Source organism: Fringilla coelebs (genome assembly GCF_963513975.1).
Source record: "Fringilla coelebs genome assembly, chromosome: 24".
NCBI classification, from domain to species: domain Eukaryota; kingdom Metazoa; phylum Chordata; class Aves; order Passeriformes; family Fringillidae; genus Fringilla; species Fringilla coelebs.
Window position 1 is genome coordinate 6,485,069 of NC_140050.1, and position 129,354 is coordinate 6,614,422.

At 51.3% G+C, this 129,354-nt stretch overlaps 4 protein-coding genes across 9 annotated transcripts; 1 reads left to right on the forward strand and 3 right to left on the reverse strand.

Annotated features, from left to right (window-relative positions):
- The first annotated feature begins 15,533 nt into the window (after positions 1-15,533).
- Positions 15,534-35,525, forward strand: COMP (cartilage oligomeric matrix protein). 2 transcript variants are annotated; one of them, XM_084221231.1, is made up of 20 exons: positions 15,534-15,694; positions 18,638-18,757; positions 20,383-20,471; positions 21,075-21,126; positions 23,054-23,226; positions 25,373-25,510; positions 26,442-26,519; positions 26,910-27,077; positions 28,293-28,397; positions 28,519-28,626; positions 29,483-29,642; positions 30,655-30,773; positions 31,057-31,109; positions 32,493-32,686; positions 33,532-33,710; positions 33,869-33,917; positions 34,087-34,283; positions 34,390-34,562; positions 34,733-34,872; positions 35,008-35,525. In XM_084221231.1, the coding sequence occupies exons 1-20, from the start codon at positions 15,631-15,633 to the stop codon at positions 35,052-35,054; spliced, it is 2,406 nt and encodes an 801-aa protein (XP_084077357.1). In that variant the 5' UTR covers positions 15,534-15,630; the 3' UTR covers positions 35,055-35,525. The 2 variants fall into 2 exon arrangements, with proteins under 2 accessions (XP_084077357.1, XP_084077358.1); XM_084221232.1 differs by lacking the exon at positions 18,638-18,757 and having other exon boundaries at positions 15,535-15,694.
- An 820-nt stretch (positions 35,526-36,345) lies between these two features.
- On the reverse strand, positions 36,346-84,947 carry CRTC1 (CREB regulated transcription coactivator 1). 5 transcript variants are annotated; one of them, XR_014616730.1, is made up of 15 exons: positions 84,805-84,947; positions 66,824-66,940; positions 62,603-62,740; positions 61,144-61,205; positions 60,264-60,358; positions 58,608-58,693; positions 58,042-58,085; positions 56,161-56,381; positions 53,898-54,031; positions 52,906-53,157; positions 50,873-50,974; positions 45,266-45,352; positions 42,504-42,684; positions 38,689-41,204; positions 36,346-38,546 (listed from the first exon to the last, which is right to left on the reverse strand). XR_014616730.1 is itself a non-coding variant. In XM_084221235.1 (14 exons), exons 1-14 carry the CDS (start codon positions 84,928-84,930, stop codon positions 40,993-40,995), a joined length of 1,851 nt encoding a protein of 616 aa, XP_084077361.1. In that variant the 5' UTR covers positions 84,931-84,947; the 3' UTR covers positions 36,346-40,992. The 5 variants fall into 5 exon arrangements, 4 of the variants coding, with proteins under 4 accessions (XP_084077361.1, XP_084077360.1, XP_084077363.1 ...); XM_084221235.1 differs by having other exon boundaries at positions 36,346-41,204; positions 66,824-66,934; XM_084221234.1 differs by having other exon boundaries at positions 36,346-41,204.
- A 9,461-nt stretch (positions 84,948-94,408) lies between these two features.
- KLHL26 (kelch like family member 26) lies at positions 94,409-111,967 on the reverse strand. Its single transcript, XM_084221239.1, has 3 exons — positions 111,800-111,967; positions 99,733-99,915; positions 94,409-97,151 (listed from the first exon to the last, which is right to left on the reverse strand). Exons 1-3 carry the CDS (start codon positions 111,844-111,846, stop codon positions 95,570-95,572), a joined length of 1,812 nt encoding a protein of 603 aa, XP_084077365.1. The 5' UTR covers positions 111,847-111,967; the 3' UTR covers positions 94,409-95,569.
- Positions 111,968-120,551: 8,584 nt separating this feature from the next.
- Positions 120,552-126,480, reverse strand: TMEM59L (transmembrane protein 59 like; the record flags this gene model as incomplete). The annotated part of the gene is made up of 8 exons (XM_084221249.1): positions 120,552-122,008; positions 122,205-122,322; positions 122,443-122,554; positions 122,850-122,955; positions 123,046-123,192; positions 124,682-124,779; positions 125,005-125,110; positions 126,313-126,480. 8 exons carry the CDS (start codon positions 126,478-126,480, stop codon positions 121,847-121,849), a joined length of 1,017 nt encoding a protein of 338 aa, XP_084077375.1. The 3' UTR covers positions 120,552-121,846.
- Between the last annotated feature and the right edge of the window lie 2,874 nt (positions 126,481-129,354).

Sequence of the window (129,354 nt, forward strand, 5' to 3'; positions counted from 1 at the left end):
TTTTTTTTGGGTGTTTTGTGCAAGTTTTCTCCCTCAGACCCTGCAGAGCTCCCAGGATGTGTTTTTTGGGTGTTTTGTGCAATTTTTCTCCCTCAGACCCTGCAGAGCTCCCAGGATGGGTTTTTTGGGTGTTTGGTGTCTCCCTCAAACCCTGCAGAGCTCCCAGGATGTGTTTTTTGGGTGTTTTGTTCAAATCTTCTCCCTCAGACCCTGCAGAGCTCCCAGGATGGATTTTTTGGGTGTTTTGTGCACGTTTTCCCCCTCAAACCCTGCAGAGCTCCCAGGACAGATTTTTTTGGGGTGTTTTGTGCACGTTTTCCCCCTCAAACCCCGGCTGCTGCAGAGGAGAGGCTGTGACTCACTGGGTTTGACTGCTGTGCAGCCAGTGTGGGATGGAAACAGACAAAAACTGGCCCAATTCCCTGCAAACCGTGCTGAGCTTCCCATTTCCCTGCAGATCAGAAGCTGGAATTCACCAGAAGAGAAGAAACAGCAGCAAATTCATATTTTAAAAGATATTTCCTGCCTGCAGGAGGTGAGAACGTGCAGGTGATTATCCCCAGGTGCTGATGAGGAGTGACAAACTTGGAGGTGCTGGGGGAGAAATGCCAGCCCTGGGAAGAAGGAGAGGCTTTTCCTCGAAGCTGATTTGAATTCCAAAGCAGCCCAGCAGCTCTGGGATTTGCTGGCATCCTCCTCCAGGGGTGGGATTGGGCTCCAGGAATTCCCAGCCATGGAGATAAGGCCGGTGACGTGAGGGAGGTGCAGCCAATGGAGCCCAGGCTGGCCAAAACGGGGGGAAAACGGGATATTTTTGTCCTGGGATGGATCAAAACGGGGGGAAAATGGGATATTTTTATCCTGGGATGGATCAAAACGGGGGGAAAATGGGATATTTTTATCCTAGGATGGATCAAAACGGGGGGAAAACGGGATATTTTTATCCTGGGATGGATCAAAACGGGATATTTTTATCCTGGGATGGATCAAAACGGGATATTTTTATCCTGGGATGGATCAAAACGGGGGGAAAATGGGATATTTTTATCCTGGGATGGATCAAAATGGGATATTTTTATCCTGGAATGGATCAAAATGGGGGGAAAATTGGATATTTTTATCCTGGGATGGATCAAAACGGGATATTTTTATCCTGGGATGGATCAAAACGGGGGGAAAACGGGATATTTTTATCCTGGGATGGACAAAAATGGGGGAAAATGGGATATTTTTATCCTGGGATGGATAAAAATGGGGGGAAAATGGGATATTTTTATCCTGGGATGGATCAAAACGGGGGGAAAATGGGATATTTTTATCCTGGCATGGATAAAAATGGGGGGGAAATGGGATATTTTTATCCTAGGATGGATCAAAACGGGGGGAAATGGGATATTTTTATTCTGGGATGGCTCAAAACGGGATATTTTTATCCTGGGATGGATCAAAACGGGGGGAAAATGGGATATTTTTATCCTGGGATGGATAAAAACGGGATATTTTTATCCTGGGATGGATCAAAACGGGATATTTTTGTCCTGGGATGGATCAAAACGGGATATTTTTGTCCTGGGATGGATCAAAACGGGATATTTTTCTCCTGGGATGGATCAAAACAGGCTTAGGGGGAGGTGAGGGTGCAGCAGGGATCAGGTGGGCAGGGAGGAGCTCCCACCCAGAGCAATAAACTCACCCAGGGAGTTCATTAAGGACAATAAATAATAAACAAAGCAAATTAATTGCTTTATTTCCCCCCTGCTCTGGTCACATCTGTTTATTTAGTGCTCAGGGGGTTTAAAAATCAGAATTCCAGGAGGCTTTGGGGTGGAAGGACCTTCAATCCCATCCATCCCACTATCCCAGGCTGTTCCCACCCCATCCAATCTCTTCCTTTCATAATAAAGAATTTCGTCCAAATTCTCCATTTTCTTCATTTTCTGTCTCTGTTTATTCCCTTTTTCTTTCCTTTTTCCTTTTGAATTATTCCTAAATGAAAATGCCTTAAAATTTTACTTATTTATGAATATCAATAAATGAAAGAACCAACCAATTGGTGAATACCAATAAATGAAACAACAACCAAAAAAATTTTTGTTTTTTTAAAAAATAAAAATATTCTCTATGCTGACAAAATTTCTTTTTTTTTTAAGGGTTAAATCCATAGGAAAAAAAAAAATTGGGAATGAGTTTTTCCAGTGCAGCTGGGCCATTTCTCCTGAGCCACCACGAGAGGGACACAGAAGGAAAGCAAAAAAAATCCAAGGAACAGCTCGAGGTGGGATCATAGCAACACATTTCCCTTTTGTTTGGGAATCACAGCATTCCTACAGCTCCCAGAAAATCCTAAAAAAAAATCCCTAAAATCCTAAATTCATCCCATCAAATCCTAAAAAATCTTCACAGATGATGGGCTAAATTGAATTTTTTTCCCAGATTTTTTTTATTTTCCCTCAGTTTTTTTTCCCTTTAGAATGTCAGGACAGGGAGAGCTCGGCCTGGCTGGGATTTTGTTCCATCCTGGAGCAGCAAATCCCCCGGGATTTTGTGGGTTTGGGGAGGGATTTTTGTTTATTCCCAGTGGATTTCTGTTTGGGGAGGTTTTTCTCTTTATTCCCAGGGAATTTTCACTAATTACCAGCTGATGATGCAAATGCCAGGAAATCCCAAATCCCATCAAATTCCTGCATGGAACAGAGGCCCCAGAAAAGTAAATATTGAATATTTTGTGGCATTCAAAATCTCAGTCCTGAAATGAATTCATGCAGAGTGGATTTTCAGGGATCTGCAGGCTGGGATTGGGATAAAAGCGCTGAGAAAAAGGGAAATTGGAGGAAAAAAATCCTGATTTTTAAAAAGTTCCAACTTTATGGACTTCAGTCTTCCATTTCTGTGACAACATTTTAATGTCACATTCAAAGGCCCATGGAGTGCTGGGACACTGAGTGCTCATTTGAATATATTTCCATATTTTTATAGTTTTATATTTATATAACCAGTTGTATTTTACACTTATATAATATTGTACTTCTATATTTTATAGTTTTATATTTTATATTGTTGTATATTCCTAATTTTATATTTATTTTTGTATTTTTACCAAGCCCTTTCATGCCCAGAATATTTTCACAAGCTAAGAACAATTCCAAAAAAATGTTATTAAATAAATGTAAGAATTTCTTTTCATTTGCCAGAAATTTCTTTATTTTTGCCAGAAATTTTAGCTGCAAATCCAGCTCTGATTTCAGTGGAGAAAATTCACAGAAAAGGGTTTTTCCTCAGTAAATTGTGATAAATCTGAATAATTCTGATTTATCTGCAGGTTTAATTTGGGGATAAATATTCCCAGAGCAAGTCATGGGGATGTAACTCCATGAAGGAAAAGGAGGAGAAGATTTTGGGGCAAAATCCAGAGATTTGGAATGAAGAAAATTCTCAGAAATTAATGGTGAGTGGCATTAAAAAATAGCAGATACTAAAAATAACAGATAATAAAAGGTAAATCATAAAAGGTAAATCATAAAAGGTAAATCATAAAAGATAAATCATAAAAGATAACAGCAGGAGATGAAAAGGAAATGAAACTTGGTGCTCTAAACCAGCTCCAAATGGATACTAAAAATAAATAAACTCCAAGAAATTGGGATTAAATATTAAAATAAGAATTAAAATACTGAGTTTCAGCAGGAAACTTGAAATTCTTCCCTCCAGAATTGTGTTAAAATTCCCTTTCCTTGAAAAGAGCTGAAACAACAGGACAGGACCTGGATTCAAGGAATTAATTCAGGGAAAAAAAAGCTTTTTATGGGCAGAACTTGGTTCAGAATCACCATGGGGAGTTAAAACTCGCTAAGAGTTCCTAAAATCCAAGGAAAAACTGCTGGAATTCCTGGATTTATCCAAGGAGAACTTTGGGAGGAATTGTTCCTTGTCTCTGAAAGGAGCAGACTTGTTAAAAACCCTCCATTTCCAAAGGGGCATCCACAGCTCTGGGAGAAAACAAAAATAATAAAATAAAATATTAAAAAAAAAAAAGGATTTCTCCAAAGCAGATGTTGTTGGAGCTGAGCTTAAAAACAAAATGTGGAGCTCTTGATGGGCTCCAAAGTGTCCCAGAAATGTCTGTTTGTTGGGATTGCTGGCAGCTTTCCTGGGCAGATGCAGGGGATGCTGGAGTAATGGAAAATGCAGACTTCCCACAGGGCTGGGATGTCTGTGGGGCTGCTGATCCTCCCCAAAACCAGAGCAAAATGGGGCATTTCCAGCTTGTCCCAGGGAATTTGGCAATGTGGGCAGGTTTTGGATTTTGGGGTAAGGCAGAAGGTTCAGGGTTAAATCTGAGGTTGGGTTTGTATTTTCAAAATTTACAAAAAAAAAAAAATCACTTCAAAATCAGGGATTTTGGAGTCCCAGCCCTGGTTTTTGGTGGAATGGAATAACATATTTACATTCTCTGCATAGAAAATAAATCCTCCTGAGGAAATCCTTCTTTCCTGCTGTGGAAAAATCTTCATTTGGGTCTCAATGACGAAATAATGCGAGGAATCAATATTTGGGGTTTGGCTGAGTGTCCCAAGGTGTCCAAGGTGTGTTTGGCCACACCAGCACTTCCAGGAGGGCTCCAGGACCAAACACCCTCACCCAAAAATGGCCTGAAACAGGAAAATTTCATTTTCTGGCCTCCATCCCTGAAGAATTTTCCTTTTCAGTCCCTTTTGATGTTAAATTTGCCAGGCTTGGCCTTATCTTTACCTTGCAAATACTCCAAGTTTGGAAAACAAGGAGTGTAAAGTCATTTATGCTTCCACAGCTATAGGAAAAAAAAAAAAGCTGGTGACATTTAATTTCTTTTTCATTTTTTGCTGGATAAAAAAATCAAGCAGAATGGAAGGAACCCAGAAGTGTTGGATGTTGCCATGGTGGAAGGCCTTGAAGGAGCTGTGTTTGTGTGTCTGGGGGATGGTTTTAGGAAGGGGAAGGAATGTTTTCCTTGCAGAATTCTGTGGATTTCAGGAGGAACCCAGCCAGGGCTGCCCTCAGGCCATGAATGGTCCCAGTGTAGTTTTGTGAGGCCTTCCCAGAAGTCAGGAGCTCCTTGGAAGTGACCCCAGGAATGCCATCAGCCAGCCTGGGAGCAGATCAAGGGGGCTGTGGGCTCCCAGCCCGTCCCACACCCCCAGAGGGAACATTCCCATCCCACCAGGGCCCCAACACCCCGAAACAGAGACACCCTTAAACTCTGCCTCTGCCCCTACGTGCTGGGAAGCTTCCCCTCAGCATCTCCCCAGTGTTCTGGGCCCTCTGCCAGGGATGATCCCTTCTCCCTTCTCCCTTTTCCATTTTCCCTTTCCCCTCAGCATCTCCCCAGTGTTCTGGGCCCTCTGCCAGGGATGATCCCTTTTCCCTTTTCCATTTTCCCTCATCTCCCCAGTGTTCTGCTCCTTCTGCCAGGGATGATCCCTTCTCCCTTTTCCCTTTCCCCTTTTCCCTTTTCCCTCATCTCCCCAGTGTTCTGGGCTCTCCCAGGCATGATCCCTTCTCCCTTTTCCCTTTTCCCCTCATCATCTCCCCAGTGTTCTGGGCCCTCTGCCAGGCATGATCCCTTTTCCCTTCTCCCTTTTCCCTTTTCCCTTTTCCCTTTTCTCTTTTCCCCTCATCTCCCCAGTGTTCTGCTCCCTCTGCCAGGGATGATCCCTTTTTCCCTTTTTCCCTTTTTCCCTTTTTCCCTTTTTCCCTTTTTCCCTTTTTCCCTTTTTCCCTTTTTCCCTTTCCCCTCATCTCCCCAGTGTTTAGGGCTCTCCCAGCTGCTCCCTCTGCCAGGGATGATCCCTTTTCCCTTTTCCCTTTTCCCTTTTCCCCTTTCCCCTTTCCCCTTTCCCCTTTCCCCTTTTCCCCTCATCTCCCCAGTGTTCTGCTCCCTCTGCCAGGGATGATCCCTTTTCCCCTTTTTCCCTTTTTCCCTTTCCCCTCATCTCCCCAGTGTTCTGGGCTCTTCCAGCTGCTCCCCTTGCCAGGGATGATCCCTTTTCCCCTTTCCCCTTTCCCCTTTCCCCTTTCCCCTTTCCCCTTTCCCCTTTCCCCTTTCCCCTTTCCCCTTTCCCCTTTCCCCTTTCCCCTTTCCCCTTTTCCCTTTTCCCTCATCTCCCAGTGTTCTGGGCTTTTCCAGCTGCTACCCTTGCCAGGGATGATCCCTTTTCCCTTTTCCCTTTTCCCTTTTCCCTTTTCCCTTTTCCCTTTTCCCTTTTCCCTTTTCCCTTTTCCCTTTTCCCTTTTCCCCTCATCTCCCCAGTGTTCTGCTCCCTCTGCCAGGGATGATCCCTTTTTCCCTTTTTCCCTTTTTCCCTTTTTCCCTTTTTCCCTTTCCCCTCATCTCCCCAGTGTTCTGGGCTCTTCCAGCTGCTCCCCTTGCCAGGGATGATCCCTTTTCCCTTTTCCCTTTTCCCTTTTCCCTTTTCCCTTTTCCCTTTTCCCTTTTCCCTTTTCCCTTTTCCCTTTTCCCTTTTCCCTTTTCCCTTTCCCCTTTCCCCTTTCCCCTTTTCCTCTCATCTCCCCAGTGTTCAGGGCTCTCCCAGCTGCTCCCCTTACCAGGGATGATCCCTTTTCCCTTTTTTTCTGTTTTTCCCCTCATCTCCCCAGTGTTCAGGGCCCTTCCAGCTGCTCCTTCTGCCAGGGATGATCCCTTTTCCCTTTTTCCCTTTTTCCATGTGGGCAGCAAGGCTGGTGAAGGACCCAAAGCTCCATCAGTGAGGGGAACAATCCCCACATCACATTCTGCTCTGGCACAAACACAGGCACAGAAAATGGTCAGAATTGTGTTTTCTCTCCCTGAGGTTTGGGGAATGTGAATCCCAGAAATATTCCTGGGCAGGATTGTGCCTTGCTGCTCCGTGTGAAGGGAAATGTGGCGACCCAGGGCGAGGATGGTGATGGAAACACCTCAGCCCCTCCCTGGCCCCAGCCCAGCTGCTCCTCCAGAGCCACCAGAGCCTCCTGCCTGCTCCAGGGGCTGTGGGACAGGGAATGGTCACTGGGAAGAACCTTGGAAATTCAGAGATAAGGATTCTGCCATGCTGGCCCCTCCAGAGCTGGGATTCACCTTCCAGAAGCTGCCACAGGTGCTCTGCTGGAAGTGGAGCCTGGTGGAATTCTGGATTCTGTGTGGCAGCACAGCAAACCCATGGAGGAGTCTGGAAACTCTGAACTGGGGCTGTTTTTGCTCAAAAGGGCCCTGATTTATGAGCAAACAGAAGTTTGCAAACGGCCTCGGGAGCCTGGCCCAGAAATCCATGAGCCTGATGTCATGTGGAGAGGGCCCAGAACACAGAATTATTTTTATGGAGTTGTTAGCAAGTGTTATTAAAAAATTGAAATGTTCAATTGGATTTTTTTTTTCTTGGCTATAGGATGAGGGCAGAGCAAAAGTCCTGGAATTGGATGTGGACAAGACATCCCAGTTTTAGGCCACCCTTCCTGGCTCCAGATGAGAGCATGGCTTTGCTGGAAGAGGGGATTGCAAAAGGGGATGTGAGGGAGGTCTGGAGAGCAGTCATTTCAAACCAGCCCTTCAGCCATGATGTCATTTCAGCTGAAAAATAATGTTCAAGTTTGGGCAAGCAGAGCCTGGGGCCTGCAGCCAGGGTGGGGAGGAACTGCAGCAAAATGGAAAGTCCAAAGCGTGGAAGGTCATGGTGGAAAAGCAAATCAGAACAACCCCAAAAAAAGGTGGATGAAAACTCAGGAATTTCCTGTGAGTGTGGGGATTCCAAGGAGATGGAGGGGAGGAAGATGTTCAAAGCCTGGACAGGGTTTTCATTCCTCTGTCTGGAAGTGAGAAGCCAAATCCTGGAGCACAGGAACAGCCTGAAGGATTGTTGTGACCCCAGACTGTGATCCCAGAGGGATCCCGAGCTCCTCTCCTGGGATTTAACCCAAATCCAGCCAAAAGCTGCATCCACCTCCTTGCCTGAGGAGGCCAAAAGGCTGAAACAACCCAGAGGATTGTTCCAGTGGATTTGGACATCCCAAATATCATCTAAAAACTCCTTTGTGGGGCTTCTCCCTCATGGGCTGAAATGGAGGCTCACCCTCAGGCCGAGCTGTAGGATCAGCCCTTTCCATGGGGTTTTCAGTGAATTCCCACTAATCCAGCCTTACAAAGCTGAGCCTTGGATACAGCCTCGCACATTTTGTCCTTTTTTCATTCCCTGTTCCACCACAAACCTCAGCTGGGGAAAAAAAAAACCAACAAAGCAAGCAAAGGAAGGGGCACCTGCAGCTGGCAATGACCAAAAGCTCCTGGTTTAGGAGGAGATTTAGGACTTGGAGCTCCCCAGGAACAGCTTCTCTTCCCTCTGTGCTGGGAGCCAGCAATGAGCTCAGGCTGGGAGATCAGATTTTGCTGAGTCTACAGGCTTAGCCTTGTTCTTTCCTCTTTTCCAGAAGTTCCCCTCTCCAAGCCATGCCTGGATTTTTGATTTCCTTGGGAAATCTCGGCCCTCTCAGCAGCTTTTGTGTCCGGGACACTCAGCTCTGCCAGCAGAAAATTTGCTTTTGTCGTTGCCATTTCTCCACCTGAGGCTTTGTGGGGTTCCTGGAACTGGGTGAGCTTTTCCTGGAAGAAGTGGTGCAGGGCAGAAAGCACTCCAAGAAAGCTGCAGACATGTCCAGGAGGCTGCTGGAATTTAGGGAGAGCTCCTGGAATTCTCTCTCCTGGCTGTTGATGAGCACCCAACGTGCTCTGGCTCTGGGGGATGTTCAGGGAAGAACCTGACCCTGTGCTGGCCAAAAGGAGTTGGAATTTCGTGGAGGGAACACTGCAAAAAATGCACAGGATGGATGTGGTTTCCATCTGGAATTCAAATTAAAGGAATTTGGGAGCATCACAATCGGGCCAAACCTGTGCCCTTGCAATTTTGGGGTGGGAAGAGCAGTTCAGGAGAAGCAAGGGCTGACTCTGGATCTCTCCACAGCCCATCATCCTGAAAATGATTCTGGAAAAACAGCAGCTTTGCCCTCGAGGCTGTTTTTCAGCTCTGGGTGGGGTCAGGAGAAGGCACTGCCAGCACTCTCCAGAGCCAGTTCATTCCTGGGAGATTTCTGGGGCTGAGATTTTCTGGAAAACTCCAGAGGTTTGGGTCAGTCTCCATCCTCCTTCTTTCTGGAGAGCTTCCCATCCCTTGTGAGCCTGCACACGCTGTTTTTCCATTTCTCTGGAAGTGACCAAAAACCCCAAAACAAGCCCAGAGCCTGGATGATGCTGAATTTTCCTCTGAGCTCATCGAGGATGTCCAAAGCAGCACCATTTGCAGATGGGGCCAAGAATCTGTAATGTCTCAAAGCTGAGCAAAATAAAACGTGTGTGAGAGAAGAGATGGGTGATAAGGGGAGCTGAGGGGGTGGCAGCCAGGAAAAAAGATGGATTTGGGAGCCAGAGGTTGTCCCAAAAGCCATGAGGGGGTGAAATGAGCATTCCCACGAGTGCAGCTGTTGGGTTGAACCTCTTGAATGAATTCTTTTGATTAAAATTTGTTAATTACCTTCAGGAAGGAGCTGAAGCTCCAGACTGAGAAGATTCTCCTGCATGGAAATGTTTCCCACTGTTCCCCATCTGCTGCAGGTTTTTATTGCTGGAATTTCCTCTCTTTCTTCTTTGGAAATTCATCTTTTTATTGGAGGGAATCTTTCTTTGGAGAGAGACAAAGGACTGGGTGTCCCTGTCCTTCCCCCCCCCAGAGCACCTCTGTGCATTCCTCCTGCTCCCAGCCAGGATTCTCCCTGCTGGAAAACCTCTGGAATGCCTCAGGAGATCCTGGGTGAGGATCCTGGGCTGTGCTGGGCTTGTCCCTCTCTGCTCAGCCCCCAGGAACTGGAATCCTTCTGTGCTCAGCGTTTTGGGAGCAGTTCCCAAAGGAACTAAAAGGAGATTTTGGGGTAGAAAACTTCCTCCAGGTGTGCTGGGGGTGAAATATCGGCTGAAAGGGGGACAGGCAAAAAGGATGGAGACAAAGCTCTGCTCCACCACCCCCAGAAGAGGAAGGATTTGATAATAAATCCATTTTCTTGCTCAAGATTCTCATTTTGCCTAAGGACAATGAGACCACTTCAAAGAGGTGCTTCCTCGACCCCTTTTTTCTTTGTGTTCTTCACAAATCTCCCCATTCCACAGCAAAAAAAAAAAAACCTCTCCTGGAGAGTTCTCATTGTCATTCAGAAAGGTTTTCTCCCCCATTTTCCTAGATAAGAAAAAGCCCTTTTTCCTCACACAAGTGTTAAATGACTCCTATTAAAACCGAATTTAAGTGAATTTAATCTCTTCCTGAGACCAGACAGAGAATATTACATTCAATAATCAATTTATTTCCCCCCTCCTCTCTGTCCCACTCAGTATTTCCAGTTGGGAGAAAGGGAATTAACACACAGTGATCGATCCTTTCTTCCTCTCCTTACAACTTAAATCTCATTTCCAGCAGGGAAAAGGTTTCTGTCTCCTGCCAAGAGCTGGCTGCAAAATCATTTGTACAGAGCACCTCTTTGATCACTGGTGTCCTGAAAAGACCTGATTGCTGGCTTTGCCTTTTTCCAGCTGTTCAATTATCCCAGATATCTTCCTGCTGGATTTGTTGAGGGGTTTTTGAATGGAAAAAAGGAAAATTGAGAGGGGAAACCCAGCCCCTGTTGCAGTCAGTGAGAGGAAGAGGCAAGAGAAGTGGCATTAATTTTGAATTAATGAATGAAAAATTGGTTTTTTTGCTGTGCATTCAGGAGGTTTGGGCAGGTTTCCTTAAGCAAAGCCCTGGCGTGGAAAATCTCTGGAGTTCCCTTGGGATGCCCATGGCAAGGGCAGCAATTCCTGGGAAATTCCCAATTCCCCACTTCCCATCCCTCTGGGGCAGCACAGGCTGAGAAATTCCCATTTTCCCCGGGGGATGTGCCCAGCTCCATCTCCAGGGGATCATCCATCCCTCAGCTCCCTGGGAAAAACAAGATTTTCTCTGCAGCTCCAGCCCAAATATTTCTCTTTCCCCCTGGATTTGGCCGTGCTCCCTGTCCCTGTTTTCAGGGTGAGCATTGTCAGGTTCCTTGGGATCCTCCCTGTGGGAAGGAGTGATGGAACCTGAGGCCACCAAATCCTCATTTGGAGCAACCCAGAAATGCCACTTTTCCTCCCCAAAATGTGAATTTTGTGCAGCCCCAGAGCCCAGCAGCGAGGAGATCCCCGAGCTGGGGGAGCCTGGACGTGCTGCCTGCCCACCTCCCCCAGCTCAGAGCACTTCCAGTCCTGCCCAAAATTCAGGAGCTCTGAGCACAGACAGCGGCAGGATGCGTCATTTAGGGGAAAAGGAAAAGCCAGGCTGCTCCAAACAGCTTTTTGCTTTTCAGCTCTGCCATCCCAGAGGGTTTTGGGAACACGGAGCAGTGAATGTGTGTTATTGTCATTATGGCTCTGGGAAGTGTTTTGCAGGAGAAAATCCCCAAAAAAAGAAAAAAAGAAAAGAGATCACAGCCAAAGGACTTTTAGTGGGAAAAGCTGAAGATTCAGAGCATGAAAGTCCCAACAATTCCCAGCAAGCGGTGATGGCTTCTCTCTCTCATCACTTCGCACCTCTCCCAGACAAAACATCCCCCGGCCTTCCCCGATTTCCCAGCGCAATTCCAGGGAATTATTCCCGGTTTCCCCGGCGTGTCTGGCTCCCGCCGGCTGCTGGAGGAAGAGCAGCTCATTGTTCCAAAGGATCCTAGCCCGGAGCTCCAAACCTTTTATTGTCCTCGCTAGAAAAGGCCGTGAATAGTGAAGGAAAAAATGCGAGCGGTTTCCTGCGGGGGTTCGGAGCCCTCCTGGGGCCGGGATTGCGCCATGGACGGGCTGGGAATCGGGAATCACTCCCGTGGATGGGCCGGGAATCATCCCATGGATGGGCTGGGGATCACCCCCATGGATGGGCCAGGAATTGGGAATCACTCCCATGGATGGGCCGGGAATGGATCCCATGGATGGGCCGGGAATTGGGAATCACTCCCGTGGATGGGCCGGGAATGGCTGCCATGAATGGGCTGGGAATTGATCCCATGGATGGGCTGGGAATGGATCCCATGGATGGGCCGGGAATGGATCCCATGGATGGGCCGGGAATGGATCCCATGGATGGGCTGGGAATGGATCCCATGGATGGGCCGGGAATGGATCCCATGGATGGGCTGGGAATCGCTTCCATGGATGGGCCGGGAATGGATCCCATTGATGGGCTGGGAATCGGGAATGGATCCCATGGATGGACTGGGAATTGATCCCATGGATGGGCTGGGAATCTCCCCCATGGATGGGCTGGGAATGGATCCCATGGATGGGCCGGGAATGGATCCCATGGATGGGCTGGGAATGGCTGCCATGGATGGGCTGGGAATTGATCCCATGGATGGGCCGGGAATCGGGAATGGATCCCATGGATGGGCTGGGAATGGATCCCATGGATGGGCTGGGAATTGGGAATGGATCCCATGGATGGGCTGGGAATGGCTGCCATGGATGGGCTGGGAATTGATCCCATGGATGGGCCGGGAATCGGGAATGGATCCCATGGATGGGCTGGGAATGGATCCCATGGATGGGCTGGGAATTGGGAATGGATCCCATGGATGGGCTGGGAATTGGGAATGGATCCCATGGATGGGCTGGGAATGGATCCCATGGATGGGCTGGGAATCGCTGCCATGGATGGGCCGGGAATCGCTGCCATGGATGGGCCTGAATCGCCCCCGGCCGTGGAGCATCCAAAGTGTGGAGTTCTGGTTTCTTCCCGGGGTTTGGGGTGGATCTGCTCCTGCTGAAGCGGCTCAGGCTGGTTCCCCTCCCACAGCTCAGAATTCCAGGCTGCTTTGGCTTGGAAGGACCTGGAATCTCCTGGAGAGCCCCCAGGTGGGCTGGGCTGTGGGGTCACCTGCAGCTCATCCCGGGAATCTGCTCAGGGGCAGGAGGTGGCACCAGGGACAAGCCCCAGCTCCAAGATCCAGATTTAAAGAAGATCAGGATCCAGATTTTAAAAAGGTCAAGATCCAGGTTTTAAAAAGATCAAGACCCAGATTTTAAAAAGATCAAGACCCAGATTTTAAAAAGATCAAACCCCACGTTTTTAAAAGATTCAAGATCCAGGTTTTAAAAAGATCAAGATACAGATTTTAAGATCAAGATCCAGATTTTCAAAAGATTCAAGACCCAGATTTTAAAAAGATCAATCCAGATTTTTAAAAAATTCAAGATCCAGATTTAAAAAGATCAAGATACAGATTTTAAGCAGATCAAGATCCAGGTTTTAAAAAGATCAAATCCAGATTTTAAAAAGATCAAGATTCAGGTTTTAAAAAGATCAAGATACAGATTTTAAAAAGATGATCAGGATCCAGATTTTAAAAAGATTCAAGACCCAGATTTTAAACAGATCAAGTCCAGATTTCCCACTTGGTGGTGTTCAAACCCCAACCTCACCAGCAGGGACTGGGGCCAGGATGCTTCTTTCAAGTAAGGTTGGGCTTCCAAGCATCATTTATTTGGGTTTTATTGGGATTTATTAGGATTTTATTAGGATTTATTAGGATTTTATTGAGATTTATCAGGATTTTATTGGGATTTATTGGGGTTTCTTAGGATTTTATTGGGATTTATTGGGGTTTATTAGGATTTATTGGGGTTTATTGGGATTTATTGGGGTTTATTGAGATTTATTGGGGTTTCTTAGGATTTTATTGGGATTTATTCCGATTTATTGGGGTATATTCGGATTTATTGGTGTTTATTGGAATTTATTGGGGTTTTTTTGTGTTTATTGGGATTTTTTGGGGGGTTTCAGGATCCTAGCAGAGCATGGAATTGCACTGCAGCTTTTCCAAACCACACTGAAAGGGACAAATTTCCTTCTGGGAGTCCCTGGGGAATGAAAAAAGGAGGAATAGACTTAAATTACATCCCTTAAAACTGGGAATTTACTGCCTGGAAGCATTAAAAACCAGGAAAAAGGAACCTTTGGGAGCCCAAATGGTAGGAAAATGAGAAGTTTTTGGAAAAGTTTTTTTGTTTTTTACACCAGAAATGCACCAGAGCCCCCCTGAACCCTCCTCAGCCCCGCTCCAGCCCAGAGATGTTTTCCACTTATTTTTAGAACCTGACCTTCCAAGGCTGAAAAATAACATTTTCCTCCTTCTGACTTTTGTCCTTCTCTTGGCAGGGGCCTGTTCAAAACAGAGAAATGGAAAATATTTCAACTTTCAGGCAGCAGCAGCTTCGCTTTTTGCTGTTTGTTTGTGAGCTCCTCTCATTTGTGATGTCAACTCCAGGCAGGAAAAAAAGGTGTAACGAACCTGGCAGACCCCAAAAAACCCCCCAAAACCCCCCCAAAAACCCCAAAACCATTTTCTGCTGCATATTTTAATTTTTTTTCAATCAGTAAAGCTTTAATCATAATCCTGCTCCAAGCTGGGAGATGTTTCCCCATCAGCTCCTCCTGAATTTGGGTTTTTTCAACAGGAAAAAGCAAAATTTTCTGCTCTGCTGGGTTGGAGCAGGGAATTCAGGCTCAGCCCAACTTTGCTGCTCTCAGTGGCCAGAGCTGATCCCAAAAATCTGCTGCAGCCTCGAGAGAAATCCCTTGGGGTTCCTAAAAGGATAAAAATGGGGAAAAAAAATATAAAAAGGGGAAAATTTGCCTTGATAGGCAGGAGCCTTAATTCCTTTTAATGTCAATTATTGGGGTTTCTTTCAGCCTGGAGCAAAAAAAATCCCAAAGGAAACGACCTGACTTGTCAATGATGGGGTTTTGGTGAGTTGATTTGGATGTTAAATAATAGAAATAATAAAAAATGGGATTATTTTGATAGATCACGTGACCACCATCACAGATAATAAGATGATTTTTTATTATTATTATTATTATTATTATTATTATTATTATTATTATTATTATTATTATTATTATTATTATTATTATTATTATTATTATTATTATTATTATTATATTTAAATATAATATAATTATAATATAATTTAAATATAAACCCACCAAAAAAAAAAAAAAAGGAATTTTCTTCCATTTTTTTCATTTTTTTCTTCCAGGTTTTTTTTTTTCCCCTGCCTATTTTACCACACACACACAAAAAAAAAAAAAAAAAAAAAAAAAAAAAAAAAAGGAAATATCTTCCAGGTTTTTTTTTTCCCTCCAGGCCTTTTTTCCCTGCCTATTTAAGAAAAAAAAATAAATAAATAAATCGGGAATTTTCTTCCATTTTTTTCTTCCAGTTCTTTTTTTTCCTGCCTATTTTACTACCAAAAAAAAAAAAATTAAAAAAAAAAAGAAAGAAAAGAAAAAAATTGGGAATTTTCTTCCAGTTTTTCCTTCCAGTTTTTTTTCCCTGCCTATTTTAACACCAAAATACCCCCAAGCAAAGGCCAAAAAATCCATTTATAATCCATTTATAATCCGTTTATTCCTGCGCCCAGCCCGTGGCCGTGCCTGCCCTGCCGCTGGCGCAGCCGCGGCGCTGACGCGGGGCCGGGGCAGGGCCGGCCGGCCGGCCGGACGGACAGACGGACGGACAGACGGATAAATAGCGGCCCCGCCGAGGCTGCGGCAGAGCCCCAGGACCGAGATGGCTCCGGCGCTGCTGCTGCTGCTGCTGCTGGCGGGGGCGCGGGGCCAGCAGAGGCGCCTCGGTGAGCGGGACCCATGGGCTGGGCTCGGCTTAACTCGGGTTTAACTCGGATTGAGCTCTCATTTAACTCGGGTTGGGCTCTGGTTTAACTCGGACTGAACTCTCATTTAACTCGGATTGAGCTCTCATTTAACTCTGCTCTAACTCGGACTGAACTCTGATTTAACTCTGCTTTAACTCGGATTGAACTCTCATTTAACTCTGATTTAACTCTGCTTTAACTCTGCTTTAACTCAGACTGAACTCCCATTTAACTCTGCTTTAACTCTGATTTAACTCTGCTTTAACTCAGACTGAACTCCCATTTAACTCTGATTTAACTCTGCTCTAACTCGGACTGAACTCTCATTTAACTCGAGCTGGGCTCGGGTTTAGCTCTGGTTTAACTCGGGTTTAGCTCTGCTCTAACTCGGATTGAGCTCTGCTTTAACTCGGATTGAGCTCTCATTTAACTCTGGTTTAACTCTGATTTAACTCAGACTGAACTCCCATTTAACTCTGCTTTAACTCGGACTGAACTCTCATTTAACTCGAGCTGGGCTCGGATTTAGCTCTGCTTTAACTCGGATTTAGCTCTGGTTTAACTCGGATTGTATTCTGATTTAACTCTGCTTTAACTCTGATTTAACTCTGCTTTCATTCTGATTTAACTCTGCTTTAACTCGGATTTCATTCTGATTTAGCTCTGATTTAGCTCTGATTTAACTCTGATTTAGCTTTAAGTTAACTCTGATTTAACTCTGATTTAACTCTGATTTAACTCTGATTTAGCTCTGATTTAACTCTGACTTAACTCTGCTTTCATTCAAGTCTGAGTTCATTCTGCTTTAACTCTTCTTTAACTCTTCTTTAACGCTGATTTAACTCTTATTTAACCCTGATTTAACCCTGATTTCACTCGGATTTCACCCTGATTTAACCCTGATTTCATTCAAGTCTGATTCAAGTCTGATTTAACTCTGATTTAATCCTGATTTCACTTTGATTTCACCCTTCTTTAACCCTGATTTAACCCTAATTTAACCCTGATTTAACCCTGATTTCATTCTGCTTTAACCCTGATTTCACTCTGATTTCATTCAAGTCTGATTTAACTCAGATTAAATCCTGATTTAACTCTTCTTTAACTCTGATTTCATTCTGATTTAATCCTGCTTTAACTCTGATTTAACTTGGATTTCATGTTGATTTCATTCTGCTTTAACTCTGATTTAATCCTGATTTAACTCTGATTTCATTCTGATTGAATCCTGATTTAATCCTGATTTAACTCCACTTTAATCCTGACTCAATTCTGATTTTTTGAGTGTTTTTTAGACTGAAAATGTTCTGAAAATGCTGAGGGGTGGAAGGAGCTAAAGAGGGAGGATTTTTCAGCTGGAGCCTGAAAATATTGAGGGGGATTTTGTAGGAAAACTCAAAATGCTCCAGGAAATTATGGGGGGGGAAATGGAGAAATTATGGGGGGGGGAAGGGAGAAATTATGGGGGGAAATGGAGAAATTATAGAAAAATTGAGAAATTATGGGGGAAAATAGAGAAATTATAGGAAAATAGAGAAATTATAGGAAAAATTTGAGAAATTGCAGGGGAAATGGAGAAATAGAGGGGAAATAGAGAAATTATTAAAAAATTTGAGACATTGTGGGGGGAAAATGGAGAAATTATGGGGAAAATGGAGAAATTATGGGAGGAAATGGAGAAATAGGGGGAAATAGAGGAATTATAAAAAATTTTGAGACATTATGGGGGGAAATGGAGAAATTATAGGAAAAAATTGAGAAATTAGAGAGAAAAATAGAGAAATTCTAGGAATAAGATGAGAAATTCTAGGAAAAATTGAGAAATTGTAGAAAAACCCCAGAGAAATGAGGTTGTGCATCCTCTTGGCCAAGGAGGAATTTGAGTTTGGGATTTTGGGAGAATCCCTGAGTTAAGCTGGGATGTCCAGTGACCTTTTCACTCCCAAATTATCCCTAAAAATCCCCAATCCCAGCAGCTCCATCCCTCCCTTGGGCACATCCTGGATTTTCCCCCATCCCAAAGGGAAACCCTGCAGCCCCAAATCCCAACAGAGGGAGCAGCACAGGAGGGAGCTGATCCTGACCCTGCAGAATTCCTGATTTCCCTGTGCAGTCCATCCTGACCCTGCAGAATTCCTGATTTTCCTGTGCAGTCCATCCTGACCTTCCAGAATTCCTGATTTTCCTCAGGAGCTCATCCTGACCCTGCAGAATTCCTGATTTCCCTCTGGAGCTCATCCTGACCCTCCAGAATTCCTGATTTTCCTCTGGAGCCCATCCTGGCCCTGCAGAATTCCTGATTTCCCTCTGGAGCCCATCCTGACCCTGCAGAATTCCTGATTTTCCTGTGCAGTCCATCCTGACCCTCCAGCATTCCTGATTTCCCCTAGAGAGGATCCCAACTCTCCAGCATTCCCAGTTTTCCCTGGAGCTCATCCTCACCCTCCAGAATTCCTGATTTTTCCCTGGAGCTGCTCCTGACCCTCCAGCATTCCCAGTTTTCCCTGGAGCTGCTCCTGACCCTCCAGCATTCCCAGTTTTCCCTGGAGCTGCTCCTGACCCTCCAGCATTCCAGGCTCTCCCTGGAGCTCATCCTGACCCTCCAGAATTCCGATTTTCTCTGGAGCAGCTCCTGACCCTCCAGCATTCCCAGTTTTCCCGTGAGCTCATCCTGACCCCCAGCATTCCCAGTTTTCCCTGGAGCTCCCCCCTGCAGCATTCCCGGTTTTCCCTGGAGCCCCCCTGCAGCATTCCCGGTTTTCCCGGCTGAGCCCCGCAGCATTCCCGGTTTTCCCCGGAGCTCCCCGCAGCATTCCCGGTTTTCCCGGCTGAGCCCCCCGCAGCATTCCCGGTTTTCCCGGCTGAGCCCCGCGGCATTCCCGGTTTTCCCGGCTGAGCCCCGCTGTCCTTTGTGTCCCCCAGATCCCGGCCGGCCCTTCCCGAGCGCCGCCGGCCGCAGGGAGCCCGCCTGGAGCCGCGGGGCCGGGAACGCGCTGGGGGCCGCGGAGAGGGACGGGAGCACCGGGAATGCCGCGGGAGCAGGTGAGAGGGAATGCCCTGGGAAAGGAGAGAGGGAATTCCATGGGAAAGGAGAGAGGGAATGCCGTGGGAAAGGAGAGAGGAATTCCATGGGAAAGGAGAGAGGGAATTCCATGGGAGCAGGTGAGAGGAATTCCATGGGAAAGGAGAGAGGGAATGCCATGGGAAAGGAGAGAGGGAATTCCATGGGAGTAGGTGAGAGGGAATTCCGTGGGAAAGGAGAGAGGAATTCCATGGGAAAGGAGAGAGGGAATTCCATGGGAGCAGGTGAGAGGGAATTCCATGGGAAAGGAGCTCTGGGAATTCCATGGGAGCAGGTGAGAGGGAATTCCATGGGAAAGGAGCCCCAGGAATTCCATGGGAAAGGAGAGAGGGAATTCCATGGGAGCAGGTGAGAGGGAATTCCGTGGGAAAGGAGAGAGGGAATTCTGTGGGAAAGGAGAGAGGGAATTCCATGGGAAAGGAGCTCTGAGAATTCCAAGGGAGCAGGTGAAAGGGAAAGGAGCTCCAGGAATTCCATGGAAAAGGAGCTCCAGGGATGCCTTGGGAGCAGCAGAGAGGGAAAGGAGCTTTGGGAATGCCCTGGAGCAGCAGAGAGGGAAAGGATTTTGGGGATGCCCTGGAGCAGCTGAGAGCAGCAGCATTCCCGATTTTCCACCCCCGGGAAAGCCTCGGGCTCCAGCTTTGCCCAGCCCCCAGCCCGGATTTGCTGCTTTTGGCACCAAATCCCTGCCCAGGTGTGAGATCGGGGCCAGGGGAGATCCCCCCGAATTCCAGCCAGGAACTGCTCGGGGTGCAGGCTGAATGTTGGATTATTCACAGAATAATGGATGAATATTATCCATACAGTCATTATATCCTATCATATAAATAGAATATAATATCATAAATAATGCTGGATTATAGAATATTATATATATAATATTCTATAATTATATTCTGCATTATATTATATTATATAATATATATTATATTATATTATATTATATCATTATTCTGTATTATATTTTATAATATATATAGAATATAATATAGTAATTATCTTCTGTATTATATAGAATATATAGAGAATATAATATCAAAATTCTATTCTGTATTACATAATATATTTTATATATAGAATATAGTATAGTAATTATCTTCTTCATTATATAATACATATATATAGAATATAATATAATAATTCTATTCTCTATTATATAATATATATAATATGTAATTATTATTCCAATAATAGAAATAGGAATAATAATTAAAATATTATTACTATAATTATTATTCACACGATTATAATTAATGCAATATAAAGTATTATATGAGTAATAAATATTATTCCTATTATTATTCATATAATAATGTATGAATATATAATGGGTTTTCATAGGAATAGATGAGTCTATAAATATACTCTCATATATTCATAATTTTATATATTAATATATTTAATATAGATATATTTAATAAATAAAATATATTTAATAAATAATATATTTCATATAAATATATTCTATAAATATCTATATATTCATATAATATATATGAATATAAACCTTCCCAGGTTTATAATCAGCTGGATTATAAACCTGGGATCTTCTGGGATTTTCCCAACAATTTTGGGGTTTTTTTAGGAGGAGGAGAAGTTGGGCCAGAAATGCTGCAAGAAATGAGGGAAACCAACCGGGTGCTGCTGGAGGTTCGGGATTTGTTGAAGCAGCAGGTGGGTGAGGAATCCCTGATTCCTGATTTCCTGAGCTCTGGAATTCTCTGCTTGCTCTGGAATTGGGGAGATCCTTCCTGGGCCTGATTCCTGATTTCCTGAGCTCTGGGAATTCTCTGCTTGCTCTGGAATTGGGGAGATCCTTCCTGGGCCTGATTCCTGATTTCCTGAGCTCTGGGAATTCTCTGCTTCCTGCACAGAGTGAGCAGATTGTTGCTGCAGAACAGAGCCCAGGGGTGGTTTGTAATTGGGAGATAAAGTTGGGGAAAACTTTCAAGCTGGGAGAAACTTCAAGGTGAGAAAAACCTTTAAATCGGGAAAGAATTGGAAAGAATTCCAGTCGAAAAAAACCTTTAATTAGGAAAGAATTCCAGTCGAAAAAACTTTAAATTGGGAAAGAATTCCAGTCGAAAAAACTTTAAATTGGGAAAGAATTCCAGTTGAAAAAACCTCTAAGTTGAGGAAGTCTTTAAGGTGAGACAAACCTTAAAGTTGGGGGAATCTTCAAGGTGAGAAAACCTCCAAAAAAGGTTTTATTTATTTATTCATTCATTTTTGTTGTTATTATTTATTGCTGATTGATTTCACGCTGTTCCCTTGCAGATCAAGGAGATCACCTTCCTGAAGAACACGGTCATGGAGTGCGACGCCTGCGGTGGGTGCCCAGTGTGCCCCCTGTGTGTCCTGTGTGCCCTGTGCCCTGTGCTGGGTGTGCCCTGTGCTGGCTGTTCCCTCTGTGCCCTCTGTGCCCTCTGTTCCCTGTGTGTTCTGTGTGCCCTGTGTGCCCTGTGCTGGGTGTGTGCCCTGTGCCAGGTGTGCCCTGTGCCGGGTGTGCCCTGTGTGCCCTGTGCTGGGTGTGCCCTGTGTGCCCTGTGCTGGCTGTGCCCTGTGTGCCCCCTGTGTGCCCCCTGTGTGCCCCCTGTGTGCCCCCTGTGTGCTCTGTGTGCCCTGTGCCCTGTGCTGGGTGTGCCCTGTGTGTCCTGTGTGTCCTGTGTGTCCTGTGTGCCCTGTGCTGGGTGTGTGCCCTGTGCCAGGTGTGCCCTGTGTGCCCTGTGTGCCTTGTGCTGGGTGTGTGCCCTGTGCCAGGTGTGTTCTGTGTGCCCTGTGTGCCCTGTGCTCTGTGCCAGGTGTGTCCTGTGTGCCCTGTGTGCCCTGTGCTGGGTGTGTGCCCTGTGCTGGGTGTGTGCCCTGTGCTGGCTGTGCCTTGTGCTGGCTGTGCCCGGTGTGCCCTGTGCTGGGTGTGCCCTGTGTGCTGGCTGTGCTGGCTGTGCTGGGTGTGCCCTCTGTGTGCCCTGTGTGTGCCCTGTGTGCCCTGTGCTGGCTGTGCCCTGTGCCAGGTGTTCCCAGTGCTGGATGTGCCCTGTGTGCCCTGTGCCAGGTGTGCTGGCTGTGCTGGGTGTGTGCCCTGTGTGCCCTGTGTGCCGGGTGTGCCCTGTGCTGCCTGTGCTGGGTGTGCTCTCTGTGCCCTTTGTGCCCTGTGCTGGCTGTGCCCTGTGTGTTCTATGTGCTCTGTGTGCCCGGTGTGCCCTGTGCCCAGTGTTCCCTTTGCTGGGTGTGCCCTCTGTGCTGGGTGTGCCCTCTGTGCTGGGTGTGCCCTGTGCTGGGTGTGCCCTGTGCTGGGTGTACCCTCTGCCGGGTGTGCCCTCTGTGCCCTGTGCCCCCTGTGTGCCCTGTGTGCCCCCTGTGTGCCCTGTGTGCCCTGTGCTGGCTGTGCCCTGTGTGCCCCCTGTGTGCCCTTTGTGCCCTGTGCTGGCTGTGCCCTGTGTGTTCTATGTGCTCTGTGTGCCCAGTGTGCCCTGTGCCCTGTGTGCCCTGTGCTGGGTGTGCCCTGTGCTGGGTGTACCCTCTGCCGGGTGTGCCCTCTGTGCCCTGTGCCCGCTGTGTGCCCCCTGTGTGCCCTGTGCTGCTCTGCCCCCTCTACTCCGTGTGCCCTCTGCCTGGAGCACAGTGCTGGATACCCCAGTCAGTGCTGGGAGCTGAGCTGGTGGCTCTGGGACACCCCACGGTGGCTCTGGGACACCCCATGGTCCCATGGTGGCTTTGGGACACCCCAGAGCTGAGCTGATGCCTTTGGGACACCCCAGGTTGTTCTGGTGGCTCTGGGACACCCCATGGTGGCTTTGGGACACCCCAGGTTGTTCTGGTGGCTTTGGGACACCCCATGGTGGCTTTGGGACACCCCAGGTTGTTCTGGTGGCTCTGGGACACCCCGTGGTGGCTCTGGGACACCCAAAGCTGAGCTGATGGCTTTGGGACACCCCAGGTTGTTCTGGTGGCTCTGGGACACCCCATGGTGGCTTTGGGACACCCCAAAGCTGAGCTGATGGCTTTGGGACACCCCAGGTTGTTCTGGTGGCTTTGGGACACCCCATGGTGGCTTTGGGACACCCCAAAGCTGAGCTGATGGCTCTGGGACACCCCATGGTCCCATGGTGGCTTTGGGACACCCCAGAGCTGAGCTGATGGCTTTGGGACACCCCAGGTTGTTCTGGTGGCTCTGGGACACCCCGTGGTGGCTCTGGGACACCCCGTGGTGGCTCTGCTGGCTCCGGGACGCTGTGCTCACCGCTGCTGTCCCGCAGGCATGCGGCCGGAGGTGACAGGTCCTGTGATCACCATGACGCAGTTCAGCCGCTGTGTCCCCAACCCCTGCTTCCCGGGCGTGCCCTGCACCGAGAGCGGCGGCGGCTTCCGCTGCGGGCCCTGCCCCGCCGGCTACACCGGGAACGGCACGCACTGCTCCGACATCAACGAGGTAACCCCGGCACGGGCAGCGAGACCTGCAGGAGCTGCAGGAGCTGCGGGAGCTGCGGGAGCTGCAGGAGCTGCAGGAGCTGCAGGAGCTGCAGGAGCTGCAGGAGCTGCGCTTCTGTGCCTGGCACACGCTGGGATCCCTGCAGGAGCTGCAGCTCTGTGCCTGGCACACACTGGGATTCCTGCAAACTCTGGAATTCTGTGCCTGGCACAGTAGGATCCCTGTAAGAGCTGCAGTCCTGCAGGAGCTGCAGTTCTGTGCTTGGCACACACTGGGATCCCTGCAGGAGCTGCAATTCCTGCAGGAGCTGCAGTTCTGTGCCTGGCACATGATGGGATCCCTGTAAGAGCTGCAATCCTGCAGGAGCTGCAGTTCTGTGCCTGGCACACGCTGGAATTCCTGCAGACTCTGGAATTCTGTGCCTGGCACACTGGGATCCCTGTAAGAGCTGCAATTCATGCAGGAGCTGCAGTTCTGTGCCTGGCACACTCTGGGATTCCTGTAGGAGCTGGGGTTCCTGCAGGAGCTGCAGTTCTGTGCCTGGCACACGTTGGGATTCCTGCAAACTCTGGAATTCTGTGCCTGGCACACTCTGGGATCCCTGCAGGAGCTGCAATTCCTGCAGGAGCTGCAGTTCTGTGCCTGGGACATGCTGGAATTCCTGCAGGAGCTGCAATTCCTGCAGGAGCTGCAGTTCTGTGCCTGGCACACTCTGGGATTCCTGCAGGAGCTGCAGTTCTGTGCCTGGCTCACGCTGGAATTCCTGCAGACTCTGGAATTCCGTGCCTGGCCCTCCCCAGGGAGGCTTTAGGGCCAGTCCAGTCAGGATTTCTCCCAACAAAATAAATCCTGAGGTTTGTGCCACACAGGGAGGGGAGTTTGGAAGGCCAGAGCTGCCTCCTGTGCTGAGGAGTTGTTGGAGATAAGATTTATTAGGTGTGGAATGGGATCAAACAGTTCCCAGATAATCCTTGAAACAGCAAATCTCAACCACAGGGCTTTGCTCCTGCCCTTAAATCAAACCTTGCTGGGCAGATACTGTGGATTATTTTTAGGAAATTTTCTCCTTTTTTTTAGGAAATGTGGCATTCCACCAATTTTTAGCTCTGTGTGTGTGCAAAGCTCTGCTCATCCATGGATTTTTTTTGTAGGGCTGCTGAGCTCTGTGCTTCCCAAACCATGAACTTGGTTATCCCACTCTTGCAGAGCCTCAATTTAAAAACCTGCTGAAGGCTCCATGGGAGATTTTGGGATTGTCAGTCCAAAATATGGGACCCACTGTATTTCTGTGATGCATCTGCCAGCACAGAGCATAAAATCCAGGGAAAATAATGAAGTGTTGGAGGAAGCAAAGCATTCAGAGCAATTTTGGAAAGAGTGGTGAACAAACAACTCGAGCTGTGTTTGAAAGTCAGGGTGGGGAATTGTCCAGTGCCCTGGACTCTGAGGATTCCAGGAAGGAAAAGGGGAAGCAGGAACAGCTCCAGGGAGGGAAAAGTGAAGGAGCAGCTCCAGGAAGGGAAAGGTGAAGCAGGAGCAGCTCCAGGAAGGGAAAGGTGAAGGAGCAGCTCCAGGAAGGGAAAGGAAGCAGGAGCAGCTCCAGGAAGGGAAAGGAAGCAGGAGCAGCTCCAGGGAGGGAAAGGTGAAGCAGGAGTAGCTCCAGGAAGGGAAAGGTGAAGCAGGAGCAGCTCCAGGAAGGGAAAGGTGAAGCAGGAGCAGCTCCAGGAAGGGAAAGGTGAAGCAGGAGCAGCTCCAGGAAGGGAAAAGTGAAGGAACAGCTCCAGGAAGGGAAAGGTGAAGCAGGAGCAGCTCCAGGAAGGGAAAGGGGAAGCAGGAGCAGCTCCAGGAAGGGAAAAGTGAAGCAGGAGCAGCTCCAGGAAGGGAAAGGTGAAACAGGAGCAGCTCCAGGGAGGGAAAGGTGAAGCAGGAGCAGCTCCCTGCCCAGGCTCTGCTGTCACCTGAGGAGTCACAGCTCAGAGTGGCTTTGTTCTCTCCCCACCCAGGGGGGACACCCAAGCTGGGGGAGCCCTCCGAGAACTTCTGTGCCCTTTTCTCCCCCTTCAGACTAAAACCCCAAGAGCTGGAGGTGCCCCCGGGCTGGAGCTGCCCCCTGGCACAGCCCTGGGCACCGTGTGTCTCGTTGCAGTGCAATGCCAACCCCTGCTTCCCGAAGGTGCAGTGCATTAACACCAACCCCGGCTTCCGCTGCGAGCCCTGCCCGCCCGGCTTCACCGGGCAGCTGCTGGAGGGGGTGGGACTGGCCTTTGCCAGGGCCAACAAACAGGTGAGGGCCTGGAATGTTCTGTGTCCCTCAGACGCTGGGGATTCTCTCCCCTCTGCAGGTGGGGCGCAGAGGAAGGTGAAGAAACGGGAGGTGATGGTTCCTGAGTGATGGAAGGGAGGGTGGCGAGGGGCTGGGAGGGAATTCCCATCCCTGGAGGTGTCCCTGGGGGTGGGGATGGGATGGTTAAAGGTCCCTCCCAAACCCAAACCGTTTTGGGGTTCCAGGATTCCATGGATTGGTGGGAATGCAGGGAGAGGAAAGTGCCCAGGGTGTCCTGGCACCTCCCAGAGCCACCTCCCCTGTGCCAAACTGGGGCTGGGCAGAGCATCCCAGCACCTCTGGGGCTGTGGGGCCATCCTGGGAATGGGAATGGCAATGGCAATGGGAATGGGAATGGGAATGGGAGTGGGAATGGCAATGGGAATAGCAATAGGAATGGCAATGGCAATGGAAATGGGAATGGGAATAGGAATGGGAATGGGAATGGGAATGGGAATAGGAATAGGAATGGGAATGGGAATGGGAATGGCAATGGGAATAGGAATGGGAATGGCAATGGGAATGGGAATGGGAATGGGAATGGGAATGGGAATGGGAATGGGAATGGGAATCCTTCCTGCTGGGACACAGAACAGTTCCTGCAGCTGCTGCCACCCCCTCCCAGCTTCTCTGACAGCTCCAGGCAGATAAAAAATCCCAACAGCCTGGGCTGTTTGTGGTTTTTAGGGGTAATTGTCCCACACGTGGCTCTGGGGATTTGGGGCTGGTTGTGGGATGCAGCCATTGAGCTTCTAAATCCATGGAGCCCCTTCCATGGTGGGGATATTCCAGCAGCTCAGCTCAGAGCTCAGCTCTGTTCTCCCTGGGGTGGGTCCTGCTCTCCTTGGGGTGGAGGTGAGGGTAAAGGTGTGTTCCTGTTCTCCCTGGCCAGGTGTGCACCGACATCAACGAGTGTGAGACTGGAGCTGCCACCAATTGTGTCCCAAACTCCATCTGCATCAACACTCGGGTAAATCCTCAGGGATTTGGGGAGGATCCCAGGGCTGGAGCCCCCCCGGAGCCAGGCTGGGAGAGCTGGGGGGGTTCAGTGGAGAGGAGAAAGCTCCAGGGAGAGAAGGGGCTCCAGGAGAGCTGGAGAGGGACTGGGAGAAGGGATGGAGGGACAGGAACAGGGAATGGATTTAAAGTGGGAAAAGGGAGAGTTGGGTGGGATATTGGGGTGGAATTCCTGCCTGGGAGGGTGGAGAGGGGCTGGGATGGAATTCCCAGAGCAGCTGTGGCTGTCCCTGGATCCCTGGGAGTGTCCCGAGGAAGGGCTTTACCGGGAGGCCAAAAGCGAATCCCGAGCAGGGATTTACCGGGATTCCCGTCCGAGTTCCCCCTCCCGTTTTCCCCGCAGGGATCCTACAAATGCGGGGCCTGCAAGCCGGGCTTTGTGGGGGATCAGATCAGCGGCTGCCGCAGCCAGACCGCGCCCGGGACCCGGCGCTGCCCCAACGGCGAGATCAGCCCGTGCCACGAGAAAGCCGAGTGCATCGTGGAGAGGGACGGCTCGCTGTCCTGCCAGGTCACCGCTGCCACCCTCCCGGCACCGGCACCGGGATGGGATCCACCCTCCCGGGACTGGGACCCGGTCCCGCCCTCCCGGGACCGGGGTCTGGTTTGATCCCGTGGGATGGAGGGGTCTGCTCTGACCCTCCTGAGTTTGGGCTCTGCTCTGACCCTCCTGCAAATGGGGACTGGTCCCAGTCTCTGCCGAGACTGGTTGGGGTCTGTCTGACCCTCCTGCGATCTGGGTTTAATCCCAATTTCCCTGCGGGTGGGGTCTGATCCCTCCCTCCCGACACTGGGGTTGGTCCCACACTCCTGTGGGTCTGGTCTGACCCCCGCCCCGGGATTTGGGGCTGGTCCAACCCCCCCAGCAATTGGGGTCGGTGTGATCCCAAACTCCCATTGGGGTCGGGTGTGATCCCAAACTCCCATTGGGGTCGGTGTGATCCCAAACTGCCCGGGATTGGGGTCGAGTGTGATCCCAAACTCCCATTGGGGTCGGTGTGATCCCAAACTCCCTGGGATTGGGGTCGGTGTGATCCCAAACTCCCCGGGATTGGGGTCGGTGTGATCCCAAACTCCCCGGGATTGGGGTCGGTGTGATCCCAAACTCCCATTGGGGTCGGGTGTGATCCCAAACTCCCTGCGATTGGGGTCGGTGTGATCCCAAACTCCCCGGGATTGGGGTCGGTGTGATCCCAAACTCCCATTGGGGTCGGTGTGATCCCAAACTCCCATTGGGGTCGCTGTGATCCCAAACTCCCTGCGATTGGGGTCGGGCTCGCTCCTCTCCCGGGTCTGCCACTGCCCTCTCCTGGAGATCGCCCTTCCCGAACCTTCCCTGCTCGTCCCCGTCCCCCGAGCTCCTCCCCGGGCTGCTCCCTCCCGCTTTTTGGGGTTTTGGTTTTCCCTGAAGCGCTGCGAACCTGTCGGATCCGGATTTCCCTGGAGCTGAGCAGGGAGGATCCAGGGAATCGGGATCCAGGATCAGCAGCCTCAGAGCCAACTTCTGCTCCTCCTCAGAGCCAACTTGTTCTGCTGCCTCTCGGAGCCAGCTTGTGCTGCTCCTCAGGTCCCAGCAGCCCGATCCGAGCTGGTGAAATCCCAGAAATGTTTCTCCCGGGCGTTATTTCCCTGCAGCGTTTCCCATCCCGATCCTGCAGCGTTCCGTGCCGTTTCTCCGGTAAATCCCAGGTTTTTGGGGGGCTGACTCCGTGTCTGCTCCTCGCAGTGCCTCGTGGGCTGGGCAGGGAACGGCTACGTGTGCGGCAAGGACACGGACATCGACGGCGTCCCCGACGAGAAGCAGCGCTGCTCCGACAAGAAATGCCGCAAGGTGGGCGAGGAAATCCCGGGATTTCACCCCAATTTCCCTGCAGGAGCGGCCTCGGGCGCCGCTGGGACCTGCGGAGCTCAGGCCGTCGTCCCACACCCCTGTCCCTGTCCCTGCCCCGCAGGACAACTGCGTGACCGTGCCCAACTCGGGCCAGGAGGACGCGGACAGGGACGGCATCGGGGACGCCTGCGACGACGACGCCGACGGGGACGGGATCCCGAACGCCGAGGTGCGGCCGCCGCGGCTCCTGCGGGGGGAATCCGGGGCTCCCAGTGGGGATTTGGGGGTCCCAGTGAGGATTCGGGGGATCCCAGTGGAGATTTGGGGGTGCCAGTGGAGATTTGGGGGTCCCAATGCGGATTCGGGGCGTCCCAGTGGGGATTCGGGGGGTACCAGTGGGGATTTGGGGGTCCCAGTGGGAGTTCAGAGGTCCCAGTGGGAATTTGGGGGTCCCAATGGGGATTTGGGGGTCCCAGTGGGGATTTAAGGGTCCCAGTGGGAATTCACAGGTCCCAGTGGGAGTTCAGGGGTCCCAGTGGGAGTTCAGAGATCCCAGTGGGAATTTGGGGGTCCCAGTGAGAGTTCAGGGCTGCTATTGTGAATTTAGGGGTCCCAGTGGGAGTTCAGTGGTCCCAGTGTGAATTGAGGGGTCCTAGGGGGAACTCAGGGGTCCCAGTGGGAGTTCAGGGGTCCCAGTGGGAGTTCAGGGGTCCCATTGTGAATTCAGGGGTCCCAGTTGGGAGTTCAGGGGTCCCAGTTGGGAGTTCAGGGGTCCCAGTGAGAGTTCAGGGGTCCCAGTGTGAATTGAGGGGTCCCAGTGGGAGTTCAGGGGTCCCAGTGTGAATTGAGGGGTCCCAGTGTGAATTGAGGGGTCCCAGTGGGAGTTCAGGGGTCCCAGTGTGAATTTAGGGGTCCCAGTGGCAGTTCAGGGGTCCCAGTGGCAGTTCAGGGGTCCCAGTGTGGCCTCCCTCTGTGACCCCCGATGATCTCACCCCAGGCTGGGACCCCCGCGGGCTCTGTGCTGCCTGGGGACCCCCAAGGCGCCGCCGTGTCCCCATCCCCGTCCCCGTCCCCTGTCCCCGCAGGACAACTGCGTGTACACACGGAACGCGGACCAGCGCAACGCCGACAGGGACAACTTTGGGGACGCGTGTGACAACTGCCGGCAGGTGAAGAACAACGACCAGCGCGACATCGACGGCGACGGCCGCGGCGACGAGTGCGACGACGACATGGACGGCGACGGTGAGGCACGGCCCGGCCCGGGCTGGCTCCTGCTCGTGTCACCCCCCTCAGCTCCTGGGTGACACACAGGGCACTGTCCCCGTGTCCCCCAGCTCAGGGGCTGCTCTCCACCGTGGGGTTATTGCCATTTTTATTGTCCAGAATTGGGGTTTTTTTAGGTGACACACAGGGTGATGTCCCCACGTCCCCCAGCTCAGGGGCTGCTCCCCACCGTGGGGTTATTGCCATTTTTATTGTCCAGAATTGGGGTTTTTTTTCAGGGTCCTCTGTTAAAGGGAGGAAAGGATAAATGTGACTTCATGTTGTTAGAAGGCTGATTTATTATTCCTTGAGGATGGGATATATTATTAAAGAATGCTGTGCTAAAACTATACTGAAGAATAAAGATACAGACAGAAGAATGAGGATGAAAACTCCTCACTCCTTCCAGAGTCCAACACAGCCTGGTTGTGATTGGTCATTAAGTAAAAACAATTCACATTAAACCAATCAAACAATCTCCAAACCAGATTCCAAAGCAGCAAAACACAGGAGAAGCAAATGAAATAATTATTGTTTCCTTTTTCTCTGAGGCTTCTCAGCTTCCCAAGAGAAATCCATTAAGTAAAAACAATTCACATTAAACCAATCAATTTCCAAACCAGATTCCAAAGCAGCAAAACACAGGAGAAGCAAATGAGATAATTATTGCTTCCTTTTTCTCTGAGGGTTCTCAGCTTCCCAGGAGAAGAATCCTGGCAAAGAGATTTTTCAGGAAACGTGACAGTGGCACACAGTCCCTGTCCTGAGTGCCTTGTGCTGTGTTTGCAGGGAGAAATTTGGGGATCCCTGCACTGCCAGCAGCTCCTGGCTCGAGGCTGGGGGGCTCAGGGCTGTCCCCTGGGGTGGGCTGACCCCAGCTGCCCCCAGCAGCCAGGAATCCCCACAGACACCCCCCAAACCCTGAAATCCTCGCTCCAGCCATGAACTCACCCCCCTGGCTTTTGGTGGACCCACTCTCCCGTTTTTGCAGGGATCAAGAACGCCGTGGACAACTGCAGGAGGGTGCCCAACCCTGACCAGAGGGACGGGGACGGGGACGGCGTGGGGGACGCCTGCGACAGCTGCCCCACCCTCAGCAACCCTGACCAGGTACTGCAGGGCCACCAGGGCCTGGCCACTGCCAGGGGACAGCCCCAGCTGCCACCCTCCTGTGCCACAAGAGGAAATTCCCTCGGGAGCAAATACCAGGAAATTTGGCACTCCGGGCTCTCCCTTCCTGCCCTGCCCCACTGCTGGAATTCCTCAGAATCCCCCCCAAAAAATCCCACAGAAAGGTTCCTGCTGTTGGCAGATCTCTGTTTGTTTAAGGAATGAATTAAAATTTCTTTTATTTAAGGAATAAATTTAAATTATTCTTCCTTTATTTTTCTAGAAAGACACTGACCACGATCTGGTGGGAGATGTCTGTGACACCAACCAGGACAGGTGAGCTGCAGAAATGAAAAATTCGATTTATTTGCATGAAATCCTGGGAATGAAGGGACCAAAAGGCTGTGAAAACCCAGCTTGGCATTCTCCTATAAAAAATGGAGGTTTAGAGGTGGAGTTTTCTTCAGACCTCACAAAAAGTGACCACTGGAAGGAAGGAAGGAAGGAAGGAAGGAAGGAAGGAAGGAGCACTCCAGAGCTGTCCATTTCCAGCAGGAATGTCACTGACACATTTTATGAAAATCCTTTCCCTAGCATTTTTCTCCTGAGAAGCCTCAGAAAAGAAATGTAAACAAGAATTATCTGATGGCTTAGAGTGTGCTCTGGAGATGGTTTAGCTTTGATTGGTCCCATGTGAATTGTTTTTAATTAATGACCAATCCCAGTCCAGCTCTGTCAGGCTCTCTGGTCAGTCACAAGATTTTATTATTCATTCTTTTCCGGCCTTTTGATGTCTCCTTTCTCTTTCTTTAGTAGAGTTTTAGTATATAATATAAAATATAATGTGATACAGTGTGATATGGTGTGATGTGATATATAATAGAGTGTAATGTGTAATATGTAATGTGTAATATATAATATAATACATGATATAATGTGATATAATGTGATATGATATGATATGATATGATATGATATGATATGATATGATATGATATAATATGATATGATATGATATAATATGATATAATATGATATAATATGATATAATATGATATAATATGATATAATATGATATAATATGATATAATATAGTGTGATATAAAATAATGTGATATAAAATAAAGTGATATAATGTGATATGATATGATGAATAGAATAGAATAGAATGTTAATATAATATAATGTTAATGTTAATGTAATGTAATATCATATCATATCATATCATATCATATCATATCATATCATATCATATCATATTGATATAATATAATATCATATTGATATAATATAAGGTTGATATAATGTTGATATAATAGAATATAATGTAATGTTGATATAATAGAATATAATGTTAATATAATAGAATATAATGTTAATATAATAGGATATAATGTTAATATAATAGAATATAATGTTAATATAATAGGATATAATGTTAATATAATAGAATATAATGTTAATATAATAGAATATAATGTTAATATAATAGAATATAATGTTAATATAATATCATATCAGCCTTCTGAAGCATGGAGCCATTTCTCATCTCTTCCCTGGTCCTGGGGACCCTCAGCCATCCCTGACCCACTCCTGGGCTGACTTTAAGGCTGAAATCCCCGACCCAGCTGCAGGGCCCAGCCCCGGGGCAGCTCCCGGTGCTGCTGGCCGTGGGTGACGTGTCCTGTCCCTGTCCCTGTCCCTGTCCCTTCTCCCCAGTGACGGTGACGGCCACCAGGACTCGCGGGACAACTGCCCCACGGTGCCCAACAGCTCGCAGGTGGACACGGACGGCGACGGGCTGGGGGACGAGTGTGACGAGGATGACGATGACGACGGCATCCCCGACTTCCGACCCCCCGGCCCCGACAACTGCAGGCTGGTGCCCAACCCCGGCCAGGAGGACTCGGATGGTGAGGGAGGGAGGGAGGGAGGGAGGGAGGGAGGGAGGGAGGGAGGGATGGGTCCTCTGGGCTCCCCGGGGTCGCTGCAGCCTCTGGGAGCCGCGGGAGTTTGGGGTTTATTGGCACTGACCCGTGCCAGGCCTGGGACACGGGCAGGTGCCCACAGTGCCAGCGCTAGGGCCAGGCTTGGGATCAGGTTTGGGGCTGGGTTTGGGGCCAGGTTTGGGATCAGGTTTAGGATCAGGTTTAGGATCATGTTTGGGATCAGGTTTGGGGTTGGGTTTGGGATCAGGTTTGAGATCAGGTTTGAGATTATGCTTGGGATCAGGTTTGGGGTCAGATTTGGGATCAGGTTTGGGGCCGGGTTTTGGGTCAGGTTTGGGGCCAGGTTTGGGGTTGGGTTTGGGATCAGGTTTGGGGTTGGGTTTGGGGCCAGGTTTGGGATCAGGTTTGGGATTATGCTTGGGATCATGTTTGGGATCAGGTTTAGGATCAGGTTTGGGGTTGGGTTTGGGATCATGCTTGGGATCAGGTTTGGGATCGGGTTTGGGGTCAGGTTTGAGATCATGCTTGGGATCAGGTTTGGGATCGGGTTTGGGGTCAGGTTTGGGATTAGGTTTAGGATGAGGTTTGGGGCCGTGTTTGGGGTCAGGTTCTCTCTCCCAGAAGTGTCTGGGGTTTGAGGGTTTCTCTGCCAGCAGGAGAAGCCTCCAGGTTTCTCTGCAGCTCCTCGGGGTGTCCCGGTCCCTCGGTGCACTCAGCTGCCCCTGGTGCTGCCCGAGGCTGAGCAAACCCAGGGCAGGAGCTGCTGCTCCAGGCTCCTTCCTCCTCCTCCTCCTCCTCCTCGTGCCCAGGGGACGGCGTGGGGAACCTGTGTGAGGATGACTTCGACAGGGACATGGTGATCGACAGGATCGACGTCTGCCCCGAGAACGCCGAGGTGACGCTCACCGACTTCAGGGCCTTCCAGACCGTGGTGCTGGACCCCGAGGGCGACGCTCAGATCGACCCCAACTGGATCGTCCTCAACCAGGCAGGGAGAGCTCCAGCTGGGAACGCTCCTGGGGGCTTTCCCTAAAAGGCTCCGTGGTCCTGCAGTGCCCAGATGCTGGAGCCAAGGCCTGGAGCAGCATAAGAGGGAGTTTGGTGTGTCTGGAATTGCACTAAAGAGTCACAATTCCTCTTTCTCAGGGCATGGAGATCGTCCAGACCATGAACAGCGACCCTGGCCTGGCTGTAGGTGAGGAATTTCCCTTCTCCCTTTGGGAAATCATCACTCGCTGCAGCTTTGATCAGCCACTGCTTCCTGACTCCATCCACTGTTTCCTGCAGTGCACAGAGCCCAGATTCCCCCTGGCAAAATCCACCTCCCCAGCTGAATGCTGGCTCTGTTTTGCTGCCCCTGACAGGGTACACAGCCTTTAACGGGGTGGACTTCGAGGGCACCTTCCACGTCAACACGGCCACGGACGACGACTACGCCGGGTTCATCTTTGGCTACCAGGACAGCTCCAGCTTCTACGTGGTGATGTGGAAGCAGATGGAACAAACCTACTGGCAGGCAAACCCCTTCCGGGCAGTGGCCGAGCCTGGAATTCAGCTGAAGGTAAAGGAACCCTGCAGAAGGAATTCCCTGCTGGAATTTTGCCTTGGGAAAAGCAGCTGTGTTGGATCCTTTGTGCACACGCTGAGCAGGCTCTGCTCTGTGCCAGGCAGTGAAATCCAAAACGGGCCCTGGGGAGTACCTGCGGAATTCCCTGTGGCACACGGGAGACACCGCGGACCAGGTGAAGCTGCTCTGGAAGGACCCGCGGAATTCGGGCTGGAAGGACAAGACCTCCTACCGCTGGTTCCTGCAGCACCGGCCCCAGGTCGGCTACATCAGGTGAGGCTCAGGACAGGACCATCCCCACCGGGGAAATCAGCCCCAGAACGTTCCGGAAGGGAGCTCATCCATGGGCAGGGACCCTTCCCGCTGTCCCCTGGCGCTCCCAGGGATGGAGCAGCCCCGAGGCCGGGGCAGCTCCTGCCACTCCCTGCCTTGTTCCCCTGCAGGGCTCGGTTCTACGAGGGCCCCGAGGTGGTGGCAGACACAGGAGTTGTCCTGGACACCACCATGAGGGGGGGACGCCTCGGGGTCTTCTGCTTCTCCCAGGAGAACATCATCTGGTCCAACCTCCGCTACCGCTGCAACGGTGAGTGGGAAAGGCAAACTGGGAATTCTCCTCCAGTTGTGGGCACCTGCACAGCCACGGGAACGGGGCAGCAAACAGGAGCCGAGTCTTTTCCCTGCTGTTCCTGCCCTGATCTCTCTCTGCTTTACCGCTCAGACACCATCCCAGAGGACTACGAGACGTTCCGGTTCCAGCAGGACTGATCCCCCGCGGCGCCTCCTGCCCCCAGCCCGCGCTCGGCCGCCCCGCTCCCGCTCTGGAATCCTGCCCCAAGAGCTGTCAGCACCTCCCTCGCAGCCCCCAGCTCCCCTTCCCCAACAGCAAATCCCCCAAAGTGTTACAGGAATCCTCCGGGAAGGGCAGAGGTGGAGACGGGGAGTGTGAGCAGAAGCCTGAGCTGCTGCAAGCCCCGGGGCCGTGCTGGGAGCTCCCTGCAGCAGCTGGGATGGTTGGAGCTCCTTTGGCGTGGGTGATTCCCAGGAATCTTCTCCCTGCTCCAAGGCTCCTGAGTGTGAATGTTGTTTTCCTTTTCAAGACCTGCTGCAAAGCAAACTCAGCACGAGTCTGAGAGGGACGTGTGGAGCAGCCTCGGTACAAGTTGCTCATTTTAATAAATGAAAAAGCACTTTAAGGAGAGTATCTGTTCTGGGATGTTGGAAAATAAACACTTGGAATGCTGGATAATAAATTCTAGATTTCTCCTTGGTCGTGTCTGTGTTCTCTCCACTCTTCTGAAGCTTTCCAGAAGTGGAAGGGAAGAACCCTCCAGGGTGGAGCTCAGTGGGGCTGAGACAGCCCTGGGCTGGATTGGGAATTTTCTTGGAAATGCCAATGCATGGAGGCACCTCCATGGAGGAACCTCCCTCTCCTCAGCCCTGTCCTGCCTGGTTCTTGCTGGAACAACAATTAAAGCTTCTCCCTTTTTTTTTCCACGAGATTTCCCCCTTTTTTTTCCACGAGATTTCCCCCTTTTTTTCCCACGGGATTCTCTCCCTTTTTTCCACAGGATTCTCTCCCTTTTTCCCACGGGATTCTCTCCCTTTTTTCCCACGGGATTCTCTCCCTTTTTTTCCAAGGGATTTCCCCCTTTTTTTCCATGGGATTCTCTCCCTTTTTTCCACAGGATTCTCTCCCTTTTTTCCATGGGATTCTCTCCTTTTATTCCACAGGATTTTCCCCTTTTTTCCCCAGGATTCTCTCCCTTTTTCCCACAGGATTCTCTCCTTTTTTCCACAGGATTTTCCCCTTTTTTCCCCCAGGATTCTCTCCCTTTTTCCCACGGGATTCTCTCCTTTTTTCCACAGGATTTTCCCCTTTTTTCCCACGGGATTCTCTCCTTTTCCCCCACGCTTTTCCCCATCCCACCCCTCCACCCCCTGAAGACAAGAGCCAGCGGATTTTACCCCTTCAGGCCTTTATTTTGATAAAATTGGTCAAGCCCACATAAGGCAACGCACACACGGCTCCGCCCGCCCCCCGCCCGCCCCAACCGCCTCGGAAAATAAATAACACAAACCAAGAGAGGACTCCATGTAGTGTTTGGCTTTGCAGTATAGAAATTCCACACAATGATTCTGTTGTGTTGTTGTTGTTATTTTTTTTTGTTTTGTTTTGTTTTGTTTTGTTGGTTTGTTTTTTTTCTTCCCTGTTTAAAAAGGTAAAAATGATTTATAATACACAGTCAGAATGTCGTGGTGCCCGCATAGAAAACCGACATGCAATCCATGCCTACACTGCGCCGTATAAATAAGATGCAACTCAAAATACAAAGAACAGGAACACTACAAAGTTTAATCCTAAGAGGGAGGGAGGGGTTTTTTTGGGTTTTTTTTTCTTTTTCCTGGTTGTTTTTTAAAAAGGACAGACACACGTAACAAAGGCTACCTGCGCTTTCACATTGCCATCACAGTGACGGGGGGGCCGTTGCTCCGAGGAATAAACGCGCTGGTTTTGGGGTTTCTCCCGAAAAAAACAGCCAAGGTCGGGATCTGCGGGGGGAGGAGGGGCCTTCCCGCTTCCTTCCTGTCCAGAGGGGGTTTCCAGGGCCTTTCCTTAAGGGAATTAAGGAAATTAAGCTCAAACCTTAATTGTTCTTTTGGCAGAAATTCAAGGTTTTAGGTCCGAGGGTTCGTTTTTTGAGGGAAATTTAGGTAAACTGCTTTTAGATAAACTCAGGGCAGCTTTTGTTCTTGGAATCGTGGAATTGAGGTTGGGACAGAGCCACTGAATCAGGGTTGGAAAAGAATCGTTGAATTAAGGCTGGAAAAGAACCTGAATCAAGTTTGGAAAAGAACCCGAATCAGGTTTGGAAAAGAATCACCAAATTAGGGTTGGGAAAGAACGACCAAGGTGGGAGAAGAAAAACCAAATTAAGGCTACAAAAGGATTCTGGAATCAAGGTTGGGAAGGAACGACCAAATCAAGGTTGGAAAAGACCTCCAGGACCATCAACCCAACCTCCCTCTGAGCTGAAGGTTCACCCACGAGCGCTCCTGGGTTCACCCAACGATCCCCGGAGCCTCCCCGACGGCTCCCGGGGCCATCGCGGCCGCTCCTGGAAAGGTTTTCCCCTCTGGAGAATGAGAGCTCAGCCCAGGGGGGCAGAGCAGAGCCCAGCCCAGGGGGCAGAGCCCAGCCCAGGGGCAGAGCCCAGCCCAGGCTGGGGCGGGGGGCTCGGGGGTGGCAAGCGCTCCCTGCCATGCAAAGCCGTGGGAGCCGGGCCGGGTCACGCGTGCCCAGAGGGGGAATCTATGTACAGGGACAGGAGCCTCCCCCAGCCCCCCCAGCGCCAGGGCTGGGCTGGCTGCTGGAAAAAATCACAGTTTTGGGTGCACCGAGGGTTTATTCCTGCTCTTCCCCATTGTATTGGCAAATGCAACAGTCTAGCTTGGGAATTGGGGGTGAATTCCTTATGGAGATAGAAAAACACGGAGGGAGGGGGGATGGGGAGGGAGGGTGGGACAGTCACCCCTGGAGACACCAGACAGCTTCACCACCACTGAAATCAAACTCAGCAATAATAGCAATTAACACCATTTTCTCCTTGATTTTTTTTTTTGTTTTTTGTTTTTTACTAAGTGATGGTTTTCCCTTTCTGCTCCCAGCCGCGGGGAGGGAGCTCCGGATGCTGGAATGAGCCCAGGGCTGTCACACTTGGAATAAAAGCAGATTTTTTGTTCTGGGAATGCTGGGGATCCGCTCCACGCTCCTCTCAGGGTCTGCTCCCAGATCAGCCTGATGCCACAAAAAGCAGAATTGGAAGGAGTGAGAAAGGGGGAATCCTCTGAAAGGTTCCCCTGGGGGAAGGGAAAGGCAGGAGCTGCTGGAACCCCTGGATCTCACAGGGTCGGGATGAGGAGCAGCTTCTCCCTGGCCACAGCTGGAGCCCATCCTGCCACACCCAGCCCTCCCGGGGGACATCCCTGCTCCTTCCCTCTCCCCAGGGATCCAACCTGCATTTCTCCCAGCTGGAGGCTCCCTAACTGTGACAGTTGCATCCAAGGTGTGTTAGTCTGAGATTAAGGCGATTTTCAAGGTCTACTTACAAGTCTATGAAACAAAGAGAGCTCTTATTTACACACGGAGATAAAAAACCGGGCAGGAGCTCCCTGCCCGAGCCTCCCTCCCGTGAGGAACCCCAGCTGGGGCTGGTGCCTGCCCTGCAGTGACCCTGGGGTCACAAACACAGCTCAGGGCTGCTGGATGGACTGAACCCCAGCTCCTGCCTGCCCTGCAGTGACCCTGGGGTCACAAACACAGCCCAAGGCTGCTGGATGGACTGAACCCCAGCTCCTGCTCCTCCTGCAGTGACCCTGGTGTCACAAACACAGCACTCACAAGGGCTGCACATGCACGGGAGCCGTTCCAGCAGGACAGAAACACAATTCCCACCGGGAGCTGCACAAAGCTCTCACTGCACCTTCAGCAAAGGGCTCCGAGTCACCTGGGCCCAAATTCCTCCTGTTTTTTTTCCAGGTTTCCTCCTGCTTGAGCTGTCTTTTCTCTCCTCCTTAAACTGAAAAAGCGTGAGGGATCTGAAAGGAGCAGCCACCAGGAGTGAACGTCTCCTACCGAGCTCAAACCCTGCCAAAAAATCCCCAAACATTCCCAAGAGATGCCAGGGAACCTCTGGAGGGTGTGGAGAAGGATAAAATTAAACCAAACAAAAACAAACAAACAAACAAACCAAAGAAATAAAAAAGACACAGGGAAGCCAAGAAAAAATTCCACATTTTTAGTGCAAATGGTCAACAAATGGCACAGAAGGTGAGGGGACACCCTGGGGCTGGGGAGATCCTGACCCTGCTCCTGCTCAGCAGAGCAGGCAGGAACCTCAGCAGGGCAGCCCAGGATTTCTGGAAGCACACAGAAACTTGGTATAACTCATTAGGAGAACTCAGGAGAGCAGGGAGGAGTCGTTAATTGCAGGGGGGCTCTCATTAATTGCGGGGGAACTCGTTAAGAGCAGCCCAGGCCGTTCCCAAAGAGGAGAAGCTTTGGGGTTTGGGATTGGGAATTCCTTGGGCTGGAGGCAGAGAGAAAATCCAGGAGGGGTGAACAAACCCCAACTGGTGGGAACTGGGAACTGGGAGGGGATTTTAGGGACTGGAATCCGTGGGGCTGCTCTGGAGGCGCCTCCCTCTCCAGGAGCAGCTCATCCTGGGGCTGAGTTAATTCGTTAATTAGTTAATGACTCCAAATCCCGTTAATTCCTGATGAATTCCTGCCTTTCCCCCTGCAGATCCCAGTGGGATGAGGATGCTCCAGCAGTGCCCTTTAATTCCATTCATTCCCAGAAATCTGGGAATCACCTTCCCTCCAGCCAGAGGGAAATCCCCAATTCCCAGCCCGAGGAATCTGGATGGGATTTTTTTTTTTTAATTTGCAGCACAAAATATCCACAAGGACCATCAGAAATCATCAATTCTCCATTTAATTAAGCAGAATTTTGGAGGATTTAATCCTGGTCATTGTGGAGCAAGAGATTTTTTTTTCCCCTGGGTGAATGAAGGAATTTTTAAGTTCCAACCACCCTATTTTGCCTATTCCAAAGGAAAATATCTAAACTTGCCTTAGGCTTCCTTATTCCTGCTTAACATCTGTTTAAAATTCCAGTTAGTTTAAAAATACCTACATATATAATATATATATAATATATTTCTGGAATAAAACCACAAAAAAAAAAAGTACTGTACAAATATTATGTAGAGTGCTTCCATTGGCTGTATGTAGTTGAGCTACTTTCCTAATATCCAAATATTTAAATAAAATTAAAAAAAAAAAAAAGAAATTACAACAACAACAACCAAAAAAAAATCATAAATAAGTAACAGAATAAGTAATGAATAAGAATAAAAAATTAAAAAATCACGATTCTACGAGCCTGGCATTGCTATGGAAATGCCCTTCCTGTTGCCCAGGAATCTCTCACCAAGTAAAAATTAGGATTATGCAGGTTAGTCTCTATTTTTTTTAGCTGCTTTAAGATGTTCTGATCCTCTGTCTAATCAAGTAATGAATTATAGAACTTTCATGTGTGCTCAGAAATGCTCTCTATATATGTAGCCATATATAGAAATAGATATATATTACATATATATTTAAAAAAACAAAAACAAAAACAAAACCATAAAAAGCTTGGAAAAAATAGTGTTTGAAGTGGATTTCTGGGCCTGGTGGCCGGGATGGCTGGGGCAGGAGGGGGAGGCTGGGGACACAGCTGGGGGGTGGCAGTGTCACCATGTCACCAAGCAGAGTCCCAGCTCCAGGGGAGGTGGCACCGCAGGATTCCCTTGCCGGGAGGGGCAGGGCCCCCCCAGCCCCGCGCTCTGCATCCCCCCTGCCCTGCCCCGCTGCCCAGGGCCCCTCTGCGGAGCACGGGGACAGCCCGGGGCAGGGGGGGCGGCTCTGGAGAGGGGAAAAAAAACCGATGGCAAACCGGGCAAAAGCACCGGGACAAACCGGACAACTCCTGACTGACTGCTGGACGGACGCGAGCGGCTCGGGGGCGGCGCGGCTGGGACGGGGCTGGGCAGCGCGGCAAGCTCAGAACAACAAGCTGGGGACGGTGGCACCGGCGGCACCGATGGCACCGAGGGCACCGAGGGCACCGAGGGCACCGAGGGCACCGGGACGGGGGGGTCACAGCCGGTCCATGCGGAACGTGTCCTCTGTGGCGGGGTCGGTGAGGACCATGTCGGGGTCGTTGAGCATGTGAAGTCCATCCAGGGTCAAAGGGTCAATTTTGAGTTCGTCCAGAGGGAACTGGGAATCCGTGTCGAAGCTGACGTCCCCCACTCCTGCCAAGGAGCTGGTCAGTTCTTTTGATAAGCTGGGGGGGGATTCTCCTGTCACTGCAGGGGGTGAAACACACGGGGGTCAGGAAACGGCTCCCAAAAACTCTGGAAATGCTTATGTGTCACCCTGAGTTTTGAAGATTTTCTAAGCCATCTTAGAGAACTTTCTCACACACTTCATGTAATTAACTCATCGTTTTGCATTCTTTTATGGAGGAGGAGAAATTTGATGGGCTGTTGGTTTGTCCAGTGTCATTGGAGAGGTGGCACTGTCACCCTCCAATCCACTGTCACTTTTGGAAATCTATAAATGCTGGAATCAGAAAATAAATTTCCCTTTTTGCTCTTCCCCCTGAGAGCAGCAGTGTGTGCCTGTGTTCTTTCGTGTTCCACAGTGACAGTAATGGAGCTTCAGATGAGGAACATCCACCCTCCTGCAGATTTCAGACTCCTCCCAGCTCCTCCAAACACACCCCAAAATTCCTGTTTGGTGTGACTGGAGCCTTTCCTCCCCCTCAGCTTTAGGAGGAATAACCTCAATTCCCACCATCCCCATCAGCAATCCCTGGCTGCAGCACAGGATCCCCGGGCAGGGATTGTTTCCAGAATCCCACTGGGACCAGATTGGCCACCATATGTGACACTCCCAGCCCTTGCTGGCCAGCTGGGGCTGAGCAGGGGAAGGAGCTTGGCTCCCACAGCTCCTCCTCGCTTACTCGTGCTCTTACTTTTACTCTTACTCTTGCTCTTACTCTTGCTCTTACTTTTACTCTTGCTCTTGCTCATTTACTCTTACTCTTACTCTTGCTCTTGCTCTTACTCTTACTTTTGCTCTTGCTCTTACTCTTGCTCTTGCTCTTTTACTCTTGCTCTTACTCTTGCTCTTGCTCTTTTACTCTTGCTCTTACTCTTACTCTTGCTCTTTTGCTCTTACTCTTGCTCTTGCTCTTTTACTCTTTTTACTCTTGCTCTTACTCTTGCTCTTTTACTCTTTTTACTCTTGCTCTTACTCTTGCTCTTAATCTTGCTGTTTTACTCTTGCTCTTTTACTCTTTTTACTCTTGCTCTTACTCTTGCTCTCTTGCTCTTGCTCTCTTGCTCTTACTCTTACTCTTGCTCTCTTACTCTTTACTTTTCCATGCTCTTAGCTCTTGCCTTTTACACTCTCACCCTCTCATCCTCTACCCCTCTCTCTCTCCTCTGGGCCCTGCTCCGAGCTGCAGCTGGCAGCTCCCAGCAGCTCCCTGTCCCCAGGCCCTCTGCCACAAACCCCAAGTTCCCTGACCTGGCTGCAGAGCTCCTTCATCCCCATCTCACCCACAGGAGCCCAGGCAGGGCAGCTGGGGGCGGCTGTACCTGTCAGGATGATGTTGGGGATGTTGCTGTGGCTGGAGTAGTTGAGCTGCTGCGAGTCCTGCAGGCTGCCGTGGCTGCCCGTCAGTCCCATCATGGCAGCCTGCGAGTAGTTGAGGGTGGAGCAGGGGCTGTACAGGCTGTTGGAGCTGATGGCGTTCTCGATCATGTTGAACTGCTCCAGCTGCAGGGCGACACGCAAAGGGTTAATGCCGGCCCCGGCAGGGACAGGGGGACAAGGACACGGCTCCAGGACACACAGACAGGCAAACAAATTCATCTTCCCTTGCTCCAAAAGGGCTCTGGGCCCTGAGCGCCGCGGGACGGACCCGGCCCGGCGGGAGAGCCAAACTGGGGAGGGGACGGGGAAGGGAGGGGGACAAAGGGGATCACCCCGAGGCTCTGCCCGGCAGAATTCCCGCCAGAAATCTTTAATTAATTAATTAATTAATTAGTTTAATTTAATTAATTTAATCCCAGAATTAAATTCAATAATTTAATCCATCCATGCTCTCCTGCAGGATTGAAAAGGAAATAAAGGGGATTCACCCCGAGGCTCTGCCCGGCAGAACTCCCGCCAAAACTCTTTAATTAATTAATTAATTAATTAATTAATTAATTAGTTTAATTTAACTAATTTAATCCCAGAATTAAATTCAATAATTTAATCCATCCATGCTCTCCTGCAGGATTGAAAAGGAAATAAAGGGGATTCACCCCGAGGCTCTGCCCGGCAGAACTCCCGCCAGAAATCTTTAATTAATTAATTAATTAATTAGTTTAATTTAATTAATTTAATCCCAGAATTAAATTCAATAATTTAATCCATCCATGCTCTCCTGCAGGATTGAAAAGGAAACCAAGGGGATTCACCCCAAGGCTCTGCCCGGCAGAATTCCCGCCAGAACTCTTTAATAAATTAAATTAAATTAAATTAAATTAAATTAAATTAAATTAAATTAAATTAAATTAAATTAAATTGAATTAAATTAAATTAATCCCAGAATTAAATTCAATAATTTAATCCATCCATGCTCTGCTGCAGGATTGAAAAGGAAACCAAGGGGGTTCACCCCGAGGCCTCTGCCCAGCAGAATTCCCTCCAGAACTTTTAAATTAATTAATTAAATTTTATTTTATTTTATTTTATTTTATTTTATTTTATTTTATTTTATTTTATTTTATTTTATTTTAATTTTATTTATTTAATCCCAGAATTAAATTCAGTCATTTAATCCATCCATGCTCTGCTGCGGGATTAAAAAGGAAATAAAGGGAATTCGCCCTGAGGCCTCTGTCCTGCAGAATTCCCTCCAGAACTTTTAAATTTATTTTATTTTATTTTATTTTATTTTATTTTATTTTATTTTATTTTATTTTATTTTATTTTATTTTATTTTATTTATTTAATCCCAGAATTAAATTCAATCATTTAATCCATCCATGCTCTGCTGGAGTTCTCTCCAGAACTTTTAAATTTATTTTATTTTATTTTATTTTATTTTATTTTATTTTATTTTATTTTATTTTATTTTATTTTATTTTATTTTATTTTATTTTATTTATTTAATCCCAGAATTAAATTCAATCATTTAATCCATCCATGCTCTGCTGGAGGGTGGGAAGGGAAATAAAGGGAATTCAGGCTCGCCCAGAATTCCAGCAGAATTCCTTTTTCCAAGCTGATTTTCACTGCTTTAACATTTTTATTTCACTATTTTCCCTTTTCAAAGCTGCCTGGCATGATTTGAATCTTTAAAAGCTTCATTATTATATTTATATTGAATTGACCTCCCATTTTAAAAGCCTCATCATTATATATATTTTTTAATTGATTTCTCATTTTAAAAGCCTCATTATTGTATATATTTTTAATTGATCTCTCATTTGAAAACCCTCATTATTACCTATATTTTAATTGATCTCTCATTTGAAAAGCCTCATTATTATATATATTTTTTAATTGATCTCTCATTTGAAAAGCCTTATCATTATATATATTTTTTAACTGATCTCTCATTTGAAAATCTTCATTATTATATATATTTTTAATTGATCTCTCATTTTTAAAGCCTCATTATTACCAATATTTTTAATTGATCTCTTGTTTGAAAAGCCTCATTATAATATATATTTTTAATTGATCTCTCATTTCAAAACCCTCATTATTACATATATTTTTAATTGATCTCTCATTTGAAAAGCCTCGTTATAATATATATTTTTAATTGATCTCTCATTCTAAAAGCTTCATTATTATATATATTTTTTAATTGATTTCTCATTTGAAAACCCTCATTATTATATATATTTTAATTGATCTCTCATTTGAAAATCTTCACTATTATATATATTTTTTGATTTCTCATTTTTAAAGCCTCATTATTACATATATTTTTAATTGATCTCTCATTCTAAAAGCTTCATTATTATATATATTTTTCAATTGATTTCTCATTTGAAAAGCCTCATTATTGTATATATTTTTAATCGATCTGTCATTCTAAAAGCTTCATTATTACCAATATTTTTAATTGATCTCTCATTTGAAAAGCCTGATTATTCCCTATATTTTTAATTAACCTCCCATATTTTTGGCAGAACACCTACGTGGGATGGGGAGGACAAAGGGAGGGAGGGAAACCAAACCAAACAAGAAACGAACAAAAAGCAGGAAGAACTCAACAAGGACAAAACGGGGACGTGACGTTAATTAAGCAGGCGTTAATTGGGGTTAATTTGGGGCGGGAGATGAATTTGCTCACCTGGTGGGAGAGGGCATTAGCCTGCCTAGCTGTCATCTGCTGCTCATAATAGGAGTCCCCAAAAACACTGCCCAGCATGGAAGAATGCTGAAAACAAAACAGAGGCTTCATGTGCGACCCCCCCTGCGCCCGGCGGCGCCGGGAGGAGCGGGAGTGCCGGGAACGGGGATGCTCGGGAATCTGGGAATTCAGAGAAAACATCTGGGAATTCCAGAGGAATCGGGGAGTGCCAGAGAAATCCGGGAATTCCAGAGGAATCTGGGAATTCCAAAGGAATCTGGGAATTCAGAGAAAACATCTGGGAATTCCAGAGGAATCTGGGAGTGCCAGAGAAAACCAGGAATTCCTGAGAAAACCAATAATTCCTGAGAAATCCGGGAGTGCCAGAGAAAACTGGGAATTCCAGAGAAAACAAATCATTCCAGAGAAAACCAGTAATTCCAGAGGAATCTGGGAATTCCAGAGAAAACCAGTAATTCCTGAGAAATCCGGAAATTCCAGAGAAAACTGGGAATTCTGAGAAATCCAGGAATTCCAGAGAAATCTGGGAATTCCAGAGAAATCCAGGAATTCCTGAGAAATCCAGGAATTCCAGAGAAATCTGGTAATTCAGAGAAATCTGGAAGTGCCAGAGAAATCTGGGAATTCTGAGAAATCCAGGAATTCCAGAGAAAACCAGTAATTCCAGAGAAATCCGGGAGTGCCAGAGAAAACTGGGAATTCCAGAGACATCTGGGCATTCCAGAGAAATCCAGTAATTCCAGAGAAAACCAATAATTCCAGAGACATCTAGGAATTCCAGAGAAAACTAAAAATTCCAGAGAAATCTGGGAATTCCAGAGAAATCAGCGGGGAGTGGGCGGGGATCACCCGGGGGCCCAGAGGATCCACAGGAGGAAATCCCTCAGGACCCAGAGGATCCCAGAAGATCCCCAGGGAGCAGGAATGAATCTCCAGGACCCCCAGGACCCTCAGGGAACAGGAACGAATCCCTCAGGGCCCGGGGGATCCAAACAGAGCAGGCGGGAAACCCTCCAGAGCCAGAGGATCCCAGAGGATCCCAACAGGGCCCAGAGAATGCCAGAGGATCCCTCAGGACCCTCATGGAGCAGCAGGGAATCCCCCAGGACCCCCAGGATGCTCAGGGAGCAGGGAATCCCTCAGGACCACAAAGATCCCCCAGGACCCCCAGGGAGCAGGAGGAAATCCCACAGGATCCTCACGGAGCGCCAGGGAATCCCACAGGATCCCACAGGACCTCAGGGAGCAGGAGGGAATCCCCAGGACCCTCAGGGAGCAGCAGGGAATCCCTCTGGATCACAGAGATCCCACAGGATGCTTGGGGAGCAGCAGGGAATCCCCCAGGACCCCCATGGAGCAGGAGGGAATCCCTCTGGACCACAGAGATCCCCCAAGACCATCAGGGAGCAGGAAGAATCCCCCAGGACCATGAAGATCCCACAGAATCCTCAGGGAGCAGAAGGAAATCCCCCAGGATCCTCATGGAGTGCCAGGGAATCCCTCAGGACCCCCAGGACCCTCAGGGAGCAGGAATGAATCCCCAGGACCCTCAGGGGCAGGAGGGAATCCCTCTGGACCACAAAGATCCCACAGGATGCTCAGGGAGCAGGAGGGAATCCCCCAGGACCCCCAGGACCCTCACAGGGCAGGAGGGAATCCCACAGGACCATGAAGATCCCACAGAATGCTCAGGGAGCAGAAGAAAATCCCTCAGGACCCTCATGGAGTGCCAGGGAATCCCCCAGGACCCCCAGGATCCTCAGGGAGCAGGAGAAAATCCCACAGGATCCTCATGGAGCACCAGGGAATCCCCCAGGACCCCCAGGACCCTCAGGGAGCAGCAGGGAATCCCTCTGGACCACAAAGATCCCTGAGGATCCTCAGGGAGCAGGAGAAAATCCCACAGGACCATGCAGATCCCACAGGACCCTCATGGACCACCAGGGAATCCCCCAGGACCCTCAGGACCCCCAGGAAGCAGGAGGGAATCCCCCAGGACCATGAAGATCCCCCAGGACCCCCAGAAATCAGGAATGAACCCCCAGGACCCCCAGAAATCAGGAATGAACCCCCAGGACCCCCAGAAATCAGGAATGAACCCCCAGAAATCAGGAATGAACCCCCAGGACCCCTCCAGGGGCCGCTCCCAGCAGGGCCAGGAGGCAGAACTGGGGTTCCCACCCCGGGCACTGCTCTGGGACAGAACAGAACAGAACAGAACAGAACAGAACAGAACAGAACCATTTCTGCTTTCTGGGGGACAGAGCAATTTCTGCTTTCTGGGGGATTTTGGGGCGTTTCCCCCCCCGAGGCTGCTCTGGCTCTGGCTCTGCAGCCCCTAAGGGCAAAATTCCCAATTTAAAGTCTTTCCACTGCAGAGCAGGAAAGGTCAGAGGGAAGCCCAGTGAGAATTCCAGGAGGAAGGAATGAATTCCTCAGCCTTGCTACATCACTGTCCAGTCCCTCAGTTATTCTCCATCATTTATCAATTATTCCAAAGGTGAACAAGAATTTGAGGTCTGTGTTTTAATCCTGATCAAAAATGCCAGATAAAAATCAGCATCACTCCTGATTTAAAATTCTAAATTCTGATATTCCAGCTGAAAATAAAAACCATTAATTGACAAAGAGGACATCTCTAAAAGACAATTTCCATGGAGTGGTTGTATCAGTCTTGGAAAACAAAATTCAGTTGCTGGTTTATCCACATGGCAAAAGCAGAAGGCCATAAATTTCCTCCTGAAAAACTTAAGCACGGGAAATTCAGGAAAAGTTTAGGAAGAATCAGAACAGGCATGGATTTTAGACCCTCAAAAAAACCCACCTTGTTTGAAAAAATAATTCAGAAATCACCTGAATTGCCCCTTCCATGAGGGGAAAAAAGAAGCACCAAGATATTCCTTAAAAACCTCCCCATTTCCAGGCAGACCCCTGGGCTGTCACATCACAGGGTGGAAACTTTTCCAATTTATCACCTGGTCATCAACACTCCAGAGCTGCAGGATCCCAGGAAAAAGGGATCAAACACCAGGAAAAAGGGATCAAACACCAGGAAAAAGGGATCAGACACCACAACAGCCACTGCTAAGATGCTGATAAGAGAAAGCAAAGCACCACTTAAAGCAATTTAAAGAAAATTTGGGTTTTTTTAACCAACCTAAATCCAGTCCAACCTATGGTTTATAACCATTTCCAAGGAAAATCTGAATTTTGGGATGGCACAGACTTGACAGCAAAGCCAACACTAAAACCCAAAGGATATTTGAGAGCTCCAAAAAGGATCAAGGTATTTTGATCCTTTCACTCCTGTGGTTTCATTCCACAGAATGGGAATGAGAGCACAATTCCCAAAATGAGGACAATCCCTGAAATCTTTGTGCTTCACCAAGCGCTGTTTCCATCCCAAAAAACTTTGGGGAACACAAAAAGAAATCAAGAGGAGAGCAGGATGTGCTGCTGCAAGTCCAGGTCAGAGCCTCCCAGCCCAGCCCAGCCTGGCTCTGCTCCTCCTGTGAAGTGTGCTGGTTCCTACAGCTGCAAGCACAGAAATTCCCAAAGAAAATTCCCACTGGAAATGTCATTCCTTCAACACTTCAGAGCCTCAGGATAATTTATCAACACCCCAGGAAGGACATGGAGCAAACAGCACCTCCAGAAGCACTGGAGAGTCAGCAGAGCATCTTCTGGGCTTCACTGGGAGCAAACAGCAAGAACAAAGCCCACATCAATGCCTGGCTGGGATGCTCCAGCTCCAGATACCTACCAGCTTCTCCAGGTCACAGGCACTGGAGCAGGGATGTCTGTGCCTGACTGGAACGGGAATGAGGTGAGAGCAGGGAAGCAGAGCCCAGGCACTGGGGTGGAAGCCATGCAAACACAGAGCTGGGCAGGCAGAGCTCTCCCACCCTGCTGGGACACACACACACTGCTGGGACAGGGGGGAGAACCTGTGCTGATGTGGGACACAAATCAAAGCCCACAGAGGGTTTGTGGATCAGGGAATGTCCTGTGGAACCACCGTGGAGGCACCTGCCTGGTCACTGCATCCCACCATGGGACACTGCCTTCACTCTGGGCAGACTGAGGGATTCTGCTCCATCTTCACAACCAACACCAATTTCCCCTCCAAACTGGTTTTTCTTCTCTCTACATTTCATGTTTGTGACCACCACCAGCTTTTGGGGCATTCCTGGAGGCACCGAATCCACCTCAGTTTTAGTTTAGCAAAACGAAGGAATTCTGTGGGTATTTGAGAGGCCAAAACTACAGAGAGCAGAATTAATAAATCCTCTGCTTTCCACTCAAGAGTTATGGTGTCCCTGTCAAACAGAGCAAAACCTGAGGAGGTTTTTACAGGATAAATCACAGCCCAGTGTGTGTTCTGGTCCTTGGCACTGACCAGTGGGGACAAAACCAAACCAGAGTGATTGAGAAATCAAAGGAGAAAAAAAAAAATCAACATAAACCCCAAATCTGGACGTGCTGTCCAGTGAGAGCTGAGAGTTTGCAGCATGCTCTGCTCTAGGGGACAGTGCTGGTTTTTGGAGGCACACAGAGCACAGCAGAACTCACAGAAGCAGGCAGAAGAGAGAGGTTAAGAAGCAACTGAGGCAGGGTTAAGGAAATGCAGACAATTCCTGCCACTCGGATCCAGGGCTGAGCTTACCATCACCTGGCTAATGAAGGAGACCTGGAGCTTCTGCCTGGGAACCATGAAGGGGCAGCACTTATTTAGAAAGGATCCTCCTTACAGCCTTCAACGTTCAGTGATGAAACAGAAAATGGATTTTCAGACTCTTGTGATGCTCTGGAAGAATTCCCTGCACTTCTTTTCTCCAGGTGGGATTCTCCAGAGCAGCCAGCTGGGGCTCTTTCAGCAGCATCAGGCACTGAAAATGCACTTTCTTACACTGGGGCACCCTCAAATTTTGCTTGGTTTTAATTTCTTGCTGCTGGCAGGTAAAAATCTCCCCTTGAGAGGATCACACACTCCCCCAAGTTGTGATTTCCATCCAGGACGTGTGGATGTGTGAGGAGATACAGGCAGAGCAAGGAAAGCAGCTGGCATGCAAGGGAGTGTGCTGGGAACCCAATCCCTGCCAGCCACAAGCTGCTCATTTTAAGAGCATTTCCTCCAATGTTTTCTCTCACTGGGTGTGTTCTCACATAGAAAAGGTCCTGATCTAAATCAGTTTAGGATATTTAGTGTAAATATTTAAATATTTAGTGCCCAGGAGTTTTCCTGCTGCAGGAGGCACCGAAATTCCCCCTTTCTTGCCCTCCCATCAGCTCCTCTGGGATCCTGGCAATTCAAAGGGTTCTACCTGGAGGTTCTGCCCCCCAGACAAACACCACCCCAGTGCTCCAGCAGCAGCCTGATCCTGTGGCTCTCTGCTCCCTGCAAAAGGCAACTCAGCAGCTCCTGAAGCCCTGTGGGAGTGGGGATGGAGGGGCGGCCGAGATGGGGCGTCGGTGATGCATGAGGCACACACGGAGTCACAGTGAGACAACTATGGGGCAGTGATGGAGAAATCCAGCTCAAACACACACGAGAAGCAAGGCCTGTGGAAGCACAGAGTCCCTTACTTGAGGGGAGCTGCCAGGAGAGAAGCCTTGATTGGAGACAGGAGAGGTGGGAGACTGGTTGGCTGGGGAGCCAGCATTACTGCGGTACTGCTGGAGTGAGGCCTACAGAACAACACAGAGTTAAACACCTGCAAAACACCAACAACTGCTGCAGGATGCAGCTGGGACAAACCACCCTCTTCAGCTTCTGTGGGAGAATACAGGATTGTGTGAATGAGGTCCCCAAAATGGGGAGAGAGCTCTGGGACAGCCCAGGCACAGCTGGGAGCATTTCCTGCCTGTTCTCGCTTCTGCTCCGTTCGAAATATATTCAAAAAATCAGGTCAGCCAAGGATTTAGGGCAAAGAAGTCTTGGAAGCTGGGAATAATTCAAAAAGAATGTCATTCATGCTTCAGTTCCAGTGGCAGCCCCACGTGTGTGCTCACTGGGATGCTGCCCTGCCTCCAGCTGTGTTATCAGCACAGCTCAGGTGAGAACACCTGAAGGATGAACCTGAGCTCCAAACCTGTCCCCACACAGCCCCAAACTCCACTGCAGCCCAGGACATGGGGCAGGCACCCTCAGGGAATTCACACTGTGTTCTGCAGGCTTTAGCTGGGATTTTTATACTCTTCTCAGCTGTCCTGAGAAGTTATTTTCAAAGATTTAAATTTTTTTTTCTTCCCATCATAAAGAACCCTGGTTTGGAACAAATTAATAATATTAATGGGATTTAAATAATGCTGCACTAATTAACATCAATGGTAGCCCAGCTCTTCTTATTTTACTTCCATTAGAAATTAAGGGATGACAGAGGAGAACCTGCAATCCAGTGACTTGAACCAGATTTGCAGGGTGGGAGAACTCTGCACTGCCAGTTTTGACCTCAAATTCTGTAAATCCCAAGAAAATGTCTCTTTTTGCTCTGCATTGCCACTTAAACCTGCCAGAAGGTTGTACAAACTACAGATACATTTCAATTCTGTTTTACAAAACCTGTGCAGAAGTTGCCAGCGAGGCTGTGACAGCTCCAAAGGCTTTTTGATAAAGCAGCTTTAAATCTGTTTATTTAGGAATTACTTGAGTTGCTTTAGAAGATAAACACAGCAGCCTAAAAGTTCAGGTCATAAAGAGGTTTAGGATGAGGAAAGCAACACAGAAAGCAAAGGATGAGATCAGAATTGTCTGTACTGGTGCTACATGAGGATTAGAATCAAAACAGGGACACGTTTTGAGTGGGGTGGGATCCTTTCCACTGCTGGATTGTCCTTCCCCCTTCCCCTCCCCACCCTGGAAGGGAAGCAGCTGCTCTCAAGGAGCACCAACTGTTCAAACTTTCATCCACAACCGAGTGCAGATCAGCAGGATGGATTTGTTTCACTGCCAAAGCCATTCCTGTCACTGCAGCACTGCCAGGACACCACGGGTGGGACAGCCAGGAGGGGCTGGGGGAGCTGGGACTTCCCTTCTCTCCTGGCCTGTGACTCCTGATTTGGGATTTTCAGCTGCTGAGACAGAACATTTCCTAACAAGCCATCTTAGAGCAAGCAGGAAAAGGGATCTGTCCATAAATCCTTGCTGCAATTCTTCAGGGCACTGGAAGCAGCCACAAATCCCATTTTGGAATACCTGCTCTAAAATTCCTTGAAATAAAAGGGTTCCAGTGAAACTGCAGAGAATATCTGGTTCCAGACAACTTAGGAAAGTGAATTTTCCAGCTGGTATTTTATTGGGAAATGGTTGTTGTGGCTGGACTCTCTCTCGAGGCTCTGGGAGTTCCCCCAGTCTGTATCATGATGTGTTGGGGGGACACTGAACACCCTGAAAATCTCCCAGTAAATACTGATAGATTTAAGCTGGATCTAATCAAACCTGGGACAAAATTTAATACAAATTTCCCTCTAGAAAACACTTCAAGGTTCATTTAACCAAAACCATTTGAAGTTTACTTCAGCCTCCCTCAAACCCTCACCACCAGGGGGTTTTCCAAGCTGATTTCCCAGCCCACAGTGCCCAGCCCTTCCCAAGGCAATCCCTCCCTCCCCAAACTCACCGAGTTGATGTCAATTCCCATGGAGGGCTGGCTCTGGCTGCCTGGAGGGGACTGGGGGATGGTGGAAGGTACCGTGACAGACAGAGGGGGCAGCTGGGGGCCCCTCTGCAGCCCCGAGCTCTGCAGCAGAGGGGGGGTCTGGGGCAGGGAACTGGCCACTGCTGGCTGCTGCTGCTGCTGGGAGCTGGTCTGGGTGAAAAAGGGGTACGGGGGGAGCTGCTGCTCCAGGGACAATGCATCCATAGCCACGGCCTGCAAAAGAAGGAGCAGCATCAGCCAGGCTGGCAGGGGATTCCTCTTCACACCGAGAAAATGGAGTCAGGCTTTGTGTTGGCACCTAAAGGTTCAGAGAGTCAAGATCTGAGATGTTCCTGGCCCTGGCAGGGGTGGATTGGATGAGGTTTAAGGTTCCCCCCAAGTCAAAGCATCCCATATAAACCAATACTTTAAAAGCCCACTTGAATCTCAAGGTCAGAAATCACCAACCTGGGCAGTCACAGAGCCACAATAAAAAAGGTTTTAAAAGTTAATTTGGTTTCTGTCACAAATTAGAGAAATGGCTTTCAAATTTCACAGCTCACTTTGGGACAACACAAAAAAAAATGTGGTGTAAGAAATGGTTTTTATCACAGCTCTAGAAAAGAGAAGTAAAATCTATCCCCTCTAGAAAACTCTCCTGTTTTAAGGCTCTCAATTAAGGAACACCTTTAAAGGAGGAAATTACAGAACAAGAGATGAAGTTCATGGAATCATGGTTTGGCCTGGAAAGGACCTTAAAGCTCATCTTGTCCCATGGGCAGGGACACTTGTGACTATCCCAGGCTGCTCCAAGCCCAGTCCAGCCTGGCCTTGGGCACACCAGGGATGGAGCAGCCATTCCCCCCACCCTCCCAGGCAGGAACTCCTTCCCCATATCCCAGTGGCTCTTTGATGAAGCAGATGAAACCAATGAAGCAGTGACTGGGAAGGCTGGATTGCCCCCGAGCTCCTACCTGAGTGATGGGTGACAGTGGGGACAGCGTGGGGGACATTTGCTGGGACTGAGGTCGCCGCGAGTCCGCGCCCAAGGACAGGGGGCTGACGCTGCGCTGGCGGTGCTGGGACGGGGCCGGCGTCGTCGTCATTCCTGCTGGGAACAACAAACCCCTCAGCACGGCGGGGACACGGCGGGGACACGGCAGAGACATGGCAGGGACACGGCAGGGACACGGCAGGGACACGGCAGGGACACGGCAGGGACACGATAGGGACACGGCAGGGACATGGCAGGGACATGGCAGGGACACGATAGGGACACAGGAGGGACACGGCAGAGACCTGGCAGGGACAGGGCAGGGACGGGGCAGGGACATGGCAGGGACATGGCAGGGACACGGCAGGGACACGGCAGGGACACGGCAGGGACATGGCAGGGACATGATAGGGACATGGCAGGGACACGGCAGGGACATGATAGGGACAGGGCAGGGACATGATAGGGATATGGCAGGGACACGGCAGAGACACAGGAGGGACACTGCAGGGACACGGCAGGGACACAGCAGGGACACGGCAGGGACATGGCAGGGACACGGCAGGGACACGGCAGAGACACGGCAAGGACATGATAGGGACATGGCAGGGACATGGCAGGGACACGATAGGGACATGGCAGGGACACGGCAGGGACATGGCAGGGACACGATAGGGACATGGCAGGGACACGGCAGGGACATGGCAGGGACACGATAGGGACATGGCAGGGACACGGCAGGGACACAGCAGGGACACAGGAGGGACACAGCAGGGACACAACAGGGACACATCAGGGACACAGCAGGGCCCTGCTGAGCTCTGCACCCAAAGGAATTCCCTAAAGCAGGAGAAAAGAGCGGCCTGAGCGGGCAGCACCGGAGGCGCTGGGCCGATGGCGCGGGAGCTCGTTAGGTGATTTGTAATTAATTTTGTCAGGTTGAAGAGCATCAGGATGAGAGGAAGAGCCCTGTGGGTTGTCCTGGCTCAAGCCCAGGCACGGTTGGTCGGGCTGGAGGCCAGGATGAGGAATTGGAAGAGGCAGAGCAGCCTCAGCAGTTCCAGGCTCCGCAGGCAGCGCGCTCGCACACCTGCACTCGGGCAGCCCAGGAAAAGCAGGTTCTGCTCTGTTTGTGTGGGCTCAGGCTCTGGGAGTGAGATAACAGATCCTGGAGCCAGCCTTATCAGAGGGCACTTGAGGTACTGTAAAAGCAAACAGCTCTTTAATGGAAAAAGCAGAAGCAAAACTGGTTCTGCAGGAAGAGCCCCATTTTTAATGGCACAGCAAGGCAGGAAACGTCCACCGCACTCCCAGGAGCCAAACCCGGCACGGGGGCGAGGATAAACAACCCCAATATTGTCATTTTGTTCAGATCAAGCCAAGAATCTGGGAGTTTAGAAACCTCCCCTGTTTTAGAAACCTCCCCTCTTTTAGAAACCTCCCCTCTTTTAGAAACCTCCCCTCTTTTAGAAACCTCCTCTCTTTTAGAAACCTCCCCTTTTTCTGCTTCACCCCAGAGGAAGCGAGGGAAGGAGCCGAGGCCAAGCCAGCGTGGGCAGCAACTCACAGGAGCCTGCAGCTCCCGGGCACCTGGCACAGGCTCAGGGCTGCCAGGAAGGCCAGAATGCCAAGGAGGCAGCAGGAGAAGGGGCTCAGGCAGGCAGGTGCCCAGGCAGGTGCTCACACAGGTGCCCGGGCAGGTGCCCAGGCAGGTGCCCAGGTCCCCTGGGGTGAAACCTCCCCTTTTTCTGCTTCACCCCAGAGGAAGCGAGGGAAGGAGCTGAGGCCAAGCCAGAGTGATGAGCAGCAACTCCCAGGAGCCCGCAGCTCCCGGGCACCTGGCACAGGCTCAGGGCTGCCAGGCAGGTGCCAAGGAGGCAGCAGGAGAAGGGGCACAGGCAGGCAGGTGCCCACGCAGGTGCCCATGCAGGTACCCATGCAGGTACCCATGCAGGTACCCATGCAGGTGCCCATGCAGGTGCCCAGGCAGGTACCCATGCAGGTGCCCAGGCAGGTGCTCACACAAGTGCCAATGCAGGTGCCCATACAGGTGCCCATACAGGTCCCCACACAGGTGCCCAGGTGCCCCGGCAGGTGCCCAGGTGCCCGGGCAGATGCTCACACAAGTGCCCATGCAGGTGCCCACACAGGTGCCCATACAGGTGCCCAGGTGCCCCGGCAGGTGCCCAGGTGCCCCGGGGTAACGCCCATCCCGTGTCCCTGCGCACGCAGGCCTGGCTCACCCTGGCTGGCAGTGCTGATGCCCAGGTGGGTCAGGTTGGCAGCCAGGTTGCCGGTGCTGCTGGAGCTGCTCAGGGCGGGGAAGGAGGATTCCTCGGGGTCCAGGGGCGTGGGCAGGGGCGAGGGGAAGTGGATGTTGGTCAGGTCTGGCAGCGAGCCGCCCGTGTTGTGCGTGCCAGGGATCAGCGCCGTAGTGTTCTCCTGCTCGGCTGAGGGGAAGATGCTGCATCCAAGAGAAAAAAAAAACCAAATTAATTGAGAGTTCAGTCTGGATAGAGCCTTTTAAAATTTAGTTCTCAAGAAATTTTATTAAGATTTTTTGGAGCGTTTTAAAATTTATTTCATTACGATTTTTTGAGATTTTTAAAATACATTTAACAAAAAAAAATTATTAAGATTTTTTTTTAGACTTTTTACAATGCATCTAACAAGAAAATTTTATTAAGATTTTTCTTTTTTGGATTTTTAAAATGTATCTAACAAGAAAATGTTATTAAGGTTTTATTTGAGATTTCAAAATTTATTTAACAAGAATATTTCATAAATAAGATTATTTTGAGTTTTTGAAATGTATCTAACAAGAAAATGTTATTAAGGTTTTTTTTGAGATTTTTAAAATTTATTTAACAAGAAAATTTTATTAAGATTTTTCTTTTTTGGATTTTTAAAATGTATCTAACAAGAAAATGTTATTAAGGTTTTTTAAAGATTTTTAAAAATGTATTTAACAAGAATATTTCATAAATAAGATTATTTTGAGTTTTTGAAATGCATCTAACAAGAAAATGTTATTAAGGTTTTTTTCGAGATTTTTAAAAAGTATTTAACAAAAAAAATTTATTAAGATTTTTTTTTTAGATTTTTAAAATGTATCTACCAAGAAAATGCTATTAAGGGTTTTTAAAGATTTTTAAAAATGTATTTAACAAGAAGATTTCATAAAGAAGATTATTTTGAGTTTTTGAAATGTATCTAACGAGAAAATGTCATTAAGGTTCTTCAAGATTTTTAAAAAGTATTTAACAAGAAAATTTTATTAATTTTTTTGAGGTGTTTAAAAATGTATTTAACAAGAAAATGTTATTAATTTTTTTGAGCTTTCTCAAATTTATTTCATTACGATTTTTTGAGCTTTTTGAAATTTATTTCACAAGAAAATGTTATTAAGATTTTTTTTGAGTTTTTAAAAATGTATTTAACAAGAAGATTTCATAAAGAAGATTTATAAGTTTTTAAATTGTATTAAACAAGAACATTTTATTAAAATTTTTTCGAGATTTTAAAAATGTATTTAACATGAAAATTTTATTAAGGTTTTCCTGAGATTTTTGAAATGTATTTAATGAGAAAATTTTATTAAGATTTTTTTTGAGGTGTTTAAAATGTATTTAACAAGAATATTTCATTAGGAAGTTATTTTTCATCTTTTTCAAATATATTTAACAAGAAAATCTCATAAACTAGTTTTTTTTAAGCTTTTAAAAATTTATTTAACGAGGAATTCCACAAAGAAGATATTTCTAAGCTTTTTAAAATGTATTTAAAAAGGAATTCCATAAAGCAGATATTTTTGAGCTTTTTAAAATGTATTTTAAGATTTAAAAAGAATTCAATGTGTTAATAAGATTTTTAAATGTATTTTAAGATTTAATAAGATTTTTTGGAGGTTTTTAAAAAGCATTTAACAATTAAGAAGATTTTTTGAGCTTTTAAAAATCTCTTTAACAAGAAATTCCATAAAGAAGATATTTTTAGGATTTCTGACCTTGTCTTGTTTTGTACCTAGAACCTTCCCAGAAAATTCCAAAGCAATAGGATATTCCATCCACAATTCTTCCTAAAGATCTCAGTGCTTTTAAAACCAAAAATTGCTGAGAACTTACTTGATTCCTGGAACTTCACAGGATTTAGGTCTCGATGACCCAGTCTGAAATAGAAGGGAGAGAGATTTGAAGGCAAAAATGCTGCTGGAGGGTATTGCCTCAGAAATATTTCAATTTATAAATTCAATTGAATCATTTCTGGGTAAGATCTGGGAGCTCTTAGAAGATATTGATTGGGTTTTTTTGCTTTATTGGTCTAAGAAATCTGAAATTTTGAGATTTTCTCCTCATATAACCAAGCCTATGCAATATTTCAATTTATAAATTCAATTGAATCATTTCTGGGTAAGATCTGGGAGCTCTTAGAAGATATTGATGGGGTTTTTTTTGCTTTATTGGTCTAAGAAATCTGAAATTTTGAGAGTTTCTCCTCATATCACCAAGCCTGTGCATTCCCACCCACATAAAATGCTCTTTCTGCTCTAATGGTTATTATTTGTTTTTACACACAGCATTTCATCTCCAATCTCAAGTAGTTTATTAATATTGACAGTGACTAAAGCACTCCTTTATCTAAATATGTTCAGAAAATAAAATTTCTCCTCTTTCAAAGGTGCAATTCCCACCTTTTTAGTGTCCCAGCCTTGCTTTGAGAGGGTTTTGTCTGCATCAGAGGTTGTTTCTTCCATTCCAGGGACAGTCAGCAATAAAACTAAAAAAATAAATAAATAAATAAAAGGAATCATTAATAATCAATAATATTGAGCTTCTCACTTGGAAGTTTAACCTTTGGGAAAATCTCATAAAGTTGAAATATTCGAGGAGGATGAAACAATAAAAAATTGCTGAGAATTTATTTGATTGCTGGAACTTTCCAGGAGGTGTTTGGAGGTGTTTGCTGAAGGGTTCAGCTGAGGAGTTTTCTTTGGGATCAGGGGTTTGAAGGCTGTTGAAGCCCTTCAGGATCAGCAATTCCCGGATTTCCCGAGCTGGAGCAGGAACAGGGCCCAGCAGAGGGCACCAGAGCTGAGGGTGCCGGAGCTGCTCCAGCCTGGAACTGCTCTGGGATCCTCTGGAACTGCTCTGGGATCCTCGGGAATTGTTCTGGGATCCTCGGGAATTGCTCTGGGATCCTTTGGAATCTGCCTCCCTCCTCAGCCTGGAATTGTTCTGGGATCCTCTGGAACTGCTCCGGGATCCTCGGGAATTGTTCTGGGATCCTCGGGAATTGTTCTGGGATCCTCTGGAACTGCTCTGGGATCCTCGGGAATTGTTCTGGGATCCTCTGGAATTGTTCTGGGATCCTCTGGAATCTGCCTCTCCTCCCCAGCCTGGAATTGGTCTGGGATCCTCGGGAATTGCTCTGGGATCCTCTGGAATCTGCCTCTCCTCCCCAGCCTGGAATTGTTCTGGGATCCTCTGGAACTTTCCTCTTCCCCAGCCTGGAATTGCTCTGGGATCCTCTGGAATTTTCCTCTCCCCAGCCTGGAATTCTCTGAAATCTGCCTCTCCTCAGCCTGGAATTCCTCTGGGATCCTTTGGAATTTTCCTCTCCCCAGCCTGGAATTGCTCTGGGATCCTCTGGAATCTGCCTCCCTCCCCAGCCTGGAATTGCTCTGGGATCCTCTGGAATTTTCCTTTCCCCAGCCTGGAATTGCTCTGAGATCCTCTGGGATCTGCCTCTCCTCCCCAGCCTGGAATTGCTCTGGGACCCTCTGGAATCTGCCTCTCCTCAGCCTGGAACTGCTCTGGGATCCTCTGGAATCTGCCTCTCCTCCAGCCTGGAATTGTTCTGGGATCCTTTGGAACTTTCCTCTCCCCAGCCTGGAACTGCTCTGGGATCCTCTGGAATTTTCCCCTCCCCAGCCTGGAATTGCTCTGGGATCCTCTGGAACTTTCCTCTCCCCAGCCTGGAATTGCTCTGGGATCCTCTGGGATCTGCCTCTCCCTGGGGATGCTCCTCGGGGTGCAGCTTCTGCTCCTTCCCTGCAGGTCCCTACTGAAACTCTGGGAATTCCACTCTGCTCCAGGAGCTCCTCCAGAGCCCTCCCAGCCCAGAGGATCCTCCCCAGGGCAGGAATGACAAAATTTGGGGCTCAGGAAAAAGTTCTCCCTTTGTTTTGTGTCATTTTTTCCTGGATTTCAGCAGCCAGAAAGGTGAATGTGATCCAACTGCTGTAACAGGAAGCGTCACACTCCTGAATTTTACAAACACACAGAGCCCAATCTGGGGGATTCCATTATTAGAAATCTTTTTATCTTTTTTTTTTGTTTCTGCTCACCTCTTTTCTGCTGCATGTCCTGTGACCCTCCTGAAAAGGATTCCTGCTGAGCTGGAGTCATGGTGCTCTGGTGCAAGGCAGAATCAGAATTTGTCCTGAGAGAAAGCAAAACCCACAATAATTTTATTGTCAGCTTCACTAAATAAAAGAATTTTCCTCTCAGATAAAAGCAACAACTCAGTAAAACCTCAATATTGTGCATTAAAACCCAAAAATCTCAATGTGGCAGAAACCAGGCAGAATTTCCTTGTGAAACAATCAATTTGCAGAAGAAATTAGTTCAAGTTTGAAGAGCAATTGTTTCAATAATGAGATTGAGAGGGAAACAGGATAAATTGGTTGCCCTTGTTAGAACAGAGTTTTATCTGCTTTGTTCAGATTAAAGATGATCAAATAAAGCCATTTTAAGCTGTTTAGCCATACTTTGGTTATTGTGGTGGTTAAAACAAACATTCCTGGTTAGGAGGAGGGAAAGGAATGGTTCAGGATGTTGTGGAGATGGGAATTTTCGTGGCCAACACATCTCAGGATGAACTTTGAGTGTGGCCACCTCTAAGTGTAACTCTGTGTTCCTTCCCACTGGAACATTCCCAGCCCAGTTTCTGCACCCAGAGAAATGCCTGGGAACATCTGGATTTTAAAAGATTTTTTAAAGATGAAACTTTAAAGATTAACCTTTAAAAAGGAACCATTAAATTAAAGTATCACTTGCAGACACCTCAATTTTAAAGCTCATCTAAAACGAGCACTGGGTTAAAGCTCAGTGAGTTAAAACTCATCTAAAACGAGCACTAAAACTGAGTTTGTGAATTTCTAAAGGCACAATCCCAAGTGCTGCAGGGTCAGAGGGCACCCAAAGCCCCAGGGTGGTGGCACCCACCTCCTCCAGCTGGTGTCCGAGGGCGGTGACAGGTACACGGTGCCATAGGGGCAGCTGTCCACGTGGGCCAGGGTCAAGGCAGCAACACTTGCACTCCAGCAGGAAATCTTTTCCCAAGAATAACTCCAATTATCCTGTCAGAACCTCTAAACTCCCAGATTCTCTATGGGCAACTGGAAAAGGATCTCAGCCCAAAGTGTTATTTGGATTGTTGGGATGTTTGAGCAGTACAAATCCTTCCTCCTTTTCCATGGATTTAACTCCTGGTGCCTCCACCCTCCTGTCCCACATCCCCTCCAGCCCCATCCCTGCCAGCTGATTTCAAACTGTCAGAAATGCTCAGCCCATCCCCAAATGCCAACAGGATGAATCAACCTGCACTGAAACGCACCAGGAGCTGCCAAGGACAACCCTGGGCTGGCTTTGCTCAGCTCTGAAGGGAAACTCCATTTCCCCAGGACAGCCCCGACCTTTCAGGGAATCCTGGAATGCTTTGGGTTGGAATGAGAGCACCCAGAGGTGGCAGTGAGGATGCACCCAATCCCACATGTGTCCATGTCACCCTTAAATGTCCCCAAAGCAGCTCTGAGGACGCCACTTGTCCCTGGTGCCCACTTGGACACTGAGCTGTTGACCAGAACCCTTTGGAGAGATCCATCCAGCCAATTCCTGATCCACTGATCCATCCACTAAAACCAGTTTACCACTGGGCATGCCCTGGCACAGAGCCAAAAGCCTCACCCAACCCAGACACAGCCCCAAATCCCCAGGGCACCTCTGCCCTGAGTGAAGCCCTGCTGGGTGTCCCAGTCCATCCAGGCATCCCTCAGCTCCAGGTGCATCATCATCCCCACCGAGGGCTGAGGAAGGGGAACTCCCAAAATGATCTTTGGGAAAAGCAGAGACACGGAGCTGGGGAGTGACTCCACTGCTGGGGAGGGAGGGAGCACAAGAGATGGGTGGTGTGGCACCCACAGGGGAGGGAGAAGAAGGGATGGGTGGTGTGGCACCCACAGGGGACAGCACAAGGGATGGGTGGTGTGGCAGCCTCAGGGGAGGGAGCAGAAGGGATGGGTGGTGTGGCACTCACAGGGGACAGCACAAGGGATGGGTGCTGGGGCACCCACAGGAGAGAGAGCAGAAGGGATGGGTGGTGTGGCATCCTCAGGGGAGGGCACAGAAGCGGTGCTGGGTGCTGGGGCAGCCTCAGGGGAGGGAGCAGAAGGGGTGCTGGGTGCTGGGTGCTGGGGCAGCCTCAGGGGAGCACACAGGAGGGGTGCTGGGTGCTGGGTGCTGGGTGCTGGGTGCTGGGGCACCCACAGGGGAGGGCACAGGAGGGGTGCTGGGTGCTGGGTGCTGGGTGCTGGGGCAGCCTCAGAGGAGCACACAGGAGGGGTGCTGGGTGCTGGGTGCTGGGTGCTGGGTGCTGGATGTGGGGCAGCCCTGCTCCCAAGGATATCTGCCGGCCGTGCTTGTCCACGGAGAGCGGGCGGCGGTGGGGTGAGCCCAGGCGGTTCCGGTCCCGGTACACTCTGTCCACCAGCCCGTGGTGCCGCGTGGTCCTGCTGGTGTCCAGGGCTGACGACTGGAACGGGGTCTGGGGGAGACACAGCCATTACCCACGGGGAAAGGGCCCCAGCCTGCCCAGAGCCTCCTGCTCCTCCTGTGCTCCGAGCAATCGGACTCCGAAGGAGACGCGCGCGCCGTGGTGTCGCTTTTCCTCCGACAGCTTTTTGGGAAAGCTGCCTCCTCCGGAAGGGGCCATGCTGGAGCGGCCTGGCCTGGCCCAGCACTGCCCTGGCAGCCTGGCAGCCCTGAAGCCCCGGGGCTGAGCGTGGCAGGAGCTGCCGGGCGCTGTCCACATGCCCTTGGTGCAGCATGCAGGGTGCACGGGAGGAACATGCCGACATCCAGAGCCCCAGCCGGGGCGGGAGATGCAGGAGGAGCCGCACGCTGAGCTCAGCATTCCCCAGGACACGCTGCCTGCTCTCAGGGCTGCCTCTCACCCCTCCTTGCAGCAGATTTATTTTAAGGGGACACTGAGAGAATGAAAAGAGAAAGAAAAGCAGTTTCCTTCCTCCTCTGTCGGATGGGTTTGAAGTGATTTTCAGCTCCTTCAGTGACCCGAGGTGGGATGGTCCCACCTGGACTCTTATCTCACTGACATCCTGAGCAGATGATTTCAGAGCAGGAGGATGGCAGGGGAAGGACAGGGAAGATGAATTCCCAGGCTAAAGTGGAAAACTTTCACATTTTCCACAGCCCTTCCCAGCGTGTACCGGGGGGACAGAGGAAGTACCGAGGGGTCAATCTCTGCTCGTACTCCAGCAGCAATTTATGGGTCTCCAGGGAGAAAAATCCTCCCCAGCCTTGCACTCCCTGCCAATGTGAACAGCTTTGCTGAGTCCCTCAACACCATCTGTTTGGAAATCCAAAATTTCCTCCTCCATTCAGGTGCTGCACGTGGCAAATGCACTGTCCTGTCTGCCAAGCCATGAAACCATCTGGCTTCCACATTCATCCCTTTTTTCTTTTGCTTTTTTGCTTTTCTTTTTTTTTCCAAGTGTCAGCTTTGGCTGTTGAAAAGATTATTTCTATAAAGCTTTGCATTTCTTTTGAAAGGCTTTGTTTGTATGAACTTTTTAAAGTCTTTCTAGTATTTTAAACCCTTTTCTCTTCAGCAAATATTGGGCTCCTCACCCTCTCTGCACACACAGGCTGTGTTAACAGAGCTGCAGAGGGGCTGTGGTGTTTATTTTCTCATTTCAGGGCCAACATTTTATATGCAGCAGAATATTTAAGGCAACAGGGGACTAGAAAGGAGCACAGTGACTTTTTACAGGACTCTCAGCACTTCAGATCATGGGGTTTGTGCTTCACTTCCTCACTTGGCTGAGAAATCTCAACTAGAATCTCAATTTTAAGGGTTTGAAATTCAAACACCGTGCTTTAATCTCTGCTGCAAGCACTGAACAACAATCCCCACACACAAGTGGGAATATTCATCATTCCAAAGTGACAAAAGGTCTCAAACTCCTCCTTTTTTCTGTTGTTACAGCCCAAAAGGCAGCAAAATTTGCAAATACGTGCTTGGAAGGTCAACAGGAAAAGCAATTTCCTATGTCAGTGGTGTCAGCACAGTGCTGCTAAAAAAGGAGCAGCCAGCCCTGAGCACAGGGCTCACCTGGAATTTAAAGGGAGGCCAAGGCATAAAATGATAAAGACAAAAAGTTTCATGTAAAAACAGCTATTTTTTAGGGTTTTACCTTTTATTGGCACCATTTCCTTCTCAAAAACACAATAAAAATCTCATCTGAGTGCAGCAGGGGCACAAATAAAGACAGAATGTGTCCCAAAAAGGGGCTCCAGTTCACAGAAAGAGGGATTTTGGGGCAGTGCTGGTCCTGGGATTTCCAGGAACCAAGATCCCAAAAGAATCCTGAATTTAGGGAAACAGAAAACCCCTGAGGAAATGGATATCACCTCCAACAGGTCTGGCTTCTCTCAGCAACCTTCCTAGAAAATTTATTTAGGGCCAAACACCAGGATAATGTGCCTGGATTAAAACTCCCCATCTCTGCATGGCATGAGATATTTAACTCTAGGGGAAAAAAAAATGATTAAAAATAATGAATAGATCTGAGCATTGATTGTATTTGGGAAAATGAAGAACTAAAAGGGTTTCACTGCCCTGGAAAACATTCAAGGGTCCAAACCATGAGAAAAGCAGCTCAATACAGACAGGAAGGAAAAAGCTCAGTGTCCTTTTAGGATTGATCAGGAAATAAACTCGGGTGAGGTGGATGAGGGGGAAGGAGGAGTGGTACCTACTGCTGCTCGATGTTTTGGTGCCTCCTGGTGCCAAGCAGGATTTGGGAATTCATTCTGCCCTTCCCCATGGATTTAAACATGCAGGCTGAGTGCACATGCTCAGAGATTGCTGAAACCACAGGCCAAGACTGAATAATCCACCGGCTGCACCAAAGAAACCCCCAAAAAACCAGAAATAACCACATGACAGCAAGTCCAGGGAGTCTGCACAGGAATTATTTGCATGTTCCAGACTGGGATGCATGGCAAAACCTGCATTTGTGTGGCAGCCCTGCAGTCCTGTGCAGCTGGGGGTGAACCAAATAACTCCTGTGCAGGGCAGAGCTGTGCAGAAATACGTATCCACCTGGGCTAACGGGACCAGTCCTAAATACGTATTTGCACAAACCTAAAAACTTGTTTACCAAAGAGACAGGAACTGCTCCAAAGGCTTCAGCCAGAGCTCCGTTGTGCTGCAAATCAAAGAAGCAGAAGATGCTCAGACACCAACGCTCTCAGCAGGCACAACCACCCAGGCTCTGCCTTCACACCATCCCAGAGTCGTTTGCAGTCGTGTTTTCGGCTTCAGATTGGAAAAACCTGGAAAGTTTTTCCCCCCTGCTACAAACACGTGGGGTTGTTTTGTTGCTTGTCACTATTTGTTATCTGGAACAACATCAATTTGGGTTTGTTTTGTTTTTTTTTTTTTAGAGTGTGTGTGTGTGAAAAAATATAGCAAACCCCAGGGTTTAAGGATAGCTTGTTTCTGTCTCCTCCTCCAGTCATTCATAAATTTTTGAATATTCTCTTTTCAGCAGTCAGGATTAAAAGAGTCCAGGTAAAAACCACCAGTGATGGCCATTGAGCACAGAAATACTGAAATATTATTGTTTAAAAGGAATTCTTAACCTCCTTACCAAAAAGCTGAAGAGAAAAGCTTGAACAGAGCAGCAGTTGTGGAGTAACACTGGGGACTTGAATCCACTACAAACCTCTGCTCTGTATTCCCCAAAGAATTCAAGATTAAAATACACTTTTGCCTCTCCTCTTGCACAAGATTCAAGCTTTTAACCTGCCCAAATTCAGCTGTCTGCACCTATTTCAAGAAGCAGTTAGAGGAGGTCAGCAAGAGTTTCTCCATCTTTATTAAGCAGCCTTCATCAGAAAACCACAAACTGCAAAATTTCCTTCCCACCACATCCTCGTGAGCTCAACTGTAACTCTGACTGCTCAAAAAAGGAAAAGCAATGCAGAAATGTTCATTCTTTTGAGCTCTCTAAATCAACTAAACGTGGAAATCAGGAGTCCACAAAGGATCCAGCAACTATTCCTGTCCTTGGACAACATCCTCTGTCCAAACATGCTTCAAACAGCAAAATATCCACCTGAAACTTGGATTTTCTGTTGAAGGTGCATCATTCCTGGAGTCACAAAACCCAGCCAGGACATTTTTATATTTCCTTTCCAGCCAGCCCAAAAAGAAGTGATTATTCTGACACCACTTTGTGTCCCACTGCTCTCCTCCTCTCCCAAGATTCCTCCCACAGAACATGCACATCAATTCCTCCACCCCCCAGCTCCCAACATCATCTTTATTTCCACCCATTTTGCTTTGAATTTACAGCATCTTCCCAGATTTCATCAGGAATTGCATCTCTCAGAGTATTCCTGACCCCAAAGCCTCACAAACAGGGACAGGAGAACTAAAATCTACCACAATCAACGTCCAAAAATCCCCACCCATCCCAACCCCACCAGAAGTTTTCAAACCAGGGTGCTGACTTCTGCACCAGCAGCTGCCTGGGAGGACACAGCAGCATCCAAGGCCAGAATTCATCAACAAATCCAAGGAAAAAGCTTCTGAACTCACCTGGAAGGGGAGATCCATGGCACTGTTCCCAATCTGATTCACATTTGGCAATGACCCCCCATAGTACTGGCCACGACTCTGCCCCAGTTGCAAATATTGGGTTTTCTGCAGCTGTAGCTGAAAGAAACGAAGGAGGAAAATAAAATTTCAACTGTTAGAACCAGCACAAGCTGACACTGTGATCACTGAGAATGGAAATCATTAAAAGGCATCAATCCAACTTTTACAAAGGAGGGTCGACCTTCTCCACAAGTTTCTTGCAGCAGGAAAAGCCCTGGAGAAAGGGCAGGGAGAGATTTCCAAGGAAAAGGCAGAGGCAGGTTCTCAAACAAAGGACAGAGAGGTTTTCACAGAAAACCCCTTGAGCCCAGGAATAAGCAAACCACCCCCAGGAATTCCTTGTGGGACAGGTACACATGGATGGGCTGCAGAGCTGCACTGGATCCAGGAATCACCCAGGAAAACATTCCAGGGGTTTGCCCAGAGCTGGAGACAGTGCTGGATGTTTAGGTGGGATGCTCAGGGATGCTCAGGGTGTTCAGGGGTGCTCAGGGGAGTTCAGGGATGCTCAAGGATGCTCAGGGATGCTCAGGGGTGCTCAGGGATGCTCAGGAATGCTCACGGATGCTCAGGGGTGCTCAGGGATGCTCAGGGGTGCTCAGGGTGCTCAGGGATGCTCAGGAGAGCTCAGGGATGCTCAGGGATGCTCAGGGGAGCTCAGGGATGCTCAGGGGTGTTCAGGGATGCTCAGGGGTGCTCAGGGATGCTCAGGGTGTTCAGGGATGCTCAAGGATGCTCAGGGATGCTCAGGGATGCTCAGGGATGCTAAGGAGAGCTCAGGGGTGCTCAGGGATGCTCAACGGAGCTCAGGGATGCTCAGGGGTACTCATGGATGCTCAGGGATGCTCAGGGGTGCTCAAGGATGCTCAGGGGGCTCAGGGATGCTCAGGGGTGCTCAGGGGGGCTCAGGGATGCTCAGGGATGCTCAGGGGTGCTCAGGGGGAGCTCAGGGGTGTTCAGCGATGCTCAGGGGAGCTCAGGGATGCTCAGGGGTGCTCAGGGATGCTCAGGGGAGCTCAGGGGTGCTCAGGGGTGCTCAGGGGTGCTCAGGGATGCTCAGGGGTGCTCAGGGGTGCTCAGGGATGCTCAGGGGTGCTCAGGGGTGCTCAGGGATGCTCAGGGATGCTCAGGGGTGTTCAGGGGAGCTCAGGGGTGCTCAGGGGTGCTCAAGGATGCTCAGGGGTGCTCAGGGATGCTCAGGGATGCTCAGGGGAGCTCAGGGATGCTCAGGGGTGCTCAAGGGAGCTCAGGGGTGTTCAGGGATGCTCAGGGGTACTCAGGGATGCTCAGGGGAGCTCAGGGATGCTCAGGGGGAGCTCAGGGGTGTTCAGCGATGCTCAGGGTAGCTCAAGGATGCTCAGGGATGCTCAGGGGTACTCATGGATGCTCAGGGATGCTCAGGGGTGCTCAAGGATGCTCAGGGGTGCTCAGGGGGGCTCAGGGATGCTCAGGGGTGCTCAGGGATGCTCAAAGGGAGCTCAGGGATGCTCAAGGGAGCTCAGGGATCCTCAGGGGAGCTCAGGGGTGCTCAGGGGAGCTCAGGGATGTTCAAGGTAGCTTAGGGATGCTCAGGGGTATGCAGGGATGCTCAGGGATGCTCAGGGATGCTCAGGGGTGTTCAGGGATGCTCAGGGGTTCTCAGGGATGCTGAGGAATGCTTAGGCATGTTCAGGCATGTTCAGGGATGCTGAGGAATGTTCAGGGGTGCTCATGGGTGCTCCAGGTGCCCACAGCACACTGCCAGCACCCAGACAGGATGCAGAGAAAAGGCCCAGCCTGTTTACTCCCCACAGAGGATCACAGAACTCCAGAATGATCTGGGTTGGAAGCGACCTTAAGGATCATCTCATCCCAGCCCTGCCACGGCAGGGACACCTCCCACCATCCCAGGCTGCTCCAGCCCGGCCTTGGGCACTGCCAGGGATGCAGGGGCAGCCCCAGCTGCTCTGGGAATTCCATTCCAGAGCCTCCCACCCTCCCAGGGAGGAATCTGATGTTAAAATAGTCCCTGAGTACAAGCTCACCCCGAGGACAGCTCACGCATTTTCCTGACATTCAAACAATTCCTAGAAAACTCAAAGACCTTTTATTCACAGAATTTCCCTCAGAAGCCAGCAATTTCCAATTGCACAGACAATCAAAACCTCTGTGCCTGAGCTGAGGGACCAAACTAATCCCTGATTTAGGAGCTGACTCTGGAGAGGAAACTTCTCCATGGAGCACAAAACCCCAGGATCTCTGAGGTGGGAAAACAGCTCCAAGGTCGTGCCCAGCCTTTGCCAGGGTGATCCCAAAACCTCAGCACCACCTACAAAGCGGTTGAGGGTTTTTTTTCCTTAAAAAAAAAAAAGTCAGATAATCCCCTCAGGCTGAAGATTTATAAAATATTCCCAGTTGTCCCTATCAAATGGCTCGGAAAAGTCCCATGTGAGGAGCAGGAAAGGCCCCTTTGCTTTTCTTGTGCAATATTTTGCCACGCAATTCCTGAAGCAAGACGTGAAATGAGAGAAACCCTGTGTTAGTATCACTTAATGAGTCACAGCCCCTCCAACTCAGAGCACAAAAAGCACAATATCAGAACTAGCTGTGCTTTTTCCCTGGCCCCTGCATATGTTTTTGTTGTTTAAAAAAAAAAAAAAAATCGAAAGAAAAAAAATATAAAAAAGCCTTGTTTGGGATTTGGGCCAAACATTGAAGTAACTATTTCAACAGGTGTTGGTTTCCTTTCAAGAACCTCCAAAAGGCACCCAGGGAGGAGGGGGTGGCTTTGTGGTTTTTTTAGGATTTGGAGTTTTTTCTCAGCATATTCCCACCTCAAAGCAGCACAGCACAGGGAGGTCAGGAGCATTTGTCTTTCTGCTGCACTTGCATGGAAATGAGGTGACCCAAGAGCTGGGGAGCCCGGGCTGCTCAGGGCCTTGGCTGCAGCGAGGATAAACAGGGCTGGAGATGCGTGCCAGAAACGAGAGGGGGATGCTGCTCCCGCTCTCATCCATCAGCGCCGCGGGGAGAGCCGGCCTGGCTGCTCCGCTCAGCTCCTGCCTTTCAGGAGAGAGTGGCCCCCAGACTCTGCAGTTATTGAGCCCATCAACAACTGCCACTTGCAATCTGGGAAGATCAAGAGGAAGCAGAGCAGGATTTGTGTCCTGAGCGCCTCCCAGCTCCGGCTCTTTAGCTGGAAGAAAAGTTGGTTTGAATCTTAGGAGCTTGCTGTCGTTGCAGCAGGAAATCAGGAGTGAAATCAGCTCTGGTTTTTCCCTTCTCAGCAAAAAAAAAAAAAGCTGCAAATTTCTCTGAGATACCTCAGTGCACAGTGGGAAGCAGCAGCAAAATCCAGAATTAAAGTTTGGGAAGGGACCTTAAATATGATTTAATTCCAGCCCGCTCCTTGCACGATGCCAGGCTGCTCCAGCCCGGCCTTGCACACTTCCAGGGATGGGAAATGCACAATTTCTCTGGGCAGGCTGTGCCAGGGCCTCTCCACCCTTTAGCAAAACAGATGCTGTGACTAAAATGAAATTATTTCATTTTCCTCTCCATCCACCCTGTGAGGTGGAGCAGGTACATGGCACAACCGGGGATGAGGTTTTGAGAGAGGTTTGATTTTAAAAGGAAATAACAAAAAAGGAAAAAGCCTTTTCTTAACAGAAAAATTCCAATTACTCTGGAAATGTTAACAAATCTCAGGGCAGCCCCAGGGTTATCTCCTGGGCTTGGATTCAATTAGTGCAATTTGGATTCTGGATGAATTTGGACAGGGGAGGATGATAAGGAATTACTGAGCGCTCACCAGATTTATTCATTTCATGAACCACGAGAACTTTGTGATTCTACACTGCAGCTTTTCCATTTCTCTCTGGTGTGGCCAAGAGCAGCTCCCTGACAGCTGAAAATATTGCTAAATATCCCAGCTCCTTCCCAGGGAAGCTTTTGGTAAGGAAACAGCTTTTGCTTGTTAAAACACTTTATTTCTACTCGCTTTTCTTGTTCTGAAGAAATGTTCCCCAAATGCCAGATCCAAATGGAATCTGTAATTTTCCTTCCACCAGCCTTTCTCTTACTCCACTTAACTTTAAATCTTCATTTTTTTTCTTTAAAATCCAATGTAATAATGAAAAATCACAATTTATGTGAACATTTATATGAAATACATCGATTTTTCCATTTGGGTTACCATTTGCTGTGTTTGTAGGGATAGATTCAGGTTCTACAATTAAAAAAATAATAAATAAAGAGAGAAACAAAACCCTAAATACAAATCCAGTTTTCCTACAGATTTTCTAATATGCAGATGGGAATTAAATGAAACATTTATTAAGAATTCAATACTTGAAGTTATTGAAATTCTCCCTGAAAAATTCTGAGTAAATCACAAATTGCTGGGCAGAACTTATTAGGCAGTTGGGCAGTTTTGGTGCTGTAAATCAACCCAAATTCCCAGTAAAGGTTTTTCTTAAAATGCCTTTTTTACCAGATGCAATGTGGACTGGCAGAACGATAATGAAAGGGTGGAGTGTCCGTTTGATCAGAGCCCAGATATCTGATGACTACAGGAAGCAGAGATTTGGTGATAACACCTTTTGCACTGCCTTGCAGTTTCCACACTGTGCTTTCTTATAATTTCATTTTTTACCCTTTAAAAAAACCCTTCCTCTTTAGCACCTCCAGCCTCATAAGCAGCAAAAAGCAGCTCAGATTAAAATTAGAAAAGTTTTATTAAAGCTTATTAAAGTTTTAGAGGCTGCATTATTGGGAAATCCCTTGGTGCCAAGCTGAGTTTGCTTGGCCAGGGGTGAAATTCCCCAGGAGTTTTCACCTGGAGCAGCCAGCCCTGCTGCAGGATTGGGGATTGGTGTCAGGATTTTGGGTGTGAGGAAGCAGAAGAACAAGAGGCTCCCCCGAGTGCTGCTCTGGCTTCTCTCTGCAGCTGGAATTAAACAGAAAGTCAAACAAAGCTGCAGCTCCCGCTGCCATCCCAGCGGGATCGGGGCCTTCAAAGGGAGATTCCTCCCCATTCACGGCCCTGTGTTGATAAGAAAAGCAAATAAAAGCTTAAAAAGAAAGAGACCTTAACAGCGATTTAATGATTCGGGTTTAGATTTAGTGGCAAAGCTGCCACGAGCACAAATCACCTCATTAACCCTTTAATTATTTCAAAAGTTCTTTAAGGTGCCAAAAACTCTCCAAACACCCAGACTTTGGCTTCTCAAGGGAACATTTTTCTGTTGACAGTCCAAAATCCACACTAAAATTTGAATTAAAAACTCAACACTTGCTACTCAAATGATTGCTGAAATGAATACATTCAAATAACTGCTCGTTTATGAACCCAACCTCCCTGAAAACTGCCTGGCATTTCTCTAATGCAATGAGGAAAATCGCAAATGGAGAAGAGAAAATCTTGGATAACCAAGGAAAAGGGAATTTCTGTTCATTCTCTTAATTCCAGCAGCTGCTGGTGCCTCTCCACATTCCCAAGCTGAAAATTCAAATCAACAACGAGCAGACACAAAGTTCTGAGCACAGAACAAGTTTCAGGGGCAGAGGATTTGTTTTTTTATTATTTATTTTTATTATTTAGTTTAGATCCCAAAGTGTTCCCATCTCAGGGATCCTCATGGAAAATGGGAATAATCCCAGCAGGGAATTCTGGAAAGGCTCTTCTGGGATTCCTCAGTCCTTCCCTGCACCTTTCATTCTCACATCAGCAACTCCAAGTTTGAGTGGAGCAATCCAGGGAAATGTGGGGATAAATGAAGATATTCCAAATATTTCAGAGGCTCCCAGTCAGCCACCAGCACCTCTGGAGCCCACCTGGGGATGAGGATAAATGAATTAAAATAAAATATCCTGCTGCTCCCAGAAGAGAGGAATGAAGGCTGGAAGACTTTTGGACTTTTTAATCTCTATAATGCTTTTAGAGCTTGGGTGAATACGGATTGGTTTTATTATTTTATCATGTTTTGGATAATTTACTGCAAATAATTACAAATATTTTTATTAGTTACATGTTACTGATATAAATTCACCCATGCTGTTCTCATATATTCAATATGTGGCTGAAGAGATGGATTTGCAAGTTTAGCTTTTTATTTTAATTTCCCATGTAATTAAAAATTAACATTATGAAATCTAACAACAGCAATATTTTCAGCAGGCACCTGTAGTATGTAAATAATGGAGTTTATCTTCAATGCCCTGATAAATGAGGGAAATAAATCTCATGGTGCAAAGCCACATGTTTGAATTTGTCTTTCAGAGCACCTCAGAGAAAGCAAAAGGTGTGAGAACAGCAAACCACAGCTCAAACTCTGTGCTAAAACACCCTGATCCTCTAGGAAAGGGCTTGAGACTCAGCAGATAAAAAATATCTGCAATCCCAGCGAGGTGAGCAGGCTGCTGTCAGCTGAGAGATAAAAAAGGGGCTCAGAAATCCCAACCAGTGCCCTGTGAACACAAAGGAGCCCCTGCAGCTGCTGAGAGACCTCTCCCAATTCAGGCAGAACTGCAAATTCCGTGCCCTGACAGAGGAGAGGGTTGCAGTGAGTTCTTCTCTCCAGGATCACCTGAGGAAAGCATCCCCACCCTCTGGATCTGGGACTCAACTGGGGCTGCTTGGGGAATAATCAGCATTTCATGGCCACGAGGAAGAGGGAACAGGATCCAGAGGCAGCTCCTCGGCTCTCCCCAGCCCCATTTGTCAGGATAAAGAGCAGAGGAGCCCGTGCCTCCCTCTGCCTGGGCTGTCACACTCAGGAAGAGGCAGATTTCTAAAGTCACCGATTTCCTGCAGTTTCCAGCCCTGCTCCAAGAGCAGCAGAGGCTCCAAAGGCGCAGCTGTTCCTCCCAGGAAGGAGGGGAGAGGAAATGAAGGCTGAAGTTGAGAGGAAAGGGATAATCCACAGTGAGAGCAGCTGCTCTGCCTGCCTCGCTGGGGACCTCAGAGATTCCAGCAGCAGCTTGGAACAAAATGTTTTGCAACAGCTTGAGGGGGGGGGGGTGTTTGGAATTTTCTGGGTGTTTTTAGCGTCATGAAAGTGAAGATTTGAAGGCTGGCTCTGGACACAGGAGTGAGGACAAGCCCAGCAAAAGTTTCCCTTGTTGCCTGTGCCAATCCTTGCTGGGCTCCCAAGGATCCTGGTGTCCTGGAGAGATGGATTTTGCAGGGAATGGGACAAGCAAAGCCAAAACAGGAAGCCAAATGTCTACTAGAAAAGAAGTGAAAATTACCCCGAAAAACTGCAGACATATGGGATGAACTGGATGTGACCCCAGCTCGTGGAACTGCTACATCATTGTTTACTCCTCCAGCAGCACAACTGTCACTGCAGTCACTTTTAAGGATTTGTTCCATTATCCCATCGCCGTGTCAGGACACAAACAGAGCTCTCAGGCCAAGCAAACGCAGCCAGGAAGAACAAAAATGCAGGGAGAGGCCAAAAAAAAAGCATTTTTGTTGCTTTTTTGGGTTCTTTTTTTTGAAGGGAAGGAAGCTGTTGTAATATCTTGGAATTTAGCAGCCACAAAAGAGCAGCAGTTTTGTTTCTGCCACTGAGACACTTCCCAAGCAACTCCTTCCTCAGGCCAGCCTTGATTTTCAGGGATTTTAATCTTCACCCCCAATGCACTGAAACACCCAAATTTTCTCCAAAACTTCAAAAATTAACAATAAAGCAGGAGGTGACACCTCCAAGGACCAGGAGCAAAGGGTTGTGCTGCTGCCTGGAATTGTTCCAGCTCCCACCAGCTCAGCACAGAGCAGAGGGGAAGCAAAATCCTCCTCTTCCATCTCCTGGAATGAAACAGGAGCTCCATGGAAAAACAAACTGGGATTCAGAAAAAGGTGTTTTTATTGTGAGAGTAATAAAAACTGCCAGGCACAGGGAAGGGCACAGCGAGGCAGCTGACTTGAGACTTTGTAAATGTGATTATTTTTAAGGTTACCTGATAGCATTGCTTCAATCCTGCACTTCCAGTGGCTTCCCAGGAAAATCCTGAGGGCTCAAAGGCTGCAACACCTGCAGGAGGCCCCTGCAGCTGCTGAAAAACCTCTCAGAAATTAAGGCAGAACTGCAAATTCTGTGCTCTGACAGAGGAGAGGGAGGTGATGGAGAGAGTTCTTCTCTCCAGCCTGTGATCACCTGAGGAAGGCATTCCCACCCTCTGGATTTGGGACTAAAACCATTCATTTTTGCAGGCCAGGAAGCAGAGAATTGAGAGGAAAGGATCCCTTCTGCTTTGTTATCATCAAACTTTGGGCACTTGGTAACTTGTGGAGAACAGGAGACAAAGCAAACCCAGAAAGGAACCCCAAAAACCAACCCCAAAAAGCAGAGGCACAGCCCTACCCCACACAGCTGAGATGCAGCACACTATAAAACAGCCTAAAAGAAATTTCTCACAGAGGAGTTTGAGTTGAAAAGGACCCATTAGGATCAACCAAAAATAAATTTATTGCAGACTACACTGAGTTAGAAGGGATGCCATCAGGATCAAGCTAAAATGAATTTCTCACAGAACAGGCTGAGTTAAAAGGGACCCATCAGGATCAAGCCCAACTCCTGGCCACGCACAGGACACCCCAAAAATCCCAACTGAGAACTGCAATCCCAATAATCCTCTGCTAAGAGCATTACAGTCCAGCCCAATAAATTCCATTCATGAGAGCTGAGATGTTATTGATCAGCAGAGCAGGAATCAGCTGAGCCCTGGCCAAGCCCCAGCTCTGCACTTTTAGCACTCCAAGAGAGCCAATTATTACTCATGAGTTCATGTTTTCTTCACCTTCCTGTTGAAGAGATTATTTAAGACCTCAAATCACTTAACTGGATTGTTTTGTCCTCTTATGAGTCATCTCCAAATTCCAAGGCCCCATCAGATTCTCCTTCAGGAGCTGCAAGCAGCTCCCCAGCTCGCCTGGGCTGTAAAACCGTGAGGAAACGGGGCTGGAAAAATCACCCAGGCTCTCAGCTCTGCCCCAGCTGCCTCCTCCAATTCCTGTCAGAGTGGAGACATCTCACACCCCAACACTATTTACAACCCCAAAATCCTTTTTTTTTTCTTTTTTTTGAAAAATAATTTTATTTTTACAAGAAAAAGATAATTCTTTTTCACAAGAAAAATATTTTTTCCTTGTGAACCCAAAGAAAGAGGAGGGAACAGCATTTAATGCTGTGATTATTTTTTATTCTTTATTTCTGTTTTATTTCTTTTCTGATCTCTGAATAGTGAAAAGGAGAAAAACTGCCTTTTTCTCCCCAAAATGAATTAATATGAACCATTGGGTGGTCGAGGGCAAAGACTCATTAGCAGCACACCTTGCAGGACTTAAAGAAATAAACAAAACCATCATAATAAAGAATTAAACTCAATGCACAGGGCTGTGACTCGGTGTTTAAAAACACTTTGCTATTTCTGGTGAACAAAGGTTTACTGTTTAAAACTTCACAGTCACAACTGAGCAGCAAAAACAGGATACAGCAAACTGGAGCCTTAAAATAGTGACTATTCTTCCGAGTTGTGCTCTATCGCCGGGCAGGGAGCCAAGCAAAGCTACAACAGGCACCAAACCTGATTTGAGAGCTCTGCAAAACAAACCCCAGCCCCTGGCAGCTCCCAGAGTGGCACCCTCCTTCCCTGCCAGCCTTGCAGCGAGAGGCAGCCGTGGATGCTGCTGATAATTCAGCAGAAAGCAGAGGAGTTGTTTATTGTTTGATATCCAGAAGGGATAGAATTCTTTTTTGGTTATATTTAGATGGAGCTCGACACTCTCAAAATTTTGTTTATTTTTTTTTTTTTTTTTGTGAGTGTTATTAGGTAACAATGAATGGTGCAGAGAATTGGGAGGCAAGGATCATTTTGGGTTTGTTATCATCAAACTTTGGGTACTTGGGTGACTGGTGGAGAGCAGGAGACAAAGCAAATCCAGCAAGGAACCCCAAAAACCAACCCCAAACCCTACCCCACACAGCTGAGGTGCAACACAGCACTAATTACTGCAAACCAACCTAAAAATAAACCTCTCACAGAACAGGCTGAGTTAAAAGGGACCTTCTTAAAGCAAATATTCCTTCTGAGCAGGGATCTGATGGAGAAGGCCAGAAACAATCGTCCAGTTTCAATAAAAAGCTCCTCAACCATCCCCATTCCTCTATTGAAATGCCTCAGAAAAGCTGAAATAAAAGCAGAGATGCCCTCATTAAGTAAGATGAAAATAGCTTTTATGTTCCATTTTTTATTTTTAGCTAAAGAATGAAAATTCAGTTATGTAACCCTACGAGTTTCGTAAATTAGGAGCCAAGCAGGGCATGTTTGCTCTCTTTGGGGTTCAGGGCCACCTCACTCTGCCCTCAGAGTGGCCAAAAGCTACAGAAAATTGTTTGTGGCTTGAAAATGCGGCATCAGCCAACCCTTCAGGTATCAAAAATATCCAAAGCATCATCAGAGTCCAAATTCTTCGAATGCAAAAGGCTCATTCAGCACAATCATCTCCCTGAACCGGAGGCAAATCTAATTACAAGGAGAAGGTCAATCAGACATTTGAATCTGAGCTGCCTGCTGGAAACTTGTGCAATATTTAAGATATTAAATAAATATTAAATCAGATATTCTCTATCCCTCTGGCTGCCAGGAATACAATCTACAAGGAATCAAAAAGTGAGAAGTCAGGGTGTGAAACAATCCCTGCCTTCCCTTCTCCCACGGAGGTTTTTTATTCCTTTAATCCAGCTTACAGATGTTGAAATCCCACTTTGAGGCAGCAGAGCTGGAAAAATCTCCTGCACAGCTTCCCAAGCTGCTCCTCCAACAGGTCTGAAGAGGCCCCATCCTGTCACCAACAACTGCTCCTCAGTCTGAGGTGGGAGCTATCACCAGCTGCCTGGAAATTCATATGTTTGGGGATATCAGCTCCAATTCCCTCCCCTCCGAGACCTCAGCCGTCCAAGGAAAATAATATTCACATAAATAGTAATAGCTGGGTACCAAAATTAATTGAAAATTCATCTGACAGAGCTGCAGTGTGCAGTTAACACATCCTTACTGCTCTGGAGTGATAAGTAACCAGAGTAAAACCACCAGCGAGCAGCTCAGCAGGGACAGCACAGAGGAGATTTCCCAATCATCAGGAAAAGTGAGAGAGGAGGCAAAGGAGGGGAAAGACACTTGGAGAAAATCTGCCTGTGAAGCAGAGACTTTCAGCCTGGGCTGGGGAATTCTTGCTGCAGCCTCGAGCTGCAGCACTTCAGCCTCCTCCACTTCATTATTTAAGAGCTGATTTTTGTGGGTGTGTGGTGTTGTTTGATGGCAAAGGATTGTTCTGGTACGAGGGGAAGAATTTTCAATTCCTGAGAAATAATTTGCAAAACAAGGTTGTTATCAACTCTTGGTTACAACTTTATAAATTATAAAGTCCCAAGGAGATCAGTCCAAAACATAAAACATAAAATGATCAAGAGGGGCTGTTCAGTGCTCCACAAACACTGCTGGAGATCCTCACAGATCCTCATTCCTGGATTCCACTTCCAACACCGCAAAATGCAAATCATCTCCAACAAATCAGAGCAACACTTTCAATATTAACTCCAGAGATGCTGATAACACAGACTCACATCCAGCTGGCACCTCGAGCTCACAGAATTCCAGAATGGTTTGGCTTGGAAGGGACATTAAGGACCATCCAGAGACAATTCCCACCACCCCGCACAGTCCCAGGGATGGGGCACCACAGCCTTTGGGACCACATTTGTTTCACAAAATGTGAGGAGTTGAGACCAAAAGAAAAAAAAAAATTAAGCAGCAGCGAGGTCACAGGCGGTCACTGTCACAAAATGAACCCTGTTCCCAAAAAACCCCACCTGATTTGGAATTTGCTGCCTCAGGGACCCCTCAGCTCCTCCAGCACAGCTACAAAAACACCAGGGCAGAATTCCAGCCAGCACAACCAGGAATGGTTTGAACCCAGAAAAGCTGATTTCCTTTACTTTTTTTTTGTCCAAGACACAGCCTTATATTTGCTGGAAAGTGCCTTGAAGTCTGCTTGAGTTTCAGATCCTGCATTAGGCACAAAAATATCGATGCCAGTGTGGAACAGAGCTTTAGGGAGGGATCGATGCTGTCGGGGCCATGGCCCAAACTGCCCTTCCACTGCTCAAGAAAATGTTCCTTTGCAATCACAGATGGGTAATGGAGAACACAGATAAATATTTAGCCTTTGATCCATTTTGGTTAAATCCCTATTGATCAGTTTTGAGAGGATGTCTGGTTTTTGCCAAATTACTGTTTGATTACCATGACAATGAAAGTGCTCGATACCCCTCGGTAATTTCACAGAATCCCAGACTGGTTTGGGTTGGAAGGACCTTAAAATCATCAATGTGCCACGGGCAGAGACACCTCCACTATCCCAGGCTGCTGCAAGCCCCTGGCTTGGACATTTCAAGGGATGGGAAATCCACAACTTACGTGAGTGACCCCTGTCAGGGCCTCCCCACCCTCACAGGGAGGGATTTCTTACAGAAAATTCACACATGCAGGAAATGTGGGTTAAAACTCCCCCAGAAGCCCCAAACCCATGGGTTTGGTTTAATCTGGTCCATCCCTGCTGTTGGACTGAACACAGGAGGGAAAACTCTCCCTGAAATGTGTCCGGTGCTGCTGCCTCAGCAGAATCAGGGCTTTGATATTCCTAAAGTGCAGGAAGTGCTGCTGAACCAAAATCAATGGCATTGATAAATTGATTATAAAATGGAGAACAAAGTGTCAGTGAGAGGAACAGGGGGATTGCAATAAACATTGTTTCTGAGATAGTTAGAAAAATAAAAATGCAGTTTACTCGGTAAAAAATTCTGTAAGAACCAATGTGATGGAGAAACCCAAGAATAGGTCAAAATGGTTCCCAAGCCCACGTCCTCACAAGCACAACCACACTCTGGGCTTTCCAGGCCCTGGGGTTCCCCCTCCTTTCCCCCTGTGCTGGGAGGAACAGCTCCTTTTCCATTTCACCTCACAGATCCTGAACATAGCTCACCCTCAGGCCACACGGCTACTAAAATCATTTTTCAATACCAAATACTCTTGAGAATGACTCTGAGCACAATTCCTGTGGCTGTGTTTTGTGGGGTGGTGTTTTACTCACACAGAGATCACACAGAGATCCATCCCCCTTCAGCCCTGGCCAGCACAGAACTCAGATTAACTCAGCACCAGCCCCTCCTGACCCGAGGCCTTTGGCACCTCGGGCACTTCCACAGTCACAGCACGAACTCAAAGGCTGCACCACAAATTTCAATTTCTGCCTGGTAAACCAAGAGATTCAGTATCCACACCTCCCCCTTTTCAGCGTAACCACAGGCTCAGCTCCCCTCTGCAGCTTGCTTTGAGGGGAAAACCCCAAACCAACCCCAAAGAACTGGAAGAACTGACTGTACCTCACCTTGAGAACAAATTCCCTTCCTAAATGAGCACCTTCTATAAATGCAAATTACCACCCAGCGCTGATGCTAAATAAAACCCAAGCGCAGCAGCCGGAGCTGAGTCCCACATGTTCACCCTGAGAATTACAACCAAACACCCAAAATGCAGCAGTTGTACAATTCAGCCTCACGTGCTCCCAGAGCCTTCCCAGCTTTGCTACATCATTAACACCCAGGGATTTGGCCACTGCACACAGAAAGATTTTGTCCAGCAGCAGCTGTGCTGTGTGGGAGTGATGGGACAATCAGTAAAAAAGTCATTGTCTCATTAAAATAAATAATAAATAAAAATCCAACAAAAGCTGCCTGGGTTTGCCAGAAGAAAGCTCAGAGCAGTTTCCCAGGATGGCACAGCAGAGCTGTGTTTACCTTGGACAGCTCAGGCAGGCTGAGGGAAGCCAAGGGTTGCACAAGAACAGAGATTCTTTGTGCCCTGGCAGGTCCCCTCTGCCTCTCACCCTGCTGATCTGCAAACATTCTTTCAAAGAATGAAGGGCACTGCTGGCTCAGCCAGCCTGGGATGTCACACGAGGTGGTGGCACCTGGAGCACCTCTGGGGGCTCCAAAGCGCCTGCTATGCTTGGGGCTCCCAGCACAAGAGGAACGGCCTGGAGCCTTCCAGGCAGCAATTCCTGCAAGGAAAGGGTGCCCAGGTACAGGAGGGGGGCTGGAGTCCCCAGGGCTGGAGGTGGCACCGGGTGGGGACAAGCTGGGGACGTGCCACAGGTTGGGCAGGGAGGGCTTTCCAAGCTCAGTGATCCTGGGACTCACCAGAGAAGGAAATTGGGTGAGCACAGATGAAGGCCAAAGCACTCATTTCTTGGTCTGGAAATGTGCAAACTCAGGGTGCAAACTGTGGGGAAGTTAATGAAGAAAAAACACCCCTAGAGCTTGAAAAATCCACATTTGTGTTTGAGAGAAACTCGCTTTTAAGCTGAGCTGCCAGCTGGAAGCATCAATCTCTGTGCTAGGAGGGCTCAGTCCTGATTTTGATGCATTTCTTTAATATCTCTCAGACATTCAAAACCACTCTTTCGTCATCAGGAATTTCTTTTGTATCACATTATTTAATAAAAACCTGCTGAAGACATCAGGAACCACTGCAGCTCTGTATCATCATCATCATCATCATTAGTGCTTCTCATTTTTAAAAAGCAGATTAGCATTCCTGATTTAACTAAGCTTTTAAATGCTGTTTTGCATATTATCTACATCCAACGCTGAGCTGGGGATGTACAAAGAGACATTTTGATCTCTTCTACAGGAACCAGAAAACCACGGAGTGCCTCATTTTTGAGTACAAATTTTGTGGCAGGGGGATGTGTGTGGGTTTTACACACGCTCCATCACAAACTGTGGGGTTTTACTTCATTTTTATTTCAAATAAAAATCAAATCTATGCTATTACAACATATTCCACTTGACTAAATTCAACTACAACAGTTTAACCAGGTTTAAAATATAAACACAAACTTTTCACTTCACGTGGTTTTCAGGAACTCAACAAAAGCCACGCAGAACTTTGGATAACACCTAAAAATCCACAAGCAAAAGGTGATGAAAATTTGCACAGTGTCTCCAAACATCACCATCAAGCTGGGTTTAATTCCCTGGGTTTGTTCCAGGGCAGGTGGGGCTGGGAGACAGCACCCACTGGCAGCTTTTTGGATTTGGGGGGGTCTTTTTATTCCAAGGTAAGACCCCAAGGCCCATCAGAGGGAGCTCAAACACAGCTCTGGCTGAAAGCCCTCAAAATGAAGTGACTTTAAGTGAATATTAAAATTAAAAAAGCAATCCTGGAAACTTGAGAAAATCTCCAACAAGAAAAACGCTTAAAATGCAGGTCACAAATTGTCTTTAAAAATCTTACATTTTTTAGCATTTCAATAGTCACATATTGAAGGGCTCAACAGAATCTGCACAGTAATTTTTTGGTTAATTACAATTTGAAAGGGCAGCAACAACCTTGGATGAGTAAATAGCTGCATCAAAGCATCCCTGGGCTGAGAAATTGAGACAAGCCCTGGTAAACAAGCCCAGAAATCGGCGCAGTCCTGAAATTCCAAACCTTACAGAAAAGAAAAAAAAGGGAAGGAGAGGAGAGCCACAAACAAAAAACAGGAGTCAATGTCACAGAGAAAAAAATACTAACACCCCCTCTCCTGTCCTCACCCACTTTGTTACTATGGGACTGGCAGAAAGCTCTGGATTATGAACACCAAGGTCCCACTCACAAGACAATTAAGCAGCTCCAGAGCTTCCATCGACCACCCACCTCCGCTCTGCGCAAGGTCTGCGCCTCCCAGCAGAGCTGAAACGCCAAAAATCCACCGTGCCAGCTGCAAACAGCACAGGGGAACCCTCTGCAAAACAAAGTTCCTTCTCTCTCAAATGGTTTTTGGGTTTTGTTTTTTTTTTCCTTTGGAGGGGGTGGATCAGAACTTAAAAATCTCACGCGGATCCAACATGGTAAATAGGTGGAAGATGACCGTGGCAGAAAGGAAGTTCAGAATTTCTGCCTCTGCTCTGAGCAGTAACCAACAATAAAGCAGACAAGATGGTAAACATTGCAAAAAGACAATTACTAATAATGAAAAGGCAACAGAAATTTTGGGCTGCTTCCACCAACTGAGTAAGGCGTTTTCAAACTGACAGCAACGTGCTGCCTGCCAAATGAAAATGAGAGCAAACAGCAAAGTTGTGCTTAACCCCTTTTTGCTTTTATGCTGCATTTTAAACCCCGATGAAATCATGGAATTTGAAAGAAAAAGTCTACAAAGGAGACATTTTACTCAGCTCTCTGGTCAGTGTTTCCATCACTTCAGTACCCAGAATGCTCAGAAAAGTTATTCATCTTGGGTTCTTTCCTCAAAACCCCGTTCTTGAAAGTGTGATGGGTTTCCAAGAGTAAAACCTGGGTTAGGAGCACTCAGATTTGGGAGAAAATTAAATGGGATTCAGGAGAAATGAATCTGGATTCTGACTCCTCCTGCAGAAGGTGAGAGCTCAACGTGTGAGTTAACTGAAGGACAACCTGTAATTGCAATTGTGAGAAAGCCCTCAGGAGCAGCCAGCTCTGGAGTGGCAGCAAGGACTGACCATGAAGGCAAAACCCCGGGGGCACTGAGCCACACAAGATGATTCCAGTGACTGCAAACACCTCCAAATTATCCTCACTCTGGTGCCAACTAACTCCAGCAGGAACATCCAACACCCAGGTGAGCACGAGCTCCAGCCCCACACCTTCCCAGGCAGGTGCCTTTCCTTTCCATCCAACCAGCAGCACCACCAATTCAAAACAAATATTTACCCTCTCCTGACACAGAGGAATAAAAGGGAACCTTTTCCTGCAAATCCAACCCTGCGTTCTGTCGTTCTTGCAAAGCTTCTGCCGCAAACAGGCTCGTAAATTTTCGTGAAGCAGTTAAAAACAAAACACTGACACAAGCAGGTGAGACAAGAACAGAACAGCCCCGACATCCCCGAATCTGGACCAGGAAAGGCATCTCGTGCCCGGAAAGCGCATTGGTTATGCCGGGAATTTCTGCTGATGGGCTTTGCAGAGACATCAACAGCCAAGGGAGGCTTTGGAAGTGCAGCAATTTGCACCTACGACAACCGGAGTGTAACGGGAACAACACCGGCCACGGCGAGCCCGGCAGCTCCCGCTGCACACCCGGAGCGGCGGGGGATGCTCCGGGGGGCTCTGAGGGACCCTGGCCCGCGTCTGCCCCGGCTCAGGAGCCAGGAGCCCACCGCACACTCCAGCGAAGAAACCGCGACACCTGCTCGGAGCTGCGAGCGAAGCGCAGCCCCCGGCCTGTGCCGGGCTCCGGGGATCCCTCCAGGCGCGGCCGGAGGAACCGGGGTCCCCCTCGGAGCCGGAGGAGCCGGGATCCCCCTCAGCGCCGGGCCCGTCCCGGGCTGATGCAATTGGGATCTCCCCTCAGACACCGGCGAAGCATCCGGGATCCCCCTCCCTCCGCCCTGGGGCCTGTCCCGGTGTGAGGAACCGGGACCCCCCTCAGCCCCCTCGCAGCGGACACGGGGGTGCCCCCGCCGCAGCCCGGCCCAGCGCATCCCCCTCCCCGCCGGGCCCGCTCCGGCCGTGCCGTGATGCCGCTGCCCCGACCCTCCGGCGGGCGGCACCGGGGCCTCCCCCCGCGGCAGGTGTCGGTCTCCGGAGGATGCTGCGGGCCCGGTGGGCGGCGCGGGCCGGGCCCGGTGCCGCGAAACCGGGGGTGGGGGGGAACGGGGGCCGTGAGGGGGGGGCTGAGGGGGCCTCCCCCCCCACCCCGCGGGCACCGCCCGCCCCCGCCAGGGGGCGCTGCCCGCCCCGCCCGCCGCGCGCCGCCGCTGCCCCCGGCCCGAGGGGCTCCGCGGGGGGGGCGCCGCCCCTCGCAGCCCCCCCCGCCCGCCTCAGCCGGGGGCGGCGGCGCCGAGGCTCACCCGGTGCGCGCGGGTCAGGCTCAGGTCCTTCATGACCTCCTCGAAGGCCGCCGTCTCCTCCGCCTGCTTCTGGTTGTGCAGCGCGATCTTCTCGCTGAATTTCCGCGGGTTGTTCGAGGCCGCCATCTTCCCCCGTCCGCATCCCCCTCCCCGCGGCCGAGGGGGGGCGACGCGCATGCGCCGGCCCAGGCAGGGGGGGGCGGCCTCAGGGCGCCTGCGCGGCGGCGGCGGCGGGGCGGGAGGGGGCGGTGAGGGGGCGGAGGTTGCGCATGCGCGGGGCCGGGCGCGCGCGGGAGGGACGGCGCGGGCGGGGGCGCGCGCGGGGCCCGGCCCGGACCCGGTTCTGGTCCCGGTCCTGTCCCGGTTCCGATCCCGGTCCTGTCCCGGTTCCGATCCCGGTTCTGGTCCTGGTCCTGTCCCGGTTCCGATCCCGGTCCTGGTCCTGGTCCTGGTCCTGTCCCGGTTCCGATCCCGGTTCTGGTCCTGGTCCTGTCCCGGTTCCGATCCCGGTCCTGGTCCTGGTCCTGTCCCGGTTCCGATCCCGGTTCTGGTCCCGGTTCCGATCCCGGCCCTGTCCCCATCCCGGTCCTTTCCCCATCCCCGTTCCTGTCCCCAATCCTAATTCTGTCGCCATCCCCGTTCCTGTCCCGATCCCGGTCCGGTCCCCATCCCGGCCCTGTCCCCATCCCGGTTCCGATCCCGGCCCTGTCCTTGTCCCGGTCCTTTCCCCATCCCCGTTCCTGTCCCGCTCCTGTCCCCGATCCCAATTCCTGTCCCCATCCCTGTCTCTGCTCCCATCCCACTCCCTGCCCCTATTCTTGTGTCTGTCCTAATCCCGATCCTGGACCTTGTTCCTTCCTATCCCCATCCCTGTCCCAGTCCCAATCCCCATCCCCGTCCCTCTCCTTGTCCCTGTTCCTTTTCTGTCCCATCCCTGTCCCTCTGTCCCTGTCCCTTTCTCTGTCCCATCCCTGTCCCCTTCTCTGTCCCTGTCCCCTTCTCTGTCCCATCCCTGTCCCCTTCTCTGTCCCATCCCCGTCCCTCCGTGGTGGCTGCTCGGTCACTTGGAAAATCGACTTTAATGATGCTCCCACTTCACCGACATGAGGGATACCCAGGAGGTGCCCGACTCGGTTTATCAGGATCAAAAATCACCTGTAATTGCACAAAACCACCCTGAGTTCTCCTGCACGCTTTGATTTATTTCCTTTTAACACCTTCAGGGTGAAAATGCGGCTCTGCCCCGCGGGTGAGGATGCCCTGAGCAGAGCTGGATGTGAACCAGAGCCAGGAATAATTAACAATTCTCCCAGATAATGAGCAGGGTTTGGGACACTGGGTCCTGCTTATCAGCGACGCGGGAGCTTCAAAAGGACCAACTGGGCTTTCATGGCATCCTCGGGGCCTTCCCGTGGAGTTGTCACCTCCTGCTGTTGTCACCTGGTTGTCCCACGGGTCCCTTTGTCACGCCAGGGGTCGGTGCCAGCCTCGGGCAGAGGGGGATCAGGAGCACGAGGACCCCAGGCCGATGAAAAGCTGAGCTTGAGGACTAATTAACATGAGAGGAGGGAGAATGGATTGACCGGCGGAAGGTTAATTAATAAAGAATCCGGTAACTTGTAGCTGCGATTTCTTTGTTTGCTAAAATCGCTCGCGGGGTGGAGGTTTGAAACTCCTCGGGCTCGATTTGTGGAAAACTTCTGCGGAATAAACTCATTCCTAAACCCGTCCCGGAGTTTAGAAAGTCCCCACCCCAGAGCGGTCACTCTAACACTTATTTGGTCACTTATTTAGCACTTATTCGGCCACTTTAACACTTATTTCTCAGCGTTTCCCACAGTTATCCCGCTGATGGATGGCCCAGCGCTCCTTCCAGGCTCGGGATTAGCCGCGAAGTCACGTCCTGCCCTAAATCCTGGCTGCCAACTTGCACTTAACATCTCCAGCAGAGCCGAGATACCATCTCGGGAAGCTCATCCAGACCTGGCAGGACCAGCCCTTCCTCCCTCCCTCCTGGCAGATGTTGCTCCGAGCCCTTCCTCGCCTTTCCCACCAGGAATAAACACCATTTTCCCTAAAATCCCCTCTGGCTGTGTACACATGACCCGCACAATTGGCCTGCCATGCTAAAAGCACATCAATCACCGAGATTTACCGGGGAGATACCGATTATCCACATTGTTTTCGCTCGGGGAGCGGGACAATGAGGAATAATTGGTGCGGTTGTCCTGGATTTCATCCCGAGGTGCTGATATCGAACATCTCCAGCCCCAGCTGCCACTCTGCCTCCGCTCCAGCTCCAGGATGAAGCGCCTGAGATGGAGCTTGATAAATTCTCCCCTTTTGGATCTCCTGAGATGGGATCTCCGCTCCTGCTCCCAGGGAAGGAATGCAGATGGAGGCGAGGGGAGGGGGCTGCAGCTTCCTCCCCTAAAACCTCCCTCACTGCTCATTGTTTCCCCGGGCAGCTTTATCAGATCGAATTCCAGAGTGAATCTGGAGCCTGCTTCCTGAAAACACCCGCGTTTGCAGCACAAACTTCTCGAACTCGGGGCTGCTGGAACACCCCGGGCACTCGGAGCCCCCGGTTTTGGGGTGGCTCTGCCCCCGCAGGTCCGGGTGAGGGCAGGGGGACGCTCCTGGGGGGGCCGGGTCTCCTCCTGCCCCCAGGGAATTGTGTCATTCATTCCTTGGACAGGGCCGAGGGGCATTTCTGCCTCCTGCCTCACCTTGAGAACATCTGGGGCCATCTCTGAGCCCCATCTCACCTGAACTGAGCTGTCCCTTCTCACCTGAACTGAGCTGCCCCATCTCACCTGAACTGCTCCATCTCACCTGAACTGAGCTACTCCATCTCACCTGAACTGAGCTGCTCCATCTCACCTGAACTGAACTGCCCCATCCCACCTGAGCTGTCCCTTCTCACCTGAACTGAGGTGTCCTTTCTCACCTGAACTGCCCCATCTCACCTGAACTGAGCTGCCCCATCTCACCTGAACTGAGCTGCCCTATCTCACCCGAGCTGCCCCATCTCACCTGAACTGAGCTGTCCCTTCTCACCTGAACTGAACTGCCCCATCTCACCTGAACTGAACTGCCCCATCTCACCTGAATGGCTCCTTCTCACCTGAACTGAGCTGTCCCTTCTCACCTCAACTGAACAGCCCCATCTCTCCTGAACTGCTCCACCTCACCTGAACAGCCTCATCTCACCTGAACTGAGGTGTCCCATCTCACCTGAGCTGTCCCTTCTCACCTGAACTGAACTGCTCCATCCCACCTGAACTGCCCATCTCACCTGACCTGAGCTGCCCCATCTCACCTGAACTGAACTGCTCCACCTCACCTGAACATCTCCATCTCACCTGAACTGAGCTGCCCCATCTCACCTGAATGGCTCTATCTCACCTGAACTGAGCTGCCCCATCTCACCTGAACTGAGCTGCCCCATCTCACCTGAACTGAACTGCCCCATCTCCCCAGAACTGCTCCATCTCACCTGAACTGAGCTGCTCCACCTCACCTGAGCTGAACTGCCCCATCTCACCTGAACTGTCCCATCTCACCTGAACTGAGGTGTCCCTTCTCACCTGAACTGAGCTGCTCCATCTCACCTGAGCTGAACTGCCCCATCTCACCTGAACTGTCCCATCTCACCTGAACTGAGGTGTCCCTTCTCACCTGAACCGAGCTGCTCCATCTCACCTGAACTGCCCCATCTCACCTGAACTGAGCTGTCCCTTCTCACCTGAACTGAACTGCTCCACCTCACCTGAACATCTCCATCTCACCTGAACTGAGCTGCACCATCTCACCTGAATGGCTCCATCTCACCTGAACTGAGGTGCCCCTTCCCACCTGAGCTGCCCCATCTCACCTGAATGGCTCCATCTCACCTGAACTGAGCTGTCTGTCCCTTCTCACCCGAATGGCTCCATCTCCCCTGAACTGCTCCACCTCACCTGAACTGCTCCACCTCACCTGAACAGCCCCATCTCACCTGAATGGCTCCATCTCACCTGAACTGAGCTGCCCCATCTCACCTGAACCCCTCCCCTCCCCAGAACTTCCCCTGTCCCCTCTGGGACCCCCCAATCCCCCTCCCAGCCGTGTTTGGGAAGAGATTTTGGGAACTGAGACTCTGGAGCACACAAAGAACCCCTGGGGCCGGGGCTGCTGTGGCCACAGCTGCCAGAATGTTCCTCCCCGGGCAGGTGAGGAGCTGCTGCTCCCTTTTCCCTCTTTTCCTGCTGGGTTTTACCCCTGCAGACAAACCCCAGCTCCTTCCAGGCTGTCCCCTGAGCTCTCCCAGGAAGGTGTGAGGCTGAACTTGTGCTGTGATCCTCACATGAGCTGACTGCTCCTCTTTTTCTTTTTTTTCTTTTTTTTTGCCTGCAGACACAAAGATTTTGATCTTTCACACTTCCTACTTAATGTTCCTGTTGACATTCCCATTATCCTCGGAGAAGAATATCCTCAGAGTCCCCCAGTTATTTTGAACCGGGCTCCAAACCCTGCTTGGAGAAGGAAAACATTCTCTTGTTTCACTTGGAGCTGGTGAAAATTTCTTTCATTCGAGGTGTCCTTGTTTCCAGAGGGCAAATAAAAGCACCTGAACCTCTCTCCCCTCCGGGAGCCCCCAGATCCACTCACACAGAAGGTTGGCTCAGCTCCCTGCTCCAACATTCCCTCCGACCTCTGGCAGCTCCCAGGGATGGAGCAGCCACAGCTGCTCTGGGAATTCCATTCCCCACCCTCCCAGAGAGAGATTTCTGCCCCAAATCCCACCTGAATCCCCTGCCAGGCTCCCTCTGAGCCCCCAGGACTCGGGGCTGACACACAGAGGGCACCTCTGCCCATCCAGGGGTTAATCCTGCCCATTTTTTCATGGGGAAAACTGGAAAACTCAGATTTTCTCCCTCAGAAAGCCCCAGCTCAGGCTTTTGGCAGCCTCCCCTGACGTGCAAACCCCAAATCCTGCAAAAAGGAACAGCCCAGGCACGTTACCTGCACCCCAAGGCAACCTTCCTCAGTGAAATTCAAACATTCCTGTGCAATCCAGCTGGAAACCCTCTGAAATCCAGCTGAAAACTCTCCTGGAGGGGCTGAATGCCAGCATTGATCCTGCCAGGGACTCACTCTGCATCCTCAGGAGGATCAAACATCACCCCAGGCCACAGCAGAGGAGGGGGGAGAAAAAAAGAACTTTGCATTTAAAGCTAAATAATTGCCAGCTCTGTGGGCAGGCCCAGATTAGCAGCCTGGTTACAAACATCATTTAACCACACGGAAAAATAACTTTTAGTGCAGTTTGCAAAGAGCTGGGACCTGGATGATCAAAAAAAAAAGAAAAAAATCAACCAAAAAGAGATGAAATATATGAAAGGATCCATTCTGCTTTAGGTGCTCCTGATGTGGTGTGAGCTCTGGGACTTCAAAGGCTCCAGCTGGGCTGCTGGCCTGCACAAACAACCCCCAAAAAAACAAAAAAAAAAGAGATTTTCATTTCTTAAGAAGCCATATAAACCAGTCTGAGCTAATTACAGGGGCCTGGGTGTGAAAGAGCAACTGCAAAGCCTCGGGGAGCCGGCCAAGAAGCTTTGATTTCTCTCTCCAGCTTGTAAAACCTTCTGAAAACTTTTGCCCCGGCAGCTTTTCTGCTTCCAGAGGATCCCAGAGCGGGGTGGCTTGGATGGAAATAATCTGGGGGGCTCCTTCTCCTAGCCCAGGTTGCTCCAAGCCCCTCCAGCCCGGCCTTGGACACTCAGAGGTGGGAACTGTCCCCTCCTCTTCCTCCTCAGCCTTTCCCTGAAGCTCTGAGCTGATGCTGGACAGGGATTTTGGGTACAGCTCCAGCAGAAAATCCCATTTTGTGCTCATTTTTGGGAATCCTCAGTGTTGGAGCAGTCACAAACGTACCTGCCCCAGGAATGAAAGCTGAACTCCTCCCTGGAGCTGTTATCAAACAGAGAAGTGCCAGAAGGCAGAAGTGGAGCTCAGGGAGGAGCTGGGGATGAGAAAATGAGAAACAAAAGCCGTGGGATGCTGCTGTGCCTGCAGAGCCCCTGGGGGATGCTGGGGGACGTTTCTGTGCCCCCAGCTCTGCCACCATCACCTCCTGAACAATCCCTTGGCCAGGATTTCCCCTCCTGGCAGGAGGAGAAGCTTCAGCTGCTCCACGTTTGGCTGCTCTGGAATGGGATGTGGAGAATTGTTTACCCAGCACGGGAAATTGTTTTTAATTAATGGCCAATCACAGCCAGCTGTGTCAGACTGAGTCTGTCACGGGGTTTGATCATCATTCTTGTCAAGATTTATGGCTCCTTTCTCTTTCTTTAGTAATATAATATAATATAATATAATATAATATAATATAATATAATATAATATAATATAATATAATATAATATAATATAATATAATATAATATAATATAATATAATATAATATAATATAATATAATATAATATAATATAATATAATATAATATAATATAATATAATATAATATAATATATTATTTTGCTTTTTCTCTGAGGCTTCTCAGCTTCCCAAGAAAAAAAATCCTGACAAAAAGATTTTTCAAAAAATATAACATATAATAATATGAAATAATTATATTAAATGTATATGAAAGGTATATTATATGAAATGTATACTATATTCTATTATATGAAATGTATATAATATGAAATGTATATAATATATATTATATTATATTATATTATATTATATTATATTATATTATATTATATTATATTATATTATATTATATTATAATGTTATATATTATTCTATTATATATTCTATTATTATATTATATTATATTACATTACTTTACATTGCATTATATTACGTTATATTGCATTATATTACGTTATATTACATTACATTACGTTATATTATATTACATTACATTATATTGCATTATATTACATTATATTGCATTATATTATATTACATTACATTATATTACATTATATTATATATATCATAATATGTCATAACATAACATCATATAGATATAAAATATATATACACATATTAAAATAAAAATAAATATAAATATAAATTAAAAATATAATAATAATAAAATAAATCAGCCTTCTGGGAACTTTGAGTGAAATTCTCATCTCTCACCTCGTGCTGGGGATCCCAACACCACCACCACAATTATTTCCCACCCAGGTGGAGCCCAGGAGAGCTGAGCCCTCCTGGGCAGGCCAGAGCAGCTCTGCACCCCCAGCCTGTGAATTTCCCCAGCCACATCCACTCCTCCTGCTCCTCCAGCCACCAGTGATGAAATCCCATTCATTTGTGCGAGCAACTGGAAGATTTATTGTAAATAAAGTTCTGCACATTACACAACTGGCTAAAAATCATAATTAGAGCTGCACTGGGGAACATGTTTTATTTATCCTGACAGTAGTCTGGCTCCAACAATCCTGCTGTGATAAATGTCCCGAAAGTTTGTGGAGTTCCAGCAGCCCCAGCCCTTATCACAGCGCTGGAAGTGGGAATTCCTGCCTGGGTTTGATGTGGCTCCCCCAGCAGCTCCAAACCAGCACTGGGCTGACTGGGAGCTGCTGGGAGCCTCCTGCTCTGCCTCAATCAAAGACACTGCAACTTTTTCCAGCGCTGCTAAAAACCTCCCCCGTCGGAGTGAATTAGGGGGGCTGGGGGCTAGGGGGAAGTGACAGGACTGGGAGCCCTGCAAGGGGGTCAGTGACACCGTTAATGGGATGCAGACATCCCCATCCCCGGGCTCCCCGCCCTGCCAAGACTCCCAGCGCTGCTTTACGGCTCCAAGCACAACTTCAGCCCCATAAAACATCAGAGGAGACAGGAGTTGTTATCCCAGGCCTGACAGAGCCTCTGCAGGGACACAGGGCTCTGTGCTGACGATGCTCCCGCTCCTCCTGCTCCCCATCTGCTCAGGGGTATTTCCAGATTTACCCCATTTTTTGTTTTTGTGGCTGCTCTGAGATCCATAAACAGCTCTGAGTGAAATCAAATATTGAGCTGGCATCGCTCATTCCTCGGGAAAAGAGGAGCCCAATCCACCTCCCTTCCGTGTGGGGCATCCTGGCAAGTGTTTCCACACAATCTCATCTGTATTTATGGGGAAATCCTCCTGAAATCTCAATTTTTAAAAGCACCATTTATTGTCAGAATATCAGAGAGGCTGTGCCCAGCCCAGAGCCACAGCTCCGTCCCCTGCATGGGGGGGTCAAGCAAAATTTATGATCCAAAATATTTATGGCCCACAAACATTTGAGTCTCTGCTAAATTTAGAGTGGCCAGAAGATTTCCAGCTCTTTTGATGAGAAATAATTATTTACTTTGCTATAAAAAGAACATTCCAGCAACAAAGAGCTGCAGTGCTCTGATCCAGAGACCTCCAGATTCTTTCCCAGCTCCTGCTCCTCAGTGGCAGGGAACAGGAATGGCAATCCCAGGCTGGCTTTGCCTCGTGGCAGGAGGGCTTTGTGCATCCCCCTGTCACTAAAACAACGCTTCCAACAGGAAGGAAAACCTGGATTACAATCATTACTGCATTAAAAGTGAGACCAAACAGGCTTTTCCATGTTTCCCAAGGATTTTCCTCTTTTCTCCCCAACACACACACACCTACCTGAGAAGCCTGAAGGGAAAAAAATTTTTAAAAATAAAGTTTGTTTTCCTGAGGAAGAGATTCCAGGGATGGGCTCCAGGTGGATCCCTGGGATGGGAACCACGCTGCACATCCAGAAAACCTCAGGGATTGGAGAGCACCCAAACCACCCACTGCTGCCCCAGGAACTGGGAAAAGCTCACATGAAACAGGGAAGAACAGTTTAAATGCTGCAGAATCACGGAATTCCAGGGTGGTTTGGGTTGGGAGGGACCTTGAAGGCCACCTGGGGCCACCCCTGCCATGGGGACACTTCCCAGTGCCCCAGGTGGCTCCAGCCTGGCCTTGGGCACTGCCAGGGAGGCAGGGGCAGCCCCAGTGCCAGGGCTGCCCACCCTGCCAGGGAAGGATTTATCCCAAATCCCCCAGCTGAGCCCCCTCTCTGGATGTGTGACACCCTCAGAGGGGGACTGAGCAGATCCTGCTCCACTGTCACCAACCTGAGGAATGCCATTTTCATACACCTGTGGAACCATCCAGCAAGGCAAATCCATTCTTTGGGAACTGTGGAGCTTGAACTGAGCTCCAGCTCATCCCCTCAGCACCTCCTGTCTCTGCCAAGCCCATCCAGGGCATTTCTGGTGGCCAGGCCAGGCCAAAGGAACAGGGAAAAGGAGGCAGTGAAGCACCTGAGAGCCCTCCAACTGCAGCATTGCACACAGCAACACCTCCTTTTCATCAATTTAGTACTGGCAAACCAGCAAATGGAGAGAACAGAGGAAATTCTGCATGGCTTTTACCTGAAACTCAGAATACCAGCACCCTGCATCCTACCCACAGGTGCTCTGATCCCAGAAAAATCCCCAAGCTGTGGAGTTCCTGCCTCACACAGACCTCTCCAGGATTCATCAGGACACCAGACATTACGAGTTGTCACTAAAGGTTGCAGCCCAGGATTTATTTCACAGCAGAATGCAACAGCTTCTCTACAAAAGGAGACGGTGTGCATCCAAACCAAGCTGACACGGATACAAAACACAGCCCTTGGAAACAGAATTCCTGATAAAAGCAGAGATTTTTGCAATTCATTCATCAAATTAAATAAGGAGAATGGCTTGGAGGAGAGGAAAGTTCAGGAAGCGCTCTGTGCAGTGAAGACTTCACAAAAATGACAGACCCACCTTAAACCAACCTCTTAATTTAAAACACCACCACAACGACAAGACCACATTCCACTGGGACTCTCATCATTTTGGGATGCCAAGCAGCTCATCCACATCGCAGGGAAGAAAACCTTGCAGCTGCTGAAGGAGTAGCACCCACCTCCTTTACTGGAGGAAGAGTTGGGGTGAAGGTGTTGGGAAAGGTGAAAACCCTGACCCACAATCTGCAGGAGCTTTTGGCTTCACTGATGGACGACTGCAGAGCTCTTATTGCCAGGCCAGACACATTTTTGGCACTTCTAAACCCAAATAATCATGCCTGTTTATATATAATCAAGCTTTCACCATGGCTTTAGTGCTGCAAACTCTGCACGCCCCAATTAAGGGAGAATTTCTGCACTAGAGGAGTTGGAGGGGGCGAGGAATTGCAGCGTGATCCAAGCAGTGAAGACCAGAGGTGTGCAGGGATAAATATTCCCTTTTTCAGGAAGGGGAAAAAAAAAGGAAAAGTCACCTTTGAAAAACAGGGATCTGCCTTCCCAATCCAAGCACCTGAGCTCTCGTAGCTCCCACTGTCCTTTTATTGCTTCTGGAGGTCAGTGTGTTACACAGGTTTTGGTTTTGTTGTTTGTTTTTTTTTTTGTTTGCTAAAAAACCAACAAAGCGACGCACAATGATTTTTATTTTTGGAGCTATTAATAAAAAACCCTCACCTGATCTCTTGGAAACGAGATCCCAGTGCTGAGTGACTCCTGAGCTGCCAATGTTTGCAGTGCGTGGCGCCGTTAAAAATACGAAAAGTTGGCAAAATGCACCCCCCACACCAAAAAAAGGCTGAGAGAGGAGAGAAAAGCTTTTCCCAGCTGTAACATCTGTTCAGTCTGCCTGGCTGACGATGGAACCGGCTCGCCAGGACTCCCCAGCGGGAGGAGGAACTTTCTGGAGCTGTTCTGTCCTTCCCTCTCCCCCAGCCCCAGAGCCCCCCAGAGTCACCTCTGGCTCGTCACCTGCGGGAGGATGACGGGGGCGCAGGCGATGCCGGCAAAAGACTCTGGGAAGTGCAAGTCCCTCTCCCACTCGTCCGTCTCCGTGTTGTAGACCTGCACGATGCTGGTCACGTTGTTCAGGTGCCAGTTGTAGCCCCCCACGATGTAAATCTTTTTTTCCAGGAGGCAGCAGCCGGCCTCCGACTGCCCCGCGCGCATCGGGCTCACCGTGGTCCACTGGTCCGTCTCGGGCACGTAATATTCCACGGCCAGGACGTCGAAGCACCGATCCACGTGGTCCATGCGGCCTCCCAGGGCGTAAATCCTGCCGTTGGCGCTGACCATGGCGTGCAGCACCCTGGGCTCGTTCATGGGCGTCTTAAACTCCCACTGATCGGAGGCGGGGTCGTAACAGTGCAGGGCTTTCTTGTCCTCCACGGAGATGCCGTAGCCCCCCGAGATGTAGAGCTTGTCCCCCACCGTGGCCCCGGCGTGGCCCCACGTCCTGCGCTTCAGGGAGCACACGTAGCTCCACTCGTTGTCCTTGGGGCAGTACTTCTCCACCGAGGCCAGGCTGCCCGAGCGGTTGCGGCCGCCCGTGGCGTAAACCATCCCTCTCAGCACGTTGAGCTGGAACTGGATCCTGCTCTCCTGCATGGCCTGGATGCGCAGCCACTGGTTGAGGTGCGGGTCGTAGCGGTAGGAAACGTCCACGGCGCCCTCCCCGCTGCGGTACTGCAGCTGCTGCCCTCCCACCAGGTAGACGAAGTTGTCCAGCACGGCCACGCAGGAGTGGCTGCTGCCCACCTCCATCTCGGTCAGCTCGCGGAACTGGCGCCCGCCGGCGTCGGGCAGGCAGAAGACCTTGGAGCTGACGGTGCGGTCGTTGTCGGTGTAGGGGGTGCCGCCGAAGGTGACGAGGGACAGCACGTCCGAGCGGATGGCCGTGCGCGGCGACTGCATCTCGTGCTGCCGGAAGGGCAGGATCTGGTAGTTGAAGGCTTCCAGCAGGTACTGGCGGCACAGCACGTCCTCCACCATGATGTCCAGGGTCTGCACGCTGTCCACCAGCTCCGAGGACTTCATCAGCGGGAAGCGGATGTGGCAGAGCACCTGGCTGGCGCTGGCGCGGCGCGCCGGCTCGAACTGCAGCCAGCGCACGGCGGCGCGGAACAGCTCGATCTCGCTGCAGCTCTTGAGCTTGTTGCTCTGCAGGAAGAACACCAGGCGCTCCAGGGGCAGGTGGAGGAAATCCTCCTCCTCGGAGATCTGCAGGAAGTGCCTGAAGGTGAAGGCGTCCACGGATTCCTTGAGGGAGGCCAGGCTGAAGGTGGTGGCCATCTGGCCGATGTTGAGGCACGTCTCCACGCTCATGGCCGACTTGAGGAACTCCTCGCACAGCTCCACCACCGGCACCATCTGCAGGAAGACGGCGGCTCCCAGCACGTCCTGGATGCAGTCGAGGTCCAGAGTGACCTCGGCGCTGTAGGCGAAGTCGATGATGTGCTTCAGGCCCTTGGCAGACACGCCTTTGAGCTCGATCACGTCCTGGCTGGCTTCTCTCATCCCGCCCGTGAACATGGCCCTGCAGGTCAGCAACACAAACAGAAAAATCCCCCCCCTGCTTCAGCAAGAGATGCAGCACCTCGGAATTGGATTTTATTTAACACTCTGATTCTCTCGGGGTGGGGAAGGGGGGAATAAATCAAGGCTAAATCTCCACGAGCCAGGAGAAATGAGAGTGTGCAATGACTTACATAAGGCTTGCATAAACAGCGCACTGAGGAGGAATATTCAGCAATTGGAGAAGTTTTTCAATCCCGCTGGCAGCAGGAATAGGAGCAGACCACAGGACCAAGCTCCAGGAAGAGGCAGAGCTGCCAGAGCAGGGAGTGAACGATTCTGGACACCAACAAATCCGTGATATCCAACCAAAAAGGATCCCATGGGATCTGCACCAGCAGAGACTGGCAGCTGCACCCTGAAGGGTTTTAGGTTTAGGTTTAGGATCTGGGGGCACAAGGAAGGAACACACCTGTGGTGGGAGGCCAGTGACTCCTGGCAGCAAGACCTTTAGGCCCTGTTATCCTGTTACCTCACAGGGAACTACGAAATGGCTCAAAAATTGCAGGTGCAACACATCTCATGAACAGCTTTGGTCTTCCAGCAGAACCTCCCCTCCAAGGCTCCCTCCCAAGGCCTGAAAAAATGGGAGCTGCAGCCCCTGCAGCAGGGGGCTGACAGGCAATTAAACAAAACTGGGGGGAAAAGGCTCAGTTACAGCACAGCTGCGAGCACAGCACTCGCCCAGGCCAGCAGAGCTCAGGCCCTGGATCACCTCCTGGGGAGGCTCCTCAATTCCACAGGAAGCACATTCCACTCCGAGCCGGGGAGGCTGCGGCTCCCAGCGCCGGCGGCGGGATGGGGACGGGGCTGCACTGGTGGGGTTTGGGCCTTTTTTGGCCCTTTGGGCCATTCCCAGCCCATTCCAAGGAGGTTTTGTTGCCCAGGGGTGGCTGGGGGTGAAGGTTTGCACCCCGTGGTGCTCCAGGAGCGGTGGCAGAGCAGTTGTGGGTCGGGCAAAGTCAGAGCAGGTGACGTGGAGTGACACGGGGTGACGTGGAGTGTCACCACTCCCTGCCACTGCACAGGTGTCCCAGCAATCCATGAAATGTCACACAAAGGGTCTGAAAACTGCACTTTTTGGGCTGGTTTTTTTTTCCACCTGCTCTTTTCCACGGGAAAGGTAAATCTGTGGTGTCACCAGAGCCGCCTGTGCCGACTCCAAGGTGAGAGTCAGCCCCAAAGAATGCTGAGCAGACCCTGCATGGACACGGGAATAAAGGAATATCTTGGGAACGCTGTCAAAAGACAGGAGTTCCAAGTTTCCTGTCCAAACCAGGCTAGAAAACCTGCTGCCTTCCAGCATAAACCCAAGAAATCCTCAATGACCTAAAGAAGGAAATATCTGCCTGTGAGATCAGCCTGCTGTAACCGAGTGACCAGGAACGCTGTTCCCAATTATTTGTCCGTGCAGCAGATGAGAGAGTTCTGCAGAAATCCCAGCACATCCCAGGTCCCAGCCCTGATCCCTCGCCCCACAGGACACCCAGCCACGTGTGTGCTCCTGCACCAGCTGAGCAGGGAGAGGAAAGTCTTCATTGTTGCCATGCTGAAGACAAATCATCAACTAGAATGCAATTCCCTTCAAAAGTGTTATGGTTCTAAAATGCTGATTATATAAATGCCTCAATTTCACTCTTTTCCCTCCCCCTTCCTGCAGAAAAAAAAAAAAACACAGAGAAATTTCAAAAACTGGATTATTATTACTCCCCAGGACAACCTCCTGGAGCACCACTGAAGTTCTGAGGAGGAACCCACTCAGCAATTCGATTTTGACAGTGAAATCACCCTGGCAGTGGCCCTGCACCCAGCAGGGAGGAACAAACCAGTGCCATCAGCATTTGGGGAGAGCAGCTCCAGGATGAATTGTGTGCCTGCTCAGTTTGGAGCCCCCATCCCTGGAGGTGCCCAAGGAATTCCTGGACGTGGCACTCAGTGCTCTGGGCTGGTGACAAGGTTGAACTTGATGACCTTGGAGATCTTTTCCAACCTCAGGCACGATTCTGTGACAGAGGCAAGATGGATGAAACTGCTATTTTGACTCAGGACTGAATTCCCTGCCCTGCAATTGGCTCCCTCTGCATTAATTTGGCTGCAGGAACTCCTCAAAGTGCTTCAGACAATTCTCCCAGACCTCACTTGGTGCTCTCAGCCCGGGGGCAGGGAGCCCTGCAGACAGAGCAGTGGTGGCTAAAGAGAACAGGAGGATGGGATGCCTCATTTTGGAGCCTCACTGCCACTTCCAAATCAGCTCCAGTGGCTCCAACAGCCAAAGCAGCATCAACACCTGCCCAGGTGGGGTCAAAACCTGAGCTTGGGCTCCTGCCTTGGCCCAGCAGCTGCAGCTGAACGAACCTGAGTGCAGAGGGACTGATCCTGAACCTCCACCTGCCTGCAGGACACCCGTGGAGCAAACCAAACCTCCAAAGGCTTCTGCAGGGTGGGACTTTTGGGGTGTGGTGGGGAGGTTGGGGTGGGGAGGATGGGAAGACAGCAAACCCACAGGAAAGGTGAAAGTGCCTGCTTCCCTATGGGATTCTCACCTGAAATAGTCACTGCAGGCAGCCAAGACAACTTTATGAACCTGAAACACTTCATTATTTATAGTGAGGATGACATCAAGCAGCTGAGCCTGGGCTCGGAGCGAGGCCAGTCCCTGCAGCAGCGTGGTGCTGTGGCCAGGAGCAGAGAACGTGCATTTCAGGGTGCTGTTCTTGTCAGCCATGCTAAAAACAGAACAAGAGAGACAGGCTGGTTTGAGATGAACACAGAATGTCAGATACCCACCCAGCCAGATGGGGACACACGGCAACTGGCACCAGCTGGAAGGCAAATTCCCACCTCCACAGCCACCCGGAGAGCACCAGCACCTCCAGCTCCCTTCTCCCAGCACAAAACACTTCCACGTGTTCCAGACATCCTCTGGCACTGCTGACAACCCTGCAGCACACCACGTGGGGCTCCAGACAGCACCCAGACATCTCCTGGGGCCACAACCTCCCAGGAATGTTGGTGTCTCCAGGCTGGGCTGCCCCAGAGTCCACCCTGACCTCCAGTTCAACCACAGCACCGCGTCCCAGTTGCTGCTTCTCCTCACCACCTTCCCTGCCTGCAGCTGCTGAACTCCCTGCTCCGGCCAAGGACAGCCCTGCCAGCCCCATTTGATCCTTCCCTTCTGCCTGACCCCCAGGAGAGGAGCAAAAAGCAAAATATTGCACGGCACTGGCCGCCCTGAATAACGTCAGCTGGTTGAGCTGCACTGTCCACAGTCCCCTCCCAGCGTAAACATCTCCCTGCTTTTCCCAGTGCCTCTGCACGTGTTCCCCAGCAGCATCCCGGGATCTGCCTGCCCTCAGATGCACTTGTCAGCGGGAACAGCAGGAGCCCTGCTCCGGGGGAACAGCCTGGGGGATGCTCTGCAAAGAACTCCGGGACCCACTGCAAGATTCCCGCTTGTGGGAAATCCCAAAATCATTTGGAAAATTTAATCCAGCTCTGACTGACTTTACAGGATCAGGATCCTGCATGCTGCTGGGGAGAAAACACAGGGATCAATATTCAGGATGGGGCTGATGCTTCCAGGAGCATCCTGCTGCTTGGTCCCTGCGTTTTTGAGGAATGTTTTATGGAAAACGTGACCTCAAAAAAAAAATCCCAAGGAGATTATCCCGAGTCTGGGAAGGTGTGTGAGCTGCTCCCAAATCCACAGTGGGAGGGTGCACTTAGGCCTGCACTTAGAGGGAATTATCATCACTATTATCATTATTATTATTATTATTTAGGTGGAATAAAGCAAGGGAGCCAAAAAGGAGTAGGCTGGGTTGAGTAATCCCAGGGTTTGCTCCAAAGCTCCTCCCTAAGAACTCCCTGGAACAACAACAGCCACACACAATGGACCAAACGAGCCGGCGAGGTCAGGGAAGAGTCAGGGAGATGGGATAACAAAAAAAGGGGATGTAAACAATCCTCAAACAATGAGGGACAAGGGACAGGGCTCGCTCCTATCGGGTTGCAATTTCCTGCAAGCTTTAGGGAGAGGGAGCGAGGGGAAATCTGGGATGTCCATCAGAGCACTGGGAGCTCTGGAGCTCGCTGGGATGCACAAAGCAAACCTTGGCAGGCTGGTTCGAGCTCCTCAGGCTTGGGAATGAGCCTCAAAATCCATGGGAGCTCCTGCTGGGATGGCTGGTGGTGCTCAGCTGGGGTAGGGTGGTCTGAAATCCCCACCCTAAAATCAAAGCACTCTAAAGAGCCTCAGAGCAGAGTATTCCTCGCTGGAATAAAAAGGATTAGCAAAAAGGCAGCTGCTGACAGGACCTTTATCCACACTCTGCAAGCCAAGAAATGTCTGTCCACTCCAGCTCTTCCCGAGGAAAAAAGAGGGAAGAGATTGGAGGGATTCTCAGCAGTCAAAGCCCTTTCCCTCTCCTCTCTGGAGCCTGGATTTGCTGGGGGAGGAAGGAGGAAAGGTCCAGCAGCAGCACAGGCTGGACAGGTAAAATCCACAGGGATGGATCCAGCAGGAGCCCAAAGTCCTGAGTTTGTTGTCACTTTGTCACACTCCATCTCTGCAGGAGTCTCCTCATGGGAATTTTCCTCAATTTCTTTTTTTTTTTGGGCACTGATTTCAAACATTCCTCATCCCAGTCTTGGGGTTCATCCCTATGGGAATGCTGTCCCTGGATCCACAGGCAGCACGGGTTCAAACAATGAGCATCACTTGCACAAATATTCCTTTATTTTCCTTTTCCTCAATTCACTTTGACAGGATTAGCTCAGGGCAGGTTGGCCCATCTGTGTGGAATAAAGGTGTTTGGATGTGGGATTCATTTCAACAGGTAATGGAACAGCTACTCCAGGAAAAACTCTGTGTTCTGGTTCCTCTGTCTATTTACAGGGATAGAATAAAAGGATCCAATGATTACACAATACCCTGAAGGAGGAAAAAAATCAAATAAAACAAAAGAAAAGCATTGCTAATGTCCAGTAAAAAACAAAACAAAACAAAAGGATTTTAAGGAGAAAAAAAAACCAAAAGGATTTTAAGGAGGAAAAAAAAAAGATGGAAACAAAACAAAATCCACACAAAGCATGAGAAATCAAGCAAGGGATTTATGGAAAACAAAGGGGGAGGAGGAGAGGTGAGAGAACAGCACCAAGCGGTGTTTGCTCTGCGGGGAGAAAAAAGGGATTTGTGATAAGAGCAGGCTTGGCTGGACACGGGAGCACGCCTGAATCCACGGCCTTGGCTCCCACCCCAGCACTGGGAATGAAGGAAGAAGAGGAGCAGCAGTTGGATTGCCAGAGAGTGAAAAATAAATATATAAAAGCCCGGAGCACAAAAGGAAGCCTTGAACATGTGAGAGCGCCTTTGTGAGGCTGTCGCTATCTCATCCCAGATCTCCAAATGCCGTGTACTTGTTGCTTAACAATTTGTTACAGCAGGAACAGCCTGGAAGACAAAACTTGGGAAGAGTTTTGTCTCCTCCTCCTCGCAGCTCAGAACGTGCCCCGGGAGATAAAAGCCTTTCAGCACAACAGGGAGAAAGTGTTTATTCCGCTGCTTCCCTTTCCTCGGGAGGCAGGGCTGGAGAGCTTCTGGAATTTTCCTGGGGATGCTCATCCTCAAGAAAGTGGAGTTTCTGTGCTCAGAGAGTCCTTCAACAGCTCGGCCTGGAGCGGGGTCAGGCGTGGGGTTGAATTTCTCCGTTGGAAAAACGCAGGACACAAGAATGGCACCCACACCAACATCCCACGGCAGAGCTCCCAACACCCTGCCACCAGCAGGGCCTCTCACGTGGCGCTGTGGGCACAAAGGTGGCTTTGCAGAACAGGATTCCCCCTTTCCATATGGAAACAGCTGTCAAAGGGATCTTTATATCCGTGGCACGCACGGCGGGGGCAGCTGGAAGCCGACAGCAGCGAGCCGGGAGGGCGATGCCTTCTGGGCAGCAGCCTCAGAGGCTCTGGAAACATCCCTGGGAACATCCCTGGGAACATCCCTGGGAACATCCCTGGGAACATCCCTGGTACCCCAGTTGCAGCCAGGGAACGAGTAATGGGATTGAGGATTTGTCTCCAGCCGCTGCTCTGAAGCCGGATCGCTTCCAATCCTCTGCGGTGGCTGCGGGATGGAGTCAGCGTGGGGGAAAGCAAGCCCAGGCTGAACCCTGGCGCTGGGGAGGGCGTGGAGGTGTCCCAGAGAGGGTTAAGGGAGTGGTTCCAGGCAGGGAAGGCAACACAGGGCCAGAAATCCTCCTGCTGCTGCACCCAGAGAGGAGCCCTCAGCCCCGGCTCACCGAGCTGGGGCTTTGCTCACGCCTTTCCCAGCTCGGGTTTTGACCAAAACCAGATGCAGAGAGGAGGCACCTGGACACCCCAGAGGCCTCTGAAGCTGAGATGTTGAGGGCCACACTTCAGGAATCAGCTCAGGCACAAAGAACATCCCAAGAACAAGCGGCCCCTGGCGCTGCCTCCTCCGTTCCCCACGGCGTCACGTGGAAGCCAAGATGCGTTTCGAGCTAATGAATCATTTTTACCAAATCTGTGCTGATGATTAAAAACATCAAAGCTGGAATTAAAGGCTTACCAAGCATGAGTTCATATTTCAGCATGTTTGCAACCACTGCTCAAGTACAAGTGGAGAGAATTAGAGCAGGACAGATTGTAACATTTTAGTGATTGAATTAAGGGAGAAAAATCTGCCTGTCGTGTTCCTCCTCTTCTTTTACAACATGCAAGGAGGGGCACTGTGGTGCTCTCCATCCCAGCTCAGCATCCCCACATTTTCCCACTTTTTGGGCAGGTGGTGCTGGGTAATTTTTCATCCAGGAGAAACTGGAGGGGGTTTGGCAGGATTCCTGAGCGGGGCAAACTTCCAACAGCCAAACTCTTCCAGAAGCGCCAGCTCCAGAGGTGGGACCCTGCAGGGAAGGGCTGGGGGACAGGAGGGGAAGGGGGAAAAGCAGCAGAATGTGGGGAAAAGCACCAGGTATGGAGTGGCACAGCTTTTCCAAGGCTAAACAAAAAGAGCTGGGGTTGCAAAATAGCCAGCAAGGCACCTGCAAGGGATTTTTTGTGGTGAGAGAAGCAGAACTCCCATAAAGCTGGAGAGTAACTTTATTTAGAACATAAGGTATGAATATTAAGGACCTTCTTTAGGTACCTTTGACAGGCAGCATTATAGATATTTTAATAATGCAAATCATTTAATGCCTTTAGTTTCATGCCTAAGTAAAAAAACACATTTAGATTCTGATTTTTAAACTACAATTAAGACACTTAAAATCAAAACAAAAGTCAAACTCCCTCAGATAAGTCACTGGTAGCCATGGTGACTGTAATATTTCAGATCCTAAGGCTTTATATCACATGCCCAAACGATGAAAATGAGTTTTCAGCACTTCACACTCACAAATGCTACGTTAGGGCAGAAAGGCTGAGCCCTTCGCTGCGGATTTGCTGCTTCCCAAACTCTCATTTGGAATTTTGGGAGAATGTTCCTGTGGCTTTTGCATCCCTCTAAGAAGACACAGCAAGGAGTTTCCTTGGAAGTTTGGGGGGCAAGGAAGTTGAGGCACAAAAATCCCTGCCCTGTTAACCTACTTCTGCTCCCAACAGCACTCACAGCCTACCCTGGCCAAATTAGAAAACCACAATAAGCACTTAATGATCAGCAACTAATTAAATATTAACACTCTGAATGAAGGGGATGTTTTCCAGCGAAACAAAATCGTCCTCAAGAAAGATACGGGCGCAAAAAAAAAAGTGTTTAATCGATTTCTTTGTTCTCTTTTCCAACTCCTTCCCTTAATTTCTCCCATTTCCCTCCTCTGCCTCCACTCATTTTCCACTCCTGACACCATCTCTTTCATCAAAGTAATAAATAAAAGGAGAGAGCCTGAGACTAATATCGCTGTTTAAAAGTGACTGGCAATTTGCAGGGCTCAAATAAAGAGATTACAAATGGGGCTGACTTTCAGGAGTGAAAATAATGGACCTCTGGAAAATGCCTCAAGTGCAACAGGAAAGTTTGAAAAGTCTCCAGCCCCAAAATTTAAGGGAATTTATTGTTTGGCAAAGGGAGAGCAAAGAAGCATTCACTATTTAAGAAAGAAAAAGGACAAAGCCCGGCAAACAAAGCTTTTTTTCAGTTCTGTTCCAGGGCTCTAAAGGCTGGTTCCTCTTCCAGCAGCCGGACTGGTCAGCACTGGCGTGGGACTGGGCACTGCTGTGCTCCCACACTGACCACTGCCGGCCAGCCCAGGCCTGACTCAGCCCTGCAGCCTCGTGAAAACAGCAATTAAAGCTGGATTTTACAAAACTCAGGAGGCACCTGGTTCATTTTCCAGTGCTTTCTTCCTCAGGTCCTGCTGTTCCCCTGATTTCTTTATCTGCATCCCATTTCCCCCAGGCTGGAAAACCAAGGAGACCCTGGAGCCCGAAGGTAAAGCAGCAAGAAGCTTTTCAATTTATTTATTTGTTAAATATTACTTTTTTAATGCCCTTAGAAGTCTCAGACATTTCCAAATCTCTGTTTTTCTTTTCTTCTGAGCCGGGCTCGCTCGGGGCCCAGCAGACACACACGAATTTTATTCTGCTCCCAGGCATCAATCAGGAGGTTGTTTGCAAGCCAAAGGAGGTGGGATTTTGGTTTCTGCACTAATAAAACTGGATGGCTGTCAAAAAGCTGGCTGGCCTGGTAAAACAGAGCAGCAAAAAAGCAGAGGGTGAAAGATGTGAACATGTTCAACTCTGCCACCGCCCGGGGTTCCAACGTGAGGCTCTGGGTGGGACAGGCTGCACCCAGGAAAAATTGGGGGGGGAGGAAGAAAAACAGCAAGAAATAAACCCCAGAATCAGATTTTTTAAATGCTTCTGTCACAGAGCCAGAGGCATCTCTGTGCTGGTGCAGTGGGAAAAGCAGTTTGGTGCTGGTTCCTCAGCAGCCAGAAGGACCAGTGGACTCTCAGGTCCATGAGCCCAGGTTTGGACACCAGGGCTTGGAGGGGCAAAAATGCCACAGTGAGATTATTGACAAGGATTTGCCATTTCTCTTTTTTTATATTTAGAGCCACCACAGGGGGTTTTGTCCTCTACTGGGCTTTTCCTCAGTCCTGCCCAAAGCTGGTCCCGGCTAAGAAGTGACAGCTAGAGAGGTGACACTCTTCACCAACCCATCCCTGCCCTGTCACCACCTCAACTGAAACAGGAAGATGCTCCCCCAGCCCACAAACTTGATAATTATTTTTTGTCAGCCCCAAAGCTAATCCCTCTGAGCCAGGAACAAAGAGAGCAAACACAAAAATCACTCGGAGCATGTCCATGACGGTGACAGCAGTGACAGAGCCAGGCACACAGGGACCCTCGGAGCGTGGAGTTTACAACCCATAAAATCCAGGCACACCCCCAAGCTGGGGCTCGTTACACACTCAATACTCCCTGACAGCTCTGCCTTAAACACTCCACGTTTCCCCAGCTCAGGGTCAAACCCTGCAGCGCAAAAAGTGAAATTAGAGCAGTGCCACGTCCAAACCAACCCAAAAATCCGAGCTGTGCCCGGCTGCTGGAACAGCCCGAGGGAGCAGCGGGTGCTCCTGAGCCTCTCCCAGCAGTGCAAAGGCCGGGAGGCACCTAGTGGTGTCGGGAAGCACAGCAGAGCCACCAAGGCCACCCCAAAAGTGTCACCTGGGCCACACAGGCACTGCTGGACACTGCCCTCCTGCCCTGCGCCCGCTCCCGTGGCACCCTGCCACCCCTGGGAGCCGAGCTGATCCATGGCATGGTGTCCATCCCAAAATCTGCCAGGACCTGCCACCCCTGGGAGCAGAGCTGATCCATGGCATGGTGTCCATCCCAAAATCTGCCAGGACCTGCCACTCGTGGAAGCTGAGCTGATCCATGGCATGGTGTCCATCCCAAAATCTGCCAGGACCTGCCACCTCTGGGAGCAGAGCTGATCCATGGCATGGTGTCCATCCCAAAATCTGCCAGGACCTGCCACTCCTGGGAACCCAGAGAGCTGATTCATGGCATGATGTCCATCCCAAAATCTGCCAGGACCTGCCTGGGCTCTGCACAGCTCAGTGACCTCTGGGTCACCTTCCCTGTGGGGACAGCCCATGCCAGCTCTGCCAGCAGCTCTGGCAGGCTCCCCAGTGCACGGAGAGCACTCCCCAGTCTGTCCCACACCCCCATCCCACTCCACACCTGGGGAGAGGTCAGGGAAGTTCCAGCTTTTCCAGGAGTGCCGGGAGCAGGGCTTGTGCCAGGCTGTGTGTGCAGCAGGATTGCACAGCCCGGGCAATGTGGCAATAGAGCAGGAGCAGGTACGTGCAGGGCAGGAGCTCCTCTCCCCTCCCTGCACCTCCACCCTCCAGATTAGAGCCTGGCAGCAGCCAGGGAGCTCAGGAAAATGCAGCACAAAGTGATGGAAGAGCACGGAGCAGCAGCAAACAGAGAGCCCCATTCCTTTCGTGGAAATGAAGGAATTGGTGTTTTCCAGCACTCAGCATCAAATTCCAGCTCAAATCTGCTTGCAGCCCATTCCTCTCCTGAGCTGAACCCTCTGCACTCAGGTTTGTCCCCATCACACCATTGTTTTTTCTCCCAGCTCTGTCTGGCACAGGCTTTGTGCCACCCAAGGCCACCAGAACAGCTTTTCTTAAAGATCCCGAATTTCTGTGCAACTCCAGCACTTCTTAATAAATGAGAAAGTGGGGGAGACACTTTAGCCACGTCCTGCTGTGCAAGGCTCCTCCTTACAAAGCCACACAACACTCAGAGGTAGGACAGGAACCTGTAAAGCATCCCCCAAGTTTACTTTTGGTCTAAATAAAACCCCCAGCTCAGGACTCTCCCAACACTGCAAGAGCAGGCAGCAGTTATTTTTACAGTGATTCAGTCTGAGCATAAACATTTACACCACGTCTACCAGATCTAACAACTAAATCTGTCTGAAACTTGCCATGTGGCAGAGGATAGATCATAGAAACCCCACAAAAACTCCACTGCAGCTCCAAAAGGGAAAAAATACCAAGGCTGATTGAAGGGCGAAGCTGGAGATGACAGGAACACCAAAGCAAGGCAGCCTCACCCCCCTTTGTGGTTTTACTCCATCCCCCTGGACATTTCTCTCCTTCCCACCACTTTCTCAGAAGGAATAAAGTTTGGGAAGCTCAGGTCAGCATTCCCTTGATGGGAACCCAGGTATTTGTGAGAAGACCTTGCCTGTTCATCCTGGTTTTCACAGCAAACACTCCGCTGTGTCCTTCAAGGGATTACTCCCAATTAATTCCTCAGCAGCTTGTCTGGACACCTCAATTAATTCCCATGGAAAGGCCTGCAAAGGGACATTCTCTCCAGCATCTGGGATGATGTTTTTCCCAGATTTTTGTGACCCTGCTCTGCACAACCCCACCTCACCAAGGCTGCAGCAATGATGGCTCAAGCACAGAAGCTTCTCCTGCTGAGGCTCCCAAAAGGTTCCAAGTTTCCTCTCCCCAACCCCAAAGCACATCCCCCAGTGCTGCAGAGTGAATTCTGCAGCCTGAAACTCTCCCTCTAGGTGATAATGAGGGCTGGGAGTAAAATATGAAACCTAATTGTAAGTCATGAAATTCTACCCAAGGAGGAAGAGAGGAGAAAAAATAAAAAAAAACACCCAAACCTCAAGTTTATTTCAAAATAGAAGATTGGGGTAATTTGCTTTTTAATGCCCAGGAGTGGCTTTATCTGGTGCCATCAGCGTGGCCTTTTGTCCCCACGGTCTTGCACAGCCTGTTCTGTGTTGAATGGAAGGACAGGATCCCAGCAGAGAGGTGAATTTTCCTGCTCCGGGGCAGCCAGGCAGCTCCCGGGCAAGCAGTAGCAATTCCAAAGATGGAAATTGTGCCCGTGGTGTTGGAGCTGCAGTGCACCATCCAAATGGCATGTGTGAAAGAGCCCCGAGCCTCTGTCCTCCTGCCTCAGAGAGCAAAGAAGAAGTGCAAAAAGTCACAAGTGGAAGCACCTAACAAGGAATCATCGCTGACAGGGAATGCCCTTGGAATCCTCCTCACGCTCCACAGCACACCCAAAGTCCTCCATCAGGTTTCTCCTCGTATTGCCCAATAAATCCACCTTCAAACAAGTAAAAAAACCTTTAAACTGCCGACCAACAAGAAGCAGGATCCAAACTTGAACGGGCTTTGCTTTAAAATTAACAAAGAAAATAAACAGGCAGCGATAGGGAACACGACGGAGCTGCAGCTCGGGGGAATAAAACTGCTGCAGCTCCAGCCTGGGTGATTTATCACAGCCCTGAAACAAATTACTTCCATTTCTCACTGCTGCACACCCAGGGAACTCCCAAGTGCCAGGGGAGAAGTGCTACCAACACCTGGAGTGAGAAGTGCTGGGATTCCTGTCTGAGAAAGGAAAGGGAGGCGCAGAGGGATAAAATGAGATGCTGCAGGTGACACAGCATGGAGCTTCACAGAGCACAGATGGTTATTAGGGGAAAAAATGGAATATGTCTATAGGTGAGGATTCAGAGAGGCTTCTCCAGACTGAACAATGCCTGGGAGAGCTTCCCCTCCGCGGCGTGACACACACGGGCGCTTATTGCAGGAGGCAGCGCTGGAAGCTGAGGATAAACGGGGCTTTGAGGGGAAGTGACAGCCAGACAGCACCAGGAAAACATCCCTGAGACAGACAGACAGCACAACTGCCCCAGACAGACAGGACGACTGCCCCAGACAGACAGACAGCACCAGGAAAACATCCCTGAGACAGACAGAGAGCACAACTGCCCCAGACAGAGAGCACAACTGCCCCAGACAGAGAGCACAACTGCCCCAGACAGACAGACAGCACAACTGCCCCAGACAGGCACCTCAACTGCCCAAGCACTGTTCTACACAAACCCAGGATGGCAAAACAGGGAAACTCTGGGAACAGAAACTCCGCCGTGAGCAGGAACCACCTGCAACACCCAGAGCATCACCCTGACAGGTACCACAAACCCCTGACAGGTACCACATCACCCTGACAGGTACCACAAAACCCTGACAGGTACCACAAACCCCTGACAGGTACCACATTACCCTGACAGATACATCACCCCAACAGACACCACAAAACCCTGACAGGTACCACATCACCCTGACAAGTACCACAAAACCCTGACAGGTACCACATCACCCTGACAGGTACCACAAAACCCTGACAGGTCCCACATCACCCCAACAGGTACACAAAACCCTGACAGGTACCACATCACCCCAACAGACACCACAAAACCCTGACAGGTCCCACATCACCCCAACAGACACCACAAAACCCTGACAGGTACCACATCACCCCAACAGGTACACAAAACCCTGACAGGTCCCACATCACCCCAACAGGTACCAGCTGCCCTGTGCGCCCTTCAAAGCCTGAGTGACCCTCCCCAAATCAGGGACTGGGGGTCTGCAGGCACAGCAAAGGGATGGGAGGCAGCAGAATGGGCCTGAACCACCAAAACTTGGGAGTCTCTGGAAGTGCTACACCCGGTGTCTCTATCAACCCACAGAGCTGGGGGCTCCAGGGAGGGACTCACTGGGGGGGCTTCACTGTGTGGATTCACTATAGGATTCACTGAAGGATTCACTATAGGATCCACTGTATGGATTCACTGTATGGATTCACTATAGGATTCACTGTAAGATTCACTGTATGGATTCACTGTATGGATTCACTGTATGGATTCACTATAGGATTCACTATAGGATTCACTGTAGGATTCACTGTATGGATTCACTATAGGATCCACTGTATGGATTCACTGTATGGATTCACTATAGGATTCACTGAAGGATTCACTGAAGGATTCACTGTATGGATTCATTATAGGATTCACTGTAGGATTCACTACAGGATTCACTATAAGATTCACTGTAGGATTCACTGTATGGATTCACTATAGGATTCACTGAAGGATTCACTATAGGATTCACTGAAGGATTCACTATAGGATTCACTGAAGGATTCACTGTAGGATTCACTGAAGTATTCACTGTAGGATTCACTGAAGGATTCACTGTATGGATTCACTATAGGATTCACTGAAGAATTCACTGTATGGATTCACTATAGGATTCACTGTATGGATTCACTATAGGATTCACTGTATGGATTCACTATAGGATTCACTGTAGGATTCACTGTAGGATTCACTATAAGATTCACTGCAGGGTTCCCTATAGGATTCACACTATTTTCTGCTTTAGAGCTTCCCCCAAACCTCAGCCTCCCTCCTCACACACCCCACGAGCAACAGCGTCGCTGCTCATCACGATCGTTCCCTTCCCGCGGGGCCCGCTCAGGACAATCCCCGCACCGGGTACACCGGGCACCAAGAACCGGGTACACCGAGAACCGGGTACACCGAGCACCGGGCACCGAGCACCGGATACACCGGGCACCGAGCCCCGGGCCGTGCTGCCGCCCGCCGGCGCCCCCGGGCAGCGGCTCTCGGTGCGGCCGGGCCGGCTCCCGGTGCGGCCGGGCCCGGGGGAGGCGCGGAGCCCCGCGGGCCGATGGGGCCCGGCCCCGCTGCCCGGCCTAGGCCGCGCCGGCCCCGCTCACCTGCTCGGCCGCTCCGCGCCGAACTCGGCCCCGCCGGACTCCGCCATCGCCGAGCGCCGCCGCCGCCGCCGCCGGTGCCGCGGGGGAGGCGGCGGGGCCGCCGCGTTAAAGGCGCAGCAGCGGCGGGGACCGGGAGCCGCGGGCTCCGCTGCGAGCCCGCCGGGCCTGGCGCCGCCCCGCCGCCACCGCCGTGTCACCGCCCCGCGGGAGAGCGGGGCTGGCAGCGCTGCCCGGGGATGGGGCTGTCACCTGCCCCCGGGGCTGAGGACCGGGGGCTGTCACCTCCCTGCAGGGCTGGGGGCTGTCACCTGCCTGCAGGGCTTGGGGACCGGGGGCTGTCACCTGCCCCCGGGGCTGGGGGACCGGGGGCTGTCACCTCCCTGCAGGGCTGGGGGACCGGGGGCTGTCACCTCCCTGCAGGGCTGGGGGCTGTCACCTGCCCCCGGGGCTGGGGGATTGGGGGCTGTCACCTCTGTCCTGGGCTGGGGGACCGGGGGCTGTCACCTCTATCCTGGGCTGGGGGATTGGGGGCTGTCACCTCCCCGTGACCGAGGGCATCGAGGGTCTGTCACCCCCCCAGACTGCAGGGACCAGGACTCTGTCACCCCCCAAATGAGGACTTTGAGGGTCTGTCACCCCCCCTAGACTGCGGGGACCAGGACTCTGTCACCCCCCGACTAAGGACTTTGAGGGTCTGTCACCCCCCCAGACTGCAGGGACCAGGACTCTGTCACCCCCCGACTGAGGACTTTGAGGCTCTGTCGCTGCCTCCTGGCTGGGAGGACTTGCGGTCCTGTCCGCAGGGATGTCCCAGGAGATGCCACCGCCCCGCAGCCGCGGGCTCGCAGGGTCTGTCACCACCGCCCAGCCACCAGCTCCTTCCCTCCGAGCATCATCCCGCCCGCGTCCTCCTTTTCTGCAGCCTGGAAATCCCAGCGCTTCCCTCGGGCTTCCACCTGCGCACCGCTCGGTGTCACCTGCGGGGGACCCACCGCACCTGCGGGGACAGCCCTGCTAGGCGACAAAACCTCCTGCCGGGCCACCTGGGCGGATCCGGAGCGGGATTTTTTGCCCGTGCAGGAGCAGCAGTACCCTCCAGAGGGTGCAGTCCTGTCGCCGGAGCTCCCCGCTCCTCCCGGTGCCAAACCCGCCTCCGTCCCCACACATGGTCGGCATCAGAGCCCTCCCAGCTCTCCCCAAAGCCACCGGGGCCACGCGGGGTCCGTGTAATTCCTAAAGCCGGCTCGCATCTGCTCGAGGGGGCATTCCAGGCATCAGTGGGAATCAGGAAATTATTCATAGCGCCGGCCCTGCCAACGGCCGGGGGTAGATTTCTTTGATTTCCCATGCTCGGTGTCCACATCTGTAGAAGGGAAAGGGGGGAATTTGTACATGAGAATAAACGCGCTTGGAAAGCCGTGAAAACTCCCTTTCAAGTCAGCCTGATGAAAACTTCATGTTCTGGAGCTCTTTGCTTCAAGGGGAGCAATCTGTTTCGAGGAGGAAAAGCTGTGTATTTTTCTTATTTAAACCTCCTAAATCTGCTGGAGCATTAAAAAATATTTGGCATTTCCACAGCACATTTCATTCCCAGCTCCGAATGCGTTTTACAGACGTTTCATTAATTAAGCCTCGCAAAACCTTGGGGAGAAAGGGGAGCAGCTCTTATTAATTTGCTTTTTGTGTTGCTGCAGCACACGGAGACCCCGGCCAGGACCTCGGGGCATTGTTATTTTAGACACGACCTGCACAGAGCAGGAGATGTCAGCACGGGAGGATGGCCCCTCCTGGTGTTCCATCCCCTGTCCCTTCTGGGAGCTGCAGGAGTTTCTCCCCCCGGCTCTCCCCCCTCTCCAGGGCTGCTCTTTTCCTTGTTCTGGTGTTTGGGGGGAGCTCCTGCCCCTCCTTCCCAACACCCCGTGGTTGTCCCACTTCCAGCTCGGCTTCATTCAACACCTTCCCCTTCCTCTGGGGGGTCACTTTATGGAATCTCGGAGTTATTTCGGTTGGAAAAGACCTCCAAGGCCACCGAGCCCAAGCTGGGACTGATCCCCACCTTGTCCCCAGCCCAGAGCCCCGAGTGCCACCTCCACGAGCTCCTTGAACACCTCCAGGGATGGGCACTCCCAACCTCCCTGGGCAGCCCCTTCCAGAGCCCCACTGTCCTTTCCATCAGGAAATTTCCCCAATGCCCAGCCTGAGGCTGTCCCCTCTGCTCCTGCTGTCCCCTGGGAGCTGAGCCTGACCCCCCCAAGCTGTCCCCTCCTGTCAGGAGCCCAAAAGTCCCCCCAAGCCTCCCTTTCTCCTTCTGAGCTCCTTCCCCAGCTCCCTGAGCCGCCCCTCACCTGATCAGCCCACCCTGGTCTGTGAAAAGCTTCAGACAAACGCTCCCCCTCTGTTATTTTTGGGTCCACCCTGATATTTTTAGGTCCACCCTGATATTTTTAGGTCCCCCCCGATGTTTGAAGTGCAATATTTCTGTCCCCAAAGGGCTGTGCCCAGGTGGGGCAGTGCTGGGAGCTGGGGATGTTACACCTCTGCTTCCCCTGCAGGAAAAGCAGGGCCAGGCTGGATGCTGTAAATGCCTTTCACATGTTCCCCAGATCCCAGTTAAATTGAACCCCAGAAGGTCTCTCAAAGCAGCAAAAATGCATTTATAAGACCCTGGAAGGAAGATGTATTCCATAACGACTCTGGTGACCAGGCGTGCTGACTTGTGTCATGTGGAGAAGGAGCCAAGGGGGGTATTTCTTGTTATTTCATATTGCTGATGGGATTTTACCTCTGGCAGCAAATCCAGGAACTTTTTAGTTACCATTATTGTTTGATTTTATGGGCCATTTGATATTTATTTTTATTTCTCTTCATTATTTGTTGAGTGCACTTAGCCCCCTTCCCCGAGCAGCCTGCCTTATATCTAAGGTGAATTTTATGACCAGTGTTAGCACAGCAATCTGAGCAACTCACACAACTGTAATATATTTATCCTGTGCACTCAGTCCATCCAGGCAGGCCTGGAATTCCTACTGTGGAGAGCAATGGTCTGCCTGGAAAATCCCAACTCTAACTGGACTGGGTATAAAAAAAATGAAAAAAAGGAATAAATTCCAAACTATTTACATTCTTCTTCTTTCTGATCTTGATTTCAAACCTTCAGGATCTATTTGAGTCATATTTTCACCTTTTTTTTGGTTTGTTTTTTTCCCTTTGCAAAACATGAGGTCTCTCCATGTACCTTTTGCTGCAAGCCAAGCTCTTGTGTATCCCACAGCTCCCACAGCTGGACTTTAAAATCCACAGCCAGCACTGGGAGAGTAATGACAAAATCATGAGCTGGCAGCTCTGCCTTTCCCTCCTCATTCCATCCTGCTCAGGAGCAGGAATTCCTCACAGCTCCCAGCACCAGCATCCAGGGGTTTTATTTTATTTTTTTTTTCCAAATTTTTGTTAGATTTTTCCCAGCACAGGATTTTTTTCCCAATTCTTGTTCCATTTTTGGCTGCCTTATTTTCCCCTGGTTGTGCAGGAGGCTGCCATGACCTCCCTCACTCTTCCTGGGTGATGTCCCAGCTCTGTCTCCTGCCTGCCCCGAGGGTGTGCCGGGGTTTCTCAGTGCCAGTGCTTCTCCCTGCTTTTATTCCCTCTGGATTTCTGCTCCCTGCTAATCCCTGGGTAATCCTGACAGAGCCTGAGCCTGGGGAAGGTCAGGAGCACAGGCTGGGGTGTGTCTGCTGTGCCAGCAGGATGGAAAAACCTTTCTCCCTCCCTCCCTCCCTTTTATCCTGCCCCTCAGGATGCGTTTCCCCGTGGAGATTTTGATCTGCTGTGGGCTGGTGGGGGTGGATCCTCCCCTCCTTCCCCCTGCAGCCCCAGCCCTGCCAGGGCCACGGCAGAGAGAGAATTCCAGGGTGGAGAGCGGCCACCAAGGCTGGGGATGTGAGACCCCCAGGGATGTGGGACCCCCCCAGGGATGTGGGACCCCCCCAGGGATGTGGGACTCCCCCAGGGATGTGAGACCCCCCCAGGGATGTGGACCCCCCCCAGGGATGTGGGACCCTCAGGTATGTGAGACCCCCAGGGATGTGGGACCCTCCCCAGGGATGTGAGACCTCCCACAGATGTGGGACCCTCAGGGATGTGGGACCCCCAGGGATGTGGGACCCCCAGGGATGTGGGACCCCTCCTAGGGATGTGAGACCCTCAGGGATGGGAGACCCCCGTGGATGTGGGACCCTCAGGGATCTGGAACTCCCAGGGATGTGAGACCCCACCAGGGAAGTGAGATCCCCAAGGATGTGGGACCCCTCAGGGATGTGGGACCCTCAGGAATGTGGGACCCCTCAGGGATATGAGACCCCTCAGGGATGTGGGATCCCCAGAGATGTGAGACCCCCAGGGATGTGGGACCCCCGGGGATGTGACACCCTCAGGGATGTGGGACCCCCAGGGACGTGGGATCCCAAGTCCCTCAGGATGAGCTCTGTAGGCTCCCACCATCCTGGGGTGCAGCCGAGCCCCACGGGTCCCCCAATTCCCCAATTTCAGAGACAATCCAACAGAACCAGCACCAAACCCCAGGACAGCAGCACCCCTTCCGTGCCAGGACAGAGCCAGCCCGGCTCTCTGGCTGGATGCCCACCCCAGGCAGCGTCCCCCACCCTGTGGGGCAGCAGTGCCACCTTCTCCAGCGGGGATGGAATGTGGGAATGCTGCGGTGAGGAGCAGGAACGAGCCGGACACGGAGCACAGAGCCACGTGGGGTCTGCCCTGGGGGAAGGATCAACACCTTCTGGCAGGAATCTTGGGCTCCTTCCAGCCCCACACGGAGAGCTGACCCCTCAGGAGCTGGCTCCTGCTCAGCTGGCAGCGCCGGCCATTCCCAGCGCCATTTGGGGCGAGGATCCTGCAGCTCCCCTCCGTGTCCAACACGTGTCACCCCCGAAGCAGGGATGGCTCCAGGTGCTGCAGCATCGCCCCAGCCCGTGGGGAGCCTGCTTCCCACCAAAACACCCATCCTGGCTGCCCTCCTCACCTGGCAGCAGAACACAGGAGCGAGCGGGGAGCGAAGCCCCTCGCCGCCCGGCCGGCGCAGGAATAATGAAGGGCAGGGAATGGAAAATGCCGGTGCTGGCTGCGCTCCGAGGGTGAGGGTGCTCCCCTTCCCTCCCCACGGCAGCGCCAGGGCCCAGCAGCTGCGCCAGGCGGCACCGCGCTCCGCTCTGACATTTGAAGAGGAGGAATAATTTGGCTTCATTATCCCCCCCCCTCCCCGCCGCCCCCCGAGGGTCCCTCGAGCCGGGCTGGAATGTGCGTGGTAGGGACAGAACCAATCCCATTAGCACCAGGAGATTGTTTTTCCTTTGGTTTTGTTGTTGTTGAATCGCCCGTGGCTCCGGCTGGGTGGGGTGGGTCGTAGGAAGGAGGACGGGCAGAGGAGACCCATGGATGTGTTTTCCCATCTCTGGCACGGTGCTGGCCTGCCCAGTTCCAGCAGCTCCATGGGGTTTCCATCTCTGAAGGCCTGGAGGGCTTTGTGGTGGCTCCAGGCACAATTCAAAGGAGAATTTGTAAGGGAAAGGGTTCCGCTCCACATGTGCTTTGAGCCCTGGTCCAGCTCCCCATTTCACCTCCTCATCCTTGCTCCATCCCTGGACGGGGATTTATCTCCATTGGGGTTAAAAGTGAATTTACAGCTCTGAATGTTGGTCAGGAATTCGGGATGGCAGCTTTGTGCTGGCAGGAGCTGGGCCAGGAGCAGGGAGAGGCAGCTGGAGCTGCTGGAAAATATCCGTTCCCATCTGAGAGAGGAGCCCAGGCTCTGCTTCCATCACCTCCAGGAGCCCTGCAGCTCCAAACCTGATGCTTCACCCTCAAGGGGACCCTCAAGGGAGAATGAGAATCATCACCCAGGCTGGGGACCCTCAAGGGAGAATGAGAATCATCACCTCCTTCCTCCCACAAGACAGGAATAAGAAACCTGCCCCGACATCTTGGTGTCCTGCAGAATCTCCCTGGGATGCGAGTGGGAAGGGGATCACGTCCTGAATCATCAAAAGGGGGATTAGCACAAGGACTTCTCCTCCCTGCTGACCCAATCCTGGGGTGTCTGCCCTCTGAGGCACCCCGAGGACCCCAGTGCTGTCCCCAAGCAGGGACATCCTGGAGGGACAGGCCCAGAGCTCTGGGACAGGGAGCTGCGGGTGCTCCTGAGGGGAAGGGGGTGAGAAACGGGGACAAAGGCACGCTTGGGAGCAGATGGCAGGAGGGGGGAAATCCCTGCCTGGCCCAGCTCCTCGGGGCATTGTGTGAGCCTGGTGGAGCCAGGCCAGCTCCCAGCAGCTGAGATTTTCTGGAGGGGACAAGAGCAGCCCAATGCAGCCACCAAGAGCAGCCAGGGGGGTGCTGACCTTGATTACAGCTGGTGAGACCCCCACAACCCTCAGCACCCGAGCCCCAGCCAAGGGGGAGATGCCACAGGGGTCTGTGGTGGAAGTGTAGGGGGAAACTTGCTGGAATTTCCCCCAATTTTGAGGCTGCTTCTTGCCACAGACACATCTGGGATGAGTTGGACATGTGGACACACGGAGGTGAGTGTGGACACGTGGACATAAAGGTGAGTGTGGACACAAGGACATCAGGATGAGCATGAGGGTGGGAGGGTGGACACGAGGATGTGAAGAAGGACACAAGGACACAGTGATGGACAGGTGATGTGAGTGTGGGCACACAAATGCTCACCCCAAGGACGTGACCCACGGTGGGCTCAGGATGCCCCCCATGCCCTCACCACCAGCACGGGCTGGAGGGTGATTCCTCCCAGCCTGGCTTGCCCATGGCTGATGGGGCCACACACCAGGAATTTCCCTTCCCCTGTGAACAAATGAAAGAGGGAGAGAGAAGGAAAAGGCGTCGGGTGGAAAAGCCCGCGGCTGCCTGCTGGGGGGAGTGGAACCAGCGGATTTCATGCGTCTCCTTCTTGTTAGAGTGGGGTCCCTCCTCACCTGCTCCTGGGCACAGTTTCCTGCACCCCGAGCCAGCAGTGAGGAATCTGACTCCAGTTTAAAGACGAGGAGCTTGTCCACGCTCTGCAGCCAGGCTCCCATCCCAGGAGGGGACACACTCGGAGCTGCTGCCCGCCCTGGGCTGGGTTTGCCAGCTGTCTGCCCCGATCTGGGGCCTTCCCGCCTCCCCCAGCACCAGCCCCTGTGAAAATTCAGCACAAAGACACCCCCTGAGGGCTGTCCCTGCCCTCTGAGGGGCACTCGGTGGCCTGGGCCTGGCCAGGGGGTTTTTACCCCTGAGTCATCAGATTGTGCCCACCTCAAAAGCTGCTCCGTGCTGGGCTACATCTCCCAGCCCTTCCCTCTTTTGCTGCCCTCCCACCCCTCTGCCCACCCCGAGGCACTGCTGAGGACACCGTGCAAACCCCCAAATCCCTTTGTGGGCCGGGAAACATGGCCACGGCACCCACCGTGCCTCCCATGCCAGCCCCACAGGGCCAAGGCTGCCCGGAGCATCCTCCCACACAGGCAGCGAGCTGGGAACGCCATCCCCGTGCACTCCATTTAGGGAAAACCCCCTCCTGTCCCCATCGTGCGAGCACCGAGCCCCGCTCCCCTCCTCCCCAGCACCGGGGAGGGGGTGACATCGCACCCCCCACGGAGGGACAGGCTGGGGACGTGCTCCGGCAGCAGAGGCTGCTGGCAGGGAGCAGCCCCGGCCTTTGGAGATCCTTCTTTGGCTGTGACTCCTGCCAAGCGCGCCGGCATCCATCCCCGGCACCTCCGCATCCCTGGCTCCGCGTCCCGCGGCAAACGGGGGCTCCTCGGGGGAGCCGCTGGCTCCGAGCTGGGGACCCCGCTGAGCTACTGAAGTGCGGCCGACGAGGCTCCAGCCCCTCGCGTGAGCTGCCCTGCCGTGCCTGGCACCGGGAGAGCTCGGCTGCGCCGTGGGCACGGCGCCAGGACAAACACACGCCGGGGGAAGGAAAGGTGGGACATGCCAGCTCCCCCCTGCCCGGGTGCTGCGTGTGTGACACCCGTGTGTGACACCACCGATTGACACTTTTCCTCCTCAAAATGGTGTCCACGGGTGGTTTGCAGTGGGAAAAGCCCTCGTTTTCCAGCCCTTCCACGTGCACCGAGCCCTCCCCGAGGCTGCATCCCGGCTTTCCCCTCCTTGCAGCTCGCAGGGGGATGCTTTGGGGGGCTTGCCCCACAGCATCTCCTCCCACTCTTGATGCTGAATCTCTCAACGCAGCAGCAGAGAGGAGCTCTGTTCCGTGCCCATGCCAAGCAGCCCAGCAGGGATTTCTCTCCGGTTTGCCAGAGGTTTGATCCCGGCGCAGTTTCCAGAACGGGAACAGCCCCGTGCCCTCCTGCCGGCCCCATGCGGGGGATCAAACCCGCTCCCATCCTGGGACCAGCACCCCACGAAGCCACCGACTCTCCCAGCTCTGGTACAAACCTTTTATTCTATTCCCCCTCCCAGCTCAGGGCTGGGTTTGCCCTTCGGAGGCGAGGCCGGGAGGGCTCCGCGGCCGGGAGGGCTCCAGGGCCGGGAGGGCCGCGCTGTCCCCGGAGCTCCTGCCCGGGCATCGGGGGAGCTGCCGCGGCCGGAACATCACAGACTGCACCGAGCTTCACACGCGGCCGGAAAGCAACAACGAAAAGTGGACCCCAAAACGGACACGAGACCCCCCCCAGGCCTCCCCCCAACCCGGTTCCCCAAACCCAGATATGTTGGATGGGTGGAAGTGACACGGAGCAGCACAAAACCGGTGGGGACGGGGATGAGAGCCCCCGGTGCCGCCACACCACGGCCCCCGGGAGCCGCCGGCCCACGGAGAGAGCCCAAAAATCCAGGGGAGGGGGTCGGGGGTAATAAGTTAATCTGTACAGACGTGTTAGGTGACACGGGGGTGGCGGGGCCGACGCCCTCCCGGCACAGGGGTGTCCCCGCGGGGCGCCGGGGGCCGAGGAGCCGCATGCCGGTGCAAATCGAACCACGGAACGATGCATGAAATCGAGTGGTGGAGAATGCGGGGAGATGGGGAGCAGGGAGACACCTCCATGCCCAGGAGCTGTGCCAGGGTGAGCCGAGGGGAGCCGTGCTTGGTCCCACTGCCCATTTTGAGGGCAGCGCTGTGAGCCCAGGGACGCAGAGACCGGGTCCTGCCGTCAGCTACAGCCCCGCAGGCTGCTCCCAGCATGGGGCAGGGATGCTGAGCCCAGGATGGAGCCATCCCTACAGGATGCCGAGCCCAGGATGGAGCCGTCCCAGCAGCTTCCACCTCCTGTCCGAGCTTGAAGTCAGGGAAACGCCGCCTCATCCCCTGCTTGGTCCCACCAGCAACTTGTTGGCACCAGGGCCAGCTCCCCCAGGGCATCACGGAGCAGGGAGGGGAAGGAGCCATCCCAGGGCCCCTCCGCAGCTCCGGGAAGGGGCTGGCTGGGTGCTCGCGTGGGCACGGAGGCGGAGGGATCCGCTCCCGTCTCCGGCTGCCAACGCCAAATCCATTCGCCACGTTTCGGCTCCCCGAGGCAATCGGCTCCGGCCGGCGGAAGGGAGTTCCCAGGGCCGGGGCCGGCGCCTCGGAGGCTCAACCCAAGGTGGGAGGCCGAGGATGTGCCGAGCCAAAGCTCAGAAGGCTGCAGACGTTCTCCATCCCCCACCGCAGCCGGCTCCCTCCTGCCCAGCGCTGGACCCATGCCCGGAGGGCTGCGGGGCCCCGGCGGCTCCGGGCGGGAGGAGACAGAGAGTCCCGCTCCGGGGACGGGCTCCCTCCGGCCTCCCTGCTCTGGCAGCTCCCCTCTCGGCTCTGCAAGCCAGGATCCCAGCTCACAGCACATCCCTGGGGGAGGCAGAGCCGCTGCCCGGCTCCTGGAGCCGCCCCCACGGCGGCCGCGCCCGGGGAGGAGAGCGGGACTCGGGCGGAGGCAGAGATGCCCCTGCGGGAGCTGGGGACGCGGGGAGCCGGGCGGGATCGGGGGCGATGCCGTGGGGATGGTGAGAGGGAGGTGGAGGCGGTGGGAAGGGGCGGGAGCGCTACAGGATGGTCTTGTCCAGGTCGACTTTGAGGGGCAGCGGCCCCGCGTCCTCCCCGCCGTGCGCAGGGCACAGCGTGACGGCGATGACGGGCGGCAGCGGGAAGGCGCCGGGGCCATCCAGGTCCTCCAGGTACTCCTTGTCCCCGTTGATGCTCAGAGGCTGGAAGAGAGGCAGAGACAACAGTGCAGCCCCAGAACGGGGGGCAGCTCACCCCCAGCTTGGGGGCACCACGGGGCCGGCTGTGAACGCACCTCACACCCCACACGGTGCCTGGGGACCGCAAAGGGGGCACAGCAATGCCCACCCAGCCGTGCCAGGTGTCCCTGGCACCCTGGGGGCTGCGCTCACCCCGTACCTGGGTCTTGACGTGCTGCTCGGGGGCCGTCACCAGGCTGGCACAGCTGAGCCACAGCATCACCATGATGGAGAGGAAGAGGCAGGCGGCCAGGATCCAGCGAGGAAGGCCCGAGCGCCTGTAGCACCCCACCACCCCCCGCCAAAGAGGAGGCAAGAGTTTATGGCAGGGCACGGGCTGGGAATTGGGGTTGGGGGGGATCTGCTCTGCCACATCCAGCAGGTCCCAGACCACCTACTTGGACATGCAGCCGAGGAAGTCGTGCTCCTGCTGCGGGGGCTCCGGGGGGCGCGCCTTGGCTTTGCCCCGCGGCTCCTTCACAGGGGGCTGGTCCCCCTTTGCCCGGGGGCCTGGGGGGGAGAGGCCGTGCTGAACATGGGCACCCATGTGGACACACCCTCCTCTCTCCCATCCCCTTGCCAGCATGGTGGGGGTCCTGCTCTCTCCCCGAGACCCTCTGCCCGCTAAGGGGGCACAGAGGATCCCAGCAGGGCCCCATCCAGAGCCCCCCCAGCGTGGGTGGGGGTGTGGGAAGCTGATCAGACCCAGAAATGGGAAATTTGTTCAGCTCTGGAGAACTCAGAAGGGAGCCAGGGGGGCTCAGAGGCTCCCAGCCCCCTCCCAGCAGCCCGGACCCCCCCTCACCTGTGTGGGGCTGGGGGACACCAGGACTGGATCCCGATCCCGATCCCGGCTGTGCTGGCTGGATCTCCAGGGCCTCGGCTGCTGGGTACTCCATCTCAGGCTGGGACTGGGTCAGCAGGGGAAGAGGGAGAAGGCAGTGAGGAAGGGGGTCCCAACCCCCCTGGGCACCCACGGAGGATCCTGGGGACACCCCCACCTGAAACACCACGACTTTGCCATCGTCCGCCTGCAGGTAGAAGGTCCAGGTGGAGGAGATGAAGCTCTGGGCAGAGCTGACGATGTCGTTGCAGAAGGTGGAGACCAAATCCAGCATGGAAAACGACGGTGCTTTCAGCTCCAGGCTCTGCAGAGGAGCAGGGACATCACCTCACGGCTGTCCCCTTGTCACCCACCCTAGCAGGGAGCATCCCGCCCCGAGGTCGTGGCCGGGTTGAGCCGGGCGCTCAGCTCTGGGCTCAACCTGCCTCACCCAGGCACGGAAAGGGATGTGCCAGGGCTCTGCTCCAGTCCCAGGAGGGTCACCCAGTGACCCCCGGGGTGACCACCCAGCTTTGGGGCCATCCCCCAGCCCCAGGACCGTCCCTTTGGGGTGGGATCACCCTCCTCTGCCAGAGACAATGGGAGCGGAGCAGCCGCGGTGCCGAGGGCGTTGCTCTCCTGGCAGCCTCTCGGTGCCCTGGATTCTTGGCCGTCGCGGCAGTTTGTTATTTTTAAAGCATCCCTGCTGGAATCCGCTTGGCTGCTCCCTGCCACTGGCTCCGAACATTTTCCGACAGCCCCTTGCACGGTCAAACCAGCAAACAGGAAATAAATAGGTCAGATTCTGTATCTAATTATTATGCTAAATCTGCTTTGCCTGCTCGTCTGGGAACCTGAGGAAAAATGCTTTGGGTGGGTGGAGGGGGTGAGGGCCCTGCCTGTCACCCCCAGTCACCCCCAGATGCTCATGCCTGGCCTTGGAGAGGGATGGGAAGGCTGGGAAATGGGATGGAGAGGTTGGGAAATGGGATCGGGAGCTTCGAAGGTCTTAAAACTGGGCTGCAAAGGAGGGGAGTTCAAAGGAGCTTTTCACTCTTTTTACGGCGCAAATTCATCTTTGCCTGCACGTGCACGGAGCCAAAAGCCTCTTCCTTGGGCCAAAGTCTAATTTAATTAATTGGGCGAAAGCTGAATTAATTAAATGTAGGAGGGGAAAGCGTTGCTGATTGCTGGGAAGGATAACAAATCCAAACTGGGGGAATCTGCCACGATGCCCAGTCAGACCCTCTCACCCTGGGAATTCCCTGTGGCCTCCCTGCCCGGCCCAAGCCATGCCCAGCCCAGTTAATTCGCTTTTTGGATTTGTGACAAAGCAACCAGTGGTGGGGAGGATCAGCCTGGCACATCTGGAGCTCCTGTCCAGATGGAGGGAGGGAGGGATGGATGGATGGATGGATGGATGGATGGATGGATGGATGGATGGATGGATGGATGGATGGATGGATGATGTATGGATGGGTGGATGGATGGATGGATCCATGGATGGATGGATGGATGGATGGATGGAGGGATGGATGGATGGATGGATGGATGGATGGATGGATGGATGGATGGATGATGGATGGATGGATGGATGGATGGATCCATGGATGGATGGATGGATGGATGACGGATGGATGGATGGATGGATGGATGGATGGATGGATGGATGATGGATGGATGGATGGATCCATGGATGGATGGATGGATGGATGGACGGATGGGCTGCACTTGTGGGGTGTCCCCCACCCCGAGGGAGGGGAGGGACTGTGCTGAGCTCCTGTTCAAGGAAGGATTTCCCCATCTCCCTTCACCTTCTCCTTCCTGCTCTCCTCCACCTCGGGCAGCTGCTTGCGGCACCCGGTCACGCACCCAAACTGCTCCTCTGCGTTGCCGTAGGCTTCGGCACAGGCTGGGGGAGAGGAGGGGTCAGGCTTGGGGGCTGCTCAATCCCCGGGACCCCCGTGCCCGTCCCCACTGCCCCCCAGGGCCGCTCAACCCGCCCCCGCTGGCTGCGGGGCCGAGCGGGGCGGGACGCTCCGAGGGTGTCGGGTGTCGCTGCTCCCGGTGGGATACGGGGATCCCCCCGGGACGGCGCTGGGGGCGCGGGGGCCGCTCGGCCACCGGCTCCTCTCACCTGCTTCGCACTCGGCTCTGGTCGTGTTGAGCTCGGCGCTCGCATCCACGAAGTGACAGATGGAGAACAGCCGGCAGCCCCGGTAACAGGCGTTGAGAACAGCATCCTGCGGCGAGGAGGAGGAGAGCGTGGAGCTGGCACCGGGCTCAGCCCGGTGGCTGAACCGGACACCCCCTCCCCGCGGCCCCCCGCATCCAGCTGGGGGGCACCGAGCAGCGCCGCCCCCGCCCAGGACCGTGCTGAGGGCTGGCACCCCAAAGCCGGCACTCCCAGAGCAGGGAGAGCTCCCCAGAGCCCCCCGGCTGCCCCCCAGGGTGGGTCTGCACGGGGCCAAGTCCTCGTGGAGGGTGTGGAGGGTGTGGAGGGTGTAGAGGGTGTGGAGGGTGCCCCCATCTCTGTTGACACCATGGGCTGGCAGGAGGTGGGGGTGCACTGCTCTGGGGGAGGGGTAACGATCTGGGGGGCCGGGCAGACCCTGAGGGGGTGTGGGGGGCACACAGAGCCTACACGGGGGTCACCAGGATTGGGCAGGCTCAGGGTAAAGGGGTGACACTGTGGGCACCCCAAACCCGTGGGAAGCCCTCACTGGGGGCACCCCAAAGCTGCTCCCCCTGTGCCAGGCATTCCTGGTGCTCCCCGTGCCCCCAGTACCCCACTGACCCCCATGCCCCCAGTGCCCCCAGTCCCCCCAGTGCCCCCAGTGCCCCAGTGCTCCTGGTACCCCCAGTGCCATTGATGCTCCCCATGGGACTGGTGCCCCCCAGTCCCCCCAGTGATCCTCAGTTCCCCCAGTGCCCCGATGCTCCTGGTACCCCCAATGCCATTGATGCTCCCCATGCCCCTGGTGCCCCCCAGTGATCCCCAGTTCCCCCAGTGCTCCCAGTGCCCCCAATGCTCCTGGTACCCCCAATGCCCCTGATGCTCCCCATGCCCCTGGTGCTTCCCAGTCCCCCCAGTCCCCCCAGTGTCCCCAGTGCCCCCAATGCTCCTGGTACCCCCAATGCCATCGATGCTCCTCACGCCCCTGGTGCCTCCCAGTACTCCCAGTGCTCCCAGTGCCCCCCATGCTCCTGGTACCCCCAATGCCATCGATGCTCCTCACGCCCCTGGTGGCCCCCAGTACTCCCAGTGCTCCCAGTGCCCCCCAATGCTCCTGGTACCCCCAATGCCATCGATGCTCCTCACGCCCCTGGTGCCCCCCAGTACTCCCAGTGCTCCCAGTACCCCCCATGCCCCTGGTACCCCCAATGCCATCGATGCTCCCCACGCCCCCGTTGCCCCCCCGACGCCCCGGTGCCCCGCACTCACGGCGGCGGCCCGGCGCTGCAGGCTGCGGCCGCACTGCCCGCGGCACCCGCCGGTGTCTCCCAGCTGCGGCGAGAAGGGGTCGGTGGCGGCGGCGGCGGCGACGGCGGCGGCGAGAAGGGCCAGGCCGAGGGCGAGCAGGGCCCGGGGCCGGCGGGCCGGGGCCGCCATGGCGGGCGCGGAGCGGAGCGGAACGGAGCGGAGCCGAGCGCACCCACCGCCGCCACCGCCGCCGCCGGCCCCGCCGTGACGCGCTGTGCGCCGGGCGGGGGGAGCCGGGGGCGGGGGGAGCCGCCGCAGCCTGCCGCAGATCCACCGGCACCGGCACCGGCACCGGCACCGGGCGGGGATGATGAGAGAAGGGTGCGGGAGGATGGGGGATGCCCAGGCAGCAGCGGGGGGTGAGGGGAACCCCGGGATGCGGGAGGAGGGGGGTCCAAGGGCCAGGGATGCATGGACACCAGGGGATGCAGGGGGACAAAGGGGACGTGGGAACCAGGAGATTTATGGGGACCAGAGGGTGTAGGGGGACCGTGGGCTGAGGGAGGCACTGGGGGATGCAGGAGGGTTCAGGGTGCAGGGACACAACAGGACTTGGGGCCACTCCGACACAGAGGGACACAAGCGAGCAGGGGGACTGAGACGATGATCTGGAACCGTGTCACAGCGGCACTGGTGTCACACAGAGGGACAGGGCTGCCTCAATGCCACACACGTGGACTAACCCCTCAGGAGGGTCCCCAGCCAGTGTCACAGCCCACTGTGCCACCCTCTGTGTCCCTCCAGGACTCCCCAAGTCACCTTCGTGCCTCTCATCCTCATCCTCACTCCTCAGGGCCCCCTGGCCGCTGCTGGGCTCTCCCTGACACCCCGGATTTACAGCTGTGATTTCCCAGGCTTTAAAGGACATCAAAGGCACCCCCACCCCCCTCCTCACCCCTGCCCTGCCCATTCCCCTTATTTATGGCAGCACCCCAAAGTGGGCCCGGGGGGAGGAGGAGGGGGAGGCCTGGGGGCTCTGCTAACCTCCAGCCCTAATGGGGAACACATGGCAGGACCCCGGCGCGGGGAACGGGGGGGGTCTCCCTGTCCCAGCTCAGGATTGAGGGGTGCTGCGTGCCCTGGGGCAGGGACTGAGGGGTTGGGGGTGCTGGGGGGCGCAGCCCGTGCCCCCCCGGGGGCAGGGAGCGGGGCCTCTCCTCGCCCCGCCGGTTTATTCATCTTATTAATCAAAGCAGGGCGGGCAGAAAATGAGCTGCGGCCGGGCCGGCGGGGCTGCCAGGGCGCTGCGCTCCCCTTCCCCCTCCTGGAGCCCCGCCAGCCGCGGCCCCGGGTCCGGCACCGCTGACGAATGGCCGAGAAAATGGGGTAGATTGGGGGCTGTCACCGTAAATCACCGCACCGCAGGTGGGGCTTCCACCGGCGGCAGGGGCAGAGCCGCAGCCCGGACCCCCGGGGGCACCGGGAGCCTCGGGCCGGTGGGCGCCGCTCCCGCCGCACCTGCCCGCGCTCCACCCGCGCTCACCTTTCCACGGGGAAAAAGCCTTTCCCCGGTAAAACCCTCCAAGCTGGCAAATACCGGCTGCCCTCCCTCCTCCCCTCTCCAGAAACACTCGATGCCTTTCGCGTTTATCACTACTGACCTACATTTCTCTCCCGGAGCCTCTCGGGAAAGCTCAGGCTCTCCCCACATTGTCTGGGGTCCCTTCCACGGGGAGGGGACTCTTCACTCCACGTCCCAACCCTGCAGAGCCCATTCCTCGTGCTCAAGCACCCTCTCGACATTTTTTCCCCTCCTCTAGAGCTGCTCAGGCTCCGTCACGGGACTGTTGGTGCTTCCCAAAGCAAACAGAGGCGGGAAGGTGCGGCCACCCTGAGGATGCTCTGGAGGGAAAGGGTGGGGGGGGCGGCGGGGAAAGGGTTAAGCGGGTTATAAATTACCCATGGATGTGGAAATGTGACTGAGAGGAATAGAAAGCAAACTCTGCCTGCTGGATTCTTTGCATTTCTTGCCTCTTTATTTTTCCCCCAGGTCACTTTAAAAGGATGCAGGCAGTCGAGGCAGCTCCGCTGCGCCTCTCCTCCCGCTTTTCCCGGGGTTTGGGGTTTTTTTTCTTGTTTGTTTTTTACACCCTGGCCCTTGAGCCAGATGCTGTCTGCGTCCAAGGATTTTATGGAGTGAGCTCTGGCTGGGAAATCAAGTAATTAGATTAATTCAGGGCCCTGGTGACACATGATGGAGGGAGGCGGGAAGGTGACGGCTGGTGGGAAGCTGGACCGAGGATGCTCAGGGCGGGTTTGGGGATGTCCCCAGGGCCACCCGCGTCCATCTGGGGGGAGCCACGTCCCGCCCGGGCAGAGCAGAGAGTTCGTGGCAGGGACTGGGCCCCACGGGCAGATCCCGCACGGCAGCGGGGCAGAGAGGCCCTGGGAACGGAGCCACGCCGGGGGGGCAGCGGGACCGCGCCGGCCCCGGGGGAGCCCGGTGCTGACGCCGAGAGCCCGGGCCGGGGGTCAGAGGGGGGGTCCCGGCTGGATCCTGCCTCCGGCCGGTGCCTGTGAGCGCGGCGGCCCGTGGGCCGGAGGGAGCAGCTTTAAAGGTCACTGTCAAAGGGCAGCGCTGACCACAGCTGCCGCTGAGCGGCCGCCGCTGACTCAGAGCGCGGGAGAGCGGCTCGGTCACCTCCGGCTGCTCCCGGACGGGTCCTGACGCCACCCTGGCACTGCCCGGGGTGGGGGACCACCGTCCCCTCACCCTGTGCCCATGCTACAGGTGCTGCTGTGAGCTGGGAGGTCCATGTGCCACTTGGGGTGACATCCCACCACGTCCCAGGTGACACCAGCGGGGATCGACACTCCCCTCCCGATGCCACCGTCCCTCCATCCTCCCCCTGCACCCCGAGCCACCTTCTGATGACACCTCCGCCACCCAGAGCCACCCATGTCCCCTCTGCCAGTGCCAGGGTGGAGTCACCCCCTCCCCGCGACCCCACCCACGCCCTGGCTCCGCTAGACCCCCCAAAATTCCGGGGGCACGCTGAGGAG

Coding starts and splice junctions, on each gene's coding strand:
- COMP (XM_084221231.1), top strand. CDS start 15,631: ATGGCTCCGGCGCTGCTGCTGCTGCTGCTGCTGGCGGGGGCGCGGGGC. Junction 15,695..18,637: donor GGGCCAGCAGAGGCGCCTCG/GTGAGCGGGACC, acceptor TGTGTCCCCCAG/ATCCCGGCCGGCCCTTCCCG. Junction 28,398..28,518: donor CCGACAAGAAATGCCGCAAG/GTGGGCGAGGAA, acceptor CCTGCCCCGCAG/GACAACTGCGTGACCGTGCC.
- CRTC1 (XM_084221234.1), bottom strand. CDS start 84,930: ATGGCGGCCTCGAACAACCCGCGGAAATTCAGCGAGAAGATCGCGCTG. Junction 58,086..58,607: donor AAGGCTGGGACACTAAAAAG/GTGGGAATTGCA, acceptor CTTCTATTTCAG/ACTGGGTCATCGAGACCTAA. Junction 45,353..50,872: donor CTCCTGGCAGCTCCCCTCAA/GTAAGGGACTCT, acceptor TTTTGTTTTCAG/CATTCTTCCATGCTGGGCAG.
- KLHL26 (XM_084221239.1), bottom strand. CDS start 111,846: ATGGCGGAGTCCGGCGGGGCCGAGTTCGGCGCGGAGCGGCCGAGCAG. Junction 99,916..111,799: donor GGCGCGGAGCGGCCGAGCAG/GTGAGCGGGGCC, acceptor TTCTGTTTTTAG/CATGGCTGACAAGAACAGCA. Junction 97,152..99,732: donor GCCTGCAGTGACTATTTCAG/GTGAGAATCCCA, acceptor GCTGACCTGCAG/GGCCATGTTCACGGGCGGGA.